The 121,896-nt window shown below is 44.9% G+C and overlaps 2 protein-coding genes across 5 annotated transcripts in view; one reads left to right on the forward strand and one right to left on the reverse strand.

Annotated features, from left to right (window-relative positions):
- The window catches only part of MMD (monocyte to macrophage differentiation associated), a gene marked incomplete at both ends in the record, with an annotated part of 22,214 nt that extends 9,362 nt beyond the window's left edge, over positions 1-12,852 (forward strand). Inside the window, 5 exons of the mRNA XM_084237047.1 lie at positions 708-868; positions 3,216-3,290; positions 4,867-4,968; positions 6,768-6,837; positions 12,652-12,852. Of these exons, the coding sequence (XP_084093173.1) occupies positions 708-868; positions 3,216-3,290; positions 4,867-4,968; positions 6,768-6,837; positions 12,652-12,852 (609 nt within the window). The remainder of the gene's footprint in view (positions 1-707; positions 869-3,215; positions 3,291-4,866; positions 4,969-6,767; positions 6,838-12,651) is intronic.
- A 46,234-nt stretch (positions 12,853-59,086) lies between these two features.
- On the reverse strand, positions 59,087-108,878 carry HLF (HLF transcription factor, PAR bZIP family member; the record flags this gene model as incomplete). 4 transcript variants are annotated; one of them, XM_084239410.1, is made up of 4 exons in its annotated part: positions 59,087-59,302; positions 64,787-65,007; positions 105,801-106,136; positions 108,182-108,878. In XM_084239410.1, 4 exons carry the CDS (start codon positions 108,294-108,296, stop codon positions 59,087-59,089), a joined length of 888 nt encoding a protein of 295 aa, XP_084095536.1. The 4 variants fall into 4 exon arrangements, with proteins under 4 accessions (XP_084095536.1, XP_084095535.1, XP_084095534.1 ...); XM_084239409.1 differs by having other exon boundaries at positions 59,087-59,305; XM_084239408.1 differs by having other exon boundaries at positions 59,087-59,305; positions 105,801-106,202.
- Positions 108,879-121,896: the final 13,018 nt, after the last annotated feature.

A 121,896-nucleotide genomic window follows, 5' to 3' on the forward strand; every position in this document is an offset into this window, starting at 1 on the left:
AAAACAAAATTTTCTTTAGAAAACGCAGGTATCTTAAAATTATTTGACTAGGTAGGCGTGAATTAACCTGGCTGACTTGAAAGTTACTATTGAAATCAAAATAATCTCCAAACCTGTTCATTCTGCAATAGCGCCTCAACTGGTAGAATATACAGCTCCAAGCTAAAAATTAGGACATGATTTAAACAATTGATTTGTCTGTGTAGTATATGCATTGTAATACTTATTGACTTGATTCATTCATTACTTTTGGCCAAAATATTGGGATTTCAGTAGTTCACGGGAACAACAAAGAATACTTAAAAATCAGAACCCTAACACCCCTTCCCACCCCCCAGCAGGAAATCTCAGTATATGCTTGGCACCTGAATATTTTAGTACCTACCCTAAATCACATTAGAGGATGGGATGAGACATGTCCTTATTTAATGAAATTAGGATAAAGAACTTCTGCTTTGTAACTGGTAAGTAGTGTCACCTCCTTTTCTGCCATCAGTGGGCACAGCTCCTGGGTCACGAACAGCATTCCTGCTGTCAGTGCAGCAACTGACTGCTTCCTCCGGCTCTCCTTATGATAATCCAGGAAAGGCAAAGGTTTGTTTCAAAATTATCTTTCTCAAGTTGTCCCTGATAAACTTACATATTTTTAACAAAGGTCTTAATTCAACGATATCTGGGACATTTACGCTCCTTTCTCTTGCCTGCAGTTCCTCATTGTTCCGGCCATCGTGGGCAGTGCCCTCCTTCATCGGCTGTCTGATGACTGCTGGGAGAAGATAACAGCATGGATTTATGGAATGGGCCTCTGTGCCCTCTTCATCGTCTCCACTGTGTTTCACATTGTGTCATGGAAAAAGAGCCACCTCAGGTCTGCACATTTTGACACGCTGTTTCAACAGATCAGAGTAGTTGACGCCAGGTCCTGCCACACTGGCATCTTTGGCAGGTAGAGCAAGAGAGGAGCCATTGTCCTGCCTCGTAGACTGTCACGCTGTTCCATTACTCAGGAAATTTTCTGTGGACTGGACAGAGTTTGAGGATCCCCAGGTGTATCTATCTAAGAAAGCATGCTTTGACTCAGACGCTGCAAACAAAATCATACCGCTTCCCAGAACTTATAACATAAAATCCTGAGACCTGTTTCCCAGTGTTGTCAAGCACACTGAGCATAGTGCCAGCACACATGGTAGCGAGCACTGTGCTCAGAGTCAGCAATTGAGCTTTGAGTCTAACCCTGTCACATAGCATTGGGTGACTCACTTGACCTCGTGGAGCCTCAGTTTCTTCATCACTAAAATGAGAAAGACAATGCCTGACTCACACGGTGATTGAGACAGTGCGTGTGAAAATGACTTGCAAATGAGAGGTTCAAGGACTGTGATGTAATGAGGCTTACAATAGCTTGGACTCACTGTCTTCCCAAAATTCAGCTTTCAAAATTGGGTGCTGTGTATTTGTTGAAACAAAACTCATGTGTTTGGTTCCTGTTAACTGTCAAGCACTTTCCAAACAGTGCTGTGGGCTCCCATCTAGAAGGACTTGAAAGTTCTCCCCTGAGTAAAGAATTAGTTTTGGCAATACAAAGAGGCCAGCTTATGAAATAGATTTTGCCTAACCCTAAAGGGCAAAATTTCTTCTCCAAAAAAAAAAAAAGATTCAGAGCTTAAATTTAAAATACACTAAAATATACCCCCCATCTCTTATTCAAACTACCTAATGTAATATTCTAACAGTTATCCAATCTAATACAATACATGTGTTATTGAAGATCAGGATTTACAGATTTTCTCATAGGTAGAATCCTTTTATTTTAGAGCTGTTTAGTTTTCACCTGGGAAAGCTGAGGCTCAGAGAAGCCTGGTTCTCTGAGCCTCAGCTGGCTCAGGTTGGCTGGGGACTACAGGGACTACACTGGAGGGGAAAAATAAGATACTATCTTATTTTTTGGTAAGATAAAAATGGTTGGCTCAGGTCAGGATACCAGCAGGACCCAGTCTTCCCAGGACCTGACTCTAGTCTGTGTTCTTTGCACAGCACCCTTCACAATAATGCTTATAGTTTGTAGCCTGCACCTTTCCCTATAAGGTAACATTTCACTGGGCTTAAAATAAAGCCATGGCATCGAATCACGAGCGTGCTCCTGGACGCAGACGGCAGCCTCATGCTGCCCTGCTCCTCAGGATGTGCCGTTGGCGGAGCCCAGGGGCCAGGGCACTTCATTATCTCCCTGGCACAGTCCCACACTGTGGTTGCCTTGGCTGACTTGGCTTGGATGTCTAGATTTCTGAATCAATAGAGTTGTAGATGCCTACTTCAGTATTCAGGGCCTCCCTGCCAGGGGCTGGGAAGAAGGTGTAATAGAAACCAGACTCTTGAGTCTTGAAATAGCACTGCTAGAATGAAAAGGCACATGTGGATTTAGAGTTTTACTCTATTAAAAGTTTTTGAATGTGAAAAGATAGCCTTAATTTAAGCAAAAGAAGGAAAGGAAAGCCTTTGTTGAGTACCTTCTACATGCTGGGTGCCAGGCTACACACACAGCCCACCTTATGTGGGCTAATGCCCACATCTCCTTGTGGTAGAGATGTTACTGTTTCCATTTTACCTGTGAAGACAGTGAGGGTCAGAGAGGTGGGTGGCAGGTCTTGCGTAAAATTATATGTCTAACTTTTACCTATGTCCATTTACTATCATAACCTAGAAAACTGAATTGGAGTCTCCAGACCTGACTAGCAATCACAATCTTCCATAAAAAAAATTCTCCTTTACCCTCTGTCCTCTACTCCATCTTCTTACATCTTTTTACATTTTTGTTTAACTTTATTTCTTACATCTTTAATTTTTGCATAGTATCTTATTTTTCTCCTCCAGTGTAGTCCCTGTAGTTCACTTCACATGACAACACTACAGAGGGCTAAAACACCCTTAACCTGTTTGGGTCAACACTGTGTAGAGAGTGAAGCAAAGCCTGATACTAGTGCTCCACCAGATCACAGCTACTACTCCTTGGACACTGAGGATATTCAAGATGATGCGATGCCTTTTTACCTTGAAATTAGCAATAAAATTCATAGAGTAGCTGTGTGACTTTAAAGGCCAACTGTGGAAGCCATGAGAAATTAGAACAAAAATGGAAATTTCAGCACAGAGAAGTGATAGCCCATCCTTGCTGTCTGGACATCTGCTAAAAACCATCTGACTTGTTTTTCCCCCAGAACCGTGGAACACTGTTTTCACATGTGTGATAGAATGGTGATCTATTTCTTCATTGCTGCTTCTTATGCGCCATGGTAAGAAACAGTCTTTCTCCTTTGGACAGTAGTATTTTTAGGATTAGAATTCCTCAGTCCTTTTAGAATTCCCCAGGCCCTATGCATGTACCCCAGCCTTCATCCCCCAACCCATACCTACATGTACTTTTCTCCCACCTTCACTTACTTGTGTTATATTGCAGACTTGAGAGGAATATTGCAGCTATTCAGAATACTTACCTGGCATAGGAATGTTCAAGAGAAGGGCTGAGAACTTGTGTGTGGGCAGCATGCTCACTTTTGACATAGGCTACCTTACCTGCCTTCTTTCTGCATATTGCTGCTGCTGCTCCTGCTTAGAGTCCTCACACATCTAAATGTTTTAGGGGAAATGTACATATATGTGTGAAGAACCAACTCTTTTGAAATTTATGCTATTTGTCTTCAGTTGACAGCAGAGTGGCATTTCTCATTTCTTTAGCTCTCTGAGTAAGAAACCTGGCCAAATTAATTGTTTAAACTATATAGCGCTCAGTTTCTTTGATCTTCCTCCCCTTTTGGTATTGATCAGATGAAACCCACAATTAAAGAAATGTTAGTTTTCCCTTATTAAGATGTGATTCAGTTTTAAACACTCAGAAATTCATATTATGCCATCAACTACTGTCATGAACAAATGTGGGCCTCTTGATTCTGACTAAGGTAGCATCCAGCATTAGTCAATTCAAAGAAACCTGTTTTCTGTTGGAGTAAAAAGTTAAGTGCTTTCTGCCCCCAACACCTGTTACTAAATTATAGGTCTGCATCATGTTAGAGAATCCTTAAAGGCTATTGCGAAGTATACATCAATTTACAAGAAGTAAATCAATTTTAAATGCAGGCTGAAGAGTCAGATGTTCCAGCAGGTAGTTTTTCACATGTAGTCTGATACACAGATGGTACCTTTTCCATTTGAAAATAATAATTTTGTAGTAATAGCCAGTTAGAAAAGCATTCTCCTGCTATCCATTCTTAACATGAAATTAGTACAAAGGAATTTGCAACATTTTAAAGTTCAGGCTACACAGAGGCCACACTTAACTTTCTGACAACAGGCTTCCAATAGCACATGTTGGACAAACTCTTCTCGTGTTCCCTCTTGGCAGAGAGATCGATAACATAGACGCTTGGTCAGTGTATTAGGTTTCCACTATGGGTGTGTGATCCCAGTTCAGGATTTTGCTCAGGGTTCTCATTAAGCTTTGTAAGCATTCTGCTCCCAAATATGTTGTAAGAATCAGAAGGCAAGCAGCCTTTACAGCGGTCTGCCTAATAAGGAAGTTCAGGCACCACAGGTTGCCTTTTAGTTGGTTCTATTTTTAAATTATGTTGGAACAAATTCTATGTGTTAAAGCTTGACTGACGATTTTGTCTTGGAGTTATTTATTCTACCCAGATTACCCAGATACCTTTGTAGCCTGTTGAAATTACAACATAGTGGGGTGATAACCTCTCTCTTCCTGGTCTTAGCCTAGTACTTGCTTTCCCAGTTTTTAGGGATTAGAGGAAAACACAGACTCTGTGAATTCCTTTCATTTATCATTTCTGTTTTTTATTGTCATGTTTACATTTTTAGGTTAAATCTCCGTGAACTTGGACCCCTGGCATCTCATATGCGTTGGTTTATCTGGCTCATGGCAGCTGGAGGAACCATTTATGTATTTCTCTACCATGAAAAGTAAGAGAAAATAATTTACATTTGCTATTAGCTGCCTAAATTTTATCAACATTACAACACAATTTACTTTGTATTTGTACTTCAAAATAGTAGAAATACATAAATAGAATACTGTTTTTTACAAATCTTCAAAACATTTGGTCTTCATTATTGATGGGCAGATTGCTACAGAAAGAAATGAATGGTATGATGTAGTTGAGGGACAAGGGGGGACATCATTTTAGAGATATTTGGGCCTCATTTCATGTCCTTAGACAGACTAGCCTTATCTTCTGATTAATAGTTATCGCAAGAGAGATTATAAGATTTCAACAAAGATGATGATAATAGATGTAAAATACTCAACATAACACGTACTTCAAGAAGAACCTAGATGGGATGTTTCAGGCAATGATGCTTGAGAAAGAGGATGTTAGGAAAGGCATCTCAGCTCTTAATGTCCTAACCGTGGGCACAATAGTTAAAACTATTGTTCATTATTCATAGTCATGAATGTTAAGCAATATAAAAATAAAAACTTTCTGAAATTTAGCTTCTTAGCACTAGAGGAGACCTTCAAAGTCATCTATTCCAGCTTCATGCTTAAAAAATGAGAACATTCAGGACATGCATCAAATTAGTGACTCATCTGGAATTAAGACTGAAGTGTCCTAGTTGCTACCCCGTGGCTCTTTTCATTCTTTCATCTGTCTGAATTTGAGAAATTCACAACCATAAAATCACTGTCATTGGATTCAGTTTATTAAATTCTCTATCTATTGTCATTGGCAGAATGACTGCCAGAGTTGCATATAATTTGTGTTCACCACAAAATATTAAATTTTAAATTGATTCCTCTTTTCAGAAGAAAATGGTAGTTTCTACTAACCTCTCACTAATTTTGAATTCACTTAAATGCATTTTTTTTTTACCATAGCTGGCAATTCTGAGCACTGTTGCACAGTATTTATAAATCCAAAGGAGTAGTTTCTTTCTTGGGCTCACATCCTTAACTTACATCCTTGAATAAAATGGGAAGTAAAGTAAGGAAACCGTCTTTTACCCTATTGCAGGCCTTCTGATGTAAACCAAACCTGCACCCCTTTCTTCCCTAGGTCCCTGATTTGAATCTTCATGGTGGACTTTTAGTATAAAACACTAAGAATGAGATGAGAGTTACCTGTGGTGATTTGGTCTGGCAGATATTAGGAAGTACCAAAATTGTGCCAAGTAGTGTCTAGGCCCTGCAGATTCAAACAGATAAAACTTAGTCCCTGCCTTTGAGGAACTTGAGACATTCTATCTAGAATGGCTAGACAGAAGTATAAACTTAACCTCAATACAGTATGTTTCTTAGCATTTTGCAGATGTAAAATCAAGAGACAAAACAAACGACATACATGTCCTTCATTCCTTAGGGCTTCTAGCCCCTTTTGACAAACCAGGCTCCAAGCTGCATCTCTGTCCATCTCCATAATTTCAGTTCCTTTTAGTTATGGATTAAGTGATATTGAAGGCAAACACTGTGATTGGAAGGGGGGAAATCTTGGTCATTTGCATTCAATAATAATTACTGTTAGCAGAAAACATTTTCCAGGTAGCCTGTGGAGTTTGATGCTTTTTTAATCCTGAAAGAAATGCTAGTTCATTGTTATTCAACTACAGTGTTTTAATTAGAGGCCTTAAGGTCTCCTACTGGGAAAATACATTTTCATTTGAATAGTTAAGAGTTTACACTTCTTTTTCAAAAGGAAAAACTGGTATGGGAATGGTCTAAGTGTTGTAGAAATAAATTAATTCATTGCACTTTTATCCTGCAGGTATAAGCTGGTTGAGCTCTTTTTCTATCTCACTATGGGGTTTTCTCCAGCCTTAGTGGTGACATCAATGGTAAGAAGTGGTTTCATAATTCCTATTATTTCACCTTTTTATTGCCTTTTAAATCATTGGGGCTCTTAATATGACTTTAGATATCATAAATAGGTGTAGCTTTTCAACATATGAAAATCATAGCTTTTTTTCATATACGTGAAGTTTTGACATGTCCATTAATTAAGAGACTCAAAAATATATGTAAGTGACAAAGGACTAGTCATCTGTACCAGCTACTGTGTATAGTTTGGAAAAGCTACGCATTAGATTGTGTCTTTGCATTTGGTAAGCTTTTGTATTTATTTCTTTTGAGTAACCCTTCTGTTCCCCTCCTTTGCCCCTGAGAGGTATGAGATCATATGAAGGTGGGTATTTCTGCTTGCATTACTTAGTGTCTTAACCCTGAACTCATGGGAGAGGATAAATTTTGAGGTCTCTTACAATGAAGAAATTATAAATTACCAACTTTTAAAATCTTAAGAATTAGAAGGGCTTAAAAGGTCATTTGGTTCAGCATTTCATTAGATATTTCTTCAACCTTTTTTTTTTCTTTCACTTACTGATAAGTCATATTATTTCTCTTTCCCAGGTAGGTACTTTTTTTACTTTGCTTGAAAATGTCTTTGGGGAGCTTTCCTGGGTAGAAGTATAACATTACTTATAGGCAGTGGCATACATAAAATTTGAACTCCCTTTCAAATTGGATTACTGTTGAGAAATCTATGTGTCTGTCAATCTGAAAAAAATCACAAAGCCATGTCATGACAACCTCATCATCCCATCCAACTGGTTTTCATATCTTTAGCTTCTGTCCTCCGTGTCTTACACGCTACATTATTTTTGGGGGGGGCGGGGGTACACTTGCCCTGACAGAACTTAAAATCAAGCAGGAAAACACAGATGATAGTAAAAAGGAAACTGTAATAAAGTTGTGTCATATCTTTGAAGAAAGGGCAGTCTTCTGTGGGTATACTTGACAGAAGTACCAGAGGAAATGTGTATTGATTGGGAAAGACACACAGGAGCCAGGAGCTGGAAGGAATGTTGCAAGCAGAACAGGAAAGAAGAGAGCACAAAGGAAGCCCTGGGGAAGAGGGAAGCACATTTCTTTGAAGAACTGAAAATAGTTCATTGTTGGAATATGCATCGATACATGATAGGGTAACTGTGCAGGTAGCTCAGGTCTTGTGAGAAAGCTAGAGAGCTAGACTAATTCTAGATCAAAAAAGAACCCCAGTAAGCCATCTGAAGCAAAAACAGTCTGAGTGAAGACTCTAAGCTTTGGTTCTGGTCAGAATAATGGGTATCAAACTTAGTCTTTTCCATAACGAACTCAAACTGGAGAAGGTCTATGAAACTACCTTTTTTGCCATTGAACACAGACAATACAAGGACTGTGATCCTTGAGGGAAGAGAAACAAAAATATGGGCTTCAAATTCCCACCCCACCCCCCATTTTCTCCCTTTTCACACTGCAACAAAACAAAGGGGAGCCAGGGAGCAGCAGTCTGGGTAGAGAGACACTTCAGCTACTGAAGACAGCTGCAGTTTGGGGGCAGGGTACCAGAGAGGACTGCTGCATGAAAAGATTCTCCAGAAATCTGCAGAGGGATTTCCCTCAGTCCCCGCCCAGATCCTATGCTGAATTAGTGCAGGGCAAAACCCTGCATACCTTAGCCAAGAATAGCTATTGGAAGGCTGTGACATAAATGACAATTCTAGAAGGTGCCTACTCTGAGAGATACCTACCAGTTGGAGTGGAGAGACCATACTGAATGACTCAAATATTCAATCGACCCCAGCAAGGCCACACCTTAGGAGAAGAGCCCTTTTAGTCCTAGAGTGAGGGCTGCTCTGGACCTGCCATTGAAAGCACAGAAACAAACTTGAAGAGGATAAAATTGATCTGCCAGAAAATTAACTGTCCCTCACAACAAACCTCACGTTCTTTTCTCTCTGACAACTTGGCACCACTATCCAAACAAATGCTACTAGATAAATAAGAAGCAGGAAAGTGTGACATGACATACTTGGGGAAAAACAGGTCAAGAGACAGATACAGAGTGGGCAGGTGCTGAAATTAGTGTAAAAACATGATGAGTAACTGAATGAGGAATCTCAGAAAAGAAATGGAGCTATAACAAAAGAGCCACTTGGAAATTCTAGATCTGAAAGCTCTAAGAGAAATTTATTGGATGGGGCTTAAAAATAGATTGGATACTACAAAAGAAAAGATCAGTGAACAGCACTATTTACAATAGTTAAGCTATGGAAACAACCCAAATGCCCAAAAATAGATGACTGGATCAAGATGTGGTACATATATACCATGGAATATTACTCAGCAATCAAAAAAGATAAACACATGCAGTTTGCAGCAACATGGATGGAGCTGGAGGGGATCATGCTCAATGAAATAAGCCAGAAAGAAAAAGAAAACTACCAGATGGCCTCACTCATAGCAGGAATTTAGAAAACCTAAATAAAGGACCAGGAAAAGACTAATTATAATAAAGTAAAAATCAAAATCAACAAGCAACTGTAAACCATAGACACACTGGGGGGGTGGGGTGGGTGGCAGGGAGAAGGGATTAGGATCAAAATAAGGGTGGTGGGAATTGTATGGGGAATATAATCAAGATGAAAATGCATACATTGTGCAAAAATGAAAAATGATGTAAAAATATATAAAATAAAATTTAAAAAAGATCAGTGAACAAACCACAGAGGGAGAAGGTACTTGCTTTTTCTGTATGTATCTGACAAGGGTCACACATGATATTTAGAACACCAAATCAATAATAGACCAATTCTATAAAGATGGGCAAAACACTTGAATAGACACTTCACAAAGATATACAGGTATCAAGTAAACCCTTGAGAAAGTAGCAACATCATTACTCATCAGAGAAGATCAGGGAAATAAATATTAAAACATCAGTATGACGGGGCCTCCCCGGTGGCGCAGCGGTTGAGCGCTGGGTTGCGAAACTGCGCGCGGCCTCTGCGGCACCGGTTCGATCCCCGGCTGCTCCCCGGCCACCAGAGGAGGGTCCCACATGGCGTGCAGACCTCTCCTGCCGCCCGCTGCTCCCCTCAGCAGTGTACTTTGGTCCTTCTGCCTGCTCTGCTCCCCGCTCTGGCTCTGGTGAATTCTCTCACCCTCCCGCGCTTCTGACTGTACCCAGTGCATGTATAAACCAAACAAACAAACAAAACCAGCAAACAAATAAATAAAGCATGCCTCTATAAAAAAAAAAAAAAAAAAATTAAAAAAAAAAAAAAACATCAGTATGACGCTACTACACCCCCTGTGGAGTAGTGAAAATTAAAAAGACTAATAACCCCAAATGCTGTCAAGGATGTGAAATAACTGGAACCTTAATTCATTGTTGAAGGGAGTGTGAAAGTATAATGACTTTGGGTAATTATTTAGCAGTTCATTACAAAATTAAACATGCATTCAAAACTCAATAGGTATTTCCCAACAGAAATGAATATATATATATATATGCATAAAAAGACTTCAATATGTGAATTTTATTCATAATTGGCCCCAAATGGAATAATTGATAAACAAAATTATGTGAAACAAATCAATGGAATCTAAGTAATAGGAATTGATGACTGATATACCTAAGCACATGCACAAATCTCAAAAAAAAACATATTGAGCAAAAAAAGAAGCCAGACACCAAAATGTACCTCCAGCATAATTCCATTTATGTGGAGTTCTAGAACACTTCTTCTGTGGTAGTGTAATAAGAACAATGGTTGCCTTGATGGAAAGGTTTGTCCAGGATTAGGAAAGGGGTACCAGAGAACTTTCTGGGGTGTTGGGATGCTTGTGCATCCCGAATGGGTTACATAGGCATGTGCATCTACCAAAACCCATGCTGTTCATTTAAGATCTATGCAACACACTGTCAATTATCAGGTTTTTTAAGTGACCTCCCCCTCTCTACTTCATCACCCCCCAAAATGTAAGTTCACATACCAGATCACCTTGGTTCAGATCTTGATTCTGACACTTGAAAGCTACTTGACCTTAGGCAAAATACTTAACCTCTTCTGTGTTTTTGTTTTCTCTCTTGGGTGTAAAGCTGCATTCTGTTAGTGTCTGGTACATAGTAACACAATAATGACCCTGATCATGAAGGAAACAGTGTGTTATTTGCTGTAGGATTAACAATGTTATGGTTTTTTGAAGGTTGCTAAGGTTAATGTATTTAAAAAAAAAAAACATTAACTGAATTTATGCCAAACCCAGCCTGTGTGTTTGGTTTGGATTCTTGCTTATTGTTTTAGCAGAAAGAAGGGAAGAGTGGTTTCCTTTGGGGCAGTGACCGGCTTTGTAACGTTGCTCAGGTTACTTCGTTTTTCTGGTCTTACTCTTTACCTCTTACTCATCTCCCCAATGAGGAGGTTGCCATGGATGAGGAACTCTTACTCTTTGGGAGCCATGTGCCTCTTTGAGGGTCTGATGAGGGCCTAAACCTAGAAAAATCTAGCTTCCCCTAGAAAAGTGTTCCTAAAGCACATTCACAGATTTTTGTTTAGTCAATGACTATTAGGAACTAATGTGCGTGTGTTTAACTTTTTAAATAAAAATAAATCTGGCTGATGTCCTATCTTACCTAGGTTAAGGAGAAATCAGCATCAGTTAATTTGAGCTGGCTTCTTGTAGGATCATTTGATCCCACAGCAACCATGGGGGCTCACGTGAACTTTGAAGACAGTGCTGATCTTCACATTACTTCCCAGCCCTGTAGCCTCACTCCCAGTTCTTAGCTCGTGGTTGTCCATTGCTCCAGTTGCTTTGGCCTAGGCCTGGGGGGCCCATTCAAGTAGGTGACTGCATTAAAGCTTCAGATTTGGCCATAGGAGCCTGCTGCAAGGCCCACCCAACTGCAGCTGTCAGAGCCCAGGTGTCTGGGACACCCACACACCTGTTCCCTTCTGAGGCCTTGTCACCATCTGGCTTAGGTTTCCACCCACACTACAGAACCAGAGACCTTTCTATTCTGAGTCCCCAGAAAATCAAGGGGGACTGCTTGTTTCTTCATAGCTTCCTAAGCATTGTTGCTGTTCTTTTCCCCTCTCATTGATACAACCCAATTTAATTAAAAGCCGAGGCCTTTGAAAAGCAAGCGCAGCCTAAAATATTCTCCTTTTTGTGCTAAAACATACACAACTATTAACTTCCCACTCAGCTAAGAAATGCCCAGACTCAAAGACAAAAAAGCTGGCAACCTCTAGAAGGTCAGGAAAATAGATTGTACTGTATGAGCTCTGATCTTAGAGGTCACATCCAGCAATGGTTTTCCTGTGTCAGCCATAAGGGAGCCCTAAACTCTCACAGGCAGAGGAAGTCTCAGGAAAAAAAAAAAAATCAGTGTAGCACAGTGTTTGAGGAGTACAAAGGGAACTGAAAACTCAGGCTGAGATGTAAATTATAAACGGAGTGGCGTGGGTGTGCCTTAGGAGGGAAGAAAGCTTTTAAAGGGGAAGATGAAAGCCAAGGACTGTACTTTATTAAAATGAGCTATCGTGTCAGGGTGCAACTGTGGTCTGCTTGAACATGCTAAGGATGAGCAGACATGCTGCTTTTTATTGTGGGACCATGACCTGACTGCTTGGTCAAATCAAGATCATCACACCAAGGGGAACCCAGATCAAAGTTTAGTTCATATTTACAGATTGGGATTCTGCCCATGCAGAACTTTTTCATGGTCTAGGAAATCCGGGGGCCTCCAGGGGAATGGCAATTATCTCTAGTTTGTCACATTGGAGTAACAACAAAACCTTTTTATTTTTTTCCTCTGTTAACAGAATAACACCGATGGACTTCCCGAACTTGCCTTTGGGGGCTTAATTTATTGCCTGGGAGTTGTGTTCTTCAAGAGTGATGGCATCATCCCATTTGCCCATGCCATCTGGCACCTGTTTGTGGCCACGGCAGCTGCGGTGCATTACTATGCCATTTGGAAATATCTTTACCGAACTCCTACAGATTTTATGCGACATTTATGACCCTTCTGTACTAGGTCTCCAAACCAGTATTATTTTAATTATGGCACTTGGGAGTGGGGTAAGAGCGGAAAATTGCACAGTTAAAAAAAAAGAAGACAACAGCACTGACTTTATATCTTTTGAATAGAATTACTGTGAAAGTATAAAAGCTGTATTCTGGGATTTTCCCCCTCACAGCAGATTAATAAGGTAGTGAATTAATTATTCATTTCCATTCCACTATCATGAAGGACTCTGGATAGACTTGGCCAACTGATGTTTACAAACCAGAATTTTGTATTTTAATTTTACAGATTTTACTACATGATTTTTCTAAATTACTACGTTAGGTTGTAAAAGTCAGTGCAATCACAAAGCTTCCTTTTTAGGAGAAAATTATTTCTATCACTTTCCCATTAGTTGTGTAAAGAATCATGGACAGAACTGACTCTACTTTTACCATGTTTCATCTTGACACAACATGGTTATTTTTTAAATAGAAACTTTAGTTTTTGTAAATTTTTAATACCTATTTCATTGAAGCGCATCTCTGAGGTTCCTCATTCATGTGAATTTTTGCAGCAAGCTGTCAACATTCCACAAACAAACATTATACCTCTTCTGATCGTCTTATTAAGCATGGAGAAATTGCCAATTTTTAAAAACTGCAGTTTTCCAAACTTTTCTGCCAACCTCTGACTCTGAATTCCGTGCTGCTTTGGGTCATACACTTGACCTAGTCAGGTTTACCAGTGATGGAAAAGTATTTTGATATCATTAACTTTTTCAAAAGATTCAACTTTTTCTCTATGCCTTTGCCAGGTTTTCTTCAGGGCCTCTTTCAGCAGTGGGCGAGCATTCATGCCTGTATTTTGATAGGATGCTTGGGTTGCCCACCCACTGCCGGTGCCTGAGGAGAACTGTGCGCTCCAGTGACCCGGGGTATCGCCTATTTGGTGCCCGATGGCGAAGTTGTTGTCACTTAGTGCTTTTTTATCATTTTGATATTAATTTTCAATTGTGGAATTAGATGCATAAATTCACATTTCTACCTTTCCTCTGCCTCCCCTCCTAGACTTTGCTCTTTTTTCATAGAATACTATTTAAAGCATCGTTTGACAGATAGAAACTCATGCATCTGTAGTCCACAGATTATCTATTGGCTCAGTGGCATGGTATTTAATATATTATTTTTGGTTGTCCCTCAGTGTCTTATATTAAGATTAACATTACTTGCTTTGTTAATTCATCTCCCCTGGTCTTTTAATACATGAAATAACCTTGCCTTTAATTAGATTGGGTGCCCACGTCGTCCATTTTCTTAGCAATGGGCTTGATCGTTGGATTTGCTGATTTGACAACACACATGGGCTTATTCGTTGAAGTTTTATACTGATGTGGCTTAAAGGAGGGTTTATTGTGTGCGTGTATGTTTAGAACTCTGTGATTTTGGCAAATTGTGTGGGAATGAGGGACAGAAGAATTGGTGTCTGCTGGTGAATTCGTAAATGGGGGGGCTGCACCTGACACAGCGTCCACCAGTCTGCCCACCTGCATGCTTCTGACCATCTGGGTGTGTGTTGTATACTGTGTGTGTTTCATTTTTTAATATATTAAATTTTGTGGATTCATTTAAAGTCTGCTCAAAAGTAACCCTGTCAAGACCACTAAAATGTATGTTAAAAAATGTGTGCTATAGACTAGAATAAAATTATTACTTGTATTTGTTCCACTGTCTCTAAATTAGATGACTGTGAAAATGATCGTGCGTTTTTAAGAGCTTGAGCTCTCTCTCTTTTTTTTTTTTTGAAAACTCAGAATGGGAAGAAAAACAAATGCGCCCTGTCATCTAGAACTTCCTAGTTCAGGTTTTAATCATTGAAATGCCAGAGACAGCGCAAACATTAATCAACACACCTTTTCAGTTTAAAATATGCTAGTTGGGACCCCAAGACTGTAAATTTAGTAAAAGATGTATTTTCACTCAGAAAAGCCTTTGGGTTTAGCTTGTAGAATAAACAGCTGAACTAAGGTTCCAGGCTTTTCTATTACCAAGCACATATCCTTCGCAGTCCTCTTAGCTCTGAGTGCGGGAGACTGAGTGGGAGAGGTTTACACACTTCATCCTAAGTCAGGGAGCTGGGACAAGAAGCCAAGGCCTGTGACTCCACAGCTTCCTGTCTGCCATACGCCCCTGCACCCTCGGGGTCAGCAGAAACAAATCAAATAACATGAACTGAAAACTCATCAGGCATGGCCATGGGAAAGAAAACACTTCACGTGGTTTAGAGCCTCAGAAAAACCCTCAGGCCACCCTCTGTCAAATCTAATTTTGAAGGCAGGAGTGTCTTGCATCATTACTATTTCCAAGAATTCTGTCTCCAGTCCATCCAGGTAACCTCAACTATTTTTAGAGCATCCGCCCACTACTGTGCTGTCACCTTCCTGATCAATAACTTCCAGCCTAAAAGTACTTACTGAAAGTTAGACCTCCCCAATCAACTGCCCACATGGCCCTCCACCCCGAATGTTTTACTCGACCTGCTCCAAACTGAGTTCTTATCTTTCCTTATTCCCCCACCAAGCCCACTTCTCTGCCATTCAGCCATCCTTGATTTCTCTCAGAACTATCACCTCCACCTTCTTCTCTGCTTCCTGGCCTGCTTCCTCGCCTCCCTTCCCACTGCACAGTCCTGAAAAACCCTAGTTAGTCCTGAGACAGCTGTAGCCACCTCTTCACATGTACCTCTGCCACTGGCTCCACCCCTCAAAGGAGCCCATCCTCCCCAAGCTGCCAGTGTTGTCTTCCTAAGACACCCTGAGCCTGTCTCCTGCTTCAAAACCTCCATGGACTCCTAACCCCTGTGACTCAAGCCCAACACGTTAACATAGTCTCTTTACATGCTGACTCCTGGTCTTCCCTCTCCCTGACTGAACCCCACAAGACACCAACCCCACAGGGAATTTCATAGACTTTCCCTATGACACCCTGTGTACCTGCTGTTCGTTGGCCTGGAATGCCCTTACCCCAGCCCTCTCCTACCCTGACAATATCTGTTCATTCCAAACCGCCATCAGAGGAGCCTCCACTGTGCTGACTGCCCCAGGCACAGTCAGTGGGGCCTCCACTGGCTCCCAGCAGCGATTCGCCTTCATGCCCCTGCCCTGTGGCGCCGGGATTGCTTGCTTGTCTGCTCTATCTGTGGCCCTGAGACTGATATCTCCAGGCAGGAGCTGAGTCCGTAGCTCTCTGTCCTTAGCTTCTGACCCGGCTCGGCGTCCACAGTAGGGGTACAAAGAGAAGCTGTGCATGAGAGCGGGAAGGGAGCGGCAGGCTGGCAGGTAGTTTTATGAAGGAGATGAGGGAGAGTAAAGCATTTTTAGGGCAGACCTGGTTTTAGTCAAGCTCACTTGTCTGTCACAAACTGAGGCAGGCCCCTACTGACTGGCTGCAGCCTGACACTCAGCCTCCCAGCCCTACTGCTTCTGTGGCCAAAGGTCAGCTAGAACTTTTGTAGTAGCCACAGAAAAGTGGGTGTGAAATTGGTGTGTAAATATTAGATACTGTGCCCTAAAGAAGGAAAATCCAAGCGTGTTTATTGAAGCTACCAGAGAACCAACTATCAGCAATGTATAAGCCTGGAAAATTATTTTGCCTACCCTACTTCCCTTAGGTCGTCTCTGAACTTAATAATAAAAAGAAACAGTTCTGCAAACCTAGAGCTTCAGTGCAGATTACACTCATATAAGGATATGTATAAAAACATGATTTTTATTCTTTTATACTCTGGAAATATATAAAACTGGAAAACAGAACAGAAAATGAAAAAGAACCCCAACTTTGCTCATCTTCATGGACTTTCCTATCAGTCTTTATTCCTCTTTGTATAGAATTTGGTTTTGTTTTACATAGTTAAATATGTGCCATAGACATAATTTTATATCCTTCTTCCCTCCCCCTCCCACTTATTTTTTTCATGAGCTTTTTAAAAATACTATTCTAAACAAACCTTAGAAAAATGACTGCAGAATTGAGGCTTCTAGAGGGGAAAGAGGAGAGGAATAAAGGGGGGCAGTGCCTAGGGGAAAAGACTGTGGGTGCATTAGTGGGGGTGGTGTGACATACACCTGGGGAGGTGTGAAGCTACCCCCTGCATCATATCCATGCTGGAAGTCAACGTTTCTCAATAAAAGAAGGGGGGTGAATTTGTCCTTTCAGCTGTAACGTGATTGCTGATGGTTATGTTGTGTTACATGCCATCACTTTACTTTTCCCTTCTTTTTAAAACCTCAGTAGTTCATTGAATTATTTCATTCTGTCTTCCTAAAAAAGAAGAATGGTATTTTGTAGTTTTCATAACCACAGTTTTCAATGGCTCTGTCATCTTTCTGGACTGAATATATAGACTTATTTGCTTCATTATTCACTTCTTTTTGGATTTTTAGACTGTTTCAGGTTTTTCATTATAAAAGAGCTATAGTGGACACCTTTGCATACCTCAGTCCCTATTCAGGATCGGGTCTTTAAGGGAATAAACAACTGAGCGCTCCCTGTGTACTGGGTGCTGTGCTAGCTGACATGGCTATCTCGGTTGATGTTTACAAATTATCTTCTGGCTCACTCATTTTATTATCTCCATTTTACAGATGAGGAAGCAAGCAAAGGTGAATGAGTTTCCTTGTTCAAAGTAAGTGGCAGAGCCAATTGAACCCAGGAAGCCTGGGGTCTATTTTCAACCTCAGCAGTATAGCTCCTGGGTCAAAGGTATATTGAAGGACTTACCTTCAAAGGAAGAACTTTTAAAAATAAGGCTCATTCTAAACCTGCCCATTTTTACTTGGTTTCTCGGGTAATGTCTACTCCCCTCTTGTGTTAATTAGATGGAGAGTATAAAAGGAAAATCTCCAAATGAAACTGACCACGAAGAAGCTGGTTCACCTCCCTCCTTGTGAAACAAGTTTTCCAAGAGGACCTGAGGAATGTTTTTAGTTTAACGAGGTTAGAATAACTGCATTTATGTCTTTCTGCTGCTTTTGCTATTTTTAACAGACAGTGCCAACATGTTCTTAAGTTCTGTGCCATTCCCACCTACGTCCCTGCAATGGATCGGTGGTGTTATTTTTCCAAGAAACCGTGCCACCGTGCACTCGAGCTGCTCTGCAAGGGGAGGTGAAGCCATGCTCATCAGGGGCCTGTGCTCCATCCACCATGAAGATGCTCACTGTGCTACATAGCTCGTGATCACTCAGACTTGCACTGCTGTCAGGAGTCCCCGCGTTGAATAGCCTTGCTACATGGAAGTTGGCCTCAGGATTCTAGGCTTTGGAGTCTTCACCTGATCCTTTGGCTGTACACTGTCAGGCCAAACTTAGCACACCCAATCAAATGCGTCCATCACCAAGAAAGTCCGGAGAAAATTTTAATTTCAAGGATTCGGTTCTCTTACATCATGAATGTCTTCCGAATCCCATCTGTGAGCAGTGTATGCAGTCAGCCAGCCAGTGACAGAGTGGCTGGGTTAGCGAGGCAAATACCTATTACCCGTGAGCCTCTGTTGCTATCTGCAGAAGGGTGATAGCCCCTCCCTCACTGTGCAGTCACAAGGATTAAATAAGCCACTCCAAGTATCTAGTGTTTGCATTCTGGCATGTGATGGGCACTAGACAAATGTTAGCTTCCTTCCCATATGGCCAAGTTTTTCCAATTATGGTTCTAACCCACCTGCAGAGATTTTTCATGTGGCAACAACCTGGAAGGAAGTTCAGCAGCATTCTTTCAATATCTTGTACTTTTTTTTTTTTTTTTTTTTTAGCTCTTGAAAGAAGTCTCAGATCAAACTGTAGCCAGGCTAAACTTAGGCAGGTGGTCAACCTGAACTTTCTAATGATGTTGTACCCTGTGTAAAGCAAAGCTTCTTTAAATCTTCGGTATTTCTTGAGACAGGCAGTGCACTAGTTGAAAAGGATAGGTAAGGAGGAAGCTGGTAGGTCCCCTGTGCTCACAGGGGGATGTTCATCCTTCACATCCTCAAACCAAACGCCTTTAGTTAACCACACTATTTGGCCAGTGTTGGCTCTGCCGCCATGTGAGTGTGGCCCTCGGGAGAGGCGCCCACCAGAACCACCTTTAGTGACTCATTCAAAAATCACTTCCACCTTCAGTGCTCTGATGTCTCCCCAGCTTCCTTTCCCAGTGACGCTGTCGGGTCCCCTAGTCCCACACTCATTCAAAAGTGTTTATTTGGGTTCCAGTTCATGCCAGCAACTAGCTGAGGCTCGGGGGATACTATAATGAAAAAGACGAAAGACAGAAGCCTTGCCTGTTGCTCCAGCCAGGTGATCCCGGCCCCTGCTTGCTAGATCTGGATGTGAGGCCCCGGAGAGTTTTCGTGGACCTGGTCTTTGGCAGGTGGTGTGACCAGAGAACACAGGACTGTGCAGAGCAAGTAGGAAGTGACACTGATTTAAGTAGCGTTTCAACAGGGTTGCCTTATTGGTGCTGTAGATTTGTGTTTGCTGGGCTGGTTTCAGATTTCTTGTCTGAAATCAGATCTTGCTGTGGAAAGCACAAAGAGGGTGATGGTGTGCTGTGCCCTCAAATGTGTAACTGGAGAGAGAGTAAATGAATGAGGCTCTACCTTCACAGCACCTTTGTCCAGAGGGATCAGGTTCCTGTCCTCCCAGGCAAGGAACGCTGAGCGATGAGCACTGTGGACCTGAACTGTTTTCCTCCTGGTGTCCAGCTGGCTCGGGGCTGCTGACTGCCCCGGCATCATTCACCCCGTCCTGCTTGTCCTGCTTGTGCTATCTGTGGCTACAGCTGGGGACTAGGTACTGAATAAGGTCAAGTTTCTGCCCACCAGTTTCTTACAGTCACCTGGGGATAAGGACTAGGGAACAAATTAGCAATTATAATGTGACAAGTGGCAACAGAGCTTTTGTATTGGATGCTGTCAGTGGAGAAGGGAAGTGATGAACTCTTCCCCAGGGAGTAAGAAGTCCTCCCTGCAGAGACAATGCTTCAGCTGAGTCTTGAAGGGTGAGCGAGGAATTACTAGGGGGCAAGTGAGGGGTGCCTGGGGAGGGAAGGACAGCCTTCTGCACATAGAAAACAGCATGTGGCAGGTTTCAGAAACAGCTGGGTGCACTTGTGGAAATTTTGCATGGGATATGTGGGGGGAGGGTGATTCGAACACCCCTCAGTGCTACTGAGTGCCTGTTAAACATGTTTATAGCGAGAGATACATGCTCATCTGTTATTTGAGGCAGTGAGGAAGATGATACTGTAGGCATGTGAAAAAACTGCAAGCAAATTCAGAATTCAAAATGGTTTCTTTGTCCCAATATTACTGCACTCCCTTTTCCTTTTCTCACAACACCCCTCACGACGACACAACACCCTAAGATTCTTTTGGGAGACAAATGTTTCAGGGTTCATCTGTGCTAATTCCCATGTTTTTGTATTAAAACAGAACCGAAGCCTGTAAAGGATATTATGAACTAGGTGCACGCGTCCTACACTATGATGACTGATTGCTCTTTGCTGTTGACATAGATAATGAGGATCTGGGGGAGTCTACAGAGACCTTCATCTAGGCCCCTGATTCATTCAACAAAGAATGAGCCCCTCCTGCATGCCAGATGCTGTCCCAGATGTTAGGGACACAGCAGTCCTGCCTCGTTCCCTGGGGGAGGAAACAGCTATAAACAATGTCTAAGTAAAACATCTAGCACTTTAGGTGGTCATAAGTGCAATGGAGAAAACTCAGGGAAGAGGCAGGGGGTTCTGAGGTAAGTGTATGAATATGCCCTGAGGGCAGGCCTCTTGGCGAGGTTATTGAGCAAAGCGGTGGTATGGGAGGAGTGAGGACTCTGGCCACACTGGGAAGGCTTCATAGCAGAGGCCAAGTGTGAAGGCTGCTGGGCTAGCAGTGTGCCTGGGACAGGAGGCCGGTGACTGGAATATTTTGAGTGAGGGTGATGGAGGACAAGAGATACAAGGTCAAGAACCTAACTTATACAAGGAGGTAGGGGATGAAGGGATTAGCATAATCCATTAACCCAGTTATAGAAACCAAGACCCTTAGGCATCAACGCCCAGATCAGGAGGCGCAATACCCAGAAACTATCAGGAGTGTCAGGGGCACAAACCATCCTCCCACAAAGATGAGCCCCTCCCTGAAGATGGTAAAACCTAACACAGCCCTCACAATGGGGCGGCGCTCCGTCTGCCCACCTGTGGCTATACAGGTGCCTCTTTTCACCAACTCTCTCCTCTGCAGGGCAGCAGCTTCCTGCCTGCCCGTGACCTGTACCAGGCCGGGACTGCTCTTCACTGACCTCCTTCAGTGGAGGCCGCTCTCCACAAGGCCACCCGCCTACAACCATGCAGGCCTCTTTCAACAAACCTGTCCCTTTCGGGGCAGCTCTTCCTGCCCACTTGTGTCTATGCAAGCTTCCTTTATTCTTCTGTCTCTTTCCCTAATAAAGCTGCTCTTTAAATATAACTAATGTCTCTGTTTCATGGAGAAACTCGCTGCGTGTTGCTGAACCGGGAGCTCTGGTGAAACCATTCCCAGAGTGAACCCAAGGACCCCACACTCCTAACTCCAAATCCACTGACTTCAAAAACACCCATCAAGGACACAGCAGTCTGATAAAGGGGTGGAGTGTGGGTGGGGGAGGGAGTGGGGTGACAAAGACTCCTTTGACCAGACATGAGCCAGCATCCTGAGCCCTCTTTCTCTGAGCCCTGGCCTTAGGCTCCATTTAGCCATAGCAAGAATCCTACTGGGTGGGTTAGCTTCTGTCGGCCCCTGAGAGAGCTAGTGAAATTCCTCATCCCCCACCCTGGGATCACCTTGGGCTGCCTTCTGTCAGCCTCAATGTTTCTTAGTCACTTCCCAACTACCCACTGCAAGCAGCCTTGAATTGTCAGATCAGGGGTGCAGGAGGGTAGGGGGAGACTTGCAACTCAGTCTCTGGAGGGAGCTCAAGTTACCCTGGTGGGATGCCCTTCTCCCCGGACCACTCCCATGTGCCTCACACCCCCAGCTGTCCTTTGCTCCTTTAGAAGAAAAGCTTCTTTGTGCAGTGGTTTATCTCTCTCTAACCATTGATTTAACTTGTCTCTGAGGAGGCCTCAGTGGTTGAAATCCCTGTATCTGGCCCAAGTTTACCTTTTTCACTTAATCAGCTTTAGGAGGGCGATGACGAGCCAATGAGAGATAAAAGGATAGCTCTTCATGGATCTGCTCTGGGGGTGGGGCCAGTCAGCCAGTGAAGAGGACCGAGACCAGCAAGTGACTTGGAGCAGGTGACTTGGCAGTGCTGAGCCTAGTATCCTCCTTTTGAAAGAGGATTTTTTCTTTTTTTTTTAAAAAAAGATTTATTTATTTATGCATACAAGAGCTGGGTACAGGCCAGAGATGTGGGGTGTTAGAGGATTCACCAGAGCCAGAGTGGGGAACAGAACAGGCAGACTGACTGAATACACTGCTGAGGGGAGCAGTGGGCGAGTCAGGAGAGGTCTGCTGCGCCATGTGGGTTGCTCCCTGGTTGGCCAGGGATCGAACTTGTGCTGCAGAGGCTGTGGATTGCTTCATAGTGCAGTGCCTAACCTCTTGCACCACCAGGGAGGCCCTGAAAGAGGATTTTCTAACAGCCACAAAGGGTTATTCGCCAGGACCTGACAATAAGTGCTGCCTTCCATCCCCAGTGTTCTTTATGGGTGAAGAATGTGAAATAGCTTTTGACTGGGGATTATTAGGGCAAAGGGCTACAGGCAAATTCCTCTCTTTCTTGGCTCTTTTCAAGAGTGAAAATGACCTTCCTGTTATTTAAGATTCTTCCTCAAGCCCATCAACAACAAAGGCCATGTTTCTTTGACCTTCCATGGTTGGTTCTACCATCCATGCACCCTTTAAACTTCATATCTGTTCTCCCTGATGAACTTGATCACATTTGCATTATCTGCTCTCCGTAAGTAAGTCTCTCAGCCAGGCCTCCCTGGCATTGCTGCCTCTTGATTTCCCCCACGCATATCTGCCCTCTTTCTAATTTTCCTTTCCTGTCTCCTCCTGTTCTATTGGTCCTTAAATACTGGTTCCCCAGGTGCTCCTCCACCCTATTTCTCTCCCCGTTTACCTGTGATCTCACTGTCACCCATGGTGAGGATCTCTAGCTGCAGGCTTACCTCTCTTCCAAATCCTTACACTCATTTGGCCACTGGCTCTTTCCACAGAGATCTCCCATACCCACCTCAACATCAGTATTTTCAAAGCTGAATAAATCATTTTTTTCTCCCACATCTGATTCTTCTTCTATATTTTAATGTAAACCAACAGTGTGATTTTCTGCAAAATCACCTCAGCCAGAAACGTGGAAATTATTTTAGCCTCCCTCTCTCTCATCGACCGCTCATATTCCATCCATCCCAAATTTCATACTCTGGTCAGATCTCTTTCTAACCCCTCACCTTTTCCACAAGCATGGCCTTACTTGAGGTCTTTATCCATTCTTGGGGTTTCCTGTGATAGCTCCACCCGGACTCTGAGTCACCCATCCCACTCCTTCAACTTCAGACCCCTCTAGTCTCTACATTTCTACCAGAGCGCTTTTTCTAAAATGAGCATCTGTTCCAATTCTCCAGTTAGCTCCCATTCTTCATGATAAGTCCAGTGTTGGATCTGGTACCTATTTACTTCTCTGGATTAATCTCCCACTCCTCAGGTATCCTCCAACTGATCAAAATTCTTGCTATCCCTCAAACATGCTACTGCTTTATCATGTCCGTGGGTTTGCACGTGCTCTACCCTCTTCCTAGAGTGCCTGCTTGTTGTGCAGCCAACTCAGGGTAGGCAGGTTCATTATTGATTTGGGCAAATGAAAAAAAGACTATTGGGGTCCTCAGTAGATTAGATAGTTCTTTAATGCTAAAGCAGGGGACCAGGTACAGACAGACCTGGAGGTAGGGGGACAGACAGGGAGGCAGGAGGGCTGGGAAGCTGGCAGAAACCAAGCCTCCCAGGCCCCCAGGCTCTCTGTACTCCCTCTCTCTCTGGCTTCTCTCCTCTTTATCTCTCCCACTCTCTCAGTCTCTCCCTTTATTGCCTCCTGGGCCCATGTGTCCCTGTTTATATATATGCATGCCCATGCCCTCTGGCTTCTCAGTGTACCCAGATCTCCTGCTCCCAAGTGCTTTTTACATCAATATATTACACGTGGGTAATGAAACCTGGAAGGAAAACAAAGCTGCAGGTGTTGCCTTAGAGGTCTGTAAGAGGCAAAAAATAGCTTGAGTAACTCCATTTTCCCTACACTGCCCTACCCCCACCTTCACCTTTATCCATCCACATTGAAAAATCTTACTGATCCTTTAATTCCAAGCTCATGTGTTACCTCCTCCTGAAAGTCTTTTCTGACCCCATTGGGCTTAGAAAGTGCTCATCCATCTGTCTTTCTCAGGACAGTTTTCTGAAGCATCAGAGCAAATCAATAACAGCTCATGAGATAAAAACTGTCAAGCCAATCGAATCAAGCCAAGAGACATCCTGGAGAACCAGAAAGAACACTGGTGTCAGGAGATCCAAGGTCCCATCCCATCCAGCCAGGTGGATCAGTTGGGGCCTTTCAGCTTCAATTTCAGGGCAGCAGATGGCCCTGGACTGTAGTGACCCACAAACCCCGGTGATTCTGGGGAATGCTCTAATAATAACATTTCCCATTAAAACGTTGTACTTTGGAACTCTTCCATGTGCCTCCCTGGCTATCACTCTGCCCTCTTTTTCAGTTTTCTTAGGAAGCTCTATTGGTGGTAAATGTTCTAAAGCCTATGTTGCAGTTGGAGAAGCTGAACCACCTAAAAGGTGAAAAATAATCCAAGATCACACAGTGAATTGGAGACCAAACCAAGACCTGCATCCAAGCAAAAATAACTTCTGAAAGGCCACTGTACCAAGTCTTCTAGAAAGCATCATCTGCTCTTCATTTAAGTCTGGGGGGAAATTAAATTTGGGAAAAAAAGAATAGAAGCATAATTAAAGGATCTGGCAAGAGAATATAAAACCCAGAGGGAACAACTCATTCCTTTGTGTCTTTTTTTTTTATAAGATGCTTGAACACGCACGTAATTTTTCTAATTCCTTATTCCCAAATGTTCCTTTTCCTTTTTTTTTTAAGTCAAAATTTGGGCACTAAATCCAAACCCTTCAACACCTGACTACCTGACTTCCCTTGGTCCTGTCCTACCCCTGGCCAGGGGCTGGCCGGCTGGGGCTAATCAAGCAACTCAACCCTATGCTTTGAAATTTTTGAAAAACCTTTTTAATATGGAAGCTGTCACTTTAACAGCAACTCAACTTTAAATAAATAAATACCCAAGCAATGAAAAAAAAAAAAAAAGCCTATGTTTGGGGGTTTTGAAGTGTACATCCATCTCAGGAAATCATTAGCCCATTCTCCAGGTGTACTGTGTAGAAAACACTCAAGACTTGCTGAAGAATGTTTGCATTCAGCTCTTCCTCTTCCTAACTCATAGCTTCTGCAAAGTTGCTCTGAGGCTTACCCTCTTTACTTGCAAAACAGATATAATCACACCAAACCCACAGAACAGTGGTACAAATGAAATATTGTTTGGGAATACGTTTTATAAGTTATGAATATGTTTTATAATTATTACTCTTGCACAGAGCCCCTCGAAGCATTGCCATGCAAAAGTGTGGTTAACGGGTCAGGACTGTGGATGGGGAATGTGGATAGGAGCCTTACCATGTCTAGTCTCTGTTCAGACTGGTTTCTGACCACTCACCTCCTGCCATTTTGCTTGTCACCACTTGACTAACAGTCTGGCTACCCACTACTACTCCTTTTTCTCCTTACTTCAAAGATAATTCATCCACCTAGCTTGTTTTCCCAACTTTACCTGGGCTTCTCTGATCCAAAGTCTTGCTTTCTACACAGTTTATACCAACTCAGGCTGCATTTAGAGAGAATTCCTCCAGCAGCTTCTCTGATTCTCCTGTTCCAGCAAAATCTTTATTGGCTGCCTCTGCACCCAATGGACAGTGCCGAGACCATTGTAATCCCCACTCGAGGCCACTTTCAGCCACATACAACTCTTCCCATTCCCGTGGTGATTCTGACAAATTTGTTCTTCCATTTTCTAACACATCCAGGAATGCTATTACTCAGCAAGGCACTTATTATTGTTCTTAACATGTTAATGATACTTGACAAATGTCAGCCAAACTGAGTGAAAAATCCAGAGCTCTGTTTAAAAGGAGAAAGGATGCAGAAAGTCATGGTCTCCCCAAAGACAATGACATTCCAAAATAAAACTTCACAGCCATTTCTAGGTCACAGAAAGCTTTCATGTACCTTATACCTTCTCTCCTTCCATTACCTCAGGGAACATCATCAATTTCTTTTTATGGATGAAGAGAATAAGAAAGGTCAAGTCAGGGGCACAGCAATTACGTGATACTCAAAGGTACTCAGACGCCTAATATCCCACTCTCTCTATTCTGAAGATTAACTGGATGATGTAGTAGGTACTCAAGGCCCAGGCAAGCAGAGGAAGGACCAGAAAGGTGTACCTAGGCTTATTGACCTGAGAGATCAAAACTTCTGGAGATGATGATGAAGAGAACTTATCCAGGATCTGCCAGACACACCAAGAGGTCTTTTCTGTGTTATTTTAACCAAAACTGACTGTAAACCCTACTGACTCATGGGAAAAAAGGAAGAAAGACTTGTACATCATCTTCTTCCCACCTCACCCTGATAATACCAGCAATAAACTCAATTCACTTTTTCATTGGGTAACTAATCTATAGTTTTAAAAAATTACTTGATTTTTAATAAACCTAATTTTAGATTTACAGAAAAATGGTGACAATAGCATAGAGTCCCCATATCCCCCTACAGTTTCTTCTATTATTAGGAACAGTAACTTATTAGAATGGTATATTAGATATAATTCATGACCCAAAATTGATATATTTTCATTAAGTCTATATTTTATTCAGAGTCCTTAATTTTTATCTAACATCCTTTATCTGTCCTAGAATTCCATCCTAGATACCTTTCATCATCGTGTCTCTTTAGAATCCCCAGCAGTGACAGTTTCTTAGACTTTCCTTGTCTTTGATCACCTTGGCTGCTTTGAGCACTGCTAGTTTTTTGTAGAATATTCCTCAGCTGGAATTAATCTGGTGATTTTCTCCTGATTAGACTGGGTTCTAGGTCTTTGAGATGGAGAAAAAAGATAAAGCCCCATTTCCACCATATCCCACCAAGGATACAGGCTATCACATGCCTATCTCTGCTGCTGTGCCTGGGTCAGCTGAGGCACTGTTTGTTCAGGTTCTCCCTTTAAGGTTACTCTTTTCTCTTTCCATAGTATACTCTTAGGAAGGAAGTCACTCGGCCTAGTCCACATTCTCGGTGTGACAGAAGGTCTACATGAACTATCAGGAATTTTTCTGCAGAGCAATGTACTTATTCTCCATTTACTTACTAGTCAATCATTTGTTGATAGCAGCGTAGACTCATGGAGATTTGTACTTTGGGTTTTAATCCAGTATTACTTTATTAATTTTGTGGCTTAAATTGTTCCAGCTTTGACTGTTGAGAGCTCTTTCCATTAGCTGATTGCACTTTCAACCCCCAAAATATGTTTGTTTGTATTCTTTTTACTTAAGAACACAAAGCAAAGAATCAGAAGAACTGTGCTTTTCCCCTCCTATTGCTACCAAAAGTTTCTGTCACTTTGGTCAAGTCTCAGCTTGTCTCTTTCTTCATGTGTACAGTGAAATTAACACCATCTGTTTCCCTTCACTTCTACTGCGGTAGCAAAGCTGAAGTGAGAAGATAGGAAAGGACGCAGGACATTAAACACAAAGCAAAACGTGCAAATACAGGTATCGTTTTAAATCACGCTTCCCATCCCTACTCACATTTGTAGTCACAGCTCAAACCCTCCATAAATACTTTCTGAGTGAAGGAATGAGAGAGGGGATGTATATGAGCTTCCTGAACTGACAATGGAGAATGGGGTGCAGCCCAGGTGGGCCAGGAGAACACACTTCCCCTCAGCTCACTTCTGAGCAAGTTCACATACTTCTGAGGTGGGCTGATGATGTGCCAACCCTCACCAAGGAGGAAGCAGGGATGCATAAGGTACAAAACATGCCACTAGGGGCCTCCCTGGTGGTGCAAGGCCCTAAGTCTCAGCACTATGAAGCTATTGCCAGCCACTGCATCACAAGTTCGATCCCTGGCCAAGGAGCTAACCCACATGGCATAGCAGACCCCTCCTGTCTTGCTTGCTGCTCCCCTCAGCAGTGTATTTCAGTCAGTCTGCCTGTTCTGCTCCCCACTCTGTCTCTGGTGAGTCTTCTCACCACCACATCTCTGGCCTACACCCCAGCTTTTATATGCATAAATAAATCTTTAAACAAAAACAAACAAACAAAACCAAAACATGCCATCAAGAAACAGATAGTCCAGCAGGGATCCAGACACACAATTGTTAGAAGATGTGATATGTCTCATGGGTACCAGAAATGCATCCTTTCTCTGTTATTTTCTGTAACCTGACTTAATATCTATAAAAAATCTTCATCCTGTTCTCCATAACTGAATTCTTAGTCAAGCCAACTCCAGACTGTTAATTCCACATTTTCTCCTTCAGTTTAGGTCTTTGTCTCTTCCAATCTCCTCCCTACTCCAGCTACCCCTTCCTAGCACTGTTTTTTGAGTTCTCAGAAGCATTTGTTGAGTGGGCATTAGATGGGGAAGGCATCGGCTCCCCGTGTGCCATCTTGTGCTGGCCTCTGCGTGGTCCCCAGGTGTGGTTACCTTTCCATCTGCTTTGTCGCCACACAGACACCATCAGAATCCACCCACTGTCTCTCCTTACCTTTCTTGGAGACACAGGAAATCTGGATGACTCCCAGACTTCTCTGGAGCCAGGAAACTGCAAGTGGCCACTTCAGACTCTTCCTGCTCTCAGTGCCTCACACCTTCTGCCCTTGGGCTCCAGGGGAATGAGGAACATCTGTACCTGCCTGGCTCCAGACAAGAATCCAGGCAGAGCGCCTCTCTTCTTAAAGGCTCAGGCTTATCAGGACACTATCCTTCTACCCCCTTTGTAGCTGACTCTGGGGAAGAGGGTCCCTTCTCAAGGACACTTACCATCTGCTTTTTTGCCTGAATGAACGAGTCCAACCCTGTAACATTCTTCCTTTTGGGAGGCGGAGGTGGGCAGAGGGGAACCTCGCCCAGCAAGGATTCTGTTAAATCCCAGCAGCTTTCACCTGGACTCTGAGGTACTCGTAAGCCCCATCACCTGACAATGCTGCTCTTGCTTCTTAGCCCCATCTGAACTCCTGAGCTCTTTCACTTAAGTCCTGCGTGCAAGAAGAGCTCTAAATAATCAAAGAAGGGTTTTTTTTTTTTTTTGGGCGGGGCCAGGAAGGGAAAGCCAGGTATGGTCATTGGGTGATGCACCAGAGCTGATGAGAGGAAGAAGCAACATCTTCTTCCTCTGGGAACACAATGTGGTGAGAAAACCAGGACCGGAGGCAGTTGACATCTTCCTCAGGAAACTCATCCATGTGCTTCACCCACCGAGCACTTGACCTCCCTGGTTGCGTTAGGTGATCCTCTCCCCATGGGAAGGGCAGGTGTTGCGATGGCAATTGTACAGATGAGAAAGCAAGATTCAGAGAAGGGATAGGACGGCAGGGAATGATGATCGCCAAAACTTGAAGGTAAGGAGAGACAGTGGGTGGATTCTGACAGTGTCTGTGTGGCGACAAGGCAGATGGAAAGGTAACCACACCTGAGGACCATGCAGAGGCCAGCACAAGATGGCACGCGGGGAGCCGATGCCTTCCCCACCTCTGATGCCCACTCAACAAATGCCTTTTCTGTTTCTAAGTTCTCTGAAGACCCTCAAAGCTGGGCCCCCTCAACTTGGGAGAAGGAAGAACGTCTCTCTCAGTCCTGGAGTGAGAGAGGAAATTGCCACCAAAAGCCCCTAGTTCTTCAGCGGAGATAAACTGCTGCCCTTCCGTTTCCTCTCTAGTGATGAGAGACATGTGGACAAATAAGTGAACAAGAAGCTTATGTGGGTCCTAGGGGTTGATACCTGTAGGGTAGGTAAAAGGTTACAGGCTTTTCTGCCCTCCCGCCATCAGGATGAATGACAGAACCTTGTGGTCCCGAATGCATGCCTGATGGCGGGCACCTGGTATAGGGTGTGGGCATAGGTAGATGGGATTCACCTAGGCTGAGACTGGGCTTTTAGGGCGGTGTCACAGGGACGCCAGCAGAAGCCAAGAACGAACAGAAGCCGAGAGAAGAGAAGCAGAGAGAACGCCAGAGAGAGCCCAGAGAGAGTGAGGATTTGCTGGGGGCTGGGAGGCCTGCCAGCCTCCCGGCCCCCCAGCACCCCTGCCTGCTACATGCCTGGTAAATCTAAATAAAAGACCACAAAAGCCACTGAGGACTCTGACTCCTTTACCCGGTCTGCTGGATCCTAGAAAACCTGCCCTGTGGCCTGTCCTGCCTTACAATAATACCGAATTCAGAGGGAGAGGGAGAAGTCTGCAAAAGCTCCTGCTGTGGCTGTCTGGGTAGACAGGGATTAGAGGAGAAATTTATTTGGAAGATGAGATGGGTTTGGTTTGGGATATATTGCGTTTGAGGCCCCTTAGAGGCACGAGGAGCTGGTATCTTGCGGTTGGTCTGATATATATGAGCCAGGAACTCGGGAAGAGATTGAGCTGTAATGACAGATTTGGAGTCATCAGAATGGAGTTGGCAGTAAAGCTGTGAGCCTGAGCAACAGCGCCCCGAGAAATCAAGGGCAACAACAGAGACCCTCGGGCAGATTCCTGTATTTGGAGCTATTTTTGGATTAAAAGCCTCAGTATTCAAGAACAATCAGAACCATGAATTTCCACCTGTCATTTTTAGCCATATGTCTCTTATGTTGGACCCTAGCGGCCCAGATTTAGGTGATAGTTTCAGGGGATTTCAAGGTCCTTCTTAAGTATCTAATCAAAGTTCCACTCTGTTCCACCAGTGACACGACAGAACTTAAACACCTTTCTGAATGAATTTGATCATTAACAAAATAGTCCAGGCGAACATCAGAACCTTCCTAAGCTTTAGCATCCTCATCTATAAAATCGGGATGCTGATGTCTTGCTCAGTGAGGCCATCAAAAGTGGGGTCCTAGATTGGGAGCAGCGATGGCTACTGATTCCACTGAGGGGCAGCCCGACCTCTGCAGACAAGCACGGCCTTACTTCTGGTCATTGAAACCATTTTTCTCTGTCACCGGCTCCTGTTCCTCTATTCTTTGGGAACCTCAGTGCTCCCTTTGATTTGTCTGCTATTTTCCCCCAAACAAAACCCATCTTCACCTGAGAGTGAAGCTGCTCCTCACATTACCTTTAATCTGAATATCCATCTTGGGATCTTAACTGGAGAGCTTCATCTGGTCGGGCTGCTTTGATTCAGATGTGGTCTGGCAAGAGGTAAAATTGAATCTCTGAGACTCGGCTGACATCTTTCCTAGTCCTCCTGCAATTTTATTTCCAGAGCTTTCTCACCTTTCCCCAGGTCCTGGTGTGCTAATGAAATAGATATTCTATTTTGTTTCTGCTGGGCACAGAGTGAGGCCCAAGTGCATTTTCTGATGGTTTGTTTTCCTGCTGGGCTGAACAGAATCAAAGCCGAAAACCACCAGCGAGGGCCCAAGGCATCTAAGAACTGAGGAAGTCATTTAAAATGCTAGAAAAATAAGATTGGAGGCCACTGGTATTCTCTGTAGTTACTTCATTGGATGGCAAGAGACTGTTTTATACACATATGAAATAGGTATATACTTTTAATGTATATTTTATATACATATAATGCATGTTACCAACAAATTACGATATAGTAAGTTATTTTCCAAACAATCATCAATGCTAGTGCTGTTTTAAAACAACTAAGAGCCTATCTATAACCCCTTCGTTCATCCTCCCTCCCTCCAAACTGGTGCCACCAAGAACTTCTAAGTGATCGACAAAGTTCTCTATATCCTCAAGCACGTGTCTGAGTATTTCCTACCCCACCCCTTGCCTTAGTTTAAACCCCAGGTAACTGCGTTCTCCTTGTTCTTTCCCAGCTTGGAACCAGTGGTAGATTAATGATCATCCTTGCTACATCTCCCTCCTCTCTTATTAAAACAAACTAAAACAAAAGACCTAACAACCACAACAAAACCAGCACACTGTCCTGCATTACCTGCTGCCCCCTCCCTCAGATTCCCTCCTTCACAAGAGTCCTGAGGACCTGATTCACTGCTCTTGTTTCTTGCAATCCATGGCATCAAGCTTCGTAACTTTGACATGCAGGGAAGTCCCTCAACTCACATGTCAATGACCCCCACCACATCTTAATGCAGTGCCCCCCATCCCACCCTGGATGTTGTCTCCAAATACCTGTGCCCTTTCCTGGGTTTGACTTTTAGATCACATTATATCTTGCCAGGGATTCTTCAACCTCATGGAAACCTCTGAATTATTAATCCAATGCTTTACTTTTCTCAGGTCTATTTGTCCTCTCTTGATGTCACTCATATATTTATGACTTATATTTCATGACTTGTCAATATCATCTGACTCCCACCTATCTTTGTTTTACCCTTCCCTCCTTTCATCACATCCACCTCACAAACTACAGTGTCTATGTCAGAACTTCCAGAAATGGCTGTAGAAAACCACAAAATGGAGCAAATGATTGTCACATTGAATAAACAACTCTCTTCAAATGAGTCTATTGAGATGCCTCGGATCCCTACTCTTTCTCTCTGGTCATCTTGATCTCCTGTTCTCTTGTGACATTTTCACACTCCTCAGATTTCCTATTCTTATCTCTTATCTTTTTCTTTCTATGAAAGTGCCACTGTCTTTCCTGGGCCACTCCTCATACATGTCTCCTGTGCTTGATGGTGTCTCACATGTCTCTGAGGCTCTTTGTCTTAATTCTTTCACCTTTCTCAGATTGCATCATCTCTATCAAGCTATCTTCAAGTTCACTAGTTCTTTTTTTCTGCCAGTTTACCTCTGATGTTGATCCCCTCTAGTGAATTGGGTAATTGTACTTTTCAACCCCAGAATTTTCACTTGCTTATTCAAAAAAAATAATGTCTATCTTATTGTTGATATTTGGACTTGATGAGCCATTTTCTTTTCTTTTTTTTTTGAAGATTTATTTATTTTTATACAAGAGCTGGGGTATGGGCCAGAGGTACGGGATGGTGAGAGGATTCGCCAGAGACAGAGCAGGGAGCAGAACAGGCAGACAACAGAAATACACTGCTGAGGGGAGCAGCAGGCAAGACAGGAGAGGTCTGGGCACCATGTGAGATTCTCCCCAGCCGGCAGGAATCGAACCCACACTGCAGAGGCCGCGGACAGCTTCACAGCATGGCACTCAACCTGCTGCACCACTGGGGAGGCCCCTGATGAGCCATTTTCATCATATTTTATTTCCTTAAGCAAGGTCTCCTTTTGATTTTTGGAACATATTCATAATAGCTGATTTGACATCTTTGCCTGCAAGTACAATATTGAGACCCTATCAAGAGCAATTTTCATTACCTGCTTGATTTCCTCCTAATGGGTCACATTTTCATGTTTCTTTGAATGTATCACACTTTTACTCATCCTTTTTTGCTGAAAACTGAACATTTTAGATAATATAGTAATTACAGATTCTGATCCCCTAGATGTTGTTTTCGTGGTCATTTGTTTAATAGTTTGCATGAAGTAATTCTTCAAGTCTATCAGCAGTTTGCAGTCTCTACTGTCCTTTCTCAGATTTTTTTTTCCTTATTTTTATCTTTTCTTTTTTTCAGGGAAAGTTATTTTCTTTTTTTATATTAATTATTTTTTTACATCATTGCTCATTTTTAAACAATATTTGCTTCCCCCCACCCCCTGAGGTGTAGTCCCCACAGAGTTTCCTTCACCAGTGCACCAGTGCACCATCACCTCAGTCCCCTGTGCTCCTCCCTCCCTCCTGCTGATCCCTCTCCCTCCTCCTCCCCTGCAGTGTGTCTCTGATTTATAATTGTCCATTTTTGCTTTGTTGTGTTTTGTACTGTTATTTTTTTCACACTGATGTCTTATCTGGTTCCCATATATTCCTGCTATAAATGAAACCATCCGATATTTTTCTTTTTCCTTCTGGCTTATTTCACTGAGCATAATTCCTTCTAGTTCCATCCATGTTGCCGCAAATGGCATGAGTTTATCTTTTTTGATTGCTGAATAATATTCCATTGTGAATATGAAAAAAGGTTCGACATCCCTTTTAATCAGGGAAATGCAAATTAAAACCACACTGAGATACCACCTTACACCAGTGAGAATGGCACATATCAAAAAAACAAGCAACAACAAATGTTCATGAGGATGTGGTGAAAAAGGAACTCTCCTACATTGCTGGTGGGAGTACAAACTGGTCCAACCCCTATGGAAAGCTTTCTGGAGGCTCTCAGTCTACTAAAAATGGAGCTACCATAGGACCCAGCAATTCCACTCCTAGGGATCTACCCAAAGGACACAAAAACATTGATTCAAAAGAACACCTGTACCCCTATGTTTATTGCAGCACTATTTACAATAGGTAAAACCTGGAAGCAACCCAAATGCCCAAAAATAGATGACTGGATTATTTTTATCTTTTAACCTGGCTAGTTAGTAGTTTTCCTGAGTCAGCATAAGTCTCTTATTAGTCAAAGATTGTGCTTACACTCCCTTGGCCTGTTAGATATTTTGCCCTTTATTCTGGGAAATGGTCTATGTGGTGTGGAGGATTTTTTCATAGTTCAGGGAGATCACTATTTTTACACCTCGTTCAACCAAGAACTAATAGATGGTTCCCTCTCTGATAATTTCTTGGAGGGTAAGGCCTTGAGCATCCATTGACTTCTAGACTGCCAGGAATTATTGTGATTTTTATTTTAAACCCTAGCTTCCTAGGAGTCTCTTCTGAGTCAAAGTCATTTGTTGTTCAGTTTTTGATCAGAAGTTCTGTTTAAAAGTCCTTTGTGCCAGCAAAATTTCTGCTCTATGTTGATGGACCTGTGGGTGATTTGAGGAATGCTTTCAAGTCTGCGCCACATCCTGTACTATTGTTTGTGGGTGGGGTGTGTGTGTGTGTGCTGTGTAGCACAGCCTTTCTAACCCCTGCAGTTGACTGTGATCATAGGAGAATTCTTGGCTTGACTTTCTCTTTCCCTGATTTTCTGTATTAGACTTCTGGCTATTCTACCATTTTGCTTGTATTGTGTAGATACTTTACTTGTTTTGTGTAGTTACTTTAATCATTCTCCATAAAGATTGCCATTATTTTCAACAATGCTCTTGGGTATGGAGTTCTCCACTCTTTATTCTAAATAATGCCACTTCCCTTATGCAGAGCTGTAGAGCTTTCCCTCCTATGGCCTGCCTTTCCTATGAGGCAGAACACCTATGCCATTGGCTCACAGACCCTCTTTTCCCCAGTGACATCTTGCTTTACAAATAGATATTGGGAAAAGGAAGTATGGAAACACCCTGTCTTCTCAGCTTGCCTCTGCCCATGTGGAATCTCTGCCCTACAATCTCTGGGAGCCATCCTAACAATCCTAACAATACTGGGAGCCCAATATTATTGACTTTCCATGCCTGGAGTAGTGCTTCCTTCTACCCTACAAGTGGGGGCTGGGTAAAGAAAGAGAGATCTGGTCCTCTCTGTGCGCCTATCCAGAAAAGAACTCTGCAAAGTGGTACTGAGGAGTGAGAAACATCAGCATCTTGCCTCCTCTGGGGTAAAACTGCAGCATGGGATCTGTTTTTTTGGCTGCACATGCTTCTATAAAATGAAGCTAGTGGGGAGTGTAATGGAGTAGATATGGCTCAAATGCTATAGAATTTCCTCACTCTTTTAGAGATTTTGTAGATTTTCTTGAATGTATGTTTCCATTTTGCTGTACACCCTTAGGGTACTTTCCAGATAATCTAACTAATAGATATTTTAAACAATATTCTCATTTAAATTGTTTTTGTCTGTTTTTGTTGGAGAAAAAGTCTGCCAAACTTGTTACCTCATCTTTCCAGAAGTCCCACCTCTTACTCTTTATATACTCACCATAATGTCTCTTTGGATGTTAGTACAGGGGCTAACAGTGCAAGCTCCAATCTCACCAGCCTGGATTTGAGTCTCGGTTCTGCCACTTGTTAGCTATGTTACTTATAACAAGTTAATAAACTAATAGTAGCTACCTCAAAGGATTGTGATAAGGGTTCATGGGCTAATCCATGGGAAATGCCTACCAAGCGTGATACTTGACTCAGGTAGGCTCCCACTGAATGAGAGCGGTCATGTTCATCTATTTAACCTCTACGAGGTGACATATTGCCACAAGGGGGCACCAAGAACCAGGTGTAATGAGCAAGCACTCAAGGGATTCTGTTAGGTTATCCCAACGGTTACGTTGCAGGACTACCAGAAGTAGATATTTTTCCAGATGACAGAAGACGGAGAGTGAAGACACTTCCTAAACATCACCATACTATTCTGCACAAGATAGAAATTCAGGACTCTTCTTAACATCATTAGGTTGTTTCCCCAATTGGACACTTAGCTATATGCAGGAAAGTCTGCTGAGAGGAATGTCTCATTGGACAAGGCACTATTCCTGCATGCAAGGTGGTGTTCTAGAAACTGGGGGCATGCAAGGATTCCCTTAAGAAACAACCGCATTTTGTAAGTAGGTATTTCCTTATTGAGTGTTTGCCATGCACTAAGGAGTCTAAATAGCATAAGGCATTATCCCATTTCTTTCATTTGGATTGAAGAGTCTCAGCTGAAGATTTGACCTTTGTTCAGAGGAAGATAAAAAGTCGACAGATATTTTGGTGCAGGGAGGAGGCAACTTAATGAAGAAAGCACTTAGCATGGTTTATTTAAAGTGCAGGAAAGAAGAGTGGCAAAAGTCAGGGATGCCCCTGGCAGCGTTGCAACAGACCAGTGCCAAAGTAAAACTTGGTAAAAGAAAAATTCTTAATAAAAGCAAATTTTAAGAGAAACCCCAATAGTGAAAGAGAAATAAAAGTGAAGGTGGTGTTCTGGTTGAAACAGGAATATGGAACCTGGGTCTTCATAGTGTCAGTCTTCTGCCCCAGGCTCCCTTGCTTACTCACAGTAGCCTGTGCATACCGCCTCCCTCCTGGCCCCATCTTTCCAACTCTCCTTTGCACTCTAGCCATTGCCTTCCACTAGCATGGGCCCAGGGTCGAACCAGAATCTTTGGCCTTAATCTTGGCTTTCTTCCTTGGAGGAAACACGGTGAGAGTAATATGGGATGATAAGGCCCAGTTAAGCTGACTGAGATTCAGAGCAGGAGCCTCGGACATAGTCTCCAGGGCAGGAGTGCTGAGCTGTGACCTGGGACCATTGCCTGGGACAGACGACACGCCCACAACTGACATGTGTCCTGCCTCTTCTCATGCCTGGTTCAAGAGGGAGTGTGCAGCATCCATGATCCCAGCTGTGAGGGGCTGCGGAAGGCAGGAGCTACCAAGGACTAGTCCCTTTGACCGTTTGCATCAAATAGTGAACTAAAGATTGAGAGAGGCCAAACAGATCGTGGCCAAATCTCTGGAAAGTTAGCTAATATTTTTGAGGTTCAAGTTTCTCATTTGTAAAATAAAAGTAACAATCTCTCTCTTGCAGAACTGGTATGAAAGGAAAAGATGTGCATTAAGCATTCCACACAAAAGAGGCCAGAGAAATCATACTTTGGGGAATTCCATTTGGTAGTTGTAGTTCCCTACCTGCACTGCCAGATGGCGCCCACGAGCAGTGCCACTTTCCCCCACCTTTTGGGCTCTAGGTGGTTGTCGCCCTCTCAGTTCTCAGGCTGGCATTTAAATACAGTGTTGCACACAGACTGTGTTCTTATCCATCTGCTCCGTGAAGAACTGTGAAGTTCAGAAATACCTACTCTAGTCAGACACCCATCTCTCCAATAGGATTTGTCAGTTGATAAGCCGCTGTGATATAACCGGCAGCCGGGCACTCAAGAGAAATTGAGCCCCACTTAATGAGGAATCTGGGTTTCTGCATGCTTACCTCTTGCAGGTTCGAGGACTGGGGAAGAGGACAGAGATTCACAGTTCAGGCCATGTGGGCTTGTATCTCATTAAGCTGTGCAACATTGGACACAATTCATCTCTCTGAACCTCACTTTCTTCAGCTATAAAATGGTCAGAATGATAGTAGCTCTTTCTGAGGATTGTTTTGAGGATAAATGAGATGATACCACAGGACGTGTAGCACAGAAGGCAGTATCTAGTCTGTAGAAGCAATTCTGATGGTCAAAAGCAGGAGCTTTGAAGTCAGAGTTGTATAGACTTGACCTCTAGCCTTTGACACAAAAACATCACATGAATAAGTTATATAAGCTCATTGGGCTCCACTTGCCTTGAAAGTTGCAAGATTGCTATGAAAAATTATCTTTTCTTTGAATCATGACCCTTTTCAGACAGGATTTAAGTTTGCCTGCTCTGCACACAAATTAGCCCCATGACTTTTTTTAGGCAGGCAATAAAATCAGGGTGAAGGAGGGGGATGGAGAGGGAAAATGAGGGAAATCCTGGAAGAAGATTTGGATTTTAGATCATTAGATGAATCTGTATACTTGCTAGACTTGGGTCATAAATTCGACTCGGAGCTCTTTACCCAAGGCAATAAAGAAAGGAACCACAGTTAGTTAAATGGTTCAGAGCACCAGGATAAATGCAGAACAGTTCTGAAGAAGAAACCCAGCTATTCCTAGCGCTGAGACTTAGAGACCATGTAGCACATGGCGGATCCACCGTAGATGTGTAAATGTTAGCTGTCTTCATCTTCAAGCACAGGGGAAAGATGAGTCTAAGAATAAATGCAACATGGAAGAAGGACTTTTGAGTTGAATAAAACTGAATATGTATTTGCCAGATGCCCAGCAGACTGGAGAAGGGGCGGTAGTATGACAGTGTCTGGATCACCCCCACCCATCAACAGCAACAGGATTGGCAAGCCAGGGACTCACATAGTTTTCCTGGGGTGCAAATAAATCTCCCCTCAGGCTGAAGGCACAGGGATTATAGTGCCAGGAGGCTGGGGAGGTGGGGCTGCTGCTTGGGAGCACTGTCCTCACAACTGCTTTGATTTAGAATCTCTCCCTACTGGGCATCTGGTGGTTTATGACAAACCTCAGAGGGAAATCAGTTGTCTCTCTCTCCCTCTCTCTTTTTTTTTTTTTTTTTTTTTTACAAAAATGGATTTGGTTTTGTTCTGTTTTCCTGAGGACCCAGACAATAGCTCTTGAAGGAAGAAAATGGTTAGGATGGTTGCAGGAAATGTTACTTTTTTTTTTCCTACCAGGTCTTCTCGGCCATCACAATTAGAGATGGCAGTTTCTGTGACATACTGATTGAGGAAGTACATTTAGGCTGGAAAGACCCAGAATCTTTATCCCTTCTCACACTATTCCCTGCTCCTTTTCTCCTTCATTTCTGTCTTCTACCCTCTCCCTCCCCCACGCCCCACCTTGCTCTCCCTCTCTCTGATAAAACTATTGAAATCTGTTTCCTTCCAACTTCATCACCCACAGGGATCAGGAGTATGAAGCCATCCAAGTCCTTCCCCCTCTGGGACTTCATCCTAAATAGACCTATATGCAAACAAGGAGCTTTGCTGCTTGGCTGTATTAGTGCCCAGGAGGTCGAAAATGTGTTCATTAGTAATGACAATTAGGTTTGAATTCCTGAATATACACTTGGTGTTACTGCTGTTCTCAGAGACAGTTGCATAGTCACTCATTTTCAAGACCTACTACCCTTTGGGCCCTTCCTGGCCCGCTCAGGACAGGTACTCACTGCAACCTGGGGCAGAAACTTATTACCTCCCCAATCTTCTGTTTTCCAAGAATCTTCCCTGGACCCATTCTTGGTATGGTTCTGATCATATCTGTGTGTCCTCTGTGCCAAAGTACACTCTTTGGCCAGCTCTGCCCAGACCTGGCTAAAGCAACACAGGGTGGCAGAACAAGGACACCGGGCCCAGCAGGACTGCCACAGGCAGTGGCTTAGAACAAGTTGCTTCTGTTTTCTGATCATCAGCTTTCCCATCTGCTAAAAGAAAAAAAACGTATATAACAAAAATTTTTTGTTTGTGGACTTTTCTGAGGAAAAGGTCCAGGGTTGTCACTCTCTTCCCAGAAGGGTCTGTGACCAACAATGCTTAAGAATCTCTCAATTGTTGGGTTATGATTCTTACAATCCTGCCCAGACCATGGCTTTGGTTCTGTGTTCCTAGGACTCGCCTGCAACTCACTGCTTGGTGCAATTTTGCCGACTGCCTGAGATGGGCCAAGTGCTTTGCTATGGTGCAGGGATGCAAAGTAAATCCTACAGTCCCAAAGAGGTTGCTCTCTTCTGGAGAAGACAGACCCCCAGAGAATTTTAGGCAGCTGTCTCCACTGCAATGAGACACACACAGTATTTGAAGAAAACAGACAGCATGGAATGTTCGAAACTTTTCCTCCTGGCCTCTGGAGGGCCAGGGACTGCTGCAAACAGTGCGTGGCTTGCATGGGCTTCCCCCAGGCTCACAGGATGGAGGGTGCTTTCCTGGCATCAGGGGACCGTGTCATGCTTACACTGCTTGTCCCTTCCAACTCAGGGCCTCTTGAGCAGCCAGAAAACTCGATTTTTTTCCCTTTGGGTGACATTGGTTTATAATATTGTTAAGTTCTGAGGTGTACAGCTTTACATTTAGACCTCTGAATATACTGCATGGTGTTCACCACCCAAAGCCTAGTTTCCATCCACCTCCATATAATGGAGCCCCTATCCCCATTTTACCCATTTTACTCAGCCATCTCCCACCCCTTGTAACCACCATTCTGTTGTCAGAATCTGAGAATTTTTTTGTTTTGTATATCCATTTGCTTTGTTTCTTTATTTTCCAAACATAAGTGAAGGCATAGGGTATTTGTTGTTCTCCGTCTGACTTATTTCATTGAGCATAATCCCTTCAAGATCCATCTATGTCGAAACAAAGACCATGATTTTAAACTATTTTTTTTATAGTATTCCATTGTGTGCCTATGCCACATCTTTTTTCACTCTTACAACGTGGTTTATGATTTAGGGGTATAGATTCACACCCACCCCCACCCTCACCATCTAAGCCCCCCAGTCCTTTAACCATGTATATTGGGCCCCCTCCCTCTGTGGTCACAGCCCTTCCTCCCTCCTGGTAGTCTCTGTCCTGCTGTCATATTTCTAGTCTATCACATCTTTTTTATCCATTCATCTGTTGATGAGACTGAGGGTGTTTCCTTAGCTTGGTTACAGTAAATGGAGCTGCAGTGAGCGTGCATTTAGCGTTTTGAGTTAGTATTTACATTGTCTTTGGATAAATACCAAGAACTGGAATTTCTAGATCATAGGTTGATTCTGTTCTTGATTTTTTGAGGAATCGCCATACTTTTTCCATAGGGGCTGCTCCAGGTTCCAGTCAACAGTGCATGAGGGTTTGTAAGGCTGGAAATGGGCCTTCTCCTTCCTGGATGTGATCTGCTGTGTATTCCTCAGACCTCCTCCTTCTGGGCCAAAAATCCTATACCCAGCATGAGACCCAGTGTCCCTCCAATCTTTCTTTTCCTGCCCTTGCTGGGCCTTCTTGGGCCCCTTTCCTGTCCAGAACTCCTGGAGAGTGAAGCGGAGAGATGGTGATAGATGTGTTATCACAGCGCATGTTATTCTTGTTTGGGCGGAGACCAGCAGTTCCCAGTGACCTTATGGCTTTGCAAGAAGAACAGCTAAGAAAATCTCTCCTTTCTTCCATCCATTTTAAAAAGAGAAAAGCAGGGGTATTTATATTGGCACATGGCAAACCACTAGGCCAGATGCTGCAGCAGCCCCAGTCCCCTTCTTACAGCCCATCCAAGTCTCCCATCACGTTGCTACCCTGTCGTCCCGAATACCATCACCTCTGCCCTCTGCTATTCCTCTGAACTTCCACATACTCCTTGCTGTAATTCATCCTCCATATGTCAGCAGAGGGATCTTCTAAAAATATTCATCAGAATGTGCCACTCCTATGCTAAAATTTCTCAAATATTCACTTAGGATAAAATCCAAAGTTCCCACCAATTCCGTGGAAGGGGATTCCACGATCTGGCAACTGCCTGCCTCTCTAGCCCTCGAACCCCTCTCTTCCTCACTTTGCCAGGCTCAGCAGCCTTCTGTCTGCCTCAGGGCCTTTGCACTTGCTGTTTTTGTCCTCTGAACTGCATGATTTCTTTCTTTTATGATTCAGTTCTCAGTTTTAAAGGGACTTTTTTGGTGAGAAGTCTCTGACTTTTCATCTAATTTCCCCACTCTACTCCAGCGCGGCTTTCCAACTGTTCTCCCTTGATGATGTCTACTATAATCTGAAATTGTCTTCTTGATTTGTTTGTTGTGTCTTTCTCCTTGCCCCAGTAATGAGCTTTGTCTGTTCACCCGCTGATGCAGCCACAAACACCTAGAACAGCATGTGGCCCATATAAGGAACCAAGTATTTGTCATATGATTGAAAGAGCCATTTAATATATTTGAGCCCCAAATCCCTGTCACCATATTTGAGCTTTTATAATCTTTGGAAAACTCTCTGAGATAGATATTACAATCACTTTCTACTTGAGGAAATGGTCAGCCAGACAGGTTAAATAATTTGCCTAAAATCATTAATTGTGACCTGGAAGTTTATCCCTTTGAGACACTAATGAATTTTGGGGGAGGGGAAGGGGGAGAACTAGGGGCAAGAAAATCTTTCCCTTCTTCAAAATCTTAAATCCCACCAAAAATTTATCCATCCCTTGGAGGACAGAACAATCTAGTCACCCAAAATCCAGGTCTGCGGCCAGGCCTCAGCCCGGGGGGGAGATAGACCCCTTCCTGCACAGAATTCTTTGGCATCTGACTCACTCTGAGTGTATGCATCCTTTCAGTCTCTGACTTACTCAGACACTGGTTTATCACACATGTCCTATTAACAGTCAGACACTAACATGGGCACTTGGCAGCTCCAGGGAAGATGCAGTCCTTGCGAAGCTACATCCCTAGCCTCCTCTAGAAATGGGTGGACCCCATGCGGGTCAAATTCTAATTTTTTTAACTAAATGAGATAATACATATAAAACACTAGCCAGGGTTCTGGCATGGAGTAGGCATTCCAGGGCTGTTATGAAGATGATGAAGATGAAGATAATGTCAGAACCTGAAGCTCCTTTCTTAGCCAGGCTGCCTGGAAGCTGGGAAAGATTTAAAATGCCCTTGCTGTTCTTTTCCCCTTCCAGAGCCATCCCATTAAAAATATTCAGTGCACATGACTCCCATTGCCTCTCCCTAAATCCACAGCCTGTACAAGCAACTGAAAGTAATAAGCATAATTTAAATGCTGTGTCTTTCCTAATTAAAATCCACCCAGAAGGGGATGCCAGAGTTATTTTTGTCCATGTGGCAGAGGAAGTTCCATGATAATAGTCCCGGTTTCTAAACAGAGTCCAAGGGGGAGATGTGTGTGTGTGTGTGTGTGTGTGTGCATGTGTGTGTGCATGCCGGCACACACACACATGTGCATGTGAATGTAGTGGAGGTTTGGGGTGCTGCCAGGAATGCATAGTGGGCTCCAAACAGGTTGTCAGATGTGACTCTTTAGGGCGAGCCTTGGGGAATTTCTCCCTGAGACTGTGGGCTGGTGAGTGACCCTCAGTCTGACCTGGCCCTGTCGTGCGGTCCTGGAGACACGCTGGCCTGGTTTCTCCTTGAGGAGAGGATGTTCCAGCGCTCTCGGTGGAGGCCCCGAATGCCTGGCGCCTCTCCTTGGAAAGACTGGTTGCCAGAGCAGCTGTGTCTGCCCGGCTTCCCCCAGAAGAGATGGGAACACAAGCAGGGAGCCCTCTGCTAACACGAGTGCCTCTTTCCAGGGGGCAACTCCCAAGAGCAAACCACACTGCAAACCACATCCGGATAGAGAGAAAGATCAACAAGGGGAAGCAAGGAAGAAAAGAAGAGCAGGCAGGACAAGCAGGAAGGGCAAGGAGGCTTAGAAGGCTAGGAGACATCCTCCGCGGGTCGCGGGTCGGTTCGCTTTCCAAGGGCAGGCCTTTGTCTCTGTGTGGGAGGACAGTTGGCAGAGGTAGGAAGAGAGTTCGGAGCTTGCTTTTCATTTGCAGTGAATTCTTCTTCCCCATCACCTGGCTCTGAGCCCTCGTAACTGTTAATATTTTTGACATATGTCTCAATGGATCTCCTGATTGATAAATCTGTTTCTTTCGCAGAAACCCTTCTGCCATATTGCCGCTTGGAAGTAGAGGAAAGCCTGGAGTGGGGGGACACGGGAGCTAGGATGTTAGGGGCACTCCACACTCAATGAGAAAGATGCTTGCAGGGCTGAGAAGGGGGCTAGGGAGAGAGACATTGCAGCCAGATTTGTCCAGCTTTCTTCACTCATTGAATATTAAATATTTTTATTAATTTTAAGCTGGAAATTTTCTTGCACGCAAAGTCACAGGCTTAGATTTTTAATACTTAGATGAGGACAGATTTGGCAGAGATTCACAAAATACCCCATTTCTCAATAAATTCCAGAAATTGCTCATGACTTTGATTCCCTTGGGGATCTATTCTAGCAACTTTCCAGTCTTTGCAGTTGAAAATGTCCATTAACATACCTTTGGCAGAAAATCAATTTCTTTTGTATTCGGTAAGAACATTTTTTTTTCCTCCTGCACACACAGAACAACCGAGAATATTGAATTAACATTTTTAAAACCACTTCAGACTGCATATGCCCATTGCCTATGCTCGGGGCTGACCCATCCTGGCCCCCCAACTGGCCAGCCCTTGGTCTGCCCATGTGGCTTTCTGGAGAAAGGGAATTTCCTTGTTTGGGGGAATTATTTATTTAGTATGGTGGGCCAGTGATCCTAGATGAGCACCTTTTTTAAAGTGTATTTTCTTTTTTAAAACTTTTGCAAAGAACATATGAAAATACAGAAGGACAATAAAAAATAAAGATCAGGGCCTCCCCTGGTGGCACAGGCAGTTGAGCGCAGCGCTGTGAAGCTGGCTGCAGCCTCTGCAGTGCCAGTTCCATCCCGGACAGCGAGGGTCCCACATGGCATGGCAGACCTCTCCTGTCTTGCCTGCTGCTCCCCTCAGCAGTGTATTTCGTCATTCTGCCTGTTCTGTTCCCTGCTCTGTCTCTGATGAATCCCCTCACCCTCCCGCACATCTGGCCTATACCCCGGTTGTTGTATAAATAAATAAATAAATAAATCTTTTAAAAAAAATAAAGATCACGTGTTATATTAGTTAGGACTAAGTTTGGTTTCCATCCATAATGTACAGTCTCTACCCTCAGAGGGCCTGCCATCTCTGCAGAGGGACCAAGTGGTAGACAATTGTGTCAGCCACAGCTGAGGAGGAACAGGTGGGAGCTTGGGTTGGAAGGGGGCCAAGGACCAGAGGAGGGGGTGCCAGCTTCCCCTCTGGAGATGAGGAATTCCATGAGGAAAGTGACATCTCAATTTGCCTTGAAGACTATGCTGAGGCCTAGAAGACAGTGGACTGAGGAAATAAGGCTCTTGGGCCTCTGTTTTTCACATGCAAATGAAGAATCAGAGTATCTGCCCTGTGGGCCCACACAGCAGACAGCAAAAGAAGAGACAGGGTGCACTCTTAACCTGGGACGTGGGAGTTGCTGTGGTTGTGTCTGGCTGTGTGTGACATTCGGCAAGTCCCTTTCTTTCTCTGACAGCCACATTGTCAGGGGGAAATGAAAGGATTTACCAAGTGAAATATCACAAATTCTGACTCAGACATTATTGTATGATCCTGAAAGTGCCTTGGGATGGGTTTCTGAGGCTGGGAACCTGGGGCCTGAATCTCCATCTCCACTTCCCCTATAGTTACCCCATCTACTCAGAGCAGGGGGGAGAGAGAGGAGAGAGAAGAAGAGAGAAGGGGAGAGAGAGAGAGAGAGAGAGATTGAGAGAGAGATTGAGAGAGAGATTGAGAGAGAGATTGAGAGAGAGATTGAGAGAGAGCGCACATCTCAGTACACAAATAGCTCAAATCGAAGTTTCCCACTGGGAACTATGAGACCAAGGCAATCTCGTCTCCTTTCTGTCCACCCACCCCCTACCTCCTTCTCTTTTAAATTACTTTTCCTCTATTTCTGAGATCATTTTCATTCAAAAGAAAGAAAGGCACTTTGGTCTTTCAAAGCTACCTTTTCACAAGGCTTTTGTGTGTGTCTGCTTCTCTCTGTAATTCTAGGGAGGCAGCTGGAGTAGGGGGTGGATTGAAAGAAGGGTGAAGGGACTTCTGCAGGGCTGCCAGGTGGGAGGAGGAGTGGGGGCACCCCTGGGCTGGCACAGGAGTCTTGTCAAAGGACGCTCATCTTCTGCCCTTCAAAGCGATGAACAAACGACAAAGTCGGGGAGAAGAGAATAAGGCTGGAGAAGGGAAAGGCTTTCAATCTCAGCTGATATACACTGAGTGAGCTTGGGCTTCTCCTTCACAAGGCGGAATCTTTGATCTCAGAGGCGGGGGGTGCAGGAGCACCAGGATGCAGGCTGGAGAGCCAGCAAGCAGGCGAGACCGTTTTAAAAATTTATTCAAAATTCATTAATTATAGCTGAGGAAGTTGGGGTATGTTTGCTGGGCCCAGGGAGACACTGTATGGGCTGAGGTCAGCACTCACCCCCTCAGGGGACGTGTGGATGTCCTCACACTGCAGCACGGCTCCCCACCCCACCTGCTCTCCTCTGGGCGTGGGCAGCCCTGCCATGACCAACCCTCAGTGTCTCGTTTAATCTGCCCTCAGCCCCTCACAGGTGGCTGGGTGGGCTACAGTGAGAAGCAGGTAAGGGTTGCTCCCCTGTGCCCTGGCATTTAGATGTGTTGGGGTCCTTGTCACCTGGAAGGGGTCCTTTTCCATCCCTAACTGTGTGTTCCTCAGGCAAGCAGTTCACGAGACACTTTCCTTCCTCTCACCTCCTTCTCAAGTCACATTTCAGGAGAAAGGACAACAGAATCGACTCCTGGGATGACCCAGATTCTAGCTGGATGACATGGCTCATGCTGGGAGCCCATCCGTCCACTCCCCAGGGAAATGACTCAACTCCTGATTGACTGGGGATGGCCAGTTCGTACTGACTCTTGTCTTATTCATTTGATTTTTCAAAAGTCAGAGAGAACATAACCCTAGGTCACGTCCTTCCAGAAACCTGTTTATCACTTGCAAGATCAAGGAAAGAAGATGTTGGTCAGTGTGAGGGAGGAAATAATCCTTGCTAAGTGTCTATTACTCCAGGCTGCCACATTCTTTATATGTGTTATCTTGCTTAATGTGAACAATATTAAGGCATTAAACAATTTGGAGACTCGGAAAAACTAACGTTACCAGCTACACAGTGTTGCTGCATAGTAAATGCTCGATAAGTACCTGTCTATTGACAGAGACAGGATTTACAGCCAGATTTCATTCAGTTCCAAAGTTAGTGCCTTTTCCTTACTATGTCCTTAAGCCCAATTTGGAGAGAAAAATAGTGGCTGACTTTCTCTCTCCAAGTTCTGAACATCTCTGGTATGCTTTGTCCAATGAATCATGGGAGAAATTGAGACCTTGCTGCATAAAAACAGCAATGGCTTAGTGCTTCCACCCTATTGACAGTTGCTGAAGTGCTCGGCCAGGCAGTTGATTCCAAGACACAGAAGCTTACTCAAGAGAGCCTAGCAAAAGGTGGGGTGGGACTGGAGGTCACATACTGCTAGAGATCATGTTGGATCCAAGGGAGACTGATGCCTTGAATTCAAGGGAAATTAGATACAAAGGGGGACAGGCATCAGAGATTCCAGGGCTTTGTAGAGTTGCACAGACCTTTATTCATTTGCATTCCCTCCACTCCTGATACCTTCAGTCCCTCTAGGTTGTTTAGAGGAGTGCTTTGCAAACTCCAGTGACAGAAGCCTCACCTTGAGAGCTTGTTAAAATTCAGATTCTGACTCAGCAAGTCTGGGCTGGTACCCTGGGAGTCCGCTGCTTAAGGAGCTCCCAAGTGATGCTGGTGTCGCTGATCTTGGACCACAAGTTGAGCGGCAAGACCCTAGAGCACTACATTCAGAAGCTGCCACTGGAATCACCTACAGAAAGTTTTGCACTGCTGACGCCTGGGTTCATCCTCCCCAGAAATTCTGATACATTGGCATGACACAGGACTGGGAGTTAGATGTTTTTGTTTTAACTTCCCAGGTGATTCTAGTGAGTGGCAAAGTTTGAGGGCCACAGTCTTGATCAAATTCTCAGCTGATTTGATGGAGTGGCTTTTCTGGGGTTTGGGTTCCCTCCCCGTTCAGGAAGGTATCATGGAGATGAGCTCACCAGGAATAAACACATCAGCCACACTCAGGACTCTATAGGGCAGGTGGGCAAGCAGAAGGGGGAAGTGGGCAGCTAAGTGAGGTACAGTATATCTGGAACAGTAAAGGCCTTGGTGTCCCAGAAGCTTGCATCCATATCACCATTTCCCAGTTGTACACTCTGCTCTAGAAATTCTGATTTTCGAACTCTTGAAGTCTTAGTTTCTTTAAATGAAGTGAAGACTACAATTACTGACTCATATCGCTCTCAGGGTATATTAAGAATCAAAGCAGTGATGTTCAACCTGGAGTACAGGGGAGACTCAACTCTGGGGGGCAGGCAGGGGTATTTCACAAACTCCCCAGAGGATCTTTGGTTGTGAAGCACTGATCTCCTGAGAGCTCTCTGTGACTCTTCTACCAAACCCCATGGACTCAAGCTCCCTATGCAGCTCTAGAATCTATGCATCCATCTCATTCCTAGAACTTTATTCAGAGTCTAATAATGTAGGAAATCCACTCACCTTCTAACTCTTCCTAACTCCTTCAATCCATCTTCCACATAACTGCTGGCACAATTGTTCTAATACAGCAATCTGTTCAGGTCATTCTTCTGATCAGGATCAAGTCCAAAGGACTTAGAGCGTTGTGTAAGGGCATTCATGGCTTGGCCAGGCCTCATCTTGCACCACACTCCCTCTCACACTCTCCTCCAATAAGCATCACTCCCAGGAGGGTCTGGTTGGCTCTCACCTCCATGCTGTCACCTCCCCACTGTCTCCTGCAGATGCCCGCTTTTCCTCACTCAGTTCAACCATCACATTCCCACAGAATCTCCCAGAACCATCCTGCTTCCCATCAGAGCTTCAGAGACTTGGGGCCAGTTTCATATTAGGAACTTTAGGGTATATTTCAAATGACGAAATTCCCAAAGAAAGTTATTGTTTTGCACCTCAGGCCAAGTAGGTTCATCTTCAGTTCTAGCGATTTGAAAAAGAATTTTGGAGCCCTTGGCATCATTTTCACAGATGCTTAAAGCTAAGCAGGGGAAACAAGCCAACAGAGGCAGCAACTTGAGCCCCCTAAGAACCTCCATACCTCTTTTCTCTGGGCTTTCTTTGGCATTCTCTTGTGGTTTCTCCCTCTCGTTGCTGCTGCTTTTCCTTTCATAGCTGCTCTGCCGTAGCTGTCTCTGAGTAACACCGCCCTTACAGCGCCTCCCTGCTATGCGCAGGTGTGCACACTTGCACATGCGCACACACCCATGCTCAGGTGACCATAATCAGGCACGTGTGCCCAACACCCATGCGCCTTCTACGTTACATTAACAAGATCAAAGTCGCAGGTGATAGCCACAGAGGCCAATGGCGTAAAGCCTGATTATCTTCATTGCCCTACATCATTCTGTCTCTGTGTAGGTGTGTTCATTTGCTGACAAGTCAAACATCCTGATTTGAGATTCTTCTAAAATACAAGATTTTGCTCAAATAAACTTTCTGCTCTCTACTCCCCACTGAACCCACTCAACTGCCCTGCTTTGAGTTACCATAATCCTCGGGGGCGTGGTTGGGGGGCTTCATGTAGTGGTTTGAAGCAGGAAATTCCAAGTTCCTCCATTCCTGTATGTACTTTTTAAGGAACCAATCAGCTGAGAAAGTGCTTCCTGATAAGGCTTCTTGCTAGTTCTTATTCCCTTTCCTCCTCTTTCATAATCATACTCCTCCCACTTTACAAACAATGGGCATGCTTCCCACCCATTCAGAATCCTGCCGAAGTTCAGGGCACCAGACTTGGGGCATGAAATAAAGCACAATGAAGAGGTGGCTGTCTGCAAGTCTTCTGCTGTTTTCACTACAGCCACCCACATCCATTTCCCTAGATTTGACATTCCTTTAATGCTTTTCTTCCCAAGGTCAATAATTACCAAAAAATTTTAGTGCATATATGTGTTTTTCACCAACTGGATACTGGCAATAACAGTAATTATAAACCATACCTTAGGGAAGAATTTTAAGCTTTTTGAGACTTATGTTTTGAGAAAATAAAAATAATCTTATTACACATATAGATTCATAATTGAAAAAATACGATGGAAAGACTTTCAAACACAAAATAGAGTATGGTTGAAACAAATTCAATGAGGGAAGATAGAGCAGAATTAATGATTTCAAGGAAAAAAGTGATATACAAATTCCAATGGCGTTTTTCAAATGGATATCGGTAGGTATCAAGTCACTAGGGTTTTTATAGTTTATTGAATACATTAAAAAAAAAAAAGCCAGGTACTGATGTACTTTAAAATGCCAATATTTATAACAGAGCAGCTATTGTATCCTTTGTAGCTACTTAAACTTCTGATGAAAAATTATAGCTGTCAATTTTATAATGTGCAGTGCAGGTCCTGGTTTAAAAAGACTTTTCAAGAGCATGTGTGGGAAAAATTGGAAGAGCAATGCCCCAAGAAATGGTAGGTTTCATTTCTGAGTATCTGAACACCTGGAGGGGCTAGAGGTGGGACTGCGTGGCCTGGGAGCCAGTCTGGAGACAAGGGTGGTGGAGGACAGGAAAGCTGACCTGGGGATAGAGGCTGGTCGCCCTCAGGGTTCATGGACAGCTCTGGACAGTGTTCAAATGCAGGACAAACTGAAGCAAGATGCAGTCACTGATATCCTGAAGGTCTAATCCAACCAGCTGGGCCAAACCCGAGCGGAAATTCTGTCCAGAAGGTAGGGAAACCTGAAGTCATGTATGTGAGAGGTGATGAGCCTAGATTCCAACCGGGGTATTTTCCACTTCCCCAGCCTGGGTTGGAGGCTGGCAAAGAGGGCAAAACTTCAAATAAGACATCGGGCTTCAGAAGAAGTTCTCATATTAGGGTAGGCCGGCCACTTCAGCAACCCACCCCAGGCTCTCAAAGACTTTTTCTCCTTCATGGAACACATCCATGACTCCGAGATCTGGGTCCCTTCCTTCTTAGTCTCCTTCTTCCCCTGGGGCCTCTGCGGGAGTCAGAAGAAAGAAAAAGGAGAAGAGATTATGTGGTGATGTTTATGAGCCTGTCTCATGAACACTGGATTTCATTGGCCAAATCCAGTTGTGTGGCGAAGTGCCAGCAAGGCATAGAGCAGGTTTTCTATGAATCCAGACAGATGGATAAAGGAGAGTCCTGGAGCCCTCGGTGGCTTTTTCAGGCTTTTCGTAATCTTTCCACACCATTTGCAGTGAGGCAACCAGGTACAAGGCAGGCCAGGGGCTGGAGGCTGGCAGGCTGGCAGGACTTCCAGCTTTGAGTGAATCTTTACTCTCTGGGCTCGTTGGTGTTCTCTCGGGGTCTCTTTCTCTGTAGCCATTCTGCTGCCGTCTGCCGCATGACCCTCTGCCACGCTCTGGCCTGTGATTGTTGCCCTTATATGTTCAGGCTCTCAGCTCTCTATATCCTTGGGGAGACCGAGGCAGGTCTGAGGGCAGAAGCTAACAGGAAGACACTGGAATCACCTATGAATTCCTTTTTGTGTGAGCAGCTGGCATCTCTCACAGTGCAAGATTCAGCCTTCCAGTACCATTCAGCACATTTGTGAAAGCAAAGTTCTCCCAAATCCCAACAATATCAGAGACATGAATTTCATGTCCATAAAATCAATCTCATAATTGATTCATGATGTGGTCCTACTCCTTCCTCTGTTTACTCATCCAAAAAGAGGGATGTTGCCAAAATGTGACCGTGGCTCTTGAATCAAGTATGTGCAAAATAAAAATGCACCCACTGCAATACACAACACATGATCTATTGTAACACTCACCAGTGTAATCAAGCCAAACAACACATATTAATAATCACTGCTATTATTACAAAAAGCAAACAATTGTTGAATTCCTTTTACTCTCTGGGCATTGATCTATACATTTTAGATTGTCATTTAATCCTCGTAACAACCCTATAAGGAGAGTATTCTTTTGCCTATTTTATAGATGAATTAAAGGCAATTGGTGAATTTTCTAAGGTCACAGATGGTGAATAATAAATTAGGGATTCGAGTCCAGGGTTGGCTGCTCCAGGCTATGCTTCTTGCCACAGTAATTGCTTTTTGGCTTTCTTAAGCCTATTTTTCACAGGAAGCCATGGAGTGCAGTGGTTTAGGACACAAACTCTGGAATCAAGCTTTATGTCTGGGTTTAAATTCTTCTCATTTCATTTCCACGTGCCTGTTCTTCATCTGCAAAAACAGAGATAATAATAGTATCTATTTCATACCATAAGAATTAAATGAGATGTGGCAGGTACAGAGTTTAAGACTCAGTAGCTGTCAGCTGTTCCTAACATTTCCAGGCATGGTGCCAGGCTTGGCAGGATGAAAAGAAGTCAGAAAGAGAGGGTTTTGGACCCAAGTTCTCCTGCCTCAAAACCCGGAGAAGCAAAGGAAACTCACTGCCTTCTTCATTTTCTCCTCCAAAAGGTCATTTTGATTTATTACCAAGAAGCCGTCTCCCAACCACAAAGGCCAAATTTCAATAATTCTCACCCAGCTCCTGGCTAAGAATAATTCTCACCCAGCTCCTCTCAGCCAATGATTTTCAAAGACAGAATTGAATCCACATGCTCTGAGCAGAAAGGCTTGATGGTTGGTGGGATGTGACGCTTGGAGGGTAAAACAAGAGCCACCCATGGAGCAGCCTGTGCGGGCCCTGGGCACTGAGGGCTTGGGAGTGACGGAGTCCCCAGAACCTGGCTTCATGTGGGATCCTGCCATCATAGCATTCTGCTGGCTTTCCAGGTATAGAGAAACCATCATCTCCTCCAAGACCTTTGAAGAAGCCAAATACAAAATCAGTGGCCTTATAGGAATCTTACGTTAAGGTCACTGTATTCATCACTTGGAGAGGAAAGAGGTGTTTGATAATGAAAGCAGAGCTGAACTCTGACTTATAACAGCTCAATTTGAGTTGGAAGGAGCCACCCCTGGGAGGAGGCTCATAGGCCTGAGCACAGAGCCTGCCCTGGTAGGGCCTCCTGAGTGGGAAGCCCCGTCTATGTGAGGGCATCACCCACTCCCACACCACCAGCCCCTGCTCTTTCTTTTGAGCAGAAGTTTTTCCTATCCTCATCAAAGGGAAATTGTTCTGGAAAAAAATGCCAGGTGAATATTCTACTCCCTGACCCCATGGAGTTACTAACCGAGGGCCCACCACATAGCCATGCAGCTCTTGTCCTTAGCCAATGCACACCCCTCCAAGGCAGAGAGCAGGCCTGCATTTCACAGATGAGAAGATTTTGGTTTAAAAATGCTTACGAGGGGCCTCCCTGGTGGTGCAAGGGGTTAAGCACCACACTATGAAGCAGTCCACAGCCTCTGCAGCACGAGTTCGGTCCCTGGACAGCCACGGAGCTACCTACCTGGCACAGCAGACCTCTCCTATCTTGCCTGCTGCTCCTCTCAGCAGTGTACTTCAGTCAGTCTGCCTGTTCTGTTCCCCACTCTGTCTCTGGTGAATCCTCTCACCCCCCAGCCCCCCCCCCACTGCCTCTCTGGCCTATGCCCCAGCTCTTGTAAGCATAAATAAATAAATCTTTAAAAAAAATAAAAATGCTTAGTCGCTGCTCGAGGTCACACACCAGGTGAATGATGGGAAGCCAGTCATTAAGGTCCTCACAGAACACTCTTCTCTCGTTTCAGAGTTGCTGGGTTCCTGGTCCCATACCTGGCCCACACAGGGACAGAGTTTGGGGCTCTCCAGATGACTTTACTGGGCTACCTGGGCCAGTATGGGAACCCCACACAACATCAGTCTTTCTATAAACCAGGGCTCTTCCTGCCTTCTTGTATCACAGATTCCTTGCGTGCGTGTGTGTGTGTGTGTGTGTGTGTGTATGTGTGTGCATGCTTGTGGGGGGAGCTATGGATCTCCCCTGCAGAAAATATGGGTATACACAAAAAATCACATATATTTTCATGTAATTATGAAAGTTTTGAAATCTCTATGTGGTGCCCCCATGAATTCAAATTTCCATTTCCATGAATTCAAATTATAGCCAAGTTTATAAATCCTTGGCCCCGATGACTTAGCCACCCATGGGCGTTAGCTAGAACTTTAAAATTTTCAGATTTCTGAGCCCTATCCCAGATCTACTGATTCAGAATTGCTAGACCTATAGTCCTATATCCATTCCCAGATGACTCTTGCACATCCAATCAGAAGAGTCTTTGGATTGTTTTGTTTTTTGTTTTGTTTTGGGAAGGACCCTCTAACTGATGCCTGTTCAATAGAACCAGAACTCATCTCTGGCACTTCTGTCTCAGGCTAAGCAAGTTACTTCACCTCCAGAATTTTCCATTTCCTCTTCCGAAACAATTCATAGGCTTGATATGGTATTAAATAAAATATTCCACATTAAGTGTTTAGCACAGTGTCTGGCACATAAAGGCTCATTAAGTGTTAATTTATGGCTAGTTACATTTTATCATTTGTGTAATTAATCTCTATAAAAGCTCTCTTGGTGATAGAATTGGAAACAGAATCTAATTGCTAGCAGACTGTCAACAAATATACATAAAAGAAAGGAAAAAATTCAAAGTTTATTAAACATGAAGAAAACCAGACAAAGATTTGGATTTAACAGCATACAGACCACCAAAATCAGGGTAGAGAATTAAAATGACCTCATATGAACTTGTACCCGTTTAACAGATGCGGTCTCTGTGGTGTTGCCAAAAGGATCACGGTGGATTATGATGTTGGATGAGGTGCTCCAAAATTTGTCTTGACTTAAATATACTCTTTCCCTCCCTCCCTCCCTTCCTCTCTAGCAAACTCTCTCCCCACCCCCACATTACATCCCATACATACGGTTGGCCCTCTGCAAAATGTACTGCTTTAGTTCCCAAATCTAATCAATCAACATCTGGGATAAGGCTTTGCTCATTTTAAAAATGGCATTATTAATTATAGACGTGGCATCCTTGCCCTGGGGCATGTGGGTCCTGGTGCCCATGGCAGGAAGCTGGCTGACTGGGAGCAGAGGTTCCGCCCATCGTCTCCGGTGACCCACCACTCACTGCCCACATTAAATCCTGGCCTCTGTACTCTACATGGGTGAGCGGGTCAAGCCGCCTGCCTTGGGACCGCTCTGATGAACTCTGGTCAAGTTTTGAGTTTCCCCAAAGTTTTGAGGGGAAAATTAGATAAACTAGTAGAAAAAAAGCAAAACATAACTTTGTATTTTATACAACATCTTTTATTTTACCTTGGAGCAGGTGACCAGGGCTCCATTTAAAATTCTCTTGGATTCTTCCAGAAACAGACTCCAGATCTTTTTTTTTTTCTTTTTTGCTATTAAAAAAAATAATCTGGGGGTTTTAAACGTACATTCATGATTATTGTAAGTCTCTCCCAAAATTGGTGCATTGCAGGGCATCTCTAGTATAACTTCCTCCCCACCCAATGCTGGAACCCTATCTACATGCTCCTCAAAGTAGGGTCTTTCTGCTTTGAGAGATGGTTTCAGGGAGACCGGTTATACTTGAAGAAGAAAAGTCTGTCACGGTCTTGGCCAATGTGGGGTTTGAATGTCAAATTCACAATGCTCAAAAGGTGACCACTTTCTCCAGAGAAGGAAGCCCTCCCATTTCCCTCACCAGCCCTACTAGGCGCAGAGCAGGACTGGCTGCTCAATTTTTGTCTTTCTTAGCAAAGTCCAGGCAGTAGAAACGGCGATGTGACCTTGTCAGGAAGCCCTAGGCCGCTCATTCCAAATAGTGTCTAAGTTATTTTGGCATGGTATGATTTGGATTCATTTTTAATGGTCAAGTAATTAATCTCTGAAAGATGCTTATGATGGAGAGGTGAAAAATGACAACAGGACTCTTAGAATAGCTGCAGTCTGGAGAACTCATTTGACCCTGGTTGATCCAAATCATTCCAAATCAGGCCATGGGGCCCACGCACTTACCAGAACTGCTTTTTTGCTAGTTAGCTGCCCTGGACTGGTGGAATGAGTCCAGGCAAGAGTGCTCAGGCGTGTCTGGGACAATGACCCACACAGAAGGCACCTGCACAGGCTCCAAAGTTTAAACATGTTTAAGACGAGGTAGGCTTTGGAAATCTCTCCTGGCATACAAAGGAATAATTTTTTTTTAAACGAGCCTTTTATTTCTTCTGCAGAAAAAATAGGTGACGCTCATTTGATACAAACAGCTGAATTCTAAGAATGACCAGTGCTCACATACAGACTCTCAGCTACCATTTTACACGTCAATGAAAGTGGACGAGCCACGGTGCAACCTCTCAGCATTTCTCCATTGAAAGATGTCATCTGCGTATGTTTTGGTCACCACTGCCTCTTAACAATTCTGTTGCAGCTACCCTCTTTACCTCTGTAAAAAGGTCAAACCTGTGTCCATGTGTCTCTGAATATCACTTGTGAAGTTCTGCTTAGGTTGCCAATGGCTTTGTTTCATTACTTATTTACCAGAACAATCTGTTTCAGTTCCAGGACTCTCCCATCTCTCCCCATAATCCATAGCTGAGGCCAAATGCATACCTAGTAGGAATAGCTTCCTAGTCAGGTTTTCCAAGGCGATACCACCGTGAGGGAAGCATTGCTGATGGATTGACAAGAAGACCACCAAGCCATTAAAGAATTAGATACTTGGGAGGCAGAAAACTAGAAAATCCTATGGATAAAGGATATTTTAATCTAGCACAAAATGTTTCTTTGTGATAACAGCAGAATCTCTTGACATTACACAACTTAGTAAAACAAAAGAACAATCACCTTTAAAGTCAAAACATCTACCCGATTATAAACCATACACATAGCACCGATATCAACCTTCTACTGCAGAAGATGCCCGTGGCCACAGAGCACAGAACCATTTGGGGTGTTTGCAGTGATATTCCATTCCAGGAACTCATAATTTTGAAGTGAACATTTTTGTGGCAGATGCTTTTTCTAAACACGGTATCATCCAATAAATATTTGACTAACATTCATTTTGTGCTTTTGGGTGACATTCACTGACTTCTTTCTGAGACCTAAGAGGAAACAAGAAAGCTCCTTATATGTTTTAGAGCGGAATTTGTCACAATAAGCCTCGATATTGTCATAAAATTTTAATTTAAAGCAGAAAAACATGCTAATGTGTCAGTGATTGGCTTGAAATATGAAAGGCTTCAAAATCCCCAAGAGCTTCTTCTCTGTACAACATTGATGAATATATATCTTTGCTATATAATTTTAAAACATGGAATAGTTTTCCTTTGCTGTTTGCTATATATAATATATGTCTTCCAAAATACATTGTCAGTATTTATATATGAAAAATACTGTACAAAAAAGAACTTCCTATAATTACTCTGTATAAACATTAAACAATTTAATAATCTCTCCTTTTGGTCTATAGTAAACATTTAAATTGATTGGATTAACCACAGTTTGTGACAACACCATCCCCTTCTGAGATACACCAGTGTCTTTTACATTCATTTTTCAGAAGTCCACTTTATAAGAGCACATATGTTTAAAAGCAAACAGAGAATAAGAAACATAAGCTCCAGAATTATTAATTTATGAAGCATTCAAAAATGACACCACTAGGGAAGAGGGTCTTACAAAACATCAACTTATTAACTTAATTAACTGATTTTTAAAAACAGCAAGTATAATTCACAAAAAATATATATATTACAAAAATTGGGGAAAACTGAATCTTAAGCAATTGAGTTGTCTGAATATCAAGAGGGCTATGGAAAACTTTTACTAGAAAAGTGGGTGGTGGGATATAGGACCAAACATGTCAACGTCAAAAGTTGTTCCAAGATGCATTTTTTGGCTTACTTACTGATAAATTAACCCCTCCTTCTTAGACCTGGCATTTCCCTCTGCTTCCCTGTCCTGGGGATGTGCTGGGCATGCTCAAATGCATTACTTTAATTTTTTGTTTTTCGAAAGACGGTGAAATTCTTAGGTAGGGAAAATATCCTACGTCCACTAGTAATACTCAGGCAGCATGCTCTAGCGTACAATAGGATTATTGCTTTAGGTACAGACAGTGCAAAAACACACTCTGTGTTCTATAAGAGTACTCTTACTTATCTGGGGTTGGTAGAATTAAAAGGAAACTTAGTAGAGAGCAGTAAGTAAATATGAGATCTAATGAATCTAAACAGCACTTTAAATTTGAAGACGATTATCACCAGAACTGAAAAAATGAGGAAAGCAACCTGTAACTGAACGGAGCTGCAGTGTAGTGCTAAGTTATCCACGGCACCTAATCAGCATGGAAACTTACAGATTAAACAGAAACAAGAGTCTGCAGTCTTGAAAACTGAGCTCTACTATGCTACCGGGGCCCTTTTAGTGGATCCAAGCGGAGGGTCCCCGAAAAGTAGGTAAGAAGAACAGGAAGCAATTCTGAAAGGGTGGAGGTGGGGCACAAGGGGGTCTGCAGGAAACCCCAGAGAGGGCTCCGGAGTCCAGTAAAAACATGGCACCTTTCTTTTGGGGGGGACTCAAGATGATGAGAGGGCTCTCTTAAAATGGCAAGTGCAAAGGAACGCCCACACACCGTTGACCACACACACGAGCACAAGCACATATACTCACGCACACACACCAAAATGTGTCAGTTGTGTTGATGCCTCTGGTAAAGTGCTGATGTCAGAAAGGTTGGTTCGGGTGTGGTGCTATCAGACAGGAAACAAACTGTCCATCTATTCAAAAGCCAGCCCACAAGAATGCCATCCTACAGGGGCCCGTGCCTGGCCTCATACTTGGCAAGTATGTTCTTGCATTTGCCCAGCTCCTTTCGCAAGTCAGCCACCTCCTGGCGGAGGGCCGAGTTCTCCTTCTCCAGGAACGAAGCCCGGATGGCAATCTGATTCTCCTTCAGCCGCCGGGCGTCTCGGGAGCGCTTGGCTGCCATGTTGTTCTTTCTGCGCCTTGCCCAGTACTTGTCATCCTGCTCATTAGTTACAGAAGGAAAAAGAAACAAGATATTAGATTTCAGCAAAGCTGAGTGTCTTTCAGGCCAGGCCACTGGCAGGCCTCTGGGTTGCACTGAGGCACCAGCCCAGGTCTCCCACCTTGTGTCTCCTGCTTTATAGTTTCTGCATGGCTGAGAGGATGGTCCTGAACGTGGCTTCCTTCCTGGAGCAAGGACCAACCTGTCACAACATACTCCTCCTCCCTCTGCCCAGGGGAGTATGTGACCAATGACGGAGAGCTCTGCGGTTGAATGAATGTTAGCGGCTCAACTCACACCCTAAAAATTCCTAATTTCTTGACTCCCTTTTGATGAAAATTTTGTTTTCTGAACCCTTTTCTTCCATCACCCAGATGCTTGCTGGTATACACTGATACAGTATGGCTGAAAGACCACCTGGTTTGTGGCTCAACTATTCCAATGCACAAGGCAACTCCACCTCTAGGAGTTGATCCCAAGGCCATTTCACGTGCACAACACAGGCACACAAGTTTCACTGAGGCATTGTTTATAGCTGATAAGGATGGGGACATTATCCATAAGATGATAGCAGAATCATACAAGAGGATACTCTGCAATTGTTAAACACAATGATCCCGCTGAGCCAGATGTTGATGATCTACCACCATGTGGGTGGGGTGGTAGAAACCGTGGAAATATACAGGTAAATACGGCCTCATCCCATTTTGGTTAAAAAAACACAGTACTGATTCACAGAAAGAGGACCCAAAAGATTCATACCAACCTATTAAACATGGTGCCTTGAAGAATGGAAGGAGGGGCATTAAAGAAAGGTAGAATCTTTCCGGCCTCCCCGGTGGCGCAGCGGGTTGAGTGCAGTACTGTGAAGCTGTCTGCAGCCTCTGCAGTGCAGGTTCAATTCCTGGCTGGCCAGGGAGATTCCCACACGGTGTGGCAGACCTCTCCTGTCTTGCCTGCTGAACCCCTCAGCAGCATATTTCAGTAAACCTGCCTGTTCTGCTCCCTGCTCTGTCTCTGTTGAATTATCTCACCCTCCCTCACCTCTGGTCTGTACCCCAGTTCTTGTATAAATTAAAAAAAAAAAAGGTAGAATCTTTCACTATTTTATATCCTCTTAAACTCCTAGAATACCGAACAGTGGGCATATACACTTTGGGAATTGAAAATAGAAATTTTTAAAAATTTTATTATATATATTTTTTACATCATTTTTCATTTTTGCACAATGTATGCATTTTCATCTTGGTTATAGTCCCCATACAATTCCCACCCCCCTTGTTTTGATCCTACCCCGTAGTGTGTCTCTGGTTTATAGTTGCTTATTGATTTTGATTTTTACTTTATTATAATTAGTCTTTTTCCTGGTCCTTTATTTAGATTTTCCTTATTTAGGTTTTCTAAATTCCTGCTGTGAGTGAGACCATCGGTATTTTTCTTAATCTGCCAAAGATGGAGCTTCCATATGATTCAGCAATTCCACTCCTAGGGATATACCCAAAGGACACAGAAACATTAATTCAAAAGGGCACCTGCAGTCCTATGTTTATCGCAGCACTATTTACAATAGCTAAGCTATGGAAACAACCCAAATGCCCCCAAACAGATGACTGGATCAAGAAGATGTGGTACATAAGCACAATGGAATATTACTCAGCAATCAAAAAAGATAAACTCATGCAATTTGCAGCAACATGGATGGATCTAGAAGGGATCATGCTCAGCGAAATAAGCCAGAAAGAAAAAGAAAATAGAAATTTAAAAAAAACTCCTACCAGCCACTAATCAATATACGCCTATTGATAGCTAGAATTAAATAATTTACTTGAATTTCCTGTTTAACTGTTCTAGACCTTAACCTTAACTGAGATCAGTGTGAAAGCAATCCTGTCTTCTACCCTGCCAGAAGAAAGGAAATCCTTCCTAGGGAGACTAAGAGATGAAGGTCTTCTTTTAGACCTTCCCAATTCATTTCTGGTGCCACCTGGTGAATATTGCAAGTTCTTTTTATTCAACAACTTGCAACGGCAATCCCTCCATCCTCTCAAGGCCAATCCCTGCAGTTACAAGCCACACAAGGTAAGTGGGTGAGGCCAGGTCTTACCCTCCCAGGATAACAAGGGGCAGTTAGCACTGGAAGAGTCACATGGGTGCAAGGCAGGTCCAAAGTCAGTGGCCAGCCCCCACAGCTGCCATTAGCCCTGCAGACATTTTTCCTGCACAAAGACCTACAGCATGAGACAGAAAGCATGTGAAGACACCTCTGGCTGCAGCTCACAAGCTGGTATTTTATTGTATTTATAAAGCACTCACAGCTTTCTATACATTGCAAACCACTATGAAACAAAGTGGAAAAAAAAAAGATCTGTATAATAACTGGTACCAGAATTCTTCTTAGAGAGGTAGCTGTTTTGCAAAGAATACCTGGATTAGTAAGCTTGGGGCAGGTATGCAAAGGCTGTTGCTGTTGGTGGGATTCGTTTGGGCTTCTGAGAGGAAGAGGCAAGCTAGGGGAAGTGGGGAGAGGTGAGGCCAGTGATACAAGAAGCTGGAAGGAGTCAGGGTGCAGGGGGCTTCCCTGGGTAAGCTGGCCTAGGGCTTATGAACAATAGTGAGGCCTACAGTTCTGGTGGAAGCTATCTGTGCTATTAGATGTGAACCCAGTTCCACCCCCTTGGGAGTATGAGTAAATCAACCACCCATGTTTTCTCGGGAGAACGCTGTTCCAACTTATTTGAAAGAGGGGCTGACTGAGGATATATCAGAATCTGCGCACAGGGGCACAGGAGGCAGGAGGTAAGGAGTACCTGACAACAGATTCCTGGGAAATTGTAGAAGCTGGGGGTGCGAAGGATAAAAGGGGAGGGGTGACAGGATGGAGGGGGAACTGCTGACTTCTGGGTAACAACGAACTTCTCTGTTTCTTCGAGCTCTTATTACTTCTAAAGAGCTTCCATTTCCCAGCCTCACCTGTGCATCCACACAGGCAGATGAGCTGGGCAAGTGTGGCCTGGAAACCCTCTCAGGCGGGAGGGGAGCCAGGAGGAGCAGAGGACACAGAAGGCAGAACGATTGATGAAAGGAGCACTGCCCTGGACTAGAAAAAAACCAGCTTGCCTCAATTTGTTGTCACTGCATGGTTGGCGAGGCGGAAGCAGGATATTGAGCAGGACAGAGAAGTCTGGCACAACATTGCATCCCCTTTGCATCTCTCAGGTCCACATGCCTCCGGCTCCTGGTCTCCCTCTCCCAGCACAGAACCACTCAGCCCTGCTCCCATCCTCTTCGCAAGGGTCTTGTGTTGAGGCTACCTTCCCCCCCACCTTGCCAGCCCCTCCTGATTCCCTTTTTCTTGCTAATCTAGAAGTTCCTTGAAGATTGGAACAAGTCAGCACTGGCTCACGTGGGTACCTGCACGGCTTGGCACACGTGAGCAGCATTTGAGAAATATTTGTCAGATGAATGAATGGACGTTTGAAAGTATTAAGATAGCAAGGTGATTAGATTGGTCCTCAGCTAGCAATCCTAGGGGGTGCGTGCTAACCCAAATGATGAAGGGCTCAAGGGAGAAAGTTCAGAGAGTGGTGAGGAAGGCCATTTATTGGCCAGGGCCATTTCGATCCGTCAGCTTGCTCATTTAATGCTGGCGGGCCCACAAAGCTCTCTCCCCCCACTCCTGGCTCCTATCCTCTCTGCCAGAGGAGAAGGCGTGGCAGTTCTGCTTCCTGCTCCATATAATGGCCTGCATGCGACCTGAGGCTTCACTCACCACTGAAGCGACCCAAGGACACCTGGCAGAAGAGTACTCCTGCCTGAGTCCCACCTGCCACGTGAAAAGGTGAGGCCTGGCCATGGCAGCAGGAATATGCACATATGCCAGCACAGTTTTCACCTTGGCTTTTGTTGCCAAGGTTACCTGGGTTATTAAGTAAGCTTGCTCTTTCTTCTGAACTTGTAAATGTGGACACCCTGGGAAGGCCTGGCTGCAAGTTACATCTACCACTCAGCAGCATCCTTTCAAACTACCTTCCAAGAGGAAATTCATGCTGAACGGGTTGCCTGGTTTAGTTTCAGAGACGAGCTCTGAAACATGCCCAGAATAGAAGGGCTAAGAACACAGAGTGAGGAGAAGCATCCAGCGGAAAGGAGGTAACTGCCCAGCACCTGAACCCCTGGCTCCCCTGCTAATTCCATCCATCCAGCCATCAATTCCTTGTCCTGTTGATGTTTGTGGGTGTTTTTACTACACACTTTCCTTTTAGATTCTCAGAGTGACAGCTAGTGGTGTGTCACTAGGAGCCAAAGACTCGGGGACAAAGCCAGACCTCACTCTAACTAGCAGTTTTCACCTTTCTTCTCCTGTATTTCCTTTTCCTCAAATGCAAACTGGTGACTTGGGTCTAATGCATGTCTGAGGGCCCTTTCAGCCCTGACCTTCTGCTTCTGCCTCTCTGAAGGGATTCTCAGGTATGTGGACACAGCAGGAACTGGAATCTGCCAGGTACTTTGCCCTCCATTGCTCTTTCTAGACAGGAAAAGCAGAAGCCACTGGCCTAAATCAGTTCCAGAATAATGTTCCAAACTCCCATGTTCCCAGCCCAGGAGTCTCTCTCCATGTGAACCATATTTAATTTGGAGAATGGGGGTCAGGAATCAGAAAAGGATTAATTATGCCTCTTTCCAGTGCCTTGCATTCTATAATCACATCTCTATTGTCCACATGATTGGAAAGAAATATAGATACAAAAAATTCTAAACAATAATCAAAAATAGTCCCATTTTGGTATTTGTGGACATGGCATACTTTGAGAAAGAATTCTTTTCCTAAGATATCATTAAATGTACCAGATTGGTTTTGTTTTAAGTTGCTTCTGACTTCTTAAGGGAAATCTCTTTTTATCTATAAATGATGTGTCCCCTCAACATGAGCTACAGAGTAGGCATTGCATATAAATAGTGTCAGGGAACCCACCAGCTTCCTTAGCAAAATCCCAGCTGGTCATGAAAGGTAGCAGTGGGGAGAGAGGGCCTGTCTCCAGCTATTATTCCCTGAGGCCTACGGGCAGCAGTTAATTATCAGTAAATTCCCAAAGGGAGTGTATCCTTCAGAGCGCAGTCTAGCTGCCCTTCCCAAACAATTTTCTGTTTATTTTCAACCTTGAGAGATTCTGCTTTAATTTTATTAGGTTTTCATGGTTTTCCCTGCAGACAGTATCAGGTTTGCTTCCTTCACAGGTTGTAAATCACTCCAGCATTTTATTGCTTCTCCTAGTTTCTGTGCATTATCAAGATATGAAAGGTATTATTTCCAAAGACACCCAGAGAAAAAGCCACTTGCCTGGGGACACAGGCCAAGACACAGGATCAGAAGCCAAGAATCCTGCATTCACAGTGGTGTGAGCAATCTGAGGTCACCCTTTCACCTGCCTCTGGGTCCTCCCTCCTAGCCCTCCCCCAGCCTGATTACCAGTTCCAATTTACCTTCAGGTCGTCAGGGATGAAGACTTTGCGGGCTTTCTTAATCATGGGCTGTGGCTTCAGTTCTTCCTCAGAGAACTTGCGTTTGCGAGGGTCGAACATTTCCTGGCCAGGGATGCTGGAGAGGGCCAGATCGGCCGGGTCCGGCTCATACCCCACGGGGACCTGGATGGTGTCAGGGTCGATGGGGCTTGGTGTGTTGCGGTTTGCTGGCAGCAGCTGACCTGGAACAGCACAGGAGTTTTCATTCACGAACTCTCGAGACCCACAGACAAGTACTTGATACTCCAGAATGAGTTGTGAGAGATTTCGCCTTACTAGAACATGCCCTAACATCATGTCTCATCCCTCCTCGCCTTCTCCTGAGAATACCACAGGCTGAGTTTGACTTCACTCATCTCAGATGAGGCCAAAGGCCCACCTATACATGTTCACAGATGAAATAAAAAGACACGTCCATTCTCCTGGTGACACGTGCCGGTGACAGGCTCTGTGCCAGGCGCTCTGCAAGGTGCAATGGAGCGCCCTATTATCATTTTTACCTTTGAGATGTTTTCCAGGTGAGTCAGGAGAATCAGACCGAGAATTCACCAGTGAGGCTACCGTGGGGTGTTGACAGGAGTAAACCTTACCTACTTCCAGGTGGGAGGAAATAGCCCATGCTGCAAAGGCATTTAGGGAACACTTTCTAGAGCTGACACAGAGCAGCTGCATCTTGAGACTAATGGTAACTGGCGAAAGGAAGTAATCCAGCATGAAAGACTAGACAGAGGCTTGCATTTGAGTAGCAGCCTTGGGGAGCGGTGGCACTAAAACAACATGAGACGTCGTGAGAAGAGGGGACGTGCAGGAGATGTGGCTGGGCAGTGATGTGGCCGAGCCGCTGCGCAGGGGCGACGGTATATACAGCCTGGGCATCACCAGAGGACTCTGAGCACTGACATGACAAGCAACGCTTGTTTGGAAAGAAGACTCAGCCTGATTACCAGTGCCAGGGTTGGAGAAGGCGAGTCTGGAGATGTGAGATCAGCCACGAGGAGGTTGTGATAACCCATGCAAGTGTTAGTGCCGGCAGCGGGGACAGTGAGGAGGAGGCAGGTGTAGGAAATATCTGACAGGCGAGAAAGGACATCACAGAGCCAGTCAGTCTATCGTCTACTTGCGGTCCAACCGGCTAAGGCACTGAAAGGCACACACGCCGTCCACAGAACAAAGGCTTCCCTGCATCTGGGAATGTGTTTCACCGGTGCCAGGGAAGTTAGTGACAGACCACAGTGTTCACGTGGGGAGCCCTGAACCATAAGCCCTGGCTTCACCGGAATTTTTCGATAGCTGCTTTCACTCCCAGAGAATAAATGAGAATACAGCTTGCCCAGTTTGGCCCGCCTCCTCCTCTTCCTCACTGCCAGTGTGGATGGCGTGTGAAGTGTCCTCTGCGTTTCATTAAAACAGGCCCCAGGTTGAAGCCTGAAGCCACATGCTCACACTCTAGCTAAGCTGCGAAACCACGGTCATCTGTTTTCAGGAAAGGCCCGCTGGGGGGCCGGCAAGATGAGAGTTCTGAGTGACCTTTAGGTGCCCCTTTTGCTTTGTGCTCTCTTTGCATCCTGCTCGCCAACCAGGAAGAGATGGCCCCGGGGCACTGGCAGAAGATGGAGACTTCTCTGGAGCCAGGCTGTGCATAGCGCAGCTCCAGCTTCTAGAGACTGCTGAGCCCTGTACTGGATGGTGTCGCACTGGATTTGATCTTGTGCCTCCTGACATTGCCTCAGAAAACAAACCATATCTGAGTCAATTGGGGATTTTACTTTCCCTTTAGAAACTCTTTGAACTTAGTAACAAAGCCACCCAATGCCCCATCACGACAACCACCACTCTCCCCCACCCCTAACACACACATGCACACTGCCCTATGCACCCTTCTCCTACCTTCTGGAAGCATCTTTTAATAGTTCTCAAAGTTAATTGCTCCCAGTTACCTCAAGTTTTCCCTCAGCACTTCATTATTCTGTGATATTAAAATGTTCTCCTTATTGCTTTATAAATGTTCTTAATCTTTACATACATACGTATAGATGTACACACACACACACACACACCCCTCCTCTACCAGATATGGTCTTTCATATTTTATCTATTTCATCTCCACCCCTCACTGTGGTGCCTACTTATAGTTCAGCTTCTGCAAAGAGTAGCCTTCATTTAGTGGCAACCCTCTGAGACGCCAGGCTCTGACATTCATTCATGGACATTCTAACAATAACACTTCACATTTAGGCAGAAGCCTGCTTTGCGTTCTTTCTCTTCAGCTCTTTCTTCCAATGCAAGTAGGTCAGCCCTACCTGCCTAACTGGACCGCAGATGAGGCCAGTGGTTTCCCCAGCACCAAGCAGCAAATGGCAAAGCATTTGAGAAACGGAGTCAGGTCCTTTTTCTCCCTCAAAGACACCCTCAAATCAATGTGTTTATCGACATTTTCTACTGAATCAACTCCACTGGATTCATTTTCTCCCTTTGTTTCAAATGTCAACAGCACCACTGGGTAGCAGGGAGGAGGGTCTTGAGTATTTTGTCCTACCGTTAGTGGACTTGCAAACATTTAATATAACAACTTTCGATTTAAGAATGAATCACTAGATCTCATTTTCAAATTATTAAAGATGTTCACTGTAAAATCAACACATGCAGAAGTGTGTCAAGAAAGCAAAAGTGCTAGTTCTCCCACTAGCCTTCCCGGCAATCCATCTCCCTGCTCTTCCCAGAGGGGAGAGAGTCTTAACTGTTCAGTGTCACCCTCTCAAGCTCTGTTTTTTCCTTATTGCTTCTAATAGTGCTAACATTTCTAACCTCTTAGTGTTCTAGGTAAATATCAGATCTTCATCTTCTAGGAACTGTTGTTGCTCTTTTCAGTGTTTATAATGCCCACTTTAAAAAAAAAAAAAAAACTCACTGCATTAGCTAGGTTCTGTAAGACAGTGAGGAATAAGATATGAGACTTGAGATCCCATCTTTCCCAGACTTGAATGGAAAGAGCTTTCAATCCTTCACAACATTGCCTATGAAGATTTGATCTAGAATCCTAGCAGACACAGTTTAACAACTGTAGGCAGTTGTAGGAATTAAGACAGCTCAAGCCCTCTAGCCTGGTTGCACTGAGAGGTGTTTTCTTTTTTTCCATCAGAAACCATGTAATAAATTTCCTCAAATGCCTTTCCAGAATCTTTAAGGATGATCATGTGGCTTTACGCTTTATTTGCGAAATCTCAGCTTGGTATTTTTCCAAGGCTTTCTTTGAAAGATCCAGGGTGAACAAGATCAACCCTGTGAGGTAGCCTCTACCATTTGCTTGGAACATTTTCTTCTTTCTAAAAGCATCTTGATGAAAGTCACTTCCAGGGGGGGAAGGAGGATTTCTGGAGGAAAGGGTGGAACAAAGGCCTCAAATCTGGAGAGAGATTAGAAGTCACCTTTAAACTCAAAATGAGCCTCCAGTTTTGTCACAAATTAGGAATGACAAAAAGTCCAAAGAATAAAACTGAAGCTAGGATGTTTCTTATCCTTCCAAACTTTAACAAGAACTTAGCATCCCATCATGTTAACTGACTAGTCAGAATCATCAGTGAGCCGAACAGCAATCTGTGTCCATCTCTCTTTTCAAACCAGCGGTTTCTTTAATTTATGACTGCCTCGAAGTAATAGAGTTGCGTTGACTAGTTAGTTCTTCAGGTTACCTGTCACACCCACCCCCTTCTGATGTGCACTAGTTCTGGCAGTTAAATAAACAAGGCATTAGGTTTACAGCTGTCTTGTCAGGACAGACACCACCACCCAGTATTTACCACTGATGTGCATGCACCAGCAGCTGGTGAACGTGGTTCTCTATATAGGAAGGTTGAGAAAAAAGGGCCAAAGGGTTCTTTATCAGAACTGATGGGAGAAATTTCTTGTAATTCAAAAGGTCTCAGATCTTTCTTTCTTGCCACCATCCATTTATGGTGTGTTTGCATTCATGATCTCCTGGACCTCAGACACTCAGTGTAGGCCACTGAGAACTGTGACTGTTTGGTTAACACATAGTCTGGGTCTGAAATAGCCCCCTTGTCTTTGTCCCCACTGCTTTCAGAAGAGAACTGCCACCAAGGCTCACAGCTAGCTTCTGAGAACCCCTTGCTTTACATGGAGTCATTGACCTTAGCAGACTCTAGGAACACTCCAGGTCAACAAAGTGCTCACAAGATGTACAGAGATTAAATAAAAACCTCGCAAGTACAGCCTAAGGAGAGGGGTTTCCTGGATTCTGAGGCCAACCAGCCTGTCACTGTTCTGATGTCAAGATCCTGTTACTTTGTTCAACAAGCGATTTACAAAGTCAACTGTGACCTAATGGCCAAAGGTCTTGTCCTCCCTCTATGCATGTCCTGTTGCTTGTGGCTCTGCAGTTCCAAGCAGAATCTACTTTCCCTTCCCTTGAACCTGGGCTGGGTCTGAAACTCCTGCCAGCCAACAGAGTGCAACGTGGCAGACAAGGCAGTGTCAGCGGCTGCACCTGACCAGGCTTTGCAGGTTTTGGCTCTTTCTCTCTAGCATGTTGGCCACCAGCATAAACACACTTGGTCTAGCCTGCTGGGGAAGGAAGGCATGTGGAGCAGGCCGGTATAGGTCAACCTAGATGTGTGCTCCTGAGAGCTGCTCCCTAGATGTGTGAGCCCGGCCAAAATCAGCAGAGCCATGACCCACACGGTGGTCCGGAGGGGTGAACAAGAAGCCCTCGTGTGTGTGTGTGTGTGTGTGTGTGTGTGTGTGTATGCCACTGAGAACTGGGACTGTTTGGTTAACATTATCATGGCAACGGACGACTGATCTGTGAGCCCAGTTGTTGTGTTTGGGGAAATGCTTATGCAATAACCTTAACATTGGAGCAGGCATTTTTTTTTTTTTTTAAACACAGAGGGGTTAATCTGGGAAGTGAGTCAGACTTGGGTTGAATTCTGATTCTGCCACTTGTAAGTCATGAATAAGGGCATTTGTGTAAAGGGACCAGGACCAAAAACCAGTCTGTTTTGCAAAACAGGGACTAGTGGTGATTTTGGCCTTTTTTATCTACCTCTCTGAGTTTCAGTTTCTTCATCTGCAAATAGAAATGACTCCACCTGCCTCTTAGAGTTGTGTGAGAAACAATATGTATGTAAATAAACTATTTACACAAAGCATAGTACTTGGAAAGTACTCAAAAAGTGGTTTCTATATAAATACAAGTAGAAAATATAGATACTATGATCACAGATACCTAAAAATAAAGCAAATAAACAGATTCTGCCCCCTTGTCTAAGCAGCATGATTTCTCCCCTGAACTACTAGCACCTCCTCCTAACTGTCCTCCTTTCTTCCATTTGTCTCCCTACAAACCATTCTAAAAATGCCGACCAGCTCTCTGGCCCACCTGTGTCTCTACAGGCACCTCTCTTTCTCCTTTTCCTAATAAACCTGGCCCTTTTTAAAAAAAAAAATTATGCATACAAGAACTGGGGTGCAGGCCAGAGATGCAGGGGCATGAAAGGATTCACTAAAGACAGAATGGGGAACATAATAGGCAGATGTAGTGAAGTACACTGCTGAGGGGAGCAGTGGGTGAGACAGGAGAGGTCTGCTGCACCATGTGGGTTAGCTCCTTGGCTGGGGATTGAACTAGTGCTACAGTGGTTGCCGATAACTTCATAGTGCAAAGACTTAACCCTTTGTGCCACCAGGGAGACCCATAAATCTAGCCTTTTAAAATGTAAAAAAATAAAATAAAATTAAGGTGCAGACTGATGCAGGCTACTTCCCCCATCAAAACCCTCCATAGGCTGAGCACTGCCACTGAGAACAGCATTCGAGGCTCCTCTCGCCCAGGATGCCCAGCCACGCTGCCTCTCTGCTCCTCCCATGCCCCCGGCAGGACCCATGCAGGTGCTTAGTATTTGCTCTTCCTAAAACATTCTCCCCTGCTGCCTGCCTGCCTGGTGCCTTTGCATGACTTAGACTTCAGCTCAAATGCCATCTCCTCTAATCTCACACTTTCTTCCATCCCAACTCACTGCCTATCAAGCCGTCCTGCTTGCTTGCCTGTGTGACATTTCTCTCCACCCAATAATTATAAAGTTATCCTTTATATTTGTTGATATTTGCTGCCTGTCCCTCCTCTTCGGTGCATGTGAGTTCAGGGAACACTAACCTTCGCTAATTCGTTGCTGCATCTCCAGCTTCTAGGTGGAGCCTGCGAGGAGGGGATACTTACTACAAACCCCTGAGTAATCTGAAATAAATACTTCCAGTTCCTAAAAAGAACTGTTTGGTGGAATAGGGACTTTATTTACTTATTGTATTTTGCAAATTGTCTATAATGAGCAGTTTCTACTTTCAAAATTGGGGTGGAGAAGAAGAATGCATTATTTTTAAAACATAGATTTTGCTACACTTTGAAAATAACACATCCAGGAGGCTGTTAAGAGTTGTCAAGAGAAGAACATTCAAGCCGTAGGAAGGAAAAAGAGGAGGAATAAAGAGAAACCAATGAGAGAGGGGCAGATGAGGCAGAGGAGGAAAAAGAAGAGAAAGAGGAATCAGGAAGCTAAAGAAGGAAGCTAAGAATGAATGAAAGAAGAAATGAAGGAAGAAAATATAGAAAGAGGACCAGAGGGGGGAAAAGAAAAAGTGAACAAAAAGGCTTAGCCAAAGGCTCAATTAGAAAGTGCTCTTCTGACCCCCAGCAGCTGTGGATCTGTCTCATCTCCGATACACAGCAAGTATCCTAAGCACTGTATGGCTAATAAACCAAAACACACACACACACACACACACACACACACACACACACACACACACCCCGCTTTGTGCCAAATTCAGGCAAGTTCCAGGCAAGTACCCTCCATGACTGCAGCGCAAATGCACCAAAAGGCCTGCTACAAAGATCATTCTGATCAAAGTGCCTTTTTCAACAATTCTCTCCACGCCATCACAGGCTGTTGATAGAAATAGGGGTGACGCAGGATGCTGAAAAGCCAGCTCATCCATTTTTTGTAACATTAGGAAGGGGTCATCTGTTACCATTTACTAAGGGGGTGAATGACACGCAGCCGGGGCTGCTGTGGGGTAACTGGGTGGGGCACTGGCCCTCGTGCTCCCTCATGTAACCTTTCCAATAGCTGTGTGAAGGTGAAATTAGCCCTACTTTTCCAGAGAGGGAAATAAAGGAATGGAAAAAAGGGGGTTTGAGAAAAGCTCAGAAAGGCTAAAAATTTGCCCAACTAGTTGATGAAACAGAGACTCAGCTCCCAATCCTGAGCTTATAATCCAAGTTCTGGGTCCTGCAATGCCCCAGAGATAAGCAAGGTCTGTACTTCCCGAGTGAGGGCCTGGCAGCAGGACATGGGCTAGCAGCTGAGTGTACAGCACTCCACGGAGCCACCGGCCTGCTCACCAGGGGGGCACTGTATTGCCTCCCACATTTTATGAATGAGGAATGGAGGATCAGAGAGGTAAAACCACCTGCAAAGAGTCACACAGTTCGAAAGCCGGGAGGAGGTTGGGTGTAGTTCAGGCTCAAGTCTGCTTAGACCACAGCCATGTCCTTTCCTCTCAAAGGTCCGGAAGAGAAGGAAAGGGGAAGACTCCACAGGCCCCTCCTCTGCAGCCCAACAACTACCTTGGCCAGGCAGGAATGGCCAAGAGGACGTCACAGCCCCACCCTCACCCCCGCCCCATTCCCTTTTCTGTCTTCCTCTCTCACCTTCTTCCTCTCCTCCATGACATCGGTCCCCCTGAGTGGACAATTTGTGCGAAGGGTACAGGGACATTCTACCAAACAACTAATGACCACTGGCCAGGGCTGCTGTCAACACGACATCTCACTCACTGGCATCTTTAAAGAGCTTCTCGATAGCTGGAGACCAGGCTTAGTAGGAAAAGGATCAAGGTTCCTGGCAGAGAGGGTGGTAACATATTTTGTTAAGTGGATATGAAGTTGGCTTTCTGGGTCACTGCATGCAGGAGGCGAGTTTAACATCTATACCCTTAAATTATAGTACATCAATTAATCTTGGTCCAGGTTTGGGCAAAGAAAGACCATTGGCACTCTGTCCCCAAGTGCCCCTCTAGCCTCTGTCCCTCCACTTCAGCCTGTCCTCTAGGAGACAGCACAGCTTATCAGAAAGGCTGGACACACGAGGACTCACTGAGGCTTCCCCTAACTAGCTCTGCGGCCTTGGGCCAGTCACTGCACCACATAAGTCTTTCCCCAACCCCCCACTCCACCCCATCCCCCAGCAAGTGCCCTCATCTCCCCTCATGGGCTCAGGGGGACAGAAAGAGCTGGGAAAGGCCCTCAGTGTGACATCTGCCCCTTCCCCCAACACACATGCCTTCAGCTCCACTGTCCTCCAGCTGCAGCCTGAGTAGAGCTTGTGGCATGTCATTGAACGGGAGCCCATGTCTGGGACAAGCCCTTTGCCCTGGGATTGTGCATCAGCACCCAACATGGCCCTGACTTGACTCTGCAGCCCCGACTTGGCAGGAGCTGGGCCTGGTTAAAGGGCTCTCATTCCAACGGTGTTTATCATCACACTTCTTGCCCATGGTGTCAGCAAGAAAACTGCCTCCTTGAATGGAGAGAGAGGTGAGACAGGAGCTCAAAGTCATGGCCTGGCAGAAGTCAGTTGGAGGGTTCAACGGAAGTTCCAGCTGGTGGTCGGGGCATATGTGGGCCCACTGCCTTCTTACCACCCTTTGAGGCAGAGCACCCTCCTCTCCCCTTGGCCAAGACCTCTCTCCAAGCAGCCACAGAAACTTGGGGTGCAGAGAAGTAACAGGGTGGCCAGAAAGGAGCTCATGAGCCAGGGAATAAGACTATATTGACCTGTATTCCAATTCCTGCAACACTAGCCCCCCTGAGGTGGGTATGGAGGGTTGTGAATGAAAAGCAAGAGGCACAATTTCCCCCCTCACACACACATGCTCAGGCCCCCACCCCACCCCGAAGTTATGCAGCAACAATGGGAGAAGAGGGAGCCTCCTGGATTTCTCTGCGTTATAGGAAAGGCCCGGTGGGGCAAAGACCTGGGAGATGAAATGTAAGTCCCAGCCACTAGTTAGCTCAAAGTCTTCCTGTGGCCTTGTGCTTTGGTTGTCTCTGCTGAAGGAATAGAGGCCCAGCCCCTTCAAGGCCGCCATGATGACGGCGGGAATGCAGCCATCCCAGACCAGGCAGGTTCATTGTTGATTTCAGCAAGCGGAAAGAGAATTCTGGAGCCTTCAGTATCTCTAACATGCCTTTAATGCTGAATCAGGGGACTGGGCTCAGAGGCGGACCAGCAGGCAGGGAGACAGGCAGGCAGCAACAGAGCCCTCTAATACCCATCCCCCAAGATCTCCCTCTTCTCTCTGCCCCGGTGTCTGTACTTACAGGTACATGCACCCCACGTGTGCCAGGTTCTCGCCCATTGTCAGTAATCACAGGCACACCATGCCCTGTGCTCACACCTCTAAGCACTTTCTTACAACACATTATCACCTGTGGGCAATGAAACTTAGGAGGAAAACAAGGCAGCAGGTGGAGGCCACAGAGGCTAGCAGCAGGAGGTGAAAAAGAGCCTGAGGCACTCCATTTCCCCTACAATGACCATTTCCAGCCTCCCTGCACCCCCACAGATGAGAGGACTAGTGACAAGATGCTGGAGAGGGCAAGGTGTGTGTCCCCCTGTGCTCCCTTGGTGATGCTGTCAAGACCATAGCTTTCCACAGAAGAGCAGAGACAGGCGAGCACCCGCTTTCACTTACACACTGGTCCTAGTTCACCCCAGGGCTGCACCCTCTTGACAGCCCTCCAAGTATGTGTGGCCAATGAACACCTTTCACCTGTGGAAAAACTGAGTCACTAAGCAGTTGACCCGGGTGGCCGTCAAATGGGGCCTCCTTCTTCTCAAGTGGAGAAACAAGCTCCCCCAGACCTAGAGTCTATTTTCAGAGGCAGTTTCCTTTTTTTTTTTTTTAAGATTTATTTATTTATGCATGCCAGAGCTGGGGTACAGGTAAGAGGTGCGAGGGGCGGTGAGAGGATTCACCAGAGACAGAGTGGGGAACAGAACAGGCAGACTGACTGAAATACACTGCTGAGGGGAGCAGCGGGCGAGTCAGGAGAGGTCTGCTGCACCATGTCGTTGCTCCCTGGCTGGCCAGGGATTGAACTTGTGCTTCAGAGGCTGCGGATTGCTTCACAGTGTGGTGCTTAACCCCTTGCGCCACCAAGGAGGCCCGCACTTTCCATTTTTAATGGCAATATGTGTCACCTGAATCAGCACCACCTCTGTCCCTGGAGTCCCTTTAATTGTCTGAGTGGATGAAAATGTGCAGGCCCAGCCATTTGAAACATGCACTTTTCAAACTGCTGCCGTGGCTAGTTATTAAACTGACTATTCTCTTTGGGGTTATGTTAAATTGTTTGTTTGGGGGCAGAGGGGAGAGTGAAACAGGAGACAGCTAAGGGAACAGCTGCCTGATGTTCACCATGAGCCCAGGCTCTGACCTGACAGCAAACAAACGGCCCGAACTCCCCGAGCAACACCCTTCCTCCTCTCCCCAACCCCCAAAACCAAACCAACAAACATAGGAAGAAAAACAGGATTGTCTTAGAGCCTGAGTTTCCGGATGAACATGAATAGGATTCAGGTGTGTCTGCGGGCCTGCAGCGACTCAGGAGATCCACAGAAGTTCTTTCCTGCGCGAGTCTCTAAGTTGAACACCCAGATGAGAACACGCCTTTCCAAAGCCTCCTTGCCTTGGCTCGTGTCCAGTGTCCTCTGTAATTCTCCCTTGCAGAGTTCTCAGAGAACTCTGTGAACCAACTGGTGCACTGTTGGCTGGTCTCATGGCCATTGCTGTGCCAAACTCACCTCCCATCTCCCATGGACCCACAGACTCTCCTCTAGGTCTCTCCATGTCTGTGAACTGTCAATGTCTCCATTCCTCCAGACTCTGGCCTTTAACCCCACACCTCTCATGCAGGAGGGAAAAGTGAGGCATGAATGGAATCTGAAGATTCCATCCGTTAGAGGAGCCTTAGGGAGATTCTTGGGGAGCACTTTGACCACCCAAGTAAATAATAGGAGCGGTGCGATGAGAGCAAAGGCTCATTTTGGCTCTACTAATAAATTATCTTAGAGCTCAGTGGAGGTTCTCCTTTGTGATTCAGATTCCTATCATAGGCTAGTGCAGTCCATTTAAGGACTCGACAATAGCAATGCCTTACTAACTGGTCTCTGCCACCTGCAATCCTGGCTGCCAGGTTCCTCTTCCAAGAACATCCCTACAGTGATCAAAAGTAGCCAATCACTTCCCACTGCCTCCCAGTTCAAACTCTCCCCAGTGGTCAAGGGTCACACATTACTTCCATCCTGTACTCTCTGTGCAAGCCAAGCTGGTCTGACTTGTTTTCTTCTACACCTCTACTTGTCCTACCAAGTCAAGCTCTCCTCCTCTTGATTGTCCCAGACTTGGTGACTGCACCTTCCAACTTCACTCAAAGTAATCTATATCACTTTGCAGCCTAGAATTTTTATCAGATTATGTGACTCTAACTTTTAAGCAATTATCTATTCTCAAATTAGATTGGAAATCTTTTCAGGCAGGGTCTTGCATAGAAGATGATTAACAAAGGTTGATTACAACATTCATTTGCTTAATGAACATTAATTGAGCACCTACTGTGAGCTAAGTTCTGAGAGGTGGAGACAGGTAAGTACTGGATACTAAATTCTATGATAGGAGAGTTTTGTTCAGGGCGCCAAAGATTGGAATTTGAAGGTTGATCACTAATCCAGATCATTGGGGTCAGTGCAGGGACACCAGGAAATCTTTCAAGAGAGAATCAGCATCTTGGCAAGTCTTGATATTGGCCAACAAGGAAAGGGATAAGGGGTAATCAAGGCAGAAGAAACTACATAAATGTTGAAGATGTGCGAGAATTCCCAGTATAGTTGGGGAGCTGTAAACAGTTGGTCTAGCTGGAGCTCAGTGGTTTAGGGGTAGTGAGAGTTGTGACCAGACAAAGAACCAGATCTGATCCTCAAAGGACAAGGGAACAATTGATGAAATATCATGACAACCAAGCAAGGGGTGGGGACCAGGGGCGAGATGGAAATGGCAAGAATTCAACCCACATTAAGGGCAGAGAATTGGGTCGATTTAGGATTTTATTAATGAAGTGGGGTCCATATGATTTTTGAGAAAGAGAAAGCAACTTCCAGGTGTTTAACTTCGATAACTAGAAAGGAGGCCAAGGAGGTAAAATTCAGTGCAGTGGGGAATAGATTGAGCCCTTAGACAAGAAAACACAGTGCATTATTGTGGCTCCACTGAGCCTGAGTCCCTCTGGACACAAGACAAAGGAGCCAGAAGACAAGGTCCTCAGCTTATACTCTGGTCTAGGCTTCCAAAGAGCCATCTTAGAGATTCAAATTTAATAACCTTGAGGTCCCTCCAAGAGAGACCACACAACAAGAAACAAAAAGAAAAGACCCTGGGATTTTAGGGACAAGCAATGAAGAGGGGTCCTTGGAGGGTACTTCAGAGAGGCCAGAAAGGTAGGAGGTAAACTAGTTCTTGGACAAGCTGGTGGAATGAGACTGACCAAAGAGATGGTTTGTCTAATTATACTGTTAATCCCTCATGGGCAGTCACTGTGCCTGCTAATCAAGGAGCTACATTATTACCTCCATTAAACAAATGAGAAACAATATGACTAGACAGATTAAGTAACTTGCTCAAGGTCAAATAGCTAGTGGGCTGGAAGAGCCTACATTCAAATTAAGGCTAGCTCCAAAGCCCTAAACTTTCTGCATTTCCATCCTCACCCGTACATGTCCAACAGCAAAATGAGTGCAAAAGACCCTAATGCCAACATCTTCTTTCAAGCAACCTTCACCTGGTGCTACATGCGGCAGGAATCCTGGGGGTCTCACACACTTCCTGTGGTGCTAAGTACCTACTTTCCATCCCCAGTGGGAGTATTTTGTGAGCAGTGCCTGCAAGGCATCTTGATATATTGAGCCATCTAGCCTCAGAGAGATTCTTTGCTGTCTATTGCACCTATTGCCCAAAGTCCCCATGACATCTTTTTTTAATTAATTCTTGGTCTGGCCAGTATATGTTTTAGGGAGCACAGGCTATGGAGGTGCGAAGGCTGGTAAGTGAACATGCCTATGAAGATTCCCTCTGTATCCTACAGTCCAAGGTGTCAGTACCATGACCTACATAAATAACACAGGATGGGGACCACCTCTATTAATTCTGAATGGTTACTTTATGTGATGTTAGGGAATGCGAGCCTATGGGTGGGGGGGTGGTGATGCTACATGGATTCTTAGGGGGGGAAATCAACTTAATTCCATGAAGTCAGCTGGTAACTAAACAAAAAGGAATTTGTGCCCCCAGTGTCTCATGTAGGGGGGCACACCATCTCCTAATACTGCCGGCCTTTGCTGTCGCTGCTGGGCGCATTAACTTCACACAAGCACATTCACTGCTCCTCGAGTCTTGTTATTGTCCAACCGGCACAGACCTTTATGAAGAGGAGTTACGGTATAAGGAGTGGCAACCCAGTCTGATTTAGGCAGAGAGGAAGCAAAGGCTGTAGGACATGTATCAGTCACAGCTCGTCATCATTGGAATTAACATTCAAAGGGCACACATCTGATTTTTAGATTCAGATGCATGCCAAAACTTGGGAAAAGGCACACACTCAGGTTTTCTCAAATAAGTTCAGTTCCCACATGGGAGAAAAATTGCCAAAGAACCACTGATTTAGATAAGCAATAAAAATGGATGGTTTTATTAAATCTATTTTTTGGGCCTCCCTGGTGGTGCAAGGGGTTAAGACACAACCTATGAAGCTGTCCACAGCCATTGCAGCATGAGTTGGATCCCCCCGGCCAGGGAGCAACCCACATGGCGCAGGAGACCTCTCCTGTCTCACCCGCTGCTCCCTTCAGCAGTGTATTTCAATCAGTCTGCCTGTTCTGTTCCCTACTCTGTCTCTGGTGAATCCTCCATCCCCCACCTCTGGCCTGTGCCCCAGTTCTTATATGCATAAATAAATAAAACTTTAAAAAAAAAAAAACTACTTCTTACTACCACTAGCTGGTTAGGGAAGAAGGGGAGGCAGGTAAATTTTCACAAATATCTATAACCCTGAAGTAAGTGAGCCTGTAGTCATACAGTTCCCTAAGATACACCATAATACTATTCTAGACCAGGCAATTTCTTAGAAATGTGTTGTTTTGGAAAAATTGAAATTTTCCAACTTGCACTAAGATTAGCTGAGCTAAACCCATCTGGCTCCTGCCTAATGTAGTCTATGGAGAAATCTGCATGGGACAAAAATCTGCCTTTATACTTCATATGCTTGAGGTGAGGTCTGCACGCCTCTTGGGTAAACAGAAGCTAGACCCTGAGTCATCATCAAACACTCATGCAGATTCCTACCTGTTCTGCACACTTCCTCCCCTGATGCTTCACCAGGCCTACCAGGAGCACCCATGGGGCATCCTACCATAATCTGCAATTTTGGGGTGAAATCCTTTGCCATTTCAGTGTGTCAAAAGCCCCTGGTCCCACTTAGCTCAGATTTCCTAGCACAAAACACTTTCATGGAAGGTGGGTCTTATCTAATCTTGGGAGTGAGCTGGTTGATAAGGAGACCAACTCTAGTGATAACCCAGGCAAAAGCTAGCTTGGAGCAAGCAGGAATTTTCTCAAAAAGGAAAAAAAATGCTGTTCAGTAAAGACAACTGGTTCTCGTGCTGGGGTGTGTGTGTGAGGGGGTTGAGGGATGAGGGTGTCACCTGGTGTCCAGGTGCTACAGAGCAAGTGGCACTGTCCTCAGCAGCAGCTCAGTGGGCAGTGACAGAGAGAATGTCGAGGCCTCAACAAAAAGGATCAAAGAACTGAAGGCTGGTGAATGTCCTCTGAAATAGGTTGTGAAGAAAGTCAATAACCAGAATAATTTCAGAAGCTGGCTAATTCTTAAATTGGGCTTTCTGGAGAAGAAATGTCTCCTTTTCCCTTCTCACTCAATTGAGGATAACTAAGCAAAGAAAGGTGACTCCTTTAATTCCCATAGCTGGCAAGCTGTGTACCAGCCTGGGGACCTTTTATTGATATAGAAATAAGTGAAAACAGTATTAACTTTTAAAATCTACCAACTCTATCTACTTCTAATGGAATGTGAGGCCATGCCAGAAAGAATTAAATGATTCTTTTTTAAAAAGTCTATGAAAAGAAAAAAAGGATTATGACTAAACAATTGCAGAATAGTGAGAAAAGTATCAAACTATAGCAAGGTGTTATTACTATGGCTTTCGTAGCTTTGATCAGACACTATTTTAATAAATACAGATTCATTTAATGCTTATGTCTGTCTATGATAGATCTAGAGTTTAACAGGAACCTCAGAGGAAATGGGTTGTTCTATTTCTCCCTATTGACCCATTAAGGGAAGTAGTGTTTGAATCTGACAGCTTATGACCAAGACATCACTATTCAGGAGCAGGGTTCTTAATTTTACACCCTACATCTAAGGCCAAAGTTATCAACCCTTCTTAGGAAACAGATTTATCTTTGGAATTTTTTAACAATATAGGTGCTCAGCACCCCTCAGTCCTTGGTAAAAACATCTAATAATGGGGTTTGGGCTTATATATATATAATATATATTATATATATTTATATATATTTAGTGAAAGAGAAAATAGTTTTCTCACATGCTTTGGATGAGAGTGTGAACTAGTATACTTCTTTTAGAGCCTACACAATTTGATCTAGTGATTCCATATCTAGAATACATGCCATACACATTTTTGATCAACCATACTCATGTACAAAGATGGTATCCAAGGATGAAAACAAGTTAATTGTGACATATCCAGACAATGGGATTCCATGTTACTAGTGGATCTATATGTGTTAATATGGAAAATTATCCCAAAGGGATTAAATAAAAGATAAGTTTCATCACACTATGTCTAATGTACATGCCCCTACATACCAACTATACACAGTATATATACTATGTATGCTATTCTGTGTAATATATATATATTTCTATATGTGTATGCATATATGTAAATGTGTATAGACAGACAGATAGATGTATACATGTTCTTGTAGACACAAATCTTCTAGCAGAGGATCTAAAAAAACACTGACAGTAATATCTGGGAACAGGATCTAGGCACTCAAGCTATCCACCTTCTCTGTGGTTCTGACTTTATTTTACAACAATCCTATTGCTTTTATAATGAGATATTTTAAAGTAACTTTTTCTAAAAGCTCCTCTGGCAATTGTCATGTGAGGTCAAGGTTGAGAATGAGTCTTGGGCAAATAACTCCTGCAGGGAAAAGTAGCGGGTAAATTCAGGTTGAAAAGGAAACCCAACCCAGAGAGCAGTATTCACACAATGTCCCACCTCTGACTTGTTAGAAGGGGGTGCCCCTGAGGTAATCACCCAGTTCTTCAGCAAAACTTGTCACAATTCATTTTTCCCTAACCCAGGGTCTTTTTGCTAGTGTAAGGACTGTTTTATGAATGCCTAAAACATTCTTTGATACTGTTTCTAGAAACGGATATTTATGTACATTTATACCATATGCATTTTTTTTTTCACAGAGATCTATGGGTCACTCAATATATTCAAATACAACACTAGGGAGACATTTTCCTGAAGGGAGTTGACCACATTTACTTAGATCCTCTCCCCCTGCCATGTGCTGGGTCCTTATCTTTGTGCTGGTTTATTATCTCCTCATCACATTCCACAGTCCATTTCACAAAGGCAGCTACCGGGGCATTGTCCTTCTGGATCTGTCCACACCTCTGGCCCAGAACAGACAGTGGGGGAGAGAGGGGGGACACAGGGCAGCCTGGGGCAAGCGCCACGTGTTCCTGCCCTCCCACTAACTGATTTTCTGGAAGTGGGTGTGTTGCCACAGCAACTGTCAAATCACATCAATTATGCCGCCTCTAACCTTCCAACATCTTCTTTAAACATACCACGTTTGCGACATGTGGCTTGGCTGCCCTGGAAGTGCAGGGCCCAGGCCCTCAGCATACAACAAAGTTTCCTTTATCTAGGTGGAAGGGAGGTAGCCAGTTTGTGAATTAAGGACCATATACATTCTTTTTATTCTCTTTTCTTTCCCCCTAATTTTTAAATTCCAATCTTATGTCCTTTAACACTTATGATCTGAGTTATTTCCTATGCCTGTTTAATGAAAACTCTTATTATCAGTCAAGAAAAAGTGAACAAGTCACTTGAATGCATCCTTCCCATTAACATAATTTTTGTTCATTCCTCAAGACACAATTCAGGAGTCCTCTCTGCTCTCCCCATGACACCCCACTGAGAACCGGCCATTCTCACCTCCTGGTCCCACCTGTACAGGCCCCACTCACAATTCTTAACCTATCTCTCTACAATTCATAAGTATCTCAAATTGAAAGGATGACATCTTCCTTATCTCTGAATCCCTGGCCTCTTGTTCAGTGTCTGGTAAGCGTTTAGTCCTTAATAAATGGGAAGAAACTGGCTTAATGTCCATATGCTTGACGTTTGCCATTAATTTGTATCATGTTATTAAATAACAGATAATAATGATGGCACGACCATGTAGCTGACTGAAGGTAAGGTCTAAATAACGTACAATGCAAAGGATTTGCTAACAACGAAAATCCTTTTTTAAAGGGAAAACAGAGAACCCATTCCCAAGACTTTCCTACCATCCTCTCTGTTATACTCGTTTTTCAGATCCAAGAAGTGCATCAAAAGGAAGGCTTATCCATCTGGGGAGACGCAACGGAGCCCCGAAGAAGGAAGCCGTCACATTCCTTGAGTCCTCACCAGGCAGCCTGACATCTGGTCCACACTCGGGGAAAAGAGGCCACATCCTCACATGGAGAGCTATTTTTGCATTCCGAACTGCTGATGCTTCACTTGTACAACTTGCCTCACAAACAGGAAGGGAAGGGAACTAATATTTACCAAGTGCCGATCGCCTGCCCTGGGCTACTTCACATATACAGCTCTCAAGAAGACATTTTGAATCTCGGAGACTCTCTCACCAAGCATCTCTGAAAAGCGCATGGAGGTGAACTGAGTAAGTACCTCCAACTCCCTCCATGCATCCACCTGATGGCAAAATGCATCTACGAATGCATGCCTGCTTCTTTTCACGGTCTTGTTGCAATGGTTTATTATCCAGAAGAGAGAGATCTGTGTCCTAAAGACCAAAAGCCTCCTGCCTACTCCCTGGTGGTGCAGGGGTTAAAGACTTATCAAGCTACTGCCAGCCACTACCATACAAGTTCAGTTCCTGGCCAGCCAGGGAGCTGACCCACATGATACAGCAGACCTCTCCTGTCTCGCCCTCTGCTCCCCTCAGCAGTGTATTTCAGTATATCTGCCAGTTCTGCTCCCCACTCTCTCTGATGTATCCTCTCTCCCCCCCCCCACCTCTGGCTTATACCCTAGATCTTGTATGAATAAATAAATAAATCTTAAAAAAAAAAAAGAGTCTCCTGCCTATATATGTCTCCCAACCACACTGGGTACAGATCTGCAAAGGGTAGGCATCAAGAAAAGAAATCCTGGGCCTCCCCGGTGGCGCAGCGGTTGAGTGCTGGGTTGCGAGGCTGCCTGCAGCCTCTGCAGCACTGGTTCGATCCCCGCCGCCGGGCGAGGGTCCCACATGGCGTGGTAGACCTCTCCTGCAGCCCACTGTTCCCCTCAGCAGTGTGTTTTGTCAGTCTGCCTGTTCTGCTCCCCGCTCGGGCTCTGGTGAATTCTCTCACCCTCCCACGCTTCTGACTGTACCCATTGCTTGTATAAATAAATAAATAAATATTAAAAAAAAAAAAAGAAAAAGAACAATACAAAGCCACTGAGTTTTAAAAAAAGAAAAAAAAAAAAAGAAATCCTGCTCTCTTTGGCTTGTGGGGACCACGCTGTGTGCTTAACACAGCAGCCCTAATGCCCCTCTGCACTGGCCCGAAATCCCCCTGGATCGCTGTGCTCATCCCTGCAGGGTGCTCCACTTCCAAGAGCGTATGGGAAGGTATGGGAGAGTCACACCAAAGTACAGCATTTATTTTTAAATTAGATCAATCAAGGTTTAAAAGAAAGCCTGCGTTTTGAAAATGAGCCTCTCAGTCCTTTAAAATCAGACTCCTGGTCCTTGGCACAGGAGACGTCAGAACCTCCACACATGCCTTCAGATCTGCCTGATTTTAGTTGCTCCTTCTGCCTGCATTGCCTTCACACCCAGGTTCCCATACCCGTCACTATGTTGTACCAAGGACGCAGGTGTTTTGAAGGCTCCAGAAGTTCTGCCACCATCCTCGAGGCCAAAAGCCTCCTACTGCGAAGCAGGGGGCTGAGGGGAGTGGCTCAGCACATGAGTCTGGTGCCACCCCAGCCCTGCTGTCTACTCTGTCACCTGGGGCCCAGTTCTCTCTCTGTAAAAGGACAATAATACCAGTACCTACCTAGCCCCAATAACAGCAGTACCAGAGGTGGCTTTGGGTTTCAATGACATAACATACATACATCACTTAGCCCGGTACCCGGACTGCAATGAGCAGCCCTCAGTAAGCCCTTTGTTCTATGTTGGTTTCGTGTATCTGTCTGTTTTTCTTCTTTTTTTCTTCCGCACCAAGGAAAGACCTCTCTGGGGCGCCTTCGTCTAGGGCTAAGGGATACATTCCTTCTACATTCCAAAGGGAAACATCCAGGAACTCTGTGCAAAGAGCAGTCGTATTCCCCCCACCCCCTCGCCCAGGACAAAGTATACCCAAAGATCACAGAATCACACTAACGAGGCTGGCCTCATTTTCTAACTAGACTAAAAACAGGCTTGTTTATTAATACAAAGGATGCAAAGTACTAGGAGGGATTAAGACCTGAGAAATCAGACTCAGAAATGTTTCAGTTCTTAGGCATTAACACATTTCTCTTTCCTAAGGGTCTCTCTCCCAGGATCCCAGCTTGATCGGCAAAGTATAAATTCATAAATTTATATACAAATATATAGGGTAAATAAGTCAAACTGTTAGTCCTGGGTGTTAGGAAGCAGGGTGCTTGGTATGGATTATTTTTTAATTTTTGTATACTAAATCTTTCTCAAAATAATTTTTCAAACACCCCAGTTAATTGAATAATTTTCTGCACTTTTCCATCCAGAGAACTCTGTGACCTCACCCTGGTTAGAGAGTTATCATTTTCCCTAAAGTACTACTAGATTGAATTGTAGGAACTGAAGAGCAGGTGCACTTGTAGAAGGGCCAAAACTCTCCAGGGGTCTCTGGAAGGCTCACTCTATATCCCCTGGGGTGGGCACATGGTGAGTAGGGGGCTTAGGAATCCTCAAAGGCGGTTTTGGGGATATCAGAAATCCTGTGATGATGCCAAGTCAACTCCTGGCCTGCGGCTGTAGGCAGCCAGTCACAGGGGCAGCTGCAGCCGGGCACAAGTGAGCCGACAGGAACTGCATGGCCCAGGGAGCCCCTGAGAAGCCCTTCTAGCAGGGCATGACTGTCTCAGTGACCACAATGGCTGGCTGGTATGGCAGAGGAACCACTCCATAAACCAATCAAACCTCTATACTCAAAGACGTTATACCCAGAGGAAGAAGCATCCTCCTGCATCTATTAACCAAGGATATTTAAGTTGTTGTGCTTTTAAAATTGATTTCTCTTCCCCCCATCCAACATGGAACTCTTAGTCAAAGTCCCAAATAAGAACCTATAAAGAGCTTTAAGGCCTCTTACAGGTGATCTGGGAACCTACAGGCTGGAGCTGCTGACTTCCAATTATCTGTCATTGAAAGGTGGAAAATCTGGGGGGCAAGGGGTGGAAATCAATACCCATCTTTTTTTGTAAGTATCTAAATCCTCTCGTCTGGAAACACTCTTCATGTGTGACAATTCAGCAACCAATCAGAAGACAGGAGATGGTCTGGTAAGGAGAACAGCTCACTGCAGCATTACTAGGACTTCCAGACCCGTCACTGGGTCAGGAGGGATCAGCACTTGGCCTCCTCTGAGACCACCCTGACTCAGCTGTGCCCCAAAGGAGCTCACATCACCAAGAGTCTACCATATTGAACCAAATTCTACCAGCACCACTGACGATACATACATGGGCACAAGTACTCTTAAAAATGAAAGCCATGTCGTTGTCATTTCAATCAGTCAACAAATGTTTACTGAGTACCAACTGAGGTGAGGAATTCGTGCACAGGAGCTGGAGAGAGAAGCTCCATCCTTTCATTGCAGACACTGGCCAGTACACCAGTACACAGCATCACAGGCACCTGCCCTGCATGCACAGAAACGCTCTGGGAGGTCAGGAAGGTGGGTGTCACACCTCTACCTGTTCATGCAAAATAAAAACAGCCTGCAGGGTGAAAGTCCCCACACTGGCCAGAGGACAGGCCAACCTCAGGTCCAAGCACCTAAGTATCAATACTAAATTTCCAAGAAGCACAGGTACAGTCAATTCTAAATAATAACCATCCTGTCATGAAAACGCACTAAGGAATGCACGGTGCGTTGCTTCAGTTAATTATAAAATGAAATTACACTCCCTGGACATTTCCCCAAGTAAGGGCAGAGGGCAGAAGCCTTGGGGTGTTGTCTTGCTGGGTGGCAAATGGCAACTAGCCAGGGCTTATACATTTACTGCGGCTAATACACCAAGCAGATCATCCACATGCGAAATGAAGACTTGACACTTGACGCTAAGTGCAGATCATCTCTATCACCAGCTGATGCTTTTGTCGATCAAAACAGAAAACCTGCCTATGAAATACCAGTCTCACTTATAAAGGGAAGGGAAACAAAGTTTCAAATAAACTTCTGAACTTCAACCGTTTCTCAATACTTTCAGGAGACCTCTTTGAAATGGCAGGGCAACTTTCATCTCTCCAATAACCTGATCTAACCTTACCTGGAATGACTAATGTGACTGCAACAGCATCACTCTGTGAAGCTGCGCTCTTTCCTCACCCCACTCCCCAAAGAGCTTATGCATCCACCAGCCAAGTGAGAACTTGGCATTATTTTTAAAGCTAATTACCAGCAGGTTTCTGAGACAGGTGGAATGGGTTCCTGTCACCTCCCTTCTGCAGAGCAAGCAAAAGCTTCACCAGACAACTGGCAGGAGATGGTCTGGTCCCTGAGCTTTTGGGCATGCTGTACAATTAGGGGGCTTCCTATTAGTGGTTTGTTCTGTGAAGAAACAGCAGCCTGGTATAGGCATCTTGCTGGGAAAGTTTCTTTAAATCTTGATTAGTTACTGCTTGGCTGGGTACCACTAACAGCAAAAGCGACATGGGGAATCCCTCTGGAATTTATGGGTGTATGAATTGGGGAGAGAAGACTTTCCTTGCAATGCTTTTGTATAAAGGAGAGTCTTTTTGATTGAGAAAAGGGAAGCCAGTATTATTCCAACTTTTTTTGTTTTCTAATCATTCAGATATTTGTTAAAGAGGATTTCAAAATCCAGAACCAGCTTTATTTCCAAACCCAAGCCAGACTTCAGGCAGCCACTTGTAAGAACAGTGTGCATGGGAGAGGAAAAAAAGTGAGTTGTGCCCCCTCTTCCTCCCAATTCCTCTCTTTGAAATTAGATATTTGTTCTATGGAAGGCAAAACAATCAGCTGGGTCCTGGAGAAAAATGTGAGAGAGATGGAGGCAGAGGTGGGGAAGGGAGGGTACTACAAAATGGTCAAGTGTAGGGAGAAGGAAAGAAGTGAAAACAGACCAGGAAGGGAAGACTGAATGGAAGCGGTCCATTTGTTTATTTTAACAGTGTTTGCCATTCCAGGAGGCCTGCCGAAGTTCCTTCCTTCAACGGCTGGCCTTGCACCAACACTTGAAAAGTCTTAGATCTTTGGAAAGAAAGATTTGGACAACAAAGTTGTTTTATCTGGGAGGGTGACTGGTTTACCCAAGAGTTCCAGGACTTTGGTTTTGATGTTATTGCTTTGGCCTGTGTTTCTCTGTCCCGGGCGGTCCTGGATCTGTTTACTGATCTAACAAGGGAAATGGGAGAACCTGGGAGGGAGGAGGCTTCTGTCAGGCGCGGCTGCAACATTTAGCTGGATCACCTTATTACCTGGGCGCCTTGAAGGCAACAGAGATGGGGAAAATATCAAACATTTTTTAAAGGTCCTATCTCTCGACACTCATCAGAGGGAAACAACACTTCTCTAACTTACTCCCCAAATAGACACCGCCGTGGATGTTCTGCCAAGGAGTGATGCGAAAGTGTGTTCCAAAGTGAAATGTAAGCTTGGCCCAGTGCCCAGCTCTCTGCTGCATTTTGCACAGAGCGCTGCAGGCTGGCGTACCGAAGGAGCACATTTCTCTCCACGTGACTGCGAGAGCCAGGCAGCCCAAGCAGATTTCTTTGTGTTAATAAAATGTGATCTCTAGACTGTACACACCAGCAGTCCTGGGAAAATGTGAGCCAGAGAGAGGGACCCAAGGAAACCCGTGGCCATGGCTGAAAAGGGACCACAGTTGCCGGCAAACTCTGTTACAGGGAGGCCAGGCATTGCATGGGGCCTGACAAATGCAAAATGAGAGCAGAGTCAGAGCTGCAAAGACAAGTCAAATACTTGGGTGACTGCTGTTCAAGACATAAAAATAGTCCATGCAGCACCATGATCCTGGGCAAATGTTTGTTCTTTCTTGGTTGGTCGCAAAGTCCTTCATGGGCACTTTCTCAACATTTGGAGTATGTCTGGGATCCAAGGGCCAGCCCCCCAAAACTAAGATCAGCCCAAATATGGCAGAAGTTTGATTCCTACATTAAATAGTGTGTACTCTGGTCTGGTATAAGGTGTGGCAAACACATATTTCTGTTCCCTCGCCCAGGGCCCTAGGCAAATGTAGTCAACTTGCTGTTAACCCAGGCAGTCACGGGGAGGCAATCCCAAGCAACTCAAGCAATTGCTGCAGCAAGGCCTGGATGGTGCAGAGGCTGCATTTGCCCAAAACTCCTATCTCCTGGTCACTGTGATCTTGGCCTCTTCTGACCTCAAGAAGGATCCACGGCCACGGCTCAATGTTTCAAGTCTGTCAATCAGCATCTTGTTGGGGAGGGGTAACAAGTTGAGTTAGAAAGGTAAGAGGGGACTGGCTGCTCCCACTCCTTTTAATTTATTATATTACTTAATTCCTGGGTTTTCTGAATTCACTGTGCCATGCAGTCAACTTAAACTTCCCAGCTTGGAAAGTGAGTTGCGGCTAGATAGTAGGGTACAGATGGGAGAGCATCAGGACCCCAGGGAGCTTCTGAACCTCTCAGAGTCTCAATAGCCTGAATGCTGGAGACTGCAGGATATTACAGGGCAAATGAGTCGCTCTGGTTGGAGAGATTGGAAAGTCATAGAGGATGTTTTTGGCACCCCTGTCCCGTAGAAACCCAGGCCCCAGCCTCCCTGACTACTGGGTAGGACCATCAGCTATAACCAGCTCACTGTGGGGCAGCTGAGTGGATGAGCACAATCCAGGCCCAGGTGAACCTTCACCTTGGTTAATCTGCAAACTGGTTAATCAGCCTCAGGAAAATTGAAAGTTAATCTTATGCAGAGCTCAAGTGCAATCACTGGAACAACAGGAAACTGCAGTAGCAGAGAAGTCAGGTCCACCCACCACAGCGAGAACTTTGGTAGCCAGATTCTCCAGAGACAAAGTTTAACATCGAGTCCCCCTCATCCCACTGCCCAACACACTCCTGGACGAACCCCTCATCACACAGAGACCCTGATCCCAGGGGGCACATAGTGAGTGATCAATAAAATACAACTATTATTCCACCGGGGCAGCTCATGGATTTAAGGGTAGGAGACTGGGAGGTCTCCAGACACTGGGCTGGCTACAGGAAACATAGTGGGGCACTGTGAAAAGCATTACCCTCTCTCTCAAGTGCTCCTCACAGAAAGAAAAATCTGAACAATTCAAACATCACCAGGAAAAGATCAACAGGACAGAAACATATAGCATTTTAAGGCTAAAGAGAAATAAATGTTAGAATATAGGTTCCATTGCGTGGATAACTGAGGGTCATCCCCCAGTCCTGAGCAGTCTGGAAAAATCTCCTATGCTTCCTCAAAGAAAGTGGTAACACTTCTGTTTTAAATGTCAAGAATCATAATGTAGGACAATATGGATGGAGCTGGAGGGGATTATGCTAAGTAAAGCAAGTCGGAAGGAGAAAGACGGATACTGGATTTTCACTTACTTATATGTGGAATGTAGAGAAACAAAACAAAGGGTCAGAGAAAGCCAAACCAATAACAAACCCTTGATATCTGACAACAAAACCGAGGCAACTAAAAAGGGAGGGGTGGGAGGCAGGAGTCAGGCAGGGAGAGGACCCAATAGAGCTTGGTAGAGGATTAAAGAAAAAAAAGACTCATCATGTACAGCTACTGAGGGTCCAGGCTCCCAGGACATGGTTTCCAGGGACGTTGTCGCCACGATCACTAGTCACCATCTGCCAGGCTCTGGTTCCCCGCTGCCTTTGCTGCAGCTGTGGGCACCCAGACCTGTGCTCCACTGGGGTCCATGGGAATCTGATGGGCATTGTTGGAATTACAACTCCTGTTCCCTTTGCAATTCTTTTCCTGTGACCATGGAACAGAATCAACAGACTTCCCTTCGTTCATTCTTTCTGTTAAGCTAACCAGGATAAGCTTCCCACAGAGAGTAAAACTGTACATGCCAGGGGACTTGGAAAATGCTTTCCCAGGACACCGGAAACAGCACTGGCCCAAGTTCTTGATCTTCTGCCCAGTAGAGGGACACGTACCAAGAGATCGTCCCAAAGTGCTGGGTCAGGACAACAAATACCTGGCACAGATCCTGCCCCACCTATACCCATGGCAGACATCACTAATGCATCACAGAACTCTTTCCACTGAGCCCAGACCAAGTCTTGGTGTCTCCACATCACATTCCAGGCCTCTACTACCACTTTTAAGTCACCTGTGAGGGGAAACTTATTGACATGGGAAGACACTTCAAACCTGAATCCAGACACCCAGAGGCACAGCCAGACACACAGCTGGCCACAGCACCTCTAGAAAAGCTGCCATGGAAAGAATTAGCCGTGGGATTTGACTTTTTTTCTTCATCATTCTGTATAAATAAAACACACCTTTAGATTTTGTTAGCAGAATGGGTCTTGCCAGAGGGCAGGAGGGGGCCAGTGGCTGATGGTGGACAGACATTTGGGGATGGGGGTGGTGAGATGTACTCCAGGTACTACTGCAGTGCTATAAACTAATGTGACCTCAATACAAAATAAATAAGTCACAACTACCAAAATGAAAAAAATAAATTAACATGATTTTTGTCTGGCTGAGCCACTACTAAGAAATCCAAATCAGTGAGCGAGAAAGCCAGCCAGATCCCTTGCTTTCGGGGTTACCCTGGGTGGCTGACCACCAGAGAACAGCCGCTCCGAACAAAGACCATGTCTGAGGAGGCAAGTGACTTTCACGCTGCTACGTCTGCCCCCAATGGTAGCAGGTGCCCCTGCTTCTCAGCTGGAGGTTTGTAAACTCCATCCTCTTTTATGAGTGGCAGCCCTCAGGGCCTTAGTCCATCCTATTGCTTGGGAGCAGCAGCCACACCCCAAGAATCTTCCACTTTTTTGTATGATAATATGAATGTTAGTCTTCCAGCTCATAGGAGTCTTAGAACACAGAGTCACACAGCTAAAAACAGCACCTAGGGCCTCCCTGGTGGCACAAGGGGTTAAGTCTCAGCACTATGAAGCTATTACCAGCCACTGCAGCACGAGTTCGATGGCTGGCCAGGGACATGACCCACATGGCACAGCAGACCTCTCCTGTCTCGCCCGCTGCTCCCCTCAGCAGTGTATTTCAGTTGACCTGCCTGTTCTGTTCCCCACTCTGTCTCTGGTGAGTCCTCTCAACCCCCTACCTCTGGCCTGTACCCCAGCTCTTGTATGTATAAATAAATAAATTTTTAAAAAATAATAAAATAAAATAAAAACAGCATCCATATTTTAAGAGTGAGAAAACTGAGGCTTTGGGAGATACAGTGACCTGTTCACAGACATCCACCCAATCCTGGCAAATAGACACTGGTCCCGCTGGCTGGTTCCATGCACAGTGTTCTGTGCCTTCAGTGCCCCTTTGACCCTTGCTACATGTTTCCCCTCTTGCCACATCAACTCCAAGGGAAACAGTAATGCAAAGCCAAATGACATTCCATAGAACTTCATTTGGTCAATTTTCTAAACAGTCCCCTTGTTTTCTATTTATGACATATTCGAAAACTCAAAGGACATAGGTTATTTCCATTTTACAGATAAAGACCTAGAGAGGGAGAAAATTTGCTTAAGTTTATGCTTCTAATTAATAGCATAACTGTAATTATAGATTAGTTCTTTTATCAAAGCTATAGAAGCATGTGGGCTTTCAAAGGCTCAACCCAGCAACTCAGAAATCTAGGCATCTCCAAAGACATGAATTCTAAGTGTACTCTAGAAATTAATCGCCAAATACTTCTCATTCTGAATTAAAACCTGCTAAGTGCCACCTCTGGGCAGGTACGCTCTCCAGTCCCTTCACTGACATCCCCCGCAACAATCCGGGAAACACACGCCCATGCTTCAGGTGAGGAAACGGGCTGCCCAAGGTATCCCAGCTTCTCCGGAGACCCCAGGCTCCACATCCAGTTTCACTTAGTGCCATAAGGGTCCAAGAGTGATGGGTTGATGCTATTAGGATGATGTTTCTCTGAGTATCTTTATCAAAGCTTGTTATTTTCTGCTTTGAAAATGATTTCATCCTGATCTCCATGGTTTTTGGCCACGGAGCTCTGCCCAAATTTATTTTTAAGCTGCCTGTAATCAGAATGGAAGGACTGATGAAGAAAAGAGAAAACATACTTTGGCAATGTATCCACAACATCCAGTCCTCTTGGGAGCAGACTAAATTCCAGGAACCAATACCATTTCTGACATGGGCCAATTTCCTACTGCAACTCAGCGCTCAGCACCCCTCCCAGCTCTCATGCCCAGTGGGCATCGCTGTGACTTCACCTGCATGATTTAAACCTGGGGGCACTGTACCAGGCTCACACATACTTGATTGGATGTAAAAAATATGCTGAAGCAGCTTTCGCTGGAACCAGCATCCCTCACAAGTGGGAAAAATCTCATCTAGTTTGATGCTGACATACTTGGCTGCCTTTAAGACCTGACTGTTGTACCTTTAAGAGCTTAATCCGGCCACACCCAGTTGCACAGCACACAATGCACTGTATGAAGACCCAGGCCAAGAACTGCACATCTCCAATCTGGCTGAAAAACAAAGTCCTTTTGGGTGAACCCCAATTCTTAAATTAATCCATTTTGGTTGTTCCCTTTATGTAAAAATTATTTTCACACTTTTCTTGCACATAATCAACCATTGTATTCATCATTTCCTCATATTTCCCATCCCACTTTGACAGAAGGGGCCATTTTTCCCATCTGCAGACCTCCTGCCATTCTCTGCCCTGCACGGAGCATGAGAGGACTGTGTCCAGGGCGCTTGCTACCCCGCAGGCTCGCTGCCTACCTCTCCTCTCCTAGTCCATCACCAACAACCAGGGAGCTGCTGTCTCCACTCACGACACAAGAGTCACAAAAGGGAAGAAAGGAGACCCTAGTTACACACAACGGAGAGGCTGCAGAGCTCTAAAGCAAATGTATACATTCCAGTTCACCCTGCTCCCACTCAGGCTGCTTCGGGCACAGAGGAATGGAGGAGAGAGTCAGCCTCGGCCTGTTCACCACACACCCCTTAGTGCCTCTGCCCAAGAAAGCAGGTAGTTACCCCTTCACCGGCCCACAGGTAGGGGCACGTCTTCTCACACATGTCAATACACAGGATGCTCACCTGCTGCGCATTCCCTACCACGACTCACAAGGTGGGGTGCAGTTTCCAGGCCATCACTGCTACAGCACAGAGGCATTCCTACTTCAGTGCTCAGGGGGTGATGGAGGTGGAAGAGGAAAAGAAATAGGAATCGTAGAATAAAAATAAAGATGATGAAAGCTACCATTCATGTGCTGAGCGCTGCTTGAAGTGCCTTGCAGCTATCATTTCATTTACTCCCCCAGGAACCCTGGGCAGCAGGTATGTCATCAGCACCCCCTCCAGAGGAGGGAGCAAAGGCAGAAGAGCCAGAGAGGAGGCAGGAGGCAGTGCCCAGGCCAAGCACAGGCTGCTCCTTAACCACCGCGTTATGCTGCCCCCAGGAGAGAAGGAAGAGACCAGCAGAAGTCAGATAATAGATGATTATTTCATTTGTAAGATTAGATAGAAGACCACTATGCTTGGGACTGATTACTCTGTGACTCCCTGTCCAGTAGGCAAACACACAAAAACATTGTCTTGGTTCCATATTCTGATATAAAAGATTAAGTTTAAAAATATGGACACTTGGGACCTCCCTGGTGGTACAAGGGGTTAAGCACAGCACTGTGAGGCTATCTGCAGCCACTGAAGCACAAGTTCGATCCCTGGCCAGGGAGCTGACCCACATGGAGCAGCAGACCTCTCCTGTCTCGCCCGCTGCTCCCCTCAGCAGTGTATTTCAGTAGATCTGCCTGCTCTGCTCCCCACTCTGTCTCTGGTGAATTCTCTCACCCTCCACACCTCTGGCCTGCACCCCAGTTCTTATATGCATATGTAAATATTTTTAAAAATATATGGTAACTTAGTAGAGTAGGATATGGGGGGAGGGGTCGATGGAGTTACACTTGAACAATTTGGTGGGAACACCAATGTGAATGTCTGAATGGCAGATATTAAGAACATCAGTTTACATACACACTCTTCAAAGACCATTTTGTACTTGAATAAGTGAAGCATGACTGCTAAAATTATGTTTACAGAGTTAATCTGTTTGGTAATATCTTTCTTTATAAAGAAGACAGAGATATAAATTTAATCAATTCAAGATCAAACTATCACAAAATGGGAATCAACGCAATGTGACTGCCAGGCTGTTAGCCTCCAGTTTGGAGGGTAAGAAAGGGAAATAGAATATTGTAAACTCAAATTACTCATTTACATCTCATTTTTGTCACGCTGGAACTTCTTGTCACTCAGCTTCCAACTTCTAAGGAATCCAAGAACCAAATACTATTAAATGGCCTATTATATTGGGATAAATTTCCTTTACAATGCTTAAAAGTATTTATTTTTTGACATCGATGTAAATACTGTTTTAAAAATCATTTTGGTGGTACTGTCATTTGAAATAAACAGACTTTAGATTCTGTGAGCATAAAAATACTACCAGCTCCCTCTGGAAATGTATCTTAATGTGAAGATATCAACTGTAATGAAATTAATTCCAGTCAATTCTTACAAAGTTACTTCTACAAAATTATCTTTTTTCACCCACTGAAACTATCGTGTTCTATGTCTAGCTTTACATGTTCTATCATTTACTCTTTCTTCTATAAATCTTTCAGTAGTCTCTGGCTTTTAAAAGCAATGTTATTTTGACTGGATCTGAGATCTCTGTCCTATTTTTAAAGTTTCTCCAGTAAAAGGCTCTAGAATCTTCAGCAATAGGAATTAACCAGGCCCAAAGCATGATGGTTATTCAAGTTCTCTGTCCAGTCCTTAGGGGGTCTGAGTGGAGCTGATCGCCACTCCCCTTGGAAGAACCCTCACACCTTGGGAGTTTTGAGATCTCTGTCGTGGGTCATCTGACTACTGCCCATCTAGATGATATTGCTCCTCTGGTTTGCAGCAGGGATTCCCATTGGTCAGGGCCTGACCTCAGCCTTTTCCAGACAAACCTCCACTTCTCCCATTCAGTTTATTTCAAGAGGCACTTATTGTGCATGAATGGACAGCCTGGCTTAACTCTTTCCATTAAGTGCGGAAGCACTTATGGCGCAGCCATGGGACCTTCCTTCTCAGCTCTGCTGTCCATGCCTGGGTTCCTCAGCAAAGACATCAAAGCAGACTGCTATCCAGAGCTAATTAGAAAAGAAAGCACTGCTCTTCCCCACTCAAGGAGTTTCTGCCAAAGCGCTTATTTTTGCTGATCCATTTATGCAATCCCACTTTCTAAGAGAACATTTTGTCACAGATGATTTAGTGTTGTAGCTCCCACGAGCATCTTTCAGTAGCATGCACTCATTGTTTTTAGGAATCCAGGGTCTCCCAGGCAAGATTTGAGAGGAAAGAGGACTTAATTAGCCACAAGCCACCTCTCATTAGAAGACTCCAAATTCCAAAGTGTTCTCCCAAAAATCATTAATGAGAAAAAATCCTAGATCAAACTTCTAAAAACAAAACTTTTAGGAAGCCTGTGTGACAGCGGAACAGGGTAATTCTTCAGGAGAGAAAATGAGACTGGATTCCCATTATGAGCTGGATGGGAGGGAGCTGAGACAGTAATGCTATTTGTTAAAGTCAGAAAAGAAGGAGAGGGCCTCCCTGGTGGTGCAAGGGGTTAAGACTCAACACTATGAAGCTATCCACAGCCATTGCAGCAGGAGAGTTAGATCCCCGGCCAGCGAGCTACCCACATGGCAAGGCAGACCTCTCCTGACTCGCCCACTGCTCCCCTCAGCAGTGTATTTCAGTCAATCTGCCTGTTCTGTTCCCTACTCTGTCTCTGGTGAATCCTCTCACCCTCCACACCTCCGTACCCCAGTTCTTGTATGCATAAGTAAATACATCTTTTTAAAAATAAAAAGAAAAGAAGGAAAACAGATACTTAACAAATTTTCGCATTCAGCCATGGAGTGTGCATTCACCAGAGCCAATTTAACAAAAACAAGTACCATATAGTTCTTCCCCAAAAGGCACTTGGTTCTGCCAACACTCCTTTAATTGTCTACTGTACATAGCTGGAGGTGAAGCTGCATACATTGACTGTTATTTTTTATTCAAGTGAGCTGGTTTGGGTTATGGCACCTCCTCCTTCTTTCTGAGCTCTTGGCTTGATGTCAGAACAAGGTGGGGGTACTCGAGCAAGTCACTTCATGCCTGTACCATTCAGTCGTCTCCCTGCTCATCCCCCTAGACCCTGTCTCCTCCCACAAAGTCCCTCCCTGCTCACAGAACTCTCAATGCAAAACACACACACACACACACACACACAAATGCACATGCGCTCGCACACACACACCCATGGATAGACACCTCACCGACCATATCTAAGCATGGTGTACAACTAATTCCAGTTTCAGGGAAGAAAGAAGCCACAAATACAAGGTCAGGACTCAAGAATGCAAAACTGGAATAATGACTCCTTTGTCTCTCAGGAGTGAAATTAATAAGCTGGCCAGAAACCTGGCTATGTATTTTTAGCATGATATTACTGCTGCAGGTAATCCTCATAACCAAGTACTATTTGTATCCCTGAGACATTAACACCTTCTTTCTCTTTCTCGCTCTCTCATATACACATATACACACATGCGAAAAAGAAAAAAAATCACATATAAATTGGTTCAATACACTTATTTGCAAACCTAGCAAGCTTAATAAAATAGAGGCATTTAAAAGTAATGAATGTTAATGGGTTGGGTTTATTAAAATCTATTTTTCCACTCCTCTGAGACCAGGCCTGCTTTGGACTTTCAAATTCTAAAATGATTCAAATCTCTCAAACTATTTCCTTGCCAAAGAGTGTTTCCCCCCAATCACCAAAATTATGGGTTTTATAAGTGAAATCTAAACCCTATGATTTTGAATTACTTTCTCTAGATCATTAGAACATTGTGTTTTGAAAAACTGTTTGATGTTCGAGGGAGAGTATTTATTTTCAAAATAATAATAATAATAAGGAAGTCCCGGTTTGCCAGAGGAAACTGTTGTGAAATCTCTAAAAACGCTTCACATCCAACCTTGAACCCAAGTGGAAACGTCCACATGCCACTTCCCTGCTCGCAGACCTTCGGAGGCTCCCCAGGCCTACTGGAGAAGGTTCAAATTCTGCAGTCTGGCATTCACGGAGCTGCCAGCCTGGCTGGCACTCGCCTCTCCAGACTCATCCCCTTGACTCCTTCAGAAGAATTTTCTGCACCAGCCAAATTAAATCTGCGTCTTGTTCCCTAAGCACCCCTTGGGCACTCCTGCCTCCACACCGTCGCCTGCTCACCTTTCTGGCTCCCTCACCTCTCATTCCCAGCTCCAACAGAAGGTCCTGCTCATCCAGGAACCCGCATCCCATGCACGCTCGCCCCAGGCCAGGCTGCTTCCTGGGAGGTCTCAAGGCTCCTGCAGCCGCTCTGCTCCCTTACCTGTATGTCTATTTTTTCTCACTCCTTCACTGACTGTGTTGTCCTACTGTTTTCAATAGGTACCCATCATGTGGCACTAGGAACATGCTTTTCTATCCTCACACTCACCCCTTTATCCAAAAGTTCAGTTTCCCTACAAAGTTTCCATCCCCTTGACCCCCAGCAGCCAAGTGTACCCTGTCTTTCTTCCTTGCGGGCAACACAAAGCAAACACTGATGCTATTTCTGAGGACCCACCACATTGTTCCTGTTCCTACAACTTCCTCTGGTGCTTCTTAATCTTACCACTTTCCAGAGAAATGTAAAGGAATGGACTTGTGGTAGAGACTGGCCTACTATGTAGCATGTTCAACCCTGTATACAATTAGCTTCAGGGCCCCCAAATGATGTTCTTTGCACAGGAGAAAACAGTTCAAACAATACTATCCAGTAAAAGATCATTTGGGGAAAGGAGGAACTCTTCTGAAATGCTAATGTAAAGTCTTGCTTGTAAGCATGAGGATAAACTAGACCTTTCCTCTTCTCTTCCAGCACCATCACATGCCTATATGGTTCCACTGTCCTGAGGTCATTATATTGCCTTTATTTTTTTTTTAAGATTTATTTATTTATGTATACAAGAACTGGAGTACAGGCCAGAGATGTGGGGGTGGGGGTGAGAGGATCCACCAGAGACAGAGTGGGGAGCAGAACAGGTAGACTGACTGAAGTACACCGCTGAGGGGAGCAGCGGGCGAGACAGGAGAGGTCTGCTGCGCCATGTGGATTGCTTCCTGAGTGGCCACAGATCGAACTCGTGCTGCAGAGGCTGTGGATAGCTTCACAGTGCTGTGCTTAATCCCTTGTGCCACCAGGGAGGTCCCATATTGCCTTTAGTATAGTTATTAATACCATATCAAAAATTCAAGAGTAGCTTCAATTGACAGGTTGATTCACAACAGATATGTCACGGGAAAAATCACCTAATCAAGAATGTCATCAGACAGCATTTTGTTAGTTTGTATTTCTAATCTTAGCCATAAGGAGGAATGAGGAATGGTGACAGTTAGTGGCCCAAAGTTACCTAAAATTCAGAGCCTCAAGAGGAGCAACCAAAACTAGGTAGAGAAGCAGAGAAATTAAACCGCTGACTGGAGGCCTACACTGGCTCACAAGGAGGGAGCATGGCGACCCCTCCGAGCCCAGGGCAGTTCCTCCTGCGAGAAGTAAGCATTGTGAGCATGCCGTGTGCAGCCTGCAGTTGTGGACCCAGTGTGTGCCAGACACTGTGTCAAGCACACTGCGTGCACTGGCTTGTGTGCCCTTCAACACTCCTAGGAACAGGACCCGTGATCACTCTGAAGTTCCCAATGGGAAATGGGAAACTCAGATTGTTAAGATGCTGTGTTCAGACTGGGAATGGAACATGAAGCCGGGATGCACACCGGGTTAGCTTCCCCACTCGGCCTGGTGCTCGCAGACACTGCGATCCTGCTTGCACAGGGCTGTGTCTCCAACCCGGGCACTCTGGATTCTGTGAAACGGAGCCAGCATCTCTCAGGTTTAAGAAAATTAAGTTTCTCCAAAACAATGATTTTAGGTCAAGAGATTTACTGGGAATACATTAAATTATTATCATAAACAAAAAATATTAGCCAGGACCAATATTCACAACCATGCCCATCATAAAATCAAATGCAGACCCTGTGCATCCCCTTCCCTCTCCCCTATATTCTTTTTTTTTTAAGATTTATTTATTTTTATACAAGATTTAGGGTACAGGCCAGAGATGCACGGGAGGGGAGAGGATTCACCCGAGACAGAGTGGGGAACAGAACAGGCAGACTTATGAAATACACTGCTGAGGGGAGCAGCGGGCAAGACAGGAGAAGTCTGTCCTGCCATGTGGGTTTCTCCCTGGCCAGCCAGGAATCTCACTTGTGCTGCAGTGGCTGAGGATTGCTTCATAGGTTGCGTCTTAACCCCTGCACCACCAGGGAAGCCCACCTTTCCCTATATTCTTTTACAGTTTTTTAAATTGTATTACTTCCTCTCCTACCTTCCCTCTTCCCTCCATTTTCACTGCTAAGACATAAAAAATGATCCCTGGGTAAAAGTGATTAGTGCCTGTTGGAAGAGAGGTTTCTGAGAAACCTAATAAATCATTGCTGTCTTCATCCTCTGGCTTCCACATTAGGATATTACCAAAGCTCTTTTCTTCCCACTTCCCCCACTCCTCTCCTTCTCATCTACCTAGTTCTGTCTTTATATTGCTATTTTTCTAGTCTGATGGGCACTGTGCTGAACTGGAGAGGCTCAGCCAAGACCCTTGGCAGCGGCGGCCGGCGGGAATCCTGCCCACGCAGCGGTGTAGCAAAGACGGGGCCCTGTGGGCAGCCCGGCAGGCGAGAGGGCCGAGGTTGGGGTCTGGCTAGAATGCTGGACAGAGCAGGTTTCCTGGCACATGAACTGCCCTCCAAAGCTCAGCTTTTTCATGCCAGGGTCAGGATTACAATTGCTCACTGGCACTTGCTGTAGCTAGCAGGGGAAGAAACGCGGGAGTGGGGTAGGGGAAGCCAGCCAGCACACCACCCAGAGCCGGGCGAGCTCCACAGGGCGCAGCCACGTGCCTGAGGCACACGGTCAGGCAAGCAGGCAGGCAGCCAGGGCTCACACGAGAGCTGGGGGGCTGGGCATGCGAGAGCGGCTGTTTCCACACTGGCAGAGTAGGAGCTGCTAACCTAGAAGCAATCTGCTGGGTTAACATCAGGGGAGTGACTTGTCTTAGCCCAGAATGAAGTAGAAAAGAGCCAAGCAGTCTTCACAGAATATGGATGGGGCATGCCAAGGGTGGGAGTAGGCAGGGGAGAATGCCGTATTTTTTTTGGAGGGAAGGGGACTGCATGAAATGCATCCCTACTTGGACAATAGGGGCTGGGAACCCAGGCTTTCCCCAGTCTCATGCCACTGACATCCTAACACAGCTCTCTGCCCTGCACAACCATATGCCATACTCTGAGCCATGCTTTCTAGAGTGTCATCTTATTTACTCCTGCAAAAAAAAAGAAAAAAAAAAAAAACCCTGGGAGAGGGATTTATTCTATTTATGAGTAAACTGAGGCATAAAAAGGTTAATGAATGGACACAAATTTGCACAGCAGGCCAATGTGGGTCCAGGACAAGAACCCAAGGCCCTGGATCCAGAGTTTATGCTCTTAACCACCAACTTTCCCCATTATCCACACCGATCAGAAAATCCCCCCTTCCAGAAGGCTAGGAAATGCTCTCCTGGGAATATTAACAACAGGATGAAGCTAAGGAACAGGGCAAGCCTGTCCTCTCCAGGGTGTGGTGGAGAAGACGGACTCTTACCAGAAGCAGAAGAAAGTCTGCCTGCTTCCCTAACAGCAAGCTGGCTCCCCTCCCTGACGGCTTTGATCCTGATGAATGAAAAGCGCTTCCAAGATACTCAGGTGCAAGGCACAGCAACCATCAATCCCTGCGCACCCAACTTGCAGATAATTGCGGTGCTGGGGGGAGAAGAGATGACAGCACGCCCTCGAGGGGAGAGGGGAGACAGAAACCAGAGCCTCATCACAAGATGTTGGGAAAAGCAAAAGAATCCTGATGCCTCAGCAGGGCCTCCCATCACCCCAGAAGCCTCTTCCATCATTCATTACTCAGGCCCCACAACCAGCATTCTCCTTCCATGCCAAAACCTTGTCACAAAGGAAGGTCGGTGTAAATGGAGCACAAACCCCAGCTCACAAAGGTAGAGAGCTCTTCCGACCTCCCCTCCTGCAGCTCTCATGTGCCCATGGCCTTCTGCACACCACCACATGCAGGGGCTTGCACTTCACTCTGTAACTAGCCTGCATGGCAGCCCGTCTCTGTGCTGAGAACTGGACATAGGGCCTTCTTAATTCTCAGCTGAAAATGGGCCCAGCAGTGGCAGGACACCCCTAAGCTAGTCAAAGAACCACCACCAGAAGAAATGATTTCAAATCAGACTTTACAAGCCTGTGATTTAAAAATAACTCTGCCTTTGTCTGCTATAGATGACTTTCCCTTAAGGGACTGCTGTCCTTAAAGCAATCGCTTGATTCTCGGGGCAAATAGACTCTTATTTTTCCAGTACCCAGTGCATACCTCCAGGGGAGCACTCCTGGGTGCCACCTCTGAGGGCATCCGGGTGCAAACATCAAAGCAGTCGGGATGACTTCTGCCACCCTTGGTGGCTCGGGAACATCCAGGATGCTGCCCTCAGGTGACTAAGAAGCCTGCGCAGGTGACAACCACATCTGACACTGTTCTTCTAGTAAGACATCAGCCCAGAAACCTTAGCCATCACCCCAAAAGCTGCAGGAAGTTTTGATGGATGACTGCATTATTTCTTCAAGGAAAATGGTATTTCTTCACATAACTGATTCATTCTTTGATTAGATAGCTAGATAGAGGAGTAAGAACAGGGGTGCAAAACAGGAAAGGGGTCTGGAGGGCAGTCAGGATAAATAGTATGTGAATTTATGAAGTGCTGACCTTGTCATTCAAGTACATGTCTGGGGTGGACTAGACATGCACATTTGTCTTATGGCTTCATTTCCTCTCAAGCACACAAGTAGCACGGATGATGCTATGAAGCATAACTCAAAAGATGCATGCTGAGCAAATAGCAGAAAACAAATAAATGTTCAATAAAATTGCTCTGCAATTATCTCCTGATTCAGCCTGATGTCTTAGTTTCACCAACTAAAGGTGTATCACTATATTCTTATTAACATTGTATTTCTTTTTGGCAACCTAATGTCTCCTGACCTTCTCAATATTTTTACCATAAAACACTACAGGAGGCAAAAAAATATCCATGTATGTGACAGGATCCTGAATTAAGCTGTTTTTGCTGCCTAAATTTAAAGTGTAGATCAGTAGTTATTAATGGGGTGACTCTGTCCCCCAGGGGAAGATCTGCATGAGTGGAGATGTCACAGCTGGAGAGGGGAAAGGTTTACCAGTATCTAGGGGATAGAGGCCAGAGAGGCTCTAAACATTGTAGAATGCACAGGACAGTCCTCACAACAGACTTTACCAAGCCTCTGCCAAGGTTGAGAAATCTGGATGGAAATCATACAATTCCCAGAATCCTAAAGGCTACACCTACACTCTTCTCTTCTGGGGATTTGTTTCCATTTGGATTAACTTAGGATTTCTCTTCTGGTCATTACTGTGATTACAGAATAAGATCAAGAACTTTCTCCTTTTTCAGATTTACTTTTATACCCGCCCCCCGCCCCCAATCAGGTTCACACCCCCTAGTACTTTTGTGGTGTTGTTTTTATTTTTTGGCATTGTAATCCTTATAAAGATCAACACTGTATGAACACAGTGCTACTTCATTTGAGTTCAGGATTTGCAGAAGAGCTTTAACTCATTTTCTTTCTTATTAGGAGTATCATTGGGTTTTCAGTTCAAAAAAGAAAATTATTTTGAAGTGTGCTTCCACCATTATCATACAAGATACTGAAATAAAGAGCTTATTTCTAGATTCTTGTGCCCCTTTAATCCTGGAGTCTTTTTTTCTATAACTAAATGGTGAACACCAGAACTCAGGAATCCTTTTCACGGGACTGCAACTCTGACGGTGGCTTCCCAAGTTCCTGAGAGTCACTGATAAATAGATTCAAATGAGCTCTGACAAAGGACTTTTAAGGAAACTTCAAATGTAGGAAGTCCCTAAGTTCCCCTTAGGAATTAAGGGGTAGGAGCCCAATATGGCGTGCCTCTTGGGGAGAAAAAAGAGTTATTTCTAAATGTGTCACACATCCGTTCTTTGCAGGGGGCTGAGAAATATGTGTCAACTGAGTATAAGTGTCACGTTTAGAACATAACTACTGGTTAAAACCAGTACTGGTCAATAACTACTGGTCAAAAGTTCCTGATATTTCTCTCCAGAAGGAGGCATTATAGACTGTAACTAACTACTTTAACTGTAACTAACACTTCAGATGGTAGGGATTGAAATTAAAAATGATAAAAAGTGGATATAGATATAACAGTGATCATAACCGCTCTCGTTAAAACAGACCATTTAGTGCTAGTCATTTCACTCCTCGTGCATATTATCTCTAACTTGCACAATAACCCAATTAAATAGAAATTACATCCCTCCACACACAGGGAAACTAAGGCTCTAAAAGGTCACATCATCTTCAAAGTCACACCTCTTCAAAGCAGTGTCACCGTGCAGAGCTGCAGGACAGAGTCACCACTGTCCTTCCCCCTGGTTTTGTCCATTTTGAATGGTCACTTATGCTGCTGGTGGCTCCTATGAAAAACTGAAGACAATGGTACTGTACATTCTAAGGAACAGGGGCTCAGGTTCACATCAAGGAGTGTTTCCCCAAGTTTCTGCAGCCACCTGGGGTCAAGGGGTTAAGACTTAAGTCCATTCTAGCCAGCAGCCTTGAACGATAGCCTTGAAACTCAAAGCGGGTTTAGGCAGGGGCCAGTACAGAGATCTGAAAGGGGAGCACCTGAACTCCAACACTAATATTTCAAGGCAGGAGTGTTCTCTTCTTCCTCTGCATCACTTCCTCCCATGTTAATCTCACTCTGTCAGAGAACTCGACACAAATAGAGGGCATGGGATCAGGAATGATCTCTAACACAAGTCTCCCATTGTCCTGCCTTCTGTCCTCCCTCGCAGCCAAGGCCCTGAGCTCAGCGACCTTCCTGATGATTTATCTGACTGGATCTTTGTTCCTGGTCACCTGTGCGCATGAAATGGTCTTCTTCTTCTTGTTTTGTACTGCAGGGTGCTAACGGCATGAAGCCAGAGCTGCCTGGAACTGGGCTTATATCTGAGCATTTAGTAATGGATTCTGAAGCTCTGGTCCTTCCAGGTGATGCTTCTATGATCTATTTCAACACCGTTTACAGTCCACTTTGTGGTCCTGTAGGCTTTGATAAAAGTAAAGTCACAGCAATTTGGTTTATAGGGATAGTGACGGCGGGGGGTGGGGGTGCTGCTGAAGCAGACTAAGCCTTTCTTAAAATGGCAACTGTTTTTAGATTCAACATCTCAGTCAATAACACAGGATAAAAAAGCTTCATCCTGGCCCTACAGTCCTAAGTCACAGGTGTTGGGTTGTTCTTTTTTTTTTTGTTCCCCTTCAGGTCAAAGAACAAATGTAGGTAAACCACAGCCTCAGAGAGTCTATTCAAATCATTCAGCAAGATCCTGTTTTCTGCATATTTGGGGAATGTAGAAAAGAGACAGGAGATGAGATAGATGCTAAATTATTCAAATCATTAACTGTAGGCTGGTATTTCTTAAACTGCAATCCTTGGATCTGCGGCATCACAATCTTCCCAGGTAGCTGGTTAAAAATGCATGTTGCGGAGTCCTCACTCCAGATCTGAAAAATCAGAATATCTAGGGGCGGGTCCATAGGATTCGCATTTAGCTATGTCTAAATGTCTTTGAGTGAGATGGACAGTCACTGATGGGGGGCTGCCACTGCTGTGGGTGAAATACAACACTTCTCTTTTGGGGTGTGTTAGAGTCTCCCCCATTGTGGTTTATGCCACCTCACCGGCCCCTCCCCTTCATCCTGCCCCCACCTGAAGGGAGAACCTTCTGAGAGTTTACCTGGTCTGATGGGGCTCTGCATACAGTTCGGGGATGGGATGCCAGGGTGAAGGGGTGCAGAGGCCCGACTGCTGAGGTCCATGACGGAGGGGGCAGCGGAGGAAGTTGGCTGCAGCCCGGGAGGGTGCGGGCTGTGGTCATGCTGAGATGGGCTGGGGGGGATGCCGTTTTCTGACAAAAACTCCTCCAGGTCCATGTATTCCAACTGGAAAGTGCCTCCGTCATAGGGGAGGGTTTTGTCCCATAAGGTGGGTCCCAAGAATGCTGACTGGGGGACCGTCGGGCTATTGCTCTCATCATCCAGCTTCTTCTCCTTGTCTTTGTCTTTACAAAATGCTGCAGAAAAAGGGGAAAGTTGGATCTTAAAAAGGAAAAAAAAAGGTCGCTTTCTGACCACCCCTCCTGGCCTCTGCTACAAAATGACTTCTCAAAACACCAGGATTCTCTGGCCGTTGGCTTTTGTGGATCTAGAGTTAAAAGTTCAGGCAGGACATGGATCTCTGCCTGTTTTTCAACATCCTCCTATTTACTTTGGAAAGAAAGCATTAGTCCTTGGGACAGAGCTGCAGACTGATGTAGGAAATAAACAGGAGAACAAGGTCATCAGTGGCTGATTTGAGGAGACAGTTTAAACCTGCAGTGGGAAAATGGCACCTGAAAGTTCATACCACTATCGTGACTTTGGAGGAAAAAACCAATAACCAGGCGGGATTTATCTTCTAGGAAACTCATTAGAGTAACAACATGAGTGCATTCAGACTGAGATTCTGATTCTGATCAAGCAGAAACTCTCCCTCCTGCCTTGATGCCATGTATTCAGCATCCGCTCCAAGCCACATATTACCTCCAAAGTTTCAGAATAAACTTGCCAACAGCTACTATCCCATTCCCCATGAAGCACTGGAGGTTCTGAGACTTGAGGAACTTGATGATGCCTCACTCACATTGGCAGAGAAGAAAAAGGAGAACTTCCCAAACCATTGGAGTACATTGTATTTCACAAAAGGAACTTTTTAAAAAAGTAATACAGGATGTTTTCTTTTTCCAATTTCCCAAACATGCACATGTGATCCAATTCACAAAAATGATACACGTATGCTAAGCATGCAAAGCAAGCACTGAAAAGGTGATTACATATCTGGGATTGTGGTGCACAGCTATTTTCCACCCATTAGGTTTTCACCAGTGTGCTGGATTTTGCCAAGTCTAGTACTCCAGCGACTGTGGAATCTGGGATTAGGGATTTGGCTTCTGAGTTTCTACTTTGAAGATGCACAGCCTCCACCTCCATCCTTTCTTATCCCGTACAGTCTCTGCTGTGAATCTGACTTAAAACACCCACAGAATGCAAAAGGCTGCAGGCAGCACCTTGCTCCCCGGAGTGCTACTCCTTAAAGGAGAGTCAAGAGGGAGGCTCTGCCATGCAAGTCTGCGAAGCAGGCACCTCAACTCTTGCAATGCAACAGGTAGTCCCCCGCTAGCAAAGCAGATGCGAGTACTCCCAAGCTATTTGTAGCCGCATGATCTTTCAAGACTTTACACGCTGAGCCTCACGGCTCGCTACTGTGATAGCCAAGGCATGAAACCACATCAGCCCAAATGACAAATTCCTGGCGACACTAGCTGGGTTCAACACGTCCTTGCACCACCCCGCCCCTCCTGCTACAGCCAAGGTTGCCTGGGGAAGGTTCGGGACTTACCAAGAAAGGGCTCGAGCCAGAGGAGGCTTCTGCGCAGTTACACGTGAGCCTGCTCCGCTCTCCCCTCCCACCAGGAAAAGTGCACCGGGAAAGTGTCAGCTCTGGAGGCGTGCACCGCTTCCCGCCGGGAGACCACTCCCCCCGCCAGCCCCAGCCCCCACCCCGCTTTCGGAATCACCCTCCACCGGAGAAGCGGCTCCTCTCACGCCTCCTGAGTTCCAAAGACTAGTAACAAACAACAACAGCAAGACCGAGCCCCACGCCCAGCAGGGTGCACAGTGAGACCCGCTCCCTCACCCCAAGGACCTTCTGGTTTCTCCTCCCGAGCCCAGGCTCTGCCTCTCGCAGGCGGTTTCACTCTGCGTGCGGGTTTGCCTCCATCGACGGAGCAGCCCTCAGCTGTCAAGTCACACCTCCCACTTGCTCTGCAGGAGCGCGACCCGGGCTGAGCTCCCCAGCGCTCTCCGACACGCTGCTGCTCGGTGAGGACCCCCCCTTTTTGAGAAGAGGTGGGGTGCTGGGCGAGCTCCTGAATTGCATCGAGCAGGGCCAGGGTGCCCGGGGACAGGAAGGGAGGGGGACGGATGCTCCAGCGGCCAGCGGGGGGTGCCCAGCCAAGGAGGGGGTGCTACCCAGGAGCGCGGTCCCTTCCCACAGCCGGGCAGCCGCGGCAAGGCTCACCGTCTTCATGATGAAGGGGGAGCTTCAGCGGATTCTCCAGCAAGGACCTGAGCACGCCGTAGGGTGGCGGGATAAAGGTGGGGTTCAGGGGGAGCGGTCGGGACATTTTCTCCATCGCGATGCACTCAATTTGTTTTTCTTAAAACAATAAAAACCAACCGCCCCCCAAAATGTTGCTGAGCTCGCTCCTCCGTCCTTTGCCAAAAGTACTCGCTTGCAAGGCGGTGGAGACAAGGGAAAAAAAAACTTATTTCTTTATAAATACATCTGCATAAAAAAAAAAATAAAGCCAAAATAAAACTTTCGGGTGCCCAGTGCAGACAGTCCCCCGAGAGCGCGCCAAGCGCCCGCGGGCTCCTCGCGACGTGCAGGATGCTCTCACCTGCCTCGAGCCCCTCGTCTTGCAAAATGTTCAAAATTGCAAAAAAAGAAAGAAAAAATATGCACCCGGCTGCAGCAGGGAGGAAGGCACCGAGCCGCCCCGGCCCCGTTGCACCAGCACCCGCGGCCGAGCAGCGGCCCACCCCACCCCCCTCCCCGCGCGCCTGCAGCCGCTGCTCCCCCGCGCTCGGCGGCCCCGCAGCGCTGGGCTCAGCGCATCCGGCGGCCCATGTGCCGCGGCTCTGACAAGAGTGACGTCAGAGCCCGCACCGCGCAGCGATAGGCGTGAGGGGGCGGGGCCAGGCGAGGCCCCGCCCTCCGGCCCCGCCCTCCCCATCCTCCCCGCCGCTGCGTGTTTAACGTTGCCGCGCGCGCCGATTTTCCAGAACCTCGCGGTGCTAGCGGGCAGGGAAGTGACTTGGTTCCCTCACCTGGGCCACCCACCTGGGCAGAGAATTCTAGTATCTTCAAGGTGAGAAGAGGCATGGGGGGTTGATCTCGGTAATTTTCATTTATAACCAGGGGAGTTTAAAAAATTCAGATGCCCAGGCTGCAACCCAGATCAATTAAATCAGACCTCTGGGTTGCCCTGAAGGCTGCAGTGGTTCTTAATGTTCCAGTGAGATTTGACAATGACTGGTTTAGGTCGAACTGAAGGTAAATATTCTGTTAAATATTTCTCCTGCCTCCAGGCATGTTTAGTACCCACTTTTGTCCTGCGGCTCCCCCAGCCAACAGAAAATAAGGACTTGCTATAAGTTTTTTTTTATATACATATTAATTTTTTTAAATTTTTTACGTCATTGTTCATTTTTAAATAATATTTGCTTCCCCCCCACCCCCTCAGGTGGAGTCCCCATAGAGTTTCCTTCACCAGTGCACCCGTGCACCATCACCTCAGTCCCCTGTGCTCCTCCCTCCCCCACTATGATCCCTCTCCCTCCTCCTCCCCTGCAGGATGTCTCTGATTTATAATTGTCCGTTTTTGCTTTGTTGTGTTTTGTGCTGTTATTATTTTTTTACACTGATGTCTTACTTGGTTCCTCTATATTCCTGCTGTAAATGAAACCATCCGATATTTTTCTTTTCCTTCTGGCTTATTTCACTGAGCATAATTCCTTCTAGCACCATCCACATTGCTGTGAATGACACGAGTTTATCTTTTTTGATTGCTGAATAAGAAGTTCTAAGGAGATGCAACGAGTACAGTGAAAAGGCGAGCGATGCTATGAGCTGTTTCTTATGCTGTCCAGGGGGTGTTTGTTGGGATATACATTTGCCTGAAATAAATGAGGGCAGGACACACACATGCACATACACATACACACACAGAGTGAATGGGATTTTAGGAATATTTACTCTAGGATAGTACAGGTGATTTTACCTGGGTCAATTTTAACGGGGACCCAGTGTTTTCAGCCATGGCAGCGGCTGCAGCATCTGGCTCTGTCAGTTTGACACCAAGGAGGTGAGGAAATAGTGACTCTCAGAGTGCTTTTAGTACCCTGGGTGGGAGAAGGAACCCCCTGTTAGGGTGGGGGGTGAATGGAAGGGTGAGGGGATGAAGCACCAATATACACACCTGGCGAACTCCAAATGGGTAGGCAAGGTCTTTCTCTTCCCTCCACATCTCCTCACTAAGATCAGGGTAAGGAGCTGCAAGAAATAGACGTAATTAAATGTTCTTTCAACAAGACAAAGGCCACTGTAAATATTGTTTTGGGGTGAGATAGGCTGGAGTCTCTGTGGGTTCTACTTCCCTGGAGCATCCCACCAGGGAGGCATCTGGAAGCCAGAAGTCCACAGAAGATGACATGGGCACAGGGAACCCCAAACAGGGTAGCTCCTGGCAGGCTGCAGTTTCCACCTAGAAGGACCCCTACACAGTCAGGTGACCCCTTCATTTCTCCTCTGCCTGATGAGTCCAAGTATCAAAGTGTGGCAGTTGTTTCAGAGGTCAGCCAGATTTCAAAATCAGCAGATGTATACCCAGTGCCCTTTGCATTTATTGAGCACCACTGTATGCCAGGGGAATATGTTGGGACTGGGGAGAAAAAGATGGGTAAGACATAATTCTAACCAGCAAAAATGTTATAGTTTAGGGTCTGGCGCATATGCAAATGTTATAATGCAGACTTAAAAGAATAAAAATGGATAGCTGATTTGCACTTGTACTAAGGGTGTGGGGAAGAGGTTCCAGAGAAGTTGACTGAGCTAGATGTGGGGCCAGTGGTCTTTTGTGAACTTGCCAAGCCCCTTAATTCTATTATATTGTTGTTGTTGTTGTTTTTTAAAGATATATTTATTTATTTATACAAGCACTGGGTACAGTCAGAAGCGCGGGAGGGTGAGAGAATTCACCAGAGCCAGAGCAGGGAGCAGAGCAGGCAGAAGGACCGAAGTACACTGCTGAGGGGAGCAGCGGGAGGCAGGAGAGGCAGGAGAGGTCTGCTCGCCATGTGGGACCTCCCTCTGGTGGCCGGGGAGCAGCCGGGGCTCGAACCGGCGCTGCAGAGGCTGCGGGCAGCCTCACAACCCAGCGCTCAACCACTGTGCCACCGGGGAGGCCCTCTATTATATTGTTTTTCACAAAAGAAGAGACTCTTTCTCCACAATCCTTTTAGAGAGGGAGTGGCCGTTTGTCTGCCTTCAGTCACCCACATATCTGTAATCCTCATGCTGGGATAGCTGAGGAGCCTCTCAGCCTGCTTAGAAAGAGCTCATTGAATCCAGGTGTGCATAAGGATGGGCGAATGAGGCTTTGGGTAACAGATCACTAGCATTGCTTAGTACACCGAAGAGGCCCCCTGCTCGTGTTCTCTGCTCTCCTCACATTCCCATGAAATCCTTATCATGTATGAGTTCATATATGAGTTTTCTCAGCATAAACCTTTGCTCTCCACTGAAGGGAACCTTGAAGATTACATTTCTCATTGGAAGTGGGTAAACATGCATCCTGGTGGATCAGCCAGTCTGTTGGGAATTTGGTTCATATGAGTCCTCTGAGCCAGTGGTTATCAACCAGATCAAGGACCAGAGCTTTAGCCCTTGGTGACTCCCTCTCACTTCTCTCTAATTTAGCCTTCTCTAACTTCAAATGTATTGGCAGAGTCTTGAAATTATAATTATAGGCATTGACTAGTTCTCAAATTAGCCCCATCCCTTAACAAAATAGATTTAAATGAGTCTGACCATACAGCTATTTGTAAATCATTTTCCTCTCTTGCCTCCCTGTATCCCTCTTACAAGTTGTGGTGGATGGCTCTCCAGGTGCCAGGGAGGAGAGGGATAAAATGAACACTAAGAGTGTGCCTGTTGCATAGTCAGATCCTCTCAATCCCACAGGCTACTTCTCCAACAGACACATATTCTACCAATGAGCACAAATGCCAAACTTCACATACACCCCTAAAATAACAGCTCTTCACCTATACTCAGTACTTGTCCCTTTCAAAGCCCCCCACAACTGTCTATTCACATAGTCCTAACAACTCTGTGAGGAAAGCAATGATTCTGGTTTTCTGTTGCTATGCAAGAAATCACCCCAAAACCTGATGACTTAAAAGAACAACTATTCTATTATTTCTCATCATTGTGCAGTTTGGCTCAGCCAGTCAGGATTCTGGGGTATCTGGGATATCTTTCTTTCCATGTAATGTCAAGGTCTCTCGTTTTCACCTGGTCTCCTTACAGGAGGTCTTTCCCTGTGGTCTCTCTGGCAGAGTGGTCAGACTTCTTCCACAGCAGCTCAGGTCTCCCAAGAGCCAGTGATTTGAGATCAGTGCCACTGTGCTGATTAGCAAGACCTTGCTTGCTAATAATGTTCCACTGTCAAAGCAAGATGCACGGCCAAACTTTGAGTCATTATAAGAAGGAACGATATAGGAAGGACATGCAAGTTAAGTGGTATATAGTTCATTGGGGAAGCCCACAAAGTAACAGTCTACCAGTCATTCAATTTTGTCTTCAAATGAAGGCACATGAGATCAGAACTCTGATGCTGCTGGGAAGAGCCAGGACTTGAATCAGTGTCTTCCGACCAGATATCCAGTGCGTCCTTGGATGAATAAATATCTACTCATTTATGCATTCAATACTAGTTCACAACAACTCTGTATAAAGCTGTAAGTGAGGCGTATACAGAAATCAGAAATAGATGGCGTTGGATGGGAGCGTACAGTCTAGCTGGGGATAAGCCACACGTAACCGCAACACAATGTTGAAAGTAGTCTCCTAAGAAAAACAGGGAAAGACTAGCTAAGAGGTTTGGAGCATAGAGAGATTCTTTTAGAGAAGGGAAACAGCAAGCTTCCTCCAACCAGGATGTTAAGGATCCATAGAATTTGTACAAGCAGATATCAGGTTTAGGCACAAGAAAAAGATTCCAAAAGGGAATGAAATGTGCAAAGACATGAAGAAAAGAAATTGGGTGAATTGGTGGGGGGGTGGAATTTTACGGGGGATACTCCTGAAAGAAGAAAGCATATATTGTATGAAAATAAATGATGATGTAAATAAATGAATGAATGAATTGTCAAGTACAATTTGTGAACGTTTTCTTTTCTTCTGGATAAATAAATAGGAGTAGAATGATCTTAACATAGGGTAGATATATGCTTTACTTTATAACAAACTGCCAAATGGTTTTCTGCAGCAGGGGAATTATCCTACATTTCCAGCATCCATTGAGAGTTCTGGTTGTTCTGGATTCCAGCTGACATTTGGTGTGAAGGGAGTGGAGAATAGCATCTGGGGAGTGGAGAATAGCATCTCTTCGAGCTTTTCTTTTGAATTTTACTTATTATGAGTGATATCAACCATTTTTCTAGTGTTTATTAGTCTGTTGTGCCTTGGCAAAGTATCTATTCAAGTTCTTGCCATTTTAATTATTTGTCTTTTATTTATTGAAGTAGTTCCATATATACTTAGATACAGGTTCTTTGCCAGATGTGTATGAATTTGTTCCTTCAATCTATGACTGCTGTGAACCTCCTTAACATTATCTTTCCATGAGCAAAAGTTTTTAATTTTGATAAAATTCAGCTTATAAATTCCATTCATCATTATACTATTTCTGTGAACTAAGAAACTTTTGATTACCCCAAATCTTGGCAATGTTTTAAATTTTTCCACTTTGTTCTATTAACCTAACTCAAATTGATTTTTGTGTATGATATGAGGTAGGGTTCATTCTCTTTCCTCATGGAAAAAAATCTAGTTGTTCCAGCAGCAATTGTTGGAAAGTTTTAATTACCCCCTTTGAATTGTTCAGTGTATTTGTTGAAAATTATTTGACTGATGTTTGTGGGTGACCAGAACTTCCTATGCTCCAGGAAAATGGGTACTTTAACTCCAAGGACAAAAATCACACTTTTCTAAGTTTCCTAGACACGGATTCACATGGAGCAACAGAAAAAACCTCAGCCAAGTTCATGTGAAAATGAATGGGTCACTTTTAGTGATTCATTGTGTTTGTTACAAAACTTTCTACAAAGTTGTCCACTTAATTTAAATACGATTGGCCAGGGAGAGGCAAATAGTCAAGCCTATTGAATGCTTTCATTACAGACATGATAATTCAGTGCTAACCTGCGTGTGCTTTAAAAAAAAAAAAAAGGTTAAAACTAAACCTACTTCTTAGAAAAATCCAAACCCCCCCCCCAAAAAAAAAAAAGTTACTATAAGAAGAACATTTGACAAGTCAGTGGATTAATCATCTTTTCAGGGGAGGGAGCTAGCAGAGGTTCCCCAAGGTGTGGAACTATTCTAAAAACAGGAGTGACCATAAAAGAAATGTTTCTGAGAATGAACATCTTAAGCAATGCCCTCTCAGTCCTGGTCTGCCCTGGAGCACCGAATAACAGAGCTTGCCACCTGTCCCTTCACTTTAGGAGCTTGAATCCAGAGGCTGGGTAAGGGCTGTGTCTGCAGGGTAATCGGTGTCTGCATTTCAGATTCCCCATGGGTGTGAAAGTGTGTTGAACTCACAGTGTCTGCCACTGGACCCGATAGAGGCTGGGAGCCTGGGCTGGACGGAGGCAAGTGCTATGGTTGTGAGGGCTTTGACACCAGCAAGCCAAATCTCTAGATGAACCTGTTTATCCTGTTGCCAGAAAGGGCACTTTATCCAGGGAATTAATTCAGCAGTAAAAGGCATCACCTGGACATGCAGCTGAATATGCCCCACCCAGTGTGTTCCTTCTCACCTTCCTAAAACCTCTAGCTCAACTAAAACACCAAAAGGAAAATTGCATTGAATTAGCTTAGCCATTGGAGACCCTCAAATCTATCCACTCGATGCAGGAACATGCAAACTAAGTTCTCCTCAGAAGCATGGCTTATGTGAAAGAACCTCATGTGATGGGAAGGTAGGAAGGAAAACTAGCAGAGAAAGAAAGAAAGGGAGGAAGGAAGTATGTGCAAAGGGCGGAAGAGGTGGACTACGTGCTGCAGCAGGATGAGTGTGGGCAGGGCGCCTGCCTTGGGGTCTGTCTCTGCTCCTGCCTGAGGGTGGGGGGTACAGTGAGAACAGAGTGGGGAGGGGCACAATGGGCTGTTGGGGCGGGGGGACTCTGCTCTGGTCACAACACCTGAACTGAAGGGGGATCCTGTACTTCCAAAGGATAAGTGATGCAAACCAATGTTAGCTCCATAAAAATTAAATAATAATAATGACAACATGAAGGAGAAGGGACATTTATTTGTGCTTAACTATGTTCTGGCTCAGTGTTAAACATGGTTAATATAGTAGCTCATTTATTACTTGCAGCAAAGCTATAAATTATGTAGTGCTATTATTCCATTTTGCAGATGAGGACATTGAGGCCCAGAGGAATTAGTGACTTGCCATGGTCCGCTGGCTGCTAATACATGGAGAAGCTACGACTAGGAAACAGTTCCACTTGACTGGTGCTCTTAACCTCTGTGCATAAATGAATGACAAACTTCATTCACTAAACTCTTTGGACTCCTGAGTGGTTAAAATTCTATGTCCTGCCACCTTGAATAACCTCTCAATTTTTTTTGTGTGAAATACAAACTCATGCCTGATTTCCCAGCTTAGGAAGACTAAATGAGACATGTCTGTGGGGGTATTTAGTAAATAAAGACGGGCTAAAGAAATGAGAGGAGTTGCTAATGGGGGCATTGTTGCATGTTCCGGTTTCTCTGCTCCTGAAGGTGCACAAGAGGGTGCTGCCTCTTGTGAATCTGTGTGTCTGTTTATTCAGCCCATGATATCAGAGGCTAATACCCTCCATGCACACATGTCCTTTTTTCTTCTCACCTTTTTCTCCCTCTCGCCAGGGCAGCCTCCTTCTATTGCTCCCTGTCTCCAAGTGAAATAAAGTTTGAAATTCAATGAAAAATCAAATATAGCTCCTCAGCCAGAGTAGAAAAGGATGCCCATTTCCTGTATTTTCTGAAGCAGGGAGGAATAGAAATTTGTCGATTAATTGATGTGAATTGTTTCACTTCTGATAAATATAGCTGAGTTAGCTAGTTGAGTTGTAGAGACCAGGAATCACCATGCCTACAGAACTGTCTTCAGTTTGCTCAGGATCTAGGGTTGAGCAAGCTTAGTAAAATCAACTACACTCTAAATAACATTTCCAAGCTGCATGTTAATCTCTTTTAGGTGCAAAGAAAATGTAAGCTCAGATGCACAGATGATGAGGGTTAATTGTTTGGCTAAACAGAGAGGAAGACAAAAGTGCTCAGAGCATGCATGTCCTCACAGAACATGCATTTCCACACCAATGCATCCTGCAGACCCAAAAGGCTACTAGGCCAGCAGCTTCTCATCATGCAGGGATCAGGACCCAATTTCCTTCATCCCTGTGTCTTCATTCCAAGACACTGTCTCCATCCTATATGGAGTTCATGTGTTGGGCAGAGTTTCATGCAAGCCATCTCATAAGTGATTGCCCAACTTTATGATTACAAAGCAATAATAAAAAAAATCCTTACTGAGACATGTGCAATTGGTTCAAAGTGCTTGATTTAACTTAGATGCATGGCACAAACCACGTGTAAGCAGATTAGTTTGGCATGGTTTTCCTTTAGAAAGGAGTTCTAGGCATACCAGGTCTGTGAAATTTTAATAATTAAAATTCATGTCAGCTGGACAGCATGTTCCCTGGCCGGTGGGCATATCCTCCAGGGGAGCTTTCTTGCCGAGCATGGAACCAGAGCAAGGCGAGTGAGTTGCATGGCCTCAATGACACCGGCCAGGTGTGCACAGCCTTGCTGTGACTTCTTTCCAACTGAGCCACTGTGTGGTGGACATGTCCTCACAGAGACCGGGAGCCAGGGTGCGAGAAGCAGGAGGAAGCATCCTCAAGGGTTGAAGTTGGCCAAAAGTCGTTTCCCATCTTCTTACACACAGGCGAGAACCTTCTAGGATGAGTGTTCCTACACATGACGTCCCGCAGGCATCGTATCTGCTGGGTCTGCAGAGTGCTGGGGGCAGCATTCTTGACTCTGACTCTGCTTCCTCTAGGCTGCAGTCACAGGACTCCCCATCTGCTAGTGCCAGGCTGGGAACATTAAGATTGATGAGCTTTCAGCAGGCTTGGCTTCCTGAGACAACACCCTAGTCCTCTTCTGCTCAATGCACCAAACTAGGAGGAAGAATTCATCTCATGGAGGCCAAGCCCTGTGTGAGCGCTGAGGATTAAAGCAAAGAAGAGAAGTTTGGGGTTCACTGCAGTCAGGAGGGGAGACAGCCACTTAACTAGAGCTCCATCTCATGTGATATGCAAAATGGTAGATAAATGGGGAATGTGAACAGGGTGTGTCTACAGAGAAGCCTCAAGGTTTGCAGTTAGAATAGGAATGAATAGTTCATGGAGGCAGCGAAGGGGTTCAGAGGGCGGGGTCCATGCCAGGTGTGGAGTACAGTGTCACCTATGAGTTATTCAGTTTTCTGGTATGTAAAGTTTACTAGAGAAAGAATTATTGAAATAATAACCACTCCTATTTGCAAGGTTCAGTCTGGGCCAGATACTGTGCTACTGCTTTGCATGCATCCTCAAAGTTCACCTTCAGAGCAGCACTATGAGACAGGTACCGGGATTTTTTATTGATAAAAATTTTGGTGGCATCATAAACCAAGGTCACACTTGCTTAAGCAACTTTGGTGTTTTGAATGCTTCCGCCTCGCCTGTTCCCTGCCTCTTGCTTCTCTCTGTGTTGTCGTCATTCTCTCTCGGTCACCTGGGTCCTGTGGCTCAGGAGTTTCACTTCTTTGGCTTTGAGGGACTAACTCTCTTCTTTAGTTTTAGTTCCAAACACTCTGGAGAAGGGCTGAGATGGGCCTCTTTTGGGTCAGCTGCCGTTCTTGAATAACTTAGCAGTGGGCTGTAGATGGTAAAAATTTAATACCCAAACTGGGCCAAATGATTGCAGTGGAAGGAAGAGAAATTCCCAAAGAAGGGACTCCTTGGCAGACAAAAATCACACAGATCCATTGCATTTTACATTTTGTAGATGAAGATTTTGCAAGTTTGAGTAAAATATGAGGTCACATCACTCACAAGTAGCAGAAATTGAAATCTAAGTATCTCAGTGCTTCTCAAACAGGGAGGCTGTTGCTTCCTTCCTGGGAGAAAACCGACAATGTCCGGAGGGATTTCTGCTTGTCACAACTCAAAAGTTGGTGTTTGTTGCTTCTGGCACTCAATAGGCAGAAGCCACCAGTGCCGCTGAAATTCTGCAATGCCCAGAACAGTCCCCACTCGGAATTATCTGTTTCAAAAATGTAACAGCATGAAGGATGAGGAACAGATTTACCTGAATACTGAGCTCCCCTTCCCTGGCCCCGGGCTGTCCTCTCCACACCTTTGCAGACATTTGGGTTCGTTTCAACGTTATTCTTCAGGTTTTGATTCTTACTAGTCCCTGTCAGAGAATGGATACCTGATTTCTAAGGGCTTGACTCAACTTTTGCTAACTACCTATACTGACACAAAACTATGTACAAATTGAATTTGGACCTCTTTGACTTGAAATGTATCAAAACTAAAGCTGGGAGTTTAATAAATTGCTTTTAATATTTGAGGATTATATCTTTTATTTACCAAGGACTGTTTTTCCCCCCTGAGGAGAGAGAGATTTGCATCAAGCTAACCATACTCTTTAATCCCTCCCCTAAATTATATTTGGCCTAGAATAAGAGTGCAATCTGCAGAAAGGCTCTCTTGGGGACAGAGCTGGTGCAATCGCCTGGGTTCTGTGTTTCTGTAAGTGATGGCCAGTCAGGTGTGGCCACAACAGGAGACACAGCACAGCTCCTAGACGCAGTGGGCACAGCACCCCAAGCTCATGAAGAAGCATCAGCCAGGAGCAGAAGGGCAGACCCAGGGAAGAACCTAGATCACCAGTTTTACTGGGGCTTCCAAGGAAAGCAAAAGCAGGGCAGGATAAACAGCTCAGGACTGGCCAGTTTGCATGCTCTTGGCATATTATCAGTGATAGGCTTGGTCCCTAGTTGCCAAGTACCGCACTGGATTCTGGAATGACTAAGACAAAGGAATATTGCCTATTGCCTCCAGGGGCTGGGGGCCAGATGTAGAAGGAAAGGCCAAGGATTGGGTAGTTTGCATACCAAATGCCTGCTCCCACTACCCCAGTGAGAGACAGTCTTCCTGAGTCAGAAGGATTTTTTTAGGATGTCAAACCATCTTAATACACAGCAAATAAATATATAATAATACAGCCTGGCGAGTGCACTTCTCTAACCCAATCAGTATGCTTAGCCACAGAGCTACAGTATATCCCAAATATCACAATTTAACCCTAATTATAATCCCTCTTTCCTCCTAACCTCAAATAAATCAACTCTTCCTCTAATTTTGTATTTCCTCCCTCCACTAAGGGTATTAATTTTCCTAGCCACCAAATTAGAAGCTGAAGATTTGACCCTTCTTTCTTTCTCATCCCTCAATTTGACTTATGGGGAACTGAAATGCAACACTTAAAATCAGAAGCAGATCCTAACTATTTCTTGGAAGTGCCATCTCCTCTCTTGTTTTTTTTTATTTTTTTTATTTTTTTTATTTTTTATTTATGCATACGAGAGCTGAGGTATAGGCCAGAGGTGTGGGGTAGGGGGAGGATTCACCAGAGATAGAGTGGGGAGCAGAACAGGCAGATCTACTGAAATACACTACTGAGGGGAGCAGTGAGTGAGACAGGAGAGGTCTGCTGTGCCATGTGGGTAGCTCCCTGGCCGGGGATCAAACTCATGCTGCAATGGCTGCTGATAGTTTCATAGTACTGATACTTAACCCCTGTGCCACCAGAGAGGCCCAGTATTGTCTCCTTTCTATCCCCAATGCCTCTGCCTTGTTAAAACTTTCCCAGTTCCCCTTCAGAGGATTCCAGCAGCCCCCTATGTATTGCTCTCTTCACACTTTCCCCCTCATTCTCATCCTAAATAACCTTCCACCAAAATGATCTCTCAAAAGCAGTAATTGGATTTTGCTGATTTTTTTTTTTTTCTGGCTTGTGGACCTTCAGTGTCTCCAGGCTACATGCAGAATTAAATATGACCTTCTTATCCTACCATGGACACCCATCACAACTGAGTACCAATTTCCAGACTCATTTCTGCTCACTTTCCTTCCTATATGTGAATGCTGGTCTTGCTGGCAGGAGGCAACAGTGTTTAGGTAGATTCACCCTATAGTCCAAATCCTGGCTCTACCTCCCATCTCCTACCTGGGAGACTTTAGCCAAGTCACTTAGCTTCTTGGTGCTTCAGTTTCCCCAACTGTGAGATGAGAGAAACAACTGTAGTGACCTCACAGGGGAGGGTCATGCACTTCGGATGAGTGCCTGGCCGAGAGCAAGAGCTCAATAAACATGCACCATCATTCCTTCACGCTTCCTGCTCGCCCCTTTCCTCACCTGATGAACCCCCTCTTCCATCTTCGGGGCTCATATCAGGTGCCACTCCTGTGCTGCAGCTCCTCAGAAAAAGTTAGCCCACCTATGTGCTCCCGAAACTCTTGTTTGTACTCCACCTGCCTCACATTCCTGACAATGTGCTCCTTTCTCCTGGGTATTTATTACTGCATTTAACACTGTGTCAGTTACATAGGGGACATCTGGTCACTGTTCAAAGTCATGAAGATACAGGTTTCAGGGGGGCAACACCAAGATGGACAGTCACCTGCCTGACCATGTAAAGATGCTGACCCATTTGCTTTCGTGTTGTTTTCTCTGACTCTCACATTTCAAATATTCTTACTGGCCTTCCTTTGAAGGAGTGAAAAATATCATTTACAGAGTTCGGTAGCTCGGTCCTTCCTCCTTGGTTGTCAGCTTTCATCCCAATCTGAATGTTAGTCGTGTTGGTTATCAAGGCTTCCCAGATTCTCCATTACCGCTCCAGCTTGGGTTTCTGTTTACCCACAGAGGCTAACCCCTGGCCATTCTGCTCTCCTTCCTTGTTAGTTTCCGCACACGTGGAATCAGAGGGCTGCTGTCCAATGAGACCCGCCACCATCCTTGTAGGCTCGTGGTTCCAGTTGCGACCCAGTCAGTGCTTAAGTAATTATAAGTTTCCAATGACTAGTAATCTGGGTATCTCATACCATTGCCTGATAAGCCTGGATTCTTTGCTAAGAAAATGGCAGCAAACGATGGGGTTTACTTTTTGATTTAAAAAAAAAAATGAAATCTCAGGTTATTTAAGTTCTGAAAGACTGAAGCCAGACTCAGTTATTTTTTGTCAGTAGCTGTCACTTTATAGTACCAGTGTTTAGAGGCATTTGCTAGCTGCAGGCTCCCAGGTCGCTGCTAAGGATTCTTGTTCAGTAATAATGGGTAGGGTCTGTTTAACGACAGACCTATCGTTAAAAAGGGTAGGGTCTGTTGGTGGGAGTGCAAACTGGTCCAACCACTGTGGAAAGCTGTGTGGAGATTTCTGGACCTACTAAACATAGAGCTTCCATATGATCCAGCAATTCCACTCCTAGGTATTTACCCAAAGGACACAGAAACATCAATTCCAAAGAGCACCTGCACCCCTATGTTTATAGCAGCACTGTTTACAATAGCTAAGCTTTGGAAACAACCCAAATGCCCAAAAATAGATGACTGGATCAAGAAGATGTGGTACATATATACCATGGAATATTACTCAGCATTCAAAAAAGATAAACACATGCAATTTGCAGCAACATGGATGGCGCTGGAAGGGATCATGCTCAGCGAAATAAGCCAAAAAGAAAAAGAAAAATACCGGATGGTCTCACTCATAGCAGGAATCTAGAAAACTTAAATAAGGGACCAGGAAAATGAATAACTATAAGATAGTGAAAATCAAA

The sequence above is a fragment of the Talpa europaea genome (assembly GCF_964194135.1).
Source record: "Talpa europaea genome assembly, chromosome: 7".
Lineage (NCBI taxonomy): Eukaryota > Metazoa > Chordata > Mammalia > Eulipotyphla > Talpidae > Talpa > Talpa europaea.